The following is a 144,179-nucleotide window of genomic DNA, read 5'->3' on the forward strand; positions in this document are numbered from 1 at the left end:
AAAAGAAATATATTTCAACTTTATTTTCAAAGAATATGGGAAACCTTCCTTACTAAGAAGATCATTTTTTTGGACATGTTCTTTTGCAATAATATAATCATTCTATTAAAATGCTAGTTAAACAAAAACTGTATTTATTTATTTATTTATTTTTAATACTATGGGAGGCAATGTAACACCCCAAAATTTTAAATTTTATTATTTTATGAGCATTATTGGTATTTTAATTTTATTTAAATTTTAGGAAATTTTTTGAGATTTTTCGGATTTTAAAAATCGGGTTCTATTTTCCGAAAATATAAACTTTGATGATTTAAAAAAAATTAATTTAAAGACCACGTGGTAAAACTAAAAATATATTTGGAATCTACGAATTTTTCTGAGTTTTCTGAAATTTTTTCGAAATTTTTGGACCTCTTTTTCGGTCCCGAGGTAAAGTAAAAATTCAAAAATTTTCTATCCTGAATCGAACCGGCCGAATCGAACCGGACCGGATCGGACCGATTGAATCGGACCGGCCTTTTCTTTTTCTTTTTCTTCTTCCCTTCCCCGCTCGCGTCCTACCTTCTCCCCTTCTCTCTCTCTTTTCTCTCACCTCCCTTCACTTTCCGCCAAAATCCGTCTTGTGTCTAAACTCATCTACTCGTCGAGAGCTTTCCATAGACACCAAGAACACCGAAATCCATCGAGCGGTTTGTTCAATTTTTGCCTGGGAAATTTTAGCCCATTTTGACTTTCGGTCTAGATTTCTCACAAACCGTGAACCCCACGAGAAAACAGAGAGTACCAGAGCGCTCCACTCGTCGAGAGCTTCACGGCGACATAAATTTCAAATTTTTCTGACACCGTTTTTCGGTGGGTCCCACGAAACTTCACAGTATTTTTCCGAGCATTTAATGAGCTTAGAAAATTCTGAAAAATTTATATACTAACCCCCGTGTTATGGGCTTCGTGTAGGTATCTTAAAAGTCTCCAAATTGGACCGAAGTTTTGGCTACCCCCCTATTGTTAGACATCCCGAGCGCGTCCCCAAAGTCAGAATCGGCAAAGGTAAACCCGAACCTTGCTTGTTCGTAATTTTGTAATGCTTAAATAGGATTAAAAATCCATAAAATATTCGTGGTAACTTAGAAAATTATAATTCTTTTTGCAATAGCTTAGTAATATTGGTAAAGACCGCGAGGCAAAGTTTTAGAATTTTTAGAGCTTATTTGGGCAGTTTTGCAAAAATGATCAATTATAAGGACTAAATTGAAATTTTACATATTGTGATGGATGACTGATTTGATGGGCCTGTGATGTGATTGAGTTGTGGATATATGGATTGTGGATATAGAAGTGTGTTTTGAGCCCTTTTGCGGGTTGGGTAGGTCCTAGGTATAGGGAGACTGATTTTCGATTTGGTCTTTTCTTAATTGATATTGAGTCATTTGTATTAAATAATTGTAATGTAATTGTCAGTGAGCTTCTCTTCCTCCGAAGTAAAATATTAATTTTAATTGTAATTTCGATATTATTATATGTTCAAGCATGCCCATGCATCACTTATATGTATATATTTATGTAGTTAAACTCTAGGCACGATTTATATTGCATTCATAACTGTTAAAGTGCCTTGGATGTTATTGTGGTAATTTGGAGCAGTGTGCGTGCGTTGGCGTGCGTGTGATGTGGTGTGAACTATGGATAAGACGGGTAGTCACGGCTTGAGTTCTTTGCTGGGACCCGATCCTTAGGGGGTAGTCACGGCTTGAGTTCTTCGCTGGGACCCCGATTTGGTTTATTAAGTCCGCTTGAGTTCTTCACACCACACAGTTGGATTTAAGAGAGGGGATCCCATATATTATGATTGATACTACTGGGTGTGTGAGTGCTCCAAATTACCTTTTTGCTGTTATGATGTGAAAATATTGTTGATGTTGCATTTCACTCCACATGTTGCATTAGTTTTAGATAGTTATAGAGATTATGGTTAAAATTGATATTTTACTCTTCAATATTTTTTCCAGGCTACAGGAGGATTTTATTGTGGTTAACCTGCTTTTCTCCCTCGCAGGTTGTTTATCAATATTTATGTAATTTTATTTACTCCTAGAATTTTCGCATGTGATAGAAACATTATTTGAATTGGGTCTGTAAACTAAATTGTTATTTTGGACCTATAAACTTAATATTCTATGCATGTTTGATGGATTGAATGAGGGAGCTGAGCTCCCATTTATTTTTATGCTGATGAGTATGTGGAGGGTGAGCTGAGCTCCCCAATTGATGTTATATTTTGTTTACAGGTCGGGTGAGTCAAAAACTCCCCGTTGAAAGGTCCATGATTTCTTAATATTGGGCCCAAATGGGCCTTAGAGTTGGATTAATGAATAGTTAGGTTTACTACGGGCCTCGGGGGCTTTAGGCTGGCCCAGGTCCTAGTGCCGGTCCGGCCCATAGGTTGGGTCATGACACATGTTTTATTTATTGAGGTGAATCTCATGACGGATAAAGCTAGTGTTTGATTTGTAAATTTGATATTGTAGTACTGATCTAATAATATGTTTGTGGTATAACCTCCAAATGAAGACACATGGCTTATAATGACTTCTTTGCCTCACTTCAAATATGAAGAATCATTACAATTCACAAATGATAGAATTTTGATAACAGATAATAGAATATTATTTCCTTAATTTATTGTACTCAAGAAATTAAATTTTGATATTGATAAAAAAAGATATGTGTATTTAGGCATATTGAATATCCTTTTTATGTGTATTTATGCAGTAAAAAGTTAAATTTATATTATAACTTAAAAATTAAATAATGAAAAAAAATTGCTATCAATAAAATTGACAAAAGAGATAAGGGAAAAAATTATTAGCAATAAATTCAATTTAATATAATTGGCACATGTGGGAAGGAGAAAATATTGCTAGCAATAAATTCAATTTAATATTGCTACTTGGCACAGGAAAAATTTTGACTACTTTAAATAATGCAGCATGACATAAATATAATTATTTTAAAATCCTATGTGGCAGTACCAGGGAAAAATATGTCTGCTTTATATATATATGTATACACATTTAGTATAAAGTCTTTTATTTAAAATTTAATTGCACTTTAATTTTGGATCCAAAGAAACATATAACTTATTAAAATGTATTCAATTGAAGAAATCATTTGAAACAATCAATTAGTTCATTGATATTTGATGATACAAGTAACGAAAAAATTAGAAAAATTATGCTAGGTAGTGTTTGGTATAAATAAATTTCACAAAATTTTATAGAATTCGTTTATAAATCTAAAATTTTAGTGTTTGGTTTAAATAAAAATTCATTTGAAATTCTTAATTATCAATTTCATAAAATTTATTATAACTAAACCAAAATCCATCAAAATTGATAAATTTTACAAATGAATTTTAAACTTAAAATCATATATATTTCAAGTGATAAAATTATTCTCTTATCATATATCATTTTATTTTATTTATTACAAATATAAAATTTATTTCATTTGAAATGAATTCTATATTTAATATAAAATATACTAAACAAATAAATTCATTTGTAATTAAATTCTATTATAAAATTTATTTACAAATAAAATAAATTTTAGCCTAGAATTGAATCAAATAGGATCTTATTATCAAATTTGCTATTGCTAATAAAATAACAAAATTAAAAATTTACTGCTTTTACCACCATCATTTATTATATTAATATATTAAAAAAAAGCACTTTCATTATTCCTAAAAATAGTAAAAATACCATTTCATTAAAAAAATGTAATATAATACAATATGTGATGGATATATTCTTAATTACGTTTCTTAGTTTTTTCCCCCTTGATTTATTGATATTATGCACTTCACGTGATGTAATTTAAGGCATACACAAGTAAAAATAAAATTTGTTTTGTTAAAGTTTATTTTTTATTTTTATTTTTTACATTTTCTCCTTAAAAATATATGGGATAACTTAACTTTAGCATGATAATATATGCATTTGTACTTTAAAATGTCAATATAATATTAAAAAATATTATATTATAGTAATTTGATTGGTAAGTGAACATTTTTTGAACATATTAACTATTTATATATTCATTGAGACATATCATAAAAAATTTTGTTTTTTTTTTATCATATTCAAACGATTTATGTATATAAAAATTAATTTTTTATAATATATATATAATTAATTAAAAAATATTACACTACCCGTAAGTAAATCACAGGTAATTATGCTTGAGTTCTAGATAAATAATGGTGTTAGATATAGTAAATCACAGGTAATTATGATCTCTTTCTTTTGACATCATTAAGAGAGAAGGAAAACACTATCATCAAAGCACAATAATTTCATATTCAATCATAGAAAATCAATTTTCATTGATTCACATAATACAAATGTATTTATCTAAATATTAAATTTATTAGTAGACATACAATAAATCTAAATATTTTCATATAATTTAAATAAATTTAATTAAATTATAAATTAAATAGTAAAATGTTATCGTACTCTTTAGCCTTATTATCTTGCATTTTTTTTCTTTTTTAATAATAATGAAAGAGTCATTATGCTCTTATTATAAATGCAAGTCCATCTTCAAATTCTACCAAGTCTCATAAGTGAATAATTATATTATTTTACGCGGTAAAAAAATCATAATACAAGATAAATTACAAGTTAATCAAGAATTAAAAAAATTAAAAGATATTACATTTTAAAAATAGTAATTAAATTCAACAAAATTCTAATGAGATAACTGTTTAATATTATTCTATAAAAAATATGGTTATTCTAAATATATTTGTATTATTGAAAGAATTTATATTTGTTATTTTTAATCAATTTTATATTTAATAACAAAAAAAAAAAAAAAAAATTCCTAAAAATAAAATCCTAGAAATTAACTGAATGATGATTAATGTGTTTTGCCAAATGTAATTGACTCCAAATTTAACAAAATTAGTCACTCTCATTTAATCAAATTTTTATTTTTTTTTTCTAACTTTAAAAGAATTTTTTTAGAACATTCTTATTATCATCGCTACGTTCTTTCGTTTATATATAAGATACAATAATATGTATGAATTTTACATAATAAACAAATCATAACAAAATAGATATTTTATTAATTTTATCAAAGTAATTTTATGATATAAATATATATAAATCATTAAATATTATTTATATATTTAATTAAAGAATATTGTGTTAACTTGTGGCTTGCCGCGGGTAATCATGTTTGTTTATTAAATTGAAATAATAATTTTATATTTAAAGTATAATGTTTAATTCTTTTTATACATATTTATTTTTTACTAAGTTAGAATAAAATTAAAAAATTAGTATATTTTTTATATGCACATAAATTAATAATTTTAAATTTTAATAATAAACTATTTAAAAAAAATAATATTATAAATTCTAAAAATTCTGTTAATTATATTAATTTTATAATTAAACTCAAACCTAACATATTAGATTAATTATTAATTTTTAAATAATAAATATTTATCAATTCAAATTTTTTTCTCATATAAATAATTTGTTTTATATACTTTATGCACAATTATATATTATTTAAAAAATTTAAATTCATATAACTTTGTTACATATTACATATTAATTAAATATTTTTTCATAAATCAACAGACATAAAAATTTTTTATAATATTTTTTCATTGTTGCATATATATATATATATATAGACACACACACTCAAAATGCAGGAAATGACTTATAAATTCAATTTTAATTAGAACTATCTATACATTAATGCAATAAATAAGAATTTTAGAAATATATTATAATTAAAAAATATAAATTTATTTTATATGAAATATTTTTTAGTGAATTTATAAGAAATTAAATTAAAAGAGAACTTTAATAAAATAATTCATATGTTTCACTGATAAAAAATAATTTATTTTCTTTTTTTTTTATGTCAATTCAAATATATTATATAAAAATATTTTTACATAAATAATTATAAGATAAAAATAAAAAAAAATCTATTAGAATTCATTAAAAAAGTAATACATATAAATAAAATATCTTCTTATATTTTTATAAATAATATAAATTATGAAGTATTTTTGTAAAACTTTATTTTAATTTTATTAAAATAAATTAAATAATTTTTAAAAAAAATTAATAATATTTATAGGATTATAATTATAGAATTACTATATTAAGAATTATAATATGTTTTTAGTATATTATTATTAAAATAATATTAAATTTTAATTTATATTAATTATTATAATATTAAAATAAATTATTAAGTGTCTAGTGATAAATATTTCATTACTAAAAGTTATTAATGACAATTTAATATAATGTAAAATTGATATCATAAAGGATTTATTGACAAAATTTTCTATCTCCAAAAGATTAGCAACAATAATATTTGAAATGTATTATTTGTTAAAATTATTAATAACATATCTTTTGTCGCTAAATAGTAATAGCAACGAATTAGATAGATGAGCTATTTTCTTTTATTATGCATTATTGACGATGGATTATTTGTCTGTCATTATAAATATTTTTTTTATATTTTTAAGTTATTATCATTAAATATGCATTATTAGTGACAAAGTATTTATTTATCGCTATAAATATTTTTTTTTGTATTTTTGTAAAAAATGGATAGATTAATATTATTTTTTATTTTTTTCTTATTTTAATTAATTATTTTATATAAAATTTTATATTTAATTGAATTTAAATATAAGTAATATTAAGAATTTTAAATTTATATAAACTCTAAAATTAAAAACTTTAAATTTATATAAAATTTAAAATTAATTTAAATAATAAAAATATAATTATAATTAATTTTAAGAATAAAGGGCAATTTGAGTAAAACTAATATTTTCCCCTCTCTTTGTATATTTATATATAATATAGATTAATAGTTAATCATTTAAAATATTTTTACTTTATTTGGCTGATTAAAAATAATAGTGACTATTATAACAATTAAAAAAAATATGGATCAATTTTTAAGCCAACGTGTGAATGAATATTAGTAATTTAATAACCTTTTAATCAATTTAAATATCTCAATTTAGCGACCTGTATTATTTTTTCATATTTTATTGGACTGTAAAAACTATGACCCAACACAATTTATGAACTAAGAATGTTAATTTTTAATATTCGTCTTATAATCAATTTTAAAAATAAACTGTGGGCAATATACTAGTCACAAAAAATTACTTTTAAAATATTTATCTAAACTCTCTAAATTAAGTTAAAATTATGATGATATCATAGCCAATAAAAATTAAAATTTTTTTATTAATTGACTCAATAAAGTACAAAAATTTAATAGGACAATGTTCTAATAAATTAAAATTTTTTTTATTAACCTAAATAAAAAAGAGTGATAAACAAAATTTCAAAAATTAATAATTGAATTTGAGACTAAATTAAAAAGTTTTTAAATAGTTAGGTATAGGCGAGTGAATATAGCAATTAATTGGTCTAACAAGAAATATATATGTACAAATATATTGACCAACATTTTTTTAATTACTAGTTGTGAAATATATTTACATACATAAAATTATTAATATGGGTATGGATTTAACTTAAATTAAATAATTGTTGATTGGCCCAATATTCTTCATTCCCTATCTTGATTATTAAACTCATTGATATCATTTTTCTTCTCTCTCTTTAATTCTTTCTAAGACTCATTGATATCATTTTTCTTCTCTCTCTTTAATTCTTTCTAAGTCTCTCGAGATGTGGAAACTCCAAGATTAGGGTTTCTACTGATGCCTCCCTTTTCTTCCCCTTTCCTCTTTGGTACGTATCTATTGTTTATTCAGCTAATTTATATTTTCATGTCTTGTGGAATATATATATTCATGTCTTTATATCTTTTGGTTTCCTCCTTTTTATTAAAGCACTTGGGTACCTTGATTTTTCTTTGGAACAACAATATTTTAATGTATCGGTTGATGTTATTTTGTACGGGGACTCAAGTGATGACGAGTCACTTAAAAAAGAGGAGGGAGAGCTTTTAAGTAATTTTTGAGTTTTGATTTCTTTTTTTTTTTTTATTTTTTTATTATTTAGATTTATGTTAAAAATATGAAATTTATAAATTCTTTTAAGAATACAAAGGGAAAAGACAGAATTTATCGATGGAAGATTTTGGACTTGAAAATTTTGTTGAAGTCGAGAGCAATAGGAAATTAACCTTTGAGGTGATTATTATCCTGCTAAAGGGAAAGAAACAAAACAAAATATTCATTAATTAAAGAAGTGGTGGATAATATGGAAACTTTTGAGATAAAAAAAGATTTGAATGCTTTATTAAGGGAGAAGCAAATGGATGTTGTGTATAGGTAAAATCTTTTAACTTAAATTTACACATTCACTTCTGCTTGTGTGATGCCCGTGTTTATGGTGCTACACATGCATTTTTAAAAATTAAAATAAATTATTAAAAAAATGCAAGTTAACTTATTGAATTAAATTTATTTAAAATTTATTATTTTATTTAAAAAAATAAGATTGATTTTTTTATATTATATTATTATTAAGGGTCACATGTGGTAAATAATATTTTTATATAAATAAATTTATAAAAAAATAATATAAATAATTTTTAAATATTATATTTAATCATAAAATGTTTTAATTTTTTAAAAATCAAATCTTAAAGAAAATAATAATTTAAATCATAGATGTTAAGGTAGTATTGCAAATAACAATGATAATTAAAAGAAAATTAAAAAATCAAATAATAATTAATATTTATAAAATAATATAAATAATTTTTAAATATTATATTTTATTACAAAATGTCTTAATTTTTAAAAATTAAATTTTAAAGAAATAATAATTTAAATCATAAATGTTAAGATAATATTATAAATAATAATGATAATTAAAAGAGAAATAAAAAGCTAAATAATAATTAGTATAAAGGATAGTATTTATGATATGTGATAGGTAATAAATTTATTTAAAAAAAGTATCATTCTCTTGGAAATATCTCTTTGCATTATATATATTATATATTATTTTTATATAACCTGCACTTTTTATCTCTCAAAATTTTTAATAAGAATTCTATAATAAAAATAATAGTAAATATAACAATATAATAAAAATATTTATTAAATATATAAAATAATTTAAAGTTGATTAAATTATATAATAGTTTGTTATGAAATCACAAATTAATAATTAATTTTCTTTAAACTAATGACCATCAATGATATTTTATTATTATTATTATTGAGGGTAACATATGGCAAATAAAATTTTTACATAAATAAATTTATAAAAAATAATATAAATAATTTTTAAATATTACATTTAATAATAAAATGTCTTAATTTTTAAAATTAAATTTTAAAGAAAAAAATATTATAAATCATAAATATTAAGATAGTATTATAAATAGTAATAATAATTAAAAGAGAAATAAAAAATTAAATAATAATTAGTATTTATAAAATAATATAAGTAATTTTTAAATATTATATTTAATTACAAAATGTCTTAATTTTTAAAATTAGATTTAAAAAAAATAATTTAAATCATAAATATTAATATGGTATTGTAAATAACAATGATAATTAAAAGAGAAATAAAAAATTAAATAATAATTAGTATAAAGGATAATATTTATGATGGATTATGAGATCACAAATTAATTATCAATTTTTTTTAAACTAATGGCCATCAATAACTTATTATTATTATTATTATTATTATTATTATCAGTAACATGGGACAAATAATAATTTTGTATAAATGAATTTATAAAAAAATAATATAAATAATATTTAAATATTACATTTAATAGTAAAAGGTCTTAATTTTTTAAAAATTAAAATTTAAAGAAAATGATAATTTAAATAATAAATGTTAAGGTATTATTGTAAATAATAATAGTAATCAAAAGAGAATTAAAAAAATTAAATAATAATTTGTATTTATAAAATAATATAAATAAATTTTAAATATTGTATATAATTGCAAAAAGGTTTTAATTTTTAAAAATTAAATTTCAAAGGAAATAATAATTTAAATAATAAATGTTAAGATAGTATTGTAAATAATAATGACAATTAAAAGAAAATTTTAAAAATTAAATAATAATTAATATAAATGAGAGTATTTATAGAATATAAAACAAGACAAACTTTTTAAAGAAATAGTCATGTGTCATCTTATTGGAAATACTTCTTTACTTTACTCTCTCTCTCTATATATATATATATATATATATATATATATGTTTATCTTTTATACAAATCAAGAGTATTTAAATTCAATTTTTATAATAGTAAAATATTTTTTTATTTATTTGGCTATTTCAATTAAATAGTCACAAGTTAGCTATAATGATAATAATAATAAGTATTAATTAATCTTAGAAAAGTTAAATAAAAAAATATTAAATTATTAAAATAAAAATCAATACATACTAATTATAAATAAATCAAATCTCTATATTTTATTTTTGTAACTTTTTATATAAACTATATTTTTTGTGTCTCAAATTTTTTAACGAATATTTCATAATAAAAATAATAGAAAATATAACAATATAATAAAAATATTTATTAAAGATATCAAATAATTTAAGGTTGATTAAATTATATGATAGTTGATTATGATATCATAAATTAATGGTCAATTTTTTTTAAATTAATGGCCATCGCTGACTTTTATTATTATTATTATTATTATTATTATTATTATTGTTGTTGTTAAATTATTTTTTATTTTAAACTATTATTATTATTATTAGTTACATGTGATAAATAATATTTTTACGTGAATGAATTTATAAAAAAATAATATAAATAATTTTTAAATTTCACATTTTTTCACAAAATATTTTAATTTTTGAAAATCAAATTTTAAAAAATAATAATAATTTAAATCATAAATGTTATGGTAGAATTGTAAATAATATTAATAATTAAAAGAGAAATAAAAATAATAATAATTATTATTATTATAAAATAGTATAAAAAAGAGTTATTAATAGAAAGTGACACGTGATAAATTTCTCAAAAAAAGTGTCACGTGGCATTTTCTTGAGAATACCACCATACTTTATATATGTACAAGCATAATGCCCGTATAAGCATAATGCCTATGCTATGCATGGGTAATTTATAATTTAATTTTTAATTACATCTTCAACAAAATAAATTATTATTATTAAATTAATTTTAAATTAAAAAATTTATTGTATTTAATTTAATTTGAATAAATTTTTATCTGTTATAATAATAAATTTTTAATTAATTTATAATGTAATTAATTAAAATACCTATTTAATTCTTTTTACACATATATTAATAGTCGTTTCTATAATTATTTCATTTAAAATGCAATAAAAATACTTTATTTAAAAAATAATTTAAATTTCATGAAATTTTTATATTTTATCTAATAATTTATGCAAATCGATATTTATTTTTTATAAATTATAGAAAACACATTGAATTAATGAAAAAATAATATTATTTTAAAAATATATAAATATAATATTTTTCGTTATTAATATAATAAAAAATTAAATTACTAATAATAAATAGAATTATTTAATTTTAATAATAATGAAAATATATAACATTATTATTGATTAAAAATAGTTTTCTATTATATTATTTTTTAAAAATACTATACTTAAGTGTAGTTTTTCTTATTGATCTGATATATTTTTTATAAGATAATTATTTGACAAAGATGGTTATCACTTTACATAAATTTATAATATAAAATAAATACGTTTCATAAAAATTAAAATTTTAAAATACCATCATTTTTTATTATTATAATAAATATTAAAAATATAAACTATTTTTCAAAAGACAGATTTCAAAATTTTAATACTGTAACTTTAATTATTTTTAATCATATTTATTTATAGCTAAATTTTTTATGCAATCATATTTATAATTTATCTTTAAAATTCTACTTATATGTAAAAATATAATTGAGAGATAATTTATACATAAAAATATAGATACTTAACAAAAATTTAAAAATAAGTCTATTGAAAAATAATGATAATAAAATATAGATAATTAAAATATTAGTTATTATTGTATTCGATATATAATTATAATAAAATAAAATATTCAAAAGTTTAAGAAATATTAAATAAAAATTTTATAAAAAATTAATAATTAAATAAATATTAATTGAATATATATAAATAAATAAATTCTGAGAATAATAAATAATAGCTTTTGAAAAAAATAATAAAAAATAGTGTAAATAAAAAAAATATAACAGAACATTTAGGTGAAACGAAAATATTTAATGAGAAAATAGTACTTAATATATATGTAATATCTCATATGACGTATTACATATTGACAAACAAATGAAAACTATTTAAATAAAAATTAATTTACAATTAAATATTATTTAATTGAAAAAGATAACAAAAGCATTAAAATTTAATTTTTATAACTGTAAAATGTTTCCTATTTATTTAACTATTTTAAATAAATCATCATAATTTGATCATAATGATAATAATAATAAGTATTAATTAATCTTAGAGAAGTGAAATAAAAAGAATATTAAATTATTAACATAAAAAATAGTACATATTAATTATAAATAAGCCAAATTTTTATATTTTATTTTTATAACTTTTTCTATATATTATACTTTTTATCTCTCAATTTTTTAACAAATATTTCATAATAAAAATAATAGAAAATATAATAATGTAATAAAAATATTTATTCAAAATATAAAATAATTTAAGGTCGATTAAATTATATGATAGTTGATTATAAAATCACAAATTAATGATCAATTTTCTTTAAACTAATGGCCATCAATAACATATTATTATTATTATTATTATTATTATAGAGAGTAACATATGGCAAATAATTTTTTACATAAATAAATTTATAAAAAAATAAAATAAATAATTTTTAAATATTGTATTTAATCATATCATATTTTTAAAAATTAAATTTTAAAGAAAATAATAATTTAAATCATAAATGTTAAGGTAGTATTGTAAATAATAATAATTAAAATATAAATTAAAAATTAAATAATAATTAGTATTTATAAAATAATATAAATAATTTTTAATTATTACATTTAATTATAAAATATCTTAATTTTAAAAATTAAATAAAAATAATAATAATTTAAATCATAAATATTAAGTAGTATAATAAATTACAATGATAATTAAAAGATAAATAAAAAATAAATAATAATTAATTTAAAAGAGAATATTTATGATTAATTATGTGATCACAAATTAATAATCAATTTTATTTTTAAATTAATGGTCATCAATAAGCTTTTATTATTATTATTATTTTTTTAATTTTAAACTATTATTATTTTTAAAATTATTATTATTATTATTATTGAGGTAACAGATGGTAAATAATATTTTTATATAAGTAAATTTATAAAAAAATATAATGTGAATAATTTTTAAATATTACATTTAACAATAAAAAGTATTAATTTTTAAAAGTTAAATTTTGAAGAAAATAATAATTTAAATTATAAATGTTAAGATAGTATTATAAATAATGATGATAATTCAAAAATAAAAAATTAAATAATATTTAGTATTAAAATAATATAAATAATTTTTAAATATTGTATTTAATTACAAAGAGTCTTAATTTTTAAAAAATTAAATTTTAAAGAAAATAATAATTTAAATATTAAATGTTAAAGTAGTATTGTAAATAATAACAATAATTAAAAGAGAAATAAAAAACTTGAATAATAATAAGTTTAAATGAGAGTATTTTTAAAATGTGAGATGCGGTGAACTTTTCAAGGAAAGTGCCACGTGTCAATTTTTTAGGAATACCTATCTGCTTTATATATATAATAATAATTTAAATCATGAATATTAAGGTATTAATGTAAATAATAATAATAATTAAAAGAGAAATAAAAAATAAATAATAATTAGAATTTCTAAACTAAAAAATAATTTTTAAATATTACATTTAATTATAAAATATTTTAATTTTTAAAAATTAAATTTAAAAAAAATAATAAGTTAAATCATAAATATTAATATAGTATTGTAATTACAATGATAATTAAAACAATAATAATAATAATAATAATAATAATAATAATAATAATAATAATTAATACAGAGGAGAATATTTATGATTAATTATAAGATCACAAAGTAATGGTTAATTTTTTTAAATTAATGACCATTAAAAGCCTATTATTATTATTATTATTATTATTATTATTATTATTATTATTATTAAGGGTAATATGTGACAAATAATATTTTTATATAAATAAATTTATAAAAAAATAGTATAAATAATTTTTAAATATTACATTTAATCATAAAAAATATTAATTTTAAAAAATTAAATTAAAAAAAAATAATAATTTAAATCATAAATATTAATGTAGCATTGTAAATACTAATAATAATTAAAAGAGAAATAAAATAATTAAATAATAATTAATATTTATAAATAATATGAATAATTTTTAAATATTGTATTTAATTACAAACGGTCTTAATTTTAATGAAAATAATATTAATATTTATAATTTTTATTTTTTAATTTAATTTGAATAAAATTTTACTTATTATAATAATAAAATTTTAATTAATTTATGATATAATAAATTAAAACACCTATTTAAATCTTTTTATACATATATCGATAGATGTTTCCATTATTATTTTGTTTAAAATGTAATAAAAGTATTTTATTTAAAAAAATTTAATTTCATAAAATATTTATATTTTATCTTATAATTTATATAAATCAATATTTATTTTTTTTTGTAAATTATAGAAAATATATTAAATTAATAAGAAAATAATATTATTTTAAAAATATAAAAATATAATATTTTTTATTATTAATATTATAAAAAATATTAAATTACTAATAATAAATTAAATTATTTGATTTTAATAATAATGAAAATGTATAACATATTCATTAGTTTAAAATAACATTTTATTTTTTTTTAAAGAATACTATGTTTGAGTGTAATTTTTTTTATTAATTTGATATATTTTTTATAAAATAATTATTTGACAAAAGTGTTATCAGTTTACGTAAATTTATAATATAAAATAAATATATTTTATAAATATCAAAATTTTAAAATATCACAATTTTTTATTAATATAATAAATATTAAAAATATAAATTATTTTTTAAAAAACATATTCTATAATTTTAATACTATAATTTTAATTTTTTTAATCATCTTTATTCATAGTTAAATTTTATATGTAATCATATTTGTAATTTATCTTTGAAATTCTTAGTTAAGAAATAATTTATATATAGAAATATGGATATTTAATTAAAATTTAAAAATAATTATACTTAAAATTAATAATAATAAAATATAGATTATCAAACTATTAATTATAATTGCATTCAATATATAATTATAATAAAATAAAATATCCAAAAGTTTAAGAAATATTAAATAAGAAATTTATAAAAAATTAATAATTAAATAAATATTAATTAAATATATTTAAACAAATAAATTTTGAGAATGATAATTTATAACATTTGAAAAAAATAATAAAAATAGTATAAATTAAAAAATTATTTGAGAGTATTTAGGTGAAATGAAAATACTTGATGAGAGAATAGTCCTTAATATGTATCAAATGTCTTATATGATATACTATATATAGAAAAACAAATGAAAACTATTTAAATCAAAAATTGATTTACAATTCAAAATTATTTAATTGAAAAATAGTAATAAAAGTATTTAAATTCAATTTTATAGTGGTAAAATATTTCATATTTATTTAGCAATTTCAATTAAATGGTCATAAGTTGACCATAATGATAATAATAATAATGAGCGTTAATTAATCTTAATAAAGCAAAATAAAAAGAATATTAAATTATTAACATAAAAAATAATACATAATAATTATAAATAAATCAAATTTCTAAAATTTATTTTTATAATTTTTATGTAAACTATACTTTTTATCTCTCAAAATTTTTAATAAGGATTTCATAATAAAAATAGTAGAAAATATAATATGATAAAATTATTTATTAAAAATCTGAAAAATTTATAGTTGATTAAATTTTATAATAGCTGATTATTAGCTTATAAATTAATAATTAATTTTCTTTAAACTAATAGTCATCAATGACTTATTATTATTATTATTATTATCTTTTAAATTATTTTTTAAACTATTATTATTAAAATTATTATGGAGGGTAACATATGATAAATAATATTTTTATATAAATAAATTTAAAAAAAATATAATAAATAATTTTTAAATATTACATTTAATTACAAAATATCTTTATTTTTTAAAATTTAATTTTTAATTAAAATAATAATTTAAATTATAAATGTTAAAGTAGTATTGTTTATAAGGAGTATTATAAATGTTTATAAATGTTAAAGTAGTATTGTTTATAAATGTTAAAGTTGTATTATTTATTTAAAAAAATTAAATAAAGAGATCTCCTTTATATTAATTATTATTTAATTTTTTTTATTTCTCTTTTAATTATCATTATTATTGATAATATTATCTTAAAATTTATTATATATATATATATATATATATGAAAGGAGGAGAAAATATTGGTTTTAATCAAATTGCCCTTCTTTATTTGTAATATTTATAATTAAATTTTTTGTTATTTAATTTAATTTTAGAACTTATATGAATTTAAAATTCTTATAACTTAAAATTTAATTATATATATAATTTTAGAGTTTATATAAATTTAAAATTCTTAATTCTACTTATATTTAAATTATACTTAGTTAAATTTTTATTATAATATAATTTAAAATAAAATTTTATAAAACTACTTTCATGATTTATATTATTTACAAAAATAGAAACTATTTTATTTATATGAATAACTTTTTTAATAAAATTTTATCTCTATCTTAATTATAATTATTTATAAGAAATTATTTTAATACAATAATATTTAAATTTATGTAAAAAAAATAGGAAAAAATTTTGTCAGCTAAACATATAAATTTTTTTATTAATTTTTTTGAAAATTTCTTTTAATTTAATTTCTTATTAAAAATATTTCATATGAAATAAATTTGTATTTTTAATTATAAATATATTTATAAAATTCTTAATTATTATAGTAATACATAAGTGTGTGTCTATATATAAACAACCGAAAAATAATTAAAAAATTAATTATAATGTATAATATATAATAAAATTATTCGATTTAACAATTTTAAAATAATATATAATTATGCATATAATAAATTTATATATGAGAAAAATTTTAAATGGATAAATATATATTATTTAAAATATTGAGTATATTAATTTTTTTAAATGATATATTATTAAAAATTTTAAAACATTAATGTACACATATAAAAAATATAGTAATTTTTTAATTCTATAATCTTATCCTAACTTCGCAAATAGTAAGAACCATATTTTGAATATAGAATTGTTATTTTAACTTTATAAATTTATATTTAAATATAAATATAAATTAATATTTATATAAAAATAGTCAAATTTTTATATGAATATAAACATTGCATCATGTAATAGAATTTTTATTTTTTTCTATTTAATAATTTTTTTATTGAAATTTGATATTTAATTTTTAAAAATAATTATAAAAATTAATTTAAAATATGTTATAAGTTAACTTAACAAAGTATTTTACTTTGAACCGAATAATTGTTTATATATATATATATATATATATTTTTTTTTTTTTTTTCAATAATCAATCCAGTTAAAAATAGTAATATACTAATATCAATATTTTTTATTTTATTAACCTAGATTTTTAATTTTTTATATAAAAAGAAAATTTTATTTATTAATATTAAATATTTATCAACCTTATTTTAAAATTTTTTCTCCATATCATAAAAAAATGAAATTATATAAAATATTATATACAAATAAAAATTAATAATAGTAATATTTATTGATGTGGTGCTTACAATTAATTTTAGTAAATAAAATAAAAAATTAATACTTAAATAACTATAAATAAAAAAGATTAATATTATATAAAATTGCACTAAATGAAATGTATTTTACTATTTTATATATACAAATTCTTTAATAGGGTTAAAAAAAAGTTTACATTTTTCACGCTAATTATATATGTTTATAAAAATTATAAAATATTAAAAACTAATTAGTTTTGATAAACTTAATATTTTATTATTAAAAAAATTTAACATAAAAATATATAAGCTAATAAAATAATAAATAATTAAATTTATATATTTATAAAATACTAATTATAAAATTATATTATTATAATAAAATTTTCATAATAAATTTCCCTTTTATAAATTTTATTTTCTTTGATATACTTTTATTTTTATTAACTTAATTTAAAAATTAAAAGTACACATTAATATGCATGTCAAAAAAAAAAAAGAAAAATTATTATATTATCATAGTAAAAATCAATATATTATAATAATATTATATTACATAAAAAATAATAAAAATTTTTATATAAAAATATTAAAATTATGAATACATACAATGAGTGTAGATAACGTGCAATGCAATTTTTGTAAAAAAAAAATTAATTATTTTAAAAATCTAAAACATAACAATTTAAAATTATATTTAAATACACATATCTTTTCACATAAATATATGTAAAAATATAATTAAATTTTCTTGTAACCTTATTGTCGAAATCAACAACCTAATTAAGATTAACTAATAAACTAAAAATAAAACATATGTTCATGAACATGAAAATGTTAACAAATTAAAATTAATCTACATTTTAACTAAATAGACTTAAAAGAAATTAAAATCTCATATAATTACATGTTAAATGCACTTTTTTATGTAAAAATGATATTAATCATCCCAAATATTATAAGATGCATGAATATTAAATATGAAAAAATAGGAAAATCTCTATTTTAGCCTATATAAATATCATTGAATTTGCAGAAATATTTGTTTCATTTGACATTGACAATAATAATAAAATTCTAATAATCACATTTTACTTGCAACTATTATCATAAAAATGATACTTATGACGCACAAAAACTTAAAATTTAAAGACTTATAAATAGATTTTACCCATGAAAGAAAAGACACAAAAAAATATAGTAAAAAAGAAAAGAAAATCATATTATAAATCAAAGTTAATTAAGCTTGAATTTTATTGCACCATGAAAATAGAATGTGTAAATATAAAAGATATCGGTTACTAATATTTAAAAAAATTAGCTAAAATTTATAATACATAAAATATTTGTTATTGAATAAGATTAGAATTTTATATCTATTCTTAATTTTAATAATAAATTTATAATTATTTTAATTAAATAATTTTTAATAGTATTTTATAATTTAATATTATAAATTCATACATATTTATAATAATTAAAAAATAAATTAATATAAGTGAGATTCAATATTTAATGTTGTTTATTAACTTTATTATAATAAACTAAATAATTTTTAATAAAATAATAATACTTATACGAATAATAATATAGAATTATAATAGGATTTTTAGTATAATTGCAATCATTATAAAAAAAAATCAAAATTTTATTTTATATTAATTGTAATAATATTAAAAATTGAAAATTTTTTATAGATTTAACAATAAATAAATATTCGCCAAAAATTATAAGAGACGATCTTGAATTGAAATAGATTATATACTTAAAATATTAGTGATGGATCATGCGTCACTAAAAATTATTAGCATCGAATTTGTATAACATCTTGCTGTTAAAAGTATTAGCAAGGATAAATCATCGTTAGAATTTATTAGCGTTGGCTTTATATAAATCACCTTTTATTGCTTAAAATATTAGCAATAAAAATGTTGTTGCTAAATGTAATTAATGACAAATTTTCATTCCTGAATCTCCAAAAATAAAATTATCGTTTATTAAAATTATTCCTATTTGATAAATTAAAAGGGTAATAACTATATACAATTCATCTTAAATAAAACTATTATTATTATTATTTTGTTTTTGAATTTTATAATAATTTTATTTTATTAATATATATATATATATATATATATATATATATATACTTGCAAATTTAAGTAGAATTTTAGTAGAAAAATAACTCTTTTTTTTTTCTTTTTAATTCATGATTTTATATAATTTAATTAAGTGTTTTTAATTTTTTAATATCATAAATAATTTAAAGAGAATCCTACCCATTTTAAAATTAATTTTAGTTTTCATTAACTAATTAAATTTAGTTATTTATTATTATAATTTTTTAAAATTATATAGCCAATTAAATCAACTACTTCATTGTTATAATATATAAATTACATCAAGTTTTAAAGCTAGCTATTGATACACAATATATCATATATAGTATACTTTTTAATTATTTTTAATTATATAAATTTTAATTATTGTGGGATATATATAATTAAGGATTAAATATATTATATTATATTATATATATGTGCGTTAAAATATTTATAATTAAAAATTACAATATAATTTAATATATTTATAATTAAAACTTAGAAGAAAAGATAAAAGAATGAAATTTAATATTGATTTTTATATAGCCTATAATTACAATATATAATCTTAATTATAAATATATATAATGATATTAAAAGTATGTAATATATTTAGAAAATATAAAAAAATGCATATATAAAATCAGTTTTTATTTTAGTCAATAAAATTATTAAATAATTTTCGAATTGGGCTAATTTATATGTAAATAATGATTAAACATTAAGACGGTGCAATTTTTAATAGTAAAAAATTCAGTCATCATTTTAATTTTGTTAACAAATTTTACGATTTAACATTAACTAAGAAAAATTTATGGTTGTATAATAAATATTATATGAAATAGAATAATAAGTTAAAGTTATATTATAGATGCCATTATGAAGTGGAATCTAAATTCCAATTCTCTTTGAATTCTAATTATTATTGAAAATTAATTATATAAAATTGATTTTCAAATAATTTAATTATATCTAATAAATTTTATATTAATTAATTAAGTTAATAGCATTTTTAAAAGAAGAGGAATGTTTGAAATTTTTTTATTACTGAGAATTTTAATTTAATTACAATTTTTATAGCATTAGAATTCTAATACTTTAGGATTTTATTTTTTTGATTTATTTAAATAGTGATAGTATTTCGTGAATAGTAATTTTATAAGTATAATAAGGATATATTTATTCGTTTAAAAGTTCACCCATTATTCATACAATTATATATATTATATATTATTAAAAAATATAAATTTAAAAAATTAAATGATAATAATATAATAAAATATTTAATTAAATTAACTCATAAATATCAAAATGAAAAGTTGGTCACTCATATTTTTTTTAACAAATAAGCTCAATTTATAAATTTAAAAATTATTATTAATAAATAAATTAATTTATTTTTAGAATTTATAAATTAATTTAGCTAGCTTATATGGCAAATACTCTTTTAATATCTTAAATCAAATAAGCTCATGGATGGATTAACACTATTATGCAAAATAAATAATTTTAAAAAAATGGAACATTGCTAATATTAAAATTGAAGTTTTTAGAGTTTGAACTCTAAGTAATTTTGAAAAAAAAAAATCAAATATTATTTATTAGTTGATAAATTTTATTATGACTTAATATCTCAAGCAGATCTATTACCGGTCATTTTACTTACCTATAGCACAAACCCTTTATTATTTTATTTTAATAATATATATTTTTATATTTTATATTTTCATAATCATTTTATAAAATTTTATTAATGGTATATTTTAAATTAATTATAATTTTATGTCGAATGTTAATATATAAATTTTTAGTAGCAAGTATTTGACAGAAAATATAAATTTTAAATTTTTTAAATAATTTTATTAATAGATTATTTTCTATTATTTTTTAAATTAAGTAGCATATACTAATAAAAGTACAGAGAAGATAAAAGAAAAAAACACACGCACATCACATGGCAGTTTTTAAAATATTATCATTAAAATTTTTGGATTTTAAAAATAAAAAATATTTTAAAATAAATGTTTAAATTTTATAAATAATTTTCTAGTGAATAATTATGTAAATATATATTAATTTAATTTTATAAAAAAATAATTCATTCTTTTTCTAATTTAACCAAAAATTTAATTAAAAATATTATTTTTTAGAGATATATAATAAGATGGGCAGAATTTTATAATACATGAAATTACAAACTTAAAAATTTTTAAATTTTTAAAATATGTAATAAAAGAAAATTTAGATAATTTTTTTTTGGTATGAAATAAGATTTTAGTAGTTCAAATTTAAAAATATTTAAATACAATTTTTTAAGATTTTTATTAAATTATGTTACACTTTTGTGAAGTCATTTTTTAGGTTTAATTTTAATTAATATGTGTGTGTGCGCGCGAGCGCGCAAACGGTCAGTTCAGTTATGAATCGAACCGAACCGATAAAATCAAAAATCGAAAATAAAAAATTTTAAAAATCGAACCAATCGATTAATAAGAGAAAATCGAATCGAATCAAACCGATAAATATCGGTTCAGTTCGATTTTAAATCGATCAAACTGAAATTTATAAATTGAGCATTTGATTTTCAATTGGGTTCGGTTCGATTTTAAACTGATCAAACCTAAATCTTATGGTTCGGTTCGGTTTTCTTTGATTTCCTTAATATATATATTAATAATTTAGGTTCGGTTCAATTTTTTTTAATTTTTTATGAAAATAATCAAACTGAACTGATTAACTGAAATTATTAAAATTATAAATCTAACCGAACCAATTAAGTTTTAAAACCGAACTGATTAAACTGAATTGACTCAATATCATTCGATTTTTCGATTTAAACTGAAAACTACTCTCTCCTATGTTTGTGTGTGGTGGATTGATTAGTCTTTTAAGGGGTGTGTGTGTGTTTAGATTAGTCTTTTAAGGTTTGTTTAAATTTATAATTTAAGTCTTTATCTTAAAAAAATAGACGATATGATACCTATCATTTTAGTTTCTCATTAGTGATTTAGTTTTATTTTTTATTTTGAACATATTATCATTTTTTATTTAATTTAAAAATTAATATTATTAATATTTTTATTTTTTATTTATAATTTTAATATTTTAATTAACGTATTTTAACTTTGTTAAAATACTTTTAATTAATAACATAAAATATAAAATATTTATTTATATCTAAAAACTTAAAATTAATTATAAATTTTTCTATTAACAATAATAATTATTTTATTATTTTGTCTATATTTTTAAAATTATTTAATTATCTTAAAAATATAATTATTTTCTTATTTCAATAATAAAATAAATGATATAATATAAAAGATTAATAATTATATATTTATTTAAATAATATAATATATTAATTTAATAATTATATATTTAATTTAATAATAAAATAAATAATATAATATAATAAATTTATAATTTTATATTTATTTAAATAATAAAATAAATTATATGATATATATCCTTATTAGTCATTTCACATATCAACAACAACAATTAAATATAATTTTACCAAACACTTAACATAAATACTATCTAACAATAATATGTATTCAACAGTTAAACTAAACAGGCCCTAAATAAGTTTGTTTAAATTTATAATTTAATTTTTGTGATTTTAAAATCAAATAATTTAATTACTGAAATTTTAATAAATTCATGAATTAATTATATTAAAATTTCAATTAAATTAATATAAATTTTAATAAAAATATTAAAATGTCATTAATTTTATTTTTAATTTAAAAATAATTTAACATCAAAAATTTTATTTATTAATAATTTAATCTCAAAAATTTTAAAAATAACAAAGATTTAAAATTAGTTAGCCAGCATAAATACAACTTTTAAAATATAATAATATTCCGATTTTTTTTTGTCACCTCACCTTACCTTTGAAAGGCTCTTCACTCCATCTAAACACAGTGTAAGGTCTAAATTCTTGAAGGGTTTAGAAATGTTGGTTTAAGTGTGTAATATTCACTTATTTTACCACTTTTAGCGATTTCCTTCAATTTTGAAATCAAGAATTCAATTTGCATTGAAATGAGCAAGTCAATTTTGAATGTCAGGTCATCACACTCTTTAGAGGCTCTTTCGCTGTGCCGTAGTCACTGAGGAGTAATGCTATGAATTCATGGCATACAGTCAGTCCTTGAATCTTCGTGTTCATTCCTTGTGGAGGAGCTTTAATTACTTGGGGGGAAACTTGAAAAGAGTTCAGAGAGTTAGAAACTTCTTGTCCAATCTCAAGACAGTTGTCCCAATTCATCCTTCATCCATTTTATCTAACAAGGTAACACTCAAAATAAGAGAACAAATATGAAATACCTAAACCCTAAAAGAGGTTTCCTTATTTTTAAAGAGCTTCCTTTCTCATTCCTTTTGAAATTATTGTTTATTTTTAATTAATCGTATATCTTTGATGTGGGTTTTTCCCCCCCTTTCTTGAGTTTAAAGTGATAAAAAGTTGGGTGGAAATTCAGTGATAAATTGATAACTTTTCATTCTACTTCTATGTTGTTATTCATAATTGCCAATTATTGCAGAGATTTTTCTCTTCTTAAGTTTTAGCACTTGCTTAAGGACTAGGAAGAATCTGAGTGGGAGGGGAAGGTCTATCCTACATGGTATATACTAGCAATTGGATGATAGAAAGGGATTTAATTTAGGAATTCTGCCTTTAGAGCTTCTGAATATTCTTATGACACTCCCCACTGAAATTATGCTTCTGTTTCTGATTCGAGTTGAAAGTATTTAACTCCTTTCTTGCAGTACTTCCTTATGCCTTATATTTTGGTGGTACTTTGTGAGCTTTTCTTTGGTGCTTCTCTCTTCCTGATTTTGACAAATTCTGATCATGTTTAATATAATTATATTATTTTTTGTTGGCTATTAGGAAGTAGACATTTATTGTTATATTTTAAAAATATTATTAATGCTGGCTTTTCTAGGGGGTTTTATTTTAATATTTTTATTTGTTTTATTTGTCTTCTCAGGCCTTTTCTAGTTTATCTAATACAAGTTCAGCTTTACCTCAAGTTGTTTGCTCAACTTCTCAAAGTAATAAATTAAGCTCTTCCAAAAGTGAGCGCACGCCATATCAAGAAGCAGTCTCGGATTCTGTCAAGTGTGAAGAAAGAGCAGAGAATGCTAGTTCTTCAAATGGTAGAGTAATGCTCATAGATGGCACATCTGTCATTTACAGAGCTTACTACAAGCTTTTAGGTATGTCATAGTGCTTATTTGACTCTGACATATCAAATAATTTTTTGTATGCTGAATTTGAAGTTCTTGTTTTACTGATGTTTTTGTTGTTTTTCTGATTCTTATAATGTAGTTAGACAATAGGCTGTTTTATATGACTAATATGAAGTTTCCAATTATCACATGGAGTAAGTTTTATTATATGCTTGTTACATCTGGTGCCTCTACATCTTTTAAAGAGCTAACTTTCAATTGGATGATGTACATCTTATAGCAGTTAATATTTGTGTAGCTTAAGTTGTGTGTGGCAGGTAATTTATCAAAAAAGTAGAACAAGTATGTTGAAGATATTATTAAGTCAGATGTGTTTAAGGTCTACTCTAAGACCTCATAAAATAGTCATAGCATAATCTGGTTTGTGTTTATGGTTTCGTCTGTAACTTTGAATTTGTTATGATCAATGTATTCCTAAAAAATCACTGTTGCCTTTGCTGCACAGATGCAATCTACGCTGAAAATTAGATCAACTGATTGCTATCCTTTTTCACTAATATGTATTAGCTGCTCCTTTTTTCCCCTTCTTTTTGGATTGAGAGCAGCAAAGTTGCACCATGGTCATTTATCACATGCAGATGGCAATGCGGATTGGGTTTTAACTATATTTTCAGCACTATCACTTGTAAGTGGCATTCATTGGATTGTGAAATTTCTTTTTCTTTTTCCAACTTTATTTTTGAGGATTTTATTAAAGCATTGACCTGTTATAGTTTTCTTTTGTGTGAGTTTAGTTTGCTATCGGTATTGTATTTGTCTTAGATAACAAATTTAAAATCAAATCAATCATGTAGTATTTAGAACTTCTACATTCATTGTATCAAGATATTCAAACCTGGCCTGTTCTGCAAACTGGTAAAAGCAAAGAGTCATGGTTAAAAGGTTCAACTGGGGTAGAACCAGAATTAAATCAAATAAATATTGAAAAGTATATAAATATATAAAAAATAGAAATCTTTATTAACGATCATAAGTAATATGATAACTTTAATTAAATTTCAAATTGATAAAATTTTATAACAAATAATTTAAATTCTCATTAGGATATAAAAACTTTAAAATAATATCGAATTAATAATAATAATTATAATGCGTGATAGGGGAAATAGTTAAATTAAAATTAAAATGATAATAAAATTATTTATATTAGTGAAAATTACAGCAAGTTTACTATATTTTAAATGTTATAAATTTTCATATGTTATGAAAATAAGAGTATAGTTAAAATTATTGTTCTCTTAATGAGCTGTTAAATAATATTTGTGAAGAAAATCAGCACAATTAATTACCTGGCCAGATGGTAATTATCTCACTAAGCAAGACTTAGAGCAGAGTTTCAATTCTTTTTTCAAGAAAAAAATATTCTTTTTTTTTTTTTTTTTAGTGAGGTGATGTGGCAGCTCAAAGAGTTGTTATTTCACTCTCATTAAACTGCTCAAACCCCTTGAACCAGGACCTGATGGATCAGTTCACCATTTGTTCAGCCAGTTCAATGGGTAAATGTTGGTTTTCTTAGAAAATGGGTTTATCAACTGGACTGGATCGACCAGCAGTTTTGGTCTGGTTCTGACAATCGTGCATCGTAGACTATACAATGAAGATGGGGTCTTAACTCTTAAGTCTATTGAATATTTTGTGCATCCAATATAATGACATTAAATCAACCAATTAAATTATATTCTGATAAATTTATCAAATTCTCCAACTACTTATTGTTTATCTTGCAGGTAATTGATGTCCTGGAATTTATCCCTTCCCATGTAGCGGTATGATTTTTCCATTATGCTTGTATTTCTGTTTTGCATTTTATGATGAAAGTCAAAATTATATGTGCATTAGCTATCATGTTACTTATTTGAGTTTTTTTTTTCTTATTTTCCAAGTGGATATTGTTACTTATCAATTGGTTATTATTTTTCTTTGCAGGTGGTGTTTGATCATGATGGTGAGATAACTTTCACTGATATTTTTGGTTTGCAATTGATTCTCTTAATCATTGATCAAGCTTCATTTCTCTCATTTTACTTGTTACACAATAGTCATTTCCAGCTGTTTGACATGCTAATCAAGAATCTATTTATGCATGAGTGTAGTCTTTCAAAGGTCAACCTGAGACTGAAATTTGAATGAACAGCAAATTATGTGACTTGCAGTGTGTTCAGATATATTGTCCTAATCTGTTATAGCTTCCTTTCACATGTTTGCTTTTTTATTTATTTATTTTTGCTAAGTTCTGGTGATACATTTACTGTTTTGATGGATTATATTTTTTTAGAGGAAATACTGTATGCCGCAAGCTCCAGGCAGATTGGAGTGGTTGAGTATTTAGGTGAAACCCTTCTGGTAGTGAAGAATGTCCAATTTTTTGTTCCAGTTCATTGGCAGATTTTTTTTTTTTGGTTGGGAGGTTGGTGGGGGGAGGGGAGGGGAGAAGCTTCCTGTGGTATGGTACGGTATAGTTAGGCTACGGCGGTCATAGTTATGAGTGATATTTTTGTAATATCTAGGTTCTCAAATTCCTATTTGTAGAGGAAAATTCTGGGTAATTTTCATCCACTGTCCTTGAACTTTAGGGGTTGTTTCAATAAAGTCCTTGAATTTCAATTTCTATCACAAAAATCATTTAACTTTAATTTTATATCAGCTAAAGTCCTTCTGGTCGAATTCCGTTTGGAATTCCGGCCAAGTGCTGACCTGAACATGCCATGTTGGCTTTAATGCAATAAAATATATTTTTTTTCTCTGACACGTGTATTTTAATAATAAAAAATAATTTTCTCTCTCCATGATCTCTTTATCTTTTCTTTTCATTCAATGTGATAAACCAAAATTAATAACAAATCAAAGCCACTTGTGTTTCAATCAAAATTAATATACACAGAAAAGAAAATCAACATTTAGAATAAAAAAAATTAAAATCATAAGAAATATAAATCATCATGTATCACAATACTCATGTACAATATCAATAATTTCTATAATATTTCAATCAAACCTAGATTTATCACAATAACCAGATAAGTGCATGAGAGAGAACCCAAATTTAATCAACACATTCATCATAATACCCAGATGACTGGGTGAGAGAGAACTCAGATTCATTTACAACACCAAGATACATAAGGAAAAAAAAAAAAAAAAACTAAAGATTGAAAGAATCCACATCTAAAAGGTATTTTGGATCAACAATTTACTTGGAGAGAGTAATAAGAAGGAACAACTTCAATTAACAATGGGATATTTCTAAACAATTAATTAAAAAAAAAAACTCTCTGGACAACTTTCTACAGTAGCTAAAATTAAACAAAGATCCAAAACTCATTCAACTACAGAATTTTAGGTATCTATTTGCGAGGATTAAAGGCAATAAACCCATTTTCAATTCACGTGAACAAACGACCGTTAAAAAAAAAATTTAAACAAAGTTTAGAAAAAAGAAAGAATCAATTGGACTATAAATCTCACATTGCCCATATCATAAATAGGATAAAATGAACAAAACGCAAGGTGACTGACAATGGATCGAAAGCTAAAACTTCGAGTAGATCTGTATTGTTGGGTTTGTAGATCTGCAAACTAAACATCTCCTTGGAAGGGAGGCTTTAAAACTTCGAGCAGATGTTACTTCTATAGCATCAATTTTGAAACGGCATAGGATTGTGATGGATAAACAGATCTGGATGAAGACTTATTTGCCCATATACTCATCACAATACCAAGACATAGTTATTGATTAGACTTGGGACGGGTTGACAAGTTGATGAGGCGATGTGTGACTGCAAGTGCGAGGAGCTGTGTGACTGCAATTGCGAGGCGATGTGCGACTGCAAGTGCAACGCGATGAGATAGAAATCATACTCTGAATAGCTGTGTTTAGGGGCAGTGTTAGAAAGAGAGAGAGAATAGAGAGATAGAGAGGATATGATAATGGAGAGTGTAGAAAGAGATAATTCTTATTAATTTCAATTAATCTGTGCATGAGTATATATATACAATTGGTTCCTATAATTTGTGTTCTACTAATTAGGAAGAAATCCTAAATAAGAAATCCTAAATAGGAATACAGAATACAAAATATACAGAGAAATAATATAGTGATTGACTTTCCATAACATGGTGATTGACTTTCCATAACACTCCCCCTCAAGTTGGAGTATAGATGTTAATCATGCCCAACTTGTTACAAATGTAGTCAATCCTAGCTCCATTCAGAGCTTTTGTGAAAATATCTCCTAACTGCTCTCCGCTTTGATGTGTCTGTTGAGATGATCTGTTGTTGAATTTTTCACGAATAAAGTGACAATCAATCTCAATATGTTTGGTCCGCTCATGAAACACCAGTTAGAAGCAATATGAAGAGCGGCTTGATTATCACACCACAATTTCGCAGCGTGGAGGTCTTAAAATCTGTCTCATCTAGAAATTGAAGTATCCACATTACCTCACATATTGATTGTGCCATGGCTCTGTATTCGGATTCAGCACTAGATCGAGAAACTACACTCTGCTTCTTGCTTCTCCAAGACACCAAATTTCCTCCAATAAAAACGCAATATCCAGTAGTTGACCTCCTGTCAACCTTAGATCCAGCCCAGTTGGCATCTGAAAAACATTCAACATTCAAATGCCCATGATTACCATATAGCAAACCTCTTCTGAGCGCCCTTGGATAACACAAGATTTGTTCCAAGGCTTCCCAATGAGCAACAGTTGGGGAAGACATAAACTGACTTATCACACTAACGGCATAAGCAATGTCAGGACGAGTGACTGTAAGGTAGTTCAATTTTCCTACCAATTTCCTGTATCTCTCTGGATCTTCAAACAACTCACTATCCCTTGCTAACAGTTGTAAAGTTGGAGTCATTGGTGCGCTACAAGGCTTAGCACCTAATTTTCCTGTCTCTGTCAATAGATCGAGGACATATTTTCTTTGAGACAAGAAAATACCCTTCTTACTTCTCATAACTTCGATACTCAAGAAATACTTTAACAATCCCAAGTCTTTGGCCTGGCGAGTTTGGAGGAAGGTTTTAAGAGATGAAATACTGCAGAGTCACTCCCGGTGATGACAATGTCATCCACATAGACTACCAAGAGAATTAGATCACCTCAGTTGCCTATAAAATCTTGAGTGATCACACTTGCTTTTTGCATACCAAATTCTGTCTTGCTTCTTTGAATCTCCCAAACCATGCCCTAGGATTTTGTTTCAAGCCATAAAGAGACTTCCGAAGCCTACAAACTTTACCCAACTCCCCCTGAGCAACAAACCCAGGTGGTTGCTCCATATACACCTCCTCCTGAAGATCACCATGAAGGAAAGCATTCTTGATATCCAATTGATGCAGGGGCCAATCATATGTAGCTGCTAAAGAGATAAACAAGCGAATAGAAGTAAGTTTAGCTACAGGAGAAAAAGTGTCAGAGTAATCAATCCCATATGTCTAAGCATATCCTTTTGCTACAAGGCGTGCTTTTAACTTAGCCACGTAACCATCGGGATTTACCTTTCATGTATATACCCATTTGCAACCAATAGCTTTCTTACCCGGTGGGCAAGACAATAGTTCCCATGTACCGTTAGTATCTAAAGCCTCCATTTCTTCTTTCATAGCATCACACCCGGCCGTGATGAGACAGGCCTCATCAACGGTATTAGGGATAGGAGCAGTCTAAAGAAGTAACAAAACACCGAGAACAAGAAGACAATTGATTATAAGAAACAAAAGAAGAGATAGGGTAAGTACATGAACGTTTACCTTTACGAAGAGCAATGGGTAAGTCTATATCGTAATCATGATCGATGAGGTACAGGATCTCCCAACGGTAGGCGGTGGATGATCCGAGTCGAATCTCCAATCTCCTGGAATAAACATGAACAACGGAGGTCGAGTAGGTCTAGAGACGTATGAAGAGCAGGACTTTGGGAGAGGACTAGACATTGGTTGGACAGTATATATTAAGAGATCATCCTCCTTCCCCTGACTCTCATACACAGATGATGGAGGAAAAAATGGAGTGGACTTAAAAAATGTGACATCTGCAGAAACAAGATAACGATTAAGAGTAGGAGAGAAACAATGGTACCCTTTTTGGAGCCGGGAGTACCCAAGGAAGACACATTTGAGAGATTTTGGATCCAATTTAGTAACCTGTGGACGAACATCACGCACAAAACAGGTACAACCAAATATTCGCGGTTCAATAGTGAATTAAGATTTTGTAGGAAACAAAGTAGTATGAGGAATATCCCCATTAAGGACAGAAGACGGCATACGATTGATCAAAAAACATGCCGTAGAAACTGCATCCACCCAAAAGTGTTTAGGTACTTTCATCTGAAAAAGAAGAGCACGAGTTACCTCAAGAAGATGACGATTTTTTCTTTCGGCCACGCCATTTTGGGATGGGATATCCACACAGGAAGACTGATGAAGAATGCCATTTTGTGTCATATAAGGCTGAAATTGTGCTGAAAAGTATTCTTTGGCATTGTCACTTCTTAATATGCGCACAGAAATATTAAATTGAGTTTTGATTTTATTACAAAAGGTACAAAAGATAGAAAACAACTCAGAACGATTCTTCATTAAATATAACCAGGTAACATCGGAGTAATCATCAACAAAAGTAACAAAATAACGAAATCCAGTTTTAGATGTAACAGAACAAGGACCCCAAACATCAGAATGAACTAACTCAAAAGGAGATGAAGCCCGTTTATTGACTCTAGATACAGAAGGCAAACGATGATGTTTTGCAAACTGACACGACTCACATTCTAGTACTGAGAAAGACTGAAATTGAGGACACAGCTTCTTCATGGTAGACAAAGAAGGATGACCCAATCTACAAGGAGCTTCAAGAGGTGTTAAGGTACTGGAGCAAACAAGCGACCGCGGTACATGATTTTCCAGAATGTAGAGACCACCTGACTCGCGTCCTCTACCAATAATTTGCTTCGTCGTAAGATCCTGAAACAAACACTGGTCAGGAAAAAAGGAAACAGAACAATTTAAGGTATGAGTAAGTTTACTAACAGAAAGTAGATTAAAAGAGAATTTTGGTAGACACAAAACAGAAGACAAAGAAATTGACGAAGTCGGGTTCGCAGCCTAACCCATGACACAAGAAGTAGAACCATCACTAAAGTAATGAGAGATAGTGAGATTAGACTGAAAAGTAGATAGAATACTAGAATTACCTGTCATGTGATCTGTTGCACCAGAATCAATAACACATTTGGATGAAGAAGACACAAGGCATGTAGTGGATTTACCTGACTCGCAGCGATGTGAGGAACCGGTAGGCTTTAGAGATGCACGATCTTTGGGAAAATTGTGCAAAATCCTCGTCAGATACCAAAATAGTTTTCTAAGAGGAAGATACTGTAGAATTCTCTGCTGCCATATTTGCCATTTGTTATCGATTTTTTCTCTAAAGTTGCGGACAATTATATTTTGTATGGCCAGGCTCATGGCAATAATAACAAATGACTCCTCTTGAGTCCTCGATTAGAACTAGCCTCTCCATTACGTGATTATACATTGCACTGTAATTCCTCCTCTACTTCTTCTTCTATTACCCTGTTGTCCATTTGGATTACGGCTAATAAGAGCACTACTGGCAGGCTGTGAAGATTGAGTACTCTCTGTACGAAGGACCCTTGTGAACGTTTCATGCAAAGAGGAAATCTCGTAATCGAGAGGATCTCGAGATTTAGCGATCTCATACTCAAGGAAGGCTGCAAGAAAACTCATAATGACCGATTGCTCGTTGGGCTCTTGAACTTTCACATCGTGACTAAAAGGCAACAATACATTAAGTTCCTCATATACCCGCTTAAAATCCATAAAATAAGCCGTGAGAGACTTATCCTCTTTCTCAAAGACGGTAAAATGCCTTACAAACATCATAAATACGGAGATATTCCCTTTACGAATACGTAAAATCTAAGTAATCCATCAATTCCTTAACAAATTCACAGTGATTAATTAAACTAATTACCTCACTATGAATCGAGTTCCGAAGTTGCAAAAACAACCGAGCATCCTCCCTTAGCCAAGTTTGTCGTGTATCATCAGTGGGTGGATCTTTAGTAAGGTGATCATCCTTATCAATGCTATGCAAATAGACTCTAATAGTCTTACTCCACTCCAGGTAATTCGAACCATTAAGTTTGTGTTCCGTGATCTTAGTCATCACCGGAATCACATCAGAAATAACATTCTTATTATCTGCCATTTGTTGAGACAAAGAAAACTAACCGAAACGCTAACCCAAAGTGCTTATAGCAGCAAAATAACCCAAAATCACAAATCAAGCAAATACCAAAATAGGATCTGAGAGCCAAACCTCAGAAGTCCTTTAATGGTTATACTGGATCAGGCAACAGCACACAGTGGTGGAATGAGGGGGTTGAGACGACGCCGGCGATGTTGATCGAGGTTGAAACGGCCGGTCGGCGGCCAAGGTCTCTCCTGAGCTGGGTAGTGAAAACAAATAGTCACCCTAGATTGATGACCTGCTCTGATACCATGTAGAAAGAGATGATTCTCATTAATTTCAATTAATCTGTACATGGGTATATATATACAATTGGTTCCTATAATTTGTGTTCTACTAATTAGGAAGAAATCCTAAATAGGAATACATAATACAAAATATACAGAGAAATAATATAGTGATTGACTTTCCATAACATGGTGATTGACTTTCCATAACAGAGAGAAAGAGAGGATTGAGAGATAAAAGAGAGATTAAAAAAATGTTGTTTTATTGTTAAAATGCCACCTGGTATGAGAAACATTTTTTAAATAGTTTTTATTACACTTAGGTATGTCCACATCAGCAATCGGTCAGAGTACCCATCGGAAAACGGCTTGAGGGACTTTATGTTGTATTAAATTGAAGTTTTAAGTATTTTTGTGATACAAATTGAAGTTCAGGGACTTTATTGAAATAACCCCTAAAGTTCAAGGATGATGGATGAAAATTGGCCGGAAAATTCTTGCAACTCTATAAATAGGCATTCATAACTTTAATCCTTCATGCCGAAAAATTGCCGTGGCTCTCTGTATATTTAGGCACATTGCAAATCACATAAAATTGCTTTTGTTGCTTTGTCTCTTCTGTTTCTGTAATTGCTATTCTAATTTGTGCATATGTGTGTTGTGTGGATTATTTTTTAAATTATACTCATGATCAGGTTGAGATCTCAGATTTGGAAACTATTTGAAATGTTTAGAGACTTTAGAATTCCACAAAGGAAGAAATGAATCCCTTTGATTACTTGCTTTCTGTTCTCTTTTTCTTGTAAATTCTTCATGTGTTTGTTGCAGAGCTAAGTGTCATTTCTTCATTGATTCTGACATGATAATCAAAATTGCAGCTCTTATAGGCAGAAATCCTAATGGTCCAAAATGGCCTTCTCATCGTCCTCCTCCTCCACCTCCTCTAATATTCATCTAAATCTATTATAACCTTTAAAAGAGTTGACATCATAAAGTGTGATCTAGAATCATGAGGAAAGGATAGGCTCTGCAATGAAACAAATATCCACAAATATATCAATATCATTAATCTTGACTTTTAAGCCGTGAATTGATGTCAAATTTTGTAAATTAATAGCTTCTTTGGCATTGCTTTTCTAAAAGACATCCTTTTTTATACTTTTACAAAGAGTAGTGAGAAATTCTGTTTATGCTATTTTAGAGTTTTCAAGGCAAAAGCTTGCCGTTGACACCTTAATCAATTTTGAATTGCTTCTAATGAACATGTGCTAAAGGATGCTTTCTCAACTGCAGATATAACAACAATGCTATCTAGGTGTGCTTATGCTGTAGCTGTGGCCTGTCTATCTTATAAGTTTAATAGGATAAAATTTGTTCTTGACTGATGTATTCATTGCTCTAAAATCATCTTGTAAGGCTTAGGTTGAAGCTTTGAATGTGCAACCAAAAACCGTTAGCGGAATTATTATTTGTCTACTAAATTTGACTTGAACAATAACAAGTCAAAGTATTATGTGTTTCCATTTTGAAAAGATAATAAGAATTCATTAAGAGTATTAGTGCAGGAGCTTTTCAAATCAAATTATTGCAAATCTATGCTTCAGGGACAATGTGATAATAAACCTCAACCCTCCTCAAAAAAAAAAAAAAAAAGAAGAAAATCATGTATACAACAGATGCTGCTATTATATAAGATCTTTAATAGTCCACTTTTGAGGCATTACAATCATAGATTTACAATTTAAAATCATTGCTGTGAAGTGAACTCACAGAAGTTGTTTAAACTTGAAGAGGTTTTTTTTTTTTTTTCATTTTTTTCTTTTCAGGAGGTGGGTGGTGGCGGTGGTGGTAAGGTGATGCTGGCCAATTTGAGCTTCACTTATAGAGTGTTTTCTCATATATGTGCAAGTACAAAACATAACTCATTTTAGTTTTAATCCTAGTCTTGGTGGGATTGGCTATGTGAATCATTTTCCTCTTATCATGTTTAGAACTGCATCCTTAGTCTTTAGTAAGGTGTAGTGTTTCTAAATCCTTCCCTACTTCATCCTTTGTCATCATAGTTTTATTACACATTTTCGTACTTGTTGCGACATAAAATTGCTTCACCTTCCATATCAGTGCATTTGTTGGTCTATGATAGGTGCACCCAAATCTTCTCATTAGACCTTCTCATAACTTATCTTCAATGGATGCCACATTCTACCTTGCTACACTTGTAATTATTCCTTATCTTGTCTTTCCTCAATTTTCCACGTGTTCATCCAAGCATCCCAATATTTTGCCTTGGTAATTTTATGCAAATTTGTTTCTTCACCTCCTATGAACTATTAAAGCCTCAGTTGGGGAAAACATAGCCAGTCCTAAACTTGGATAATAATTATTACATTAGGTTACAAGTAGTGCAAAATATTGTTACATCTTTATTGTTAGAGTAGGAATGTAAATGTTATGTGACTAATTAGGGCTGTAATAAGGAGATTAAATTCCTGTAATTAAGGGATTCCTTGATTAGGGTAATTGTGTATAATTTCCTTTACAGGATCACAGAAACTGTATATATCCCCCAGAAGCTTGAGGGAATAATCAAGCTATTTTCCTCCAAATTCCTCTTCTTTCCTATTCTTCTACATTTATCATATGGATCTATACAGATATAGGCACAAGTCTCGGATACAATGTCTGATGGAACATTACTAACTTTTAGTTGTTTAGGATTTGTTTTAGGGATCATTTTAAGATACTTATTCTTAGGATTTGTCATATAATACTGACTGGCAATCTGGTATTTCCTTTTGTATGATCATATATCAGTAGTATTGGATTACTGAGGCATGTTTTATATGCATCACATTATTGGAGAAAATTATTTGTTTCATAGGATTTCTTTGTAAAAGAAGAAATCTTAGGCGCCCATTTATGCAGTGAAGTACATATTTTTGTAAATTGCTTTCTAATAATGTTTTTCTTTTGAAACATCCCAAATAATGGGCTTTGTTTTACTTATATTGACATTTTAACATGAACTAATTATATATCGGTTGGTAATGCTCACAAAGTCACAATAGTTGAAATTGTTTGGTGGTATTTCACTCTATGGTTGTCGAATGCCAATTATCCCATGTGTTCTTTTTTATTTTGGTTGGAAAATTTGGGTAAGCTGTGGGGTTATTTGGAGTGTGAAACAGCTGTTGTAAGCAAGATTTTGATAGAAAGTTTTTCTTTTCAGGAGTTCCATTTGATCATAATTGTGTTTCATTCAAAGAAAATGCCATGGCAAAAGGTATGTTTGTTCGAAATTGTCTTCACATGATGAAATTAATAATCTCCAAGAAAATAAGATGCCATATTTACAGGAAAATTTAGATTGGGCTTTATATAGTCTACATTATCGAGAGGGGATGTTTTATTTTATATATAATCTGTCCTCTCTTTGTCCTACTCATTTTTCTGAAACTATAGGTAATACTGATAGAGTGTAGCTAATGCACATGTTATTGTAGAAAATTGCATCACTTTATCATTTTCCCACTTGAACAGTTGAATTCTTGGCAAATCTGAATGCTTTAATAGTTTTTCTCTTTTTCCCCCTTATTTTGAAAACTCTGTTAGTTTATTGTGAGGTTCAATTCTTTTGTTTGATTTCCATTTCTCCAAGTATTTGTTTGTTGCATTTATTTGGACAGGATTAAAGTTTTTCTTTCTTTCCCCCTTAACTTTTGGATTCTAGACTTTTGGACTGAAAGCAATAAAGTACAGTATAGCTAATTAAAGTCTTAAAGTGGGAGATAGTAGGTTAGCAGATTTTGTTTTGACTTGGACTTGCCTGTATCAACATCCCACCAATATGCTTTACTTTGTGCATGAATGTTCAATGGATGGGGACATAATTTATGCGCACTTGGGTTACTTTGATTAGTGCATTGTTTCTTCTTTGCGACGTTTAGATCCATCTACTGTTAGAATAAATGCCTAGGAATGAACTTAGGATTTTTAAAAGTGAAGTTGCTAATGAATATGCTACAGCAGTGTCTATAATATTTATTTATAAATGATGGAAGCCATACAAGTTCATTTCTTATTAATTAAAATGGTTGAGGTTTTAAAGGATTGATTTGAGCAGGCTGTAAATTGTGTTGTATGATTCATATGTTATTAAAATATAGCAAACGATTGGTGGTTGCTTCTAGTAATCAAATGACTGTACTCTGGTCATTGCTTTTGCACTAGTCATTTCAATTTCTATAGTTTGAGCTGCTACCTAGTGTTGCCCTTGCTTCTGCACCCAACATGTGCGCCAAGCATTTTTAAAGTGACTATGAAGGTCTGTGTGAGTAAACCTACGAATATTGCTTTTTGATAGTTTCAGATCCAAAAGGCTGGTTCTATTAAATTATTATAATATATAAACAAGTCAACTAGAATTAAGTCAATGAGGCTTTATACTGAAACTTCATGGCATTGGCTTTTTAGCTCCTTTTCCATCATTTAGGTCCACCCCTTTCTTGAAATTATATTGTGTTATTTTGTTATTCACAGTTTTGAATTTGGTTGTGCTACATATTTTTTTGCGTAGATCATATTTTGTAGGTTTGATTTGATTCTACATTAGTTTGCCTAATTGCATATGCATTTTTTCTTTTGAAGGTTTGAATTTTCGTCATACTTTATATCCTTCATACAAGAGCAACCGCCCCCCGACACCTGATACCATAGTTCAAGGGCTTCAATACTTGAAAGCTTCTATAAAAGCTATGTCTATTAAAGTGATTGAGGTAAATATCTGTAAATTGCAGATGCTAGTAATTTTTTTTCTCTGGTTGTAGACGATAATTGATCAAGAGTTCACACAAGGCAGGTACCAGGGGTAGAAGCAGATGATGTGATTGGAACATTAGCTGTAAGGAGTGTTGATGCTGGGTTCAAGGTAATTATTTGGAGGTCTATTTGGCTGAAATTGATGAATGTCTCCTTGAAATATGAGCAGAATTTTACTTTATTTCTATTTTGGTTCAGGGCAAGATTGATAAGATTTTGAAACTTGAAAACTATTTCTGTTGTTTCCCTAGTGAAATAAAATATTAATTATTGTAGGCTCGATTTTCTTTTGCTTGAGGAAAATAATTAAAAAAAAAATTCACCACATATATATACATGGAGTGCATTGTGCAATTGCTATCAAGTCAGTATGGTATTACTTATTAGGATCTGCTTCCCCTTCAACATGTTCAGCCTACGCTTCAAATGTTTCTTGACTTCTACTGCTTATCATATACATACTCTATATTGCAGGTTAAGGATCCTATTCAGCATTTATAATCTGTCTTGTATTTTCTAAAGATAAGTTCTATTCATGATTCTTGCATATACAAGATGGCAAAACCCTGCTACTTCATAAGGAATATAAAGATAGATCTTGATCCTTAAAGTTCATTGCATTTTTCTCCATCCACATAAACCAGAAATTCGAGAAAAATATTGTGCCAAAGGGTCCCCTTCGAAATCCTATGAAACAAATCGTAAATTCTCTGAAGTCTACAGGAAAATCCTTATTCCCTAAATGTGTTGAACTCCTTTTTCGAAAGATGACAATTAACAAAGCATAACAAAGAAAAGATGGGCATGAACTCTAGACCACTAAAGCATAACAAAGGAAAATCCTTATTCCCTAAGTGATATAGCTTTCTGTGGTCTCTGCATCGTCAACGAATTTTTTGGTGTCAATCCCATTAAAAATTGTATGGAGAAAAGGTGTTAACTTAGGAGCATGTGTGAGTTATGATCGATAGCTATTGCTAGGGATCATATAATTGCATCGATAAGCTTAATTTGAAAGGAAAAAATGACTGTAGCAATAATCATGGCCATTCGTTTTCTTTTTCACATTTTTAACTATATTTTGTGATTTCCTCATGATTTTTTTTTTCAGTTTTTTGAAGTATTAAGAAATAATCAATGATTACTTCTATTGTCAATTGCATGTATAAGTTAATATTTCTTATTGATGCTTTTGATTGATGAAATAGTTGTACTGGGTGAAAATGGAGCTGAGATTAGCTAGGTGCTGGAATGTTAGAAGAACACCCTTGAGTCTGGTTTCACTGTTTAAAGTTAAGTAGAAGTAAAATGGAATATATGCATTGTTATTTTAGCCATGCAAGGGGAATGGAGTACAAGATTTACCAAGTGATAGGTTCTGTAATATAAGGATGAGGAGTGGAGTGGACTTAGGAGGATGTTACTCATAGGATCAAGGTGGAATGGTTGAAATGGAGAAATGCAGGAGTGTCTTCTCTGATCATAAATTCTGACTAAGTTGAAGAGGAAGTTCTACTAGATAGCAATTTAATTGACTTTAATTTATGACAATGACTATTAGGTTGATAATAAGTGAGCCACTAGATGAAGGTACTGAAGTTGATGCATGGAAATGTTGGATGATTGTATAAAAAATGAGCATGTTCTTAGAAAGTTTGAGGAATACCTACTAAAGAAAAGTTGAGAGAGGGATGATTGAAATCATATGACCATTTCCAGCATGGACAGGCATGCTCCAGCAAAGAAGATAAGGGCATATCTAATTTATGGGAGTGGAGTAGATGAGAAGTAGATCCAGATTCCAGGATGACATGGGGTAAGTGGTCAATAAGGATTTATCATTGCTTGCCTGACAGAAACTGTATTTCAAACATAGAATGAAGAAGGGTCCATATAGCTGGCTCCAGTTGATTTGGATTGAGGTTGAGTTGACTTTCTCTTCATCGAGTTGGGTATTAAAAGTGTTTTATTGGTTTTATGTATTGTGTAAATTCTTCTCTATAGTTTCAAAAAGTTGAGCTTTTGATCACTTTAGCAAATTTCTTATAGCTGAATGCCTCTTCTCCCAATGAAAGGCAAGGCATTCTTCCTGATTTACATTATCACAATGGGGAGTGGTAATATAGTAATTTGACTAAAGAGTTATTCTTTTTTTTTTTTGGCAAGTCACTAATGATTGTACTTTTGTAACAGGTACGAGTTGTTTCTCCAGACAAAGACTTTTTTCAGATTCTTTCTCCTTCATTACGCCTTTTACGAATTGCATCACGTGGCCTTGAGTTAGTATCCATTGACAACTTAATGCTACATTAGTTGTGTTAATATTTGTTAGCAATTGAGGTTGAAGTCTAGAGAAGTTTTCTCATATTCTAGAAACCATGTCATTTTTTGATGCTCAAGTAACTTTGAACCCTGTATGGTGTATGAGTATCATCAAGTTGGTAACTGGATTGGATATCTTTTTTTTTTTAATTTCTGGTTAGATATTCTGAATTTGATTTTATTTCATAGATATATATTTCTTAAAATTAATAATGGCAATGTAAATATGTGTGTGAACATACATATATGTTTTTCAACATTAATACTAGCCACATATTTTTCTAGGAATAAAGCCTGAATTGGCCGCTGCTATTTGGTGATGTCTAATGTCTAATTTTGTCTTTTGAGCCTTTTTTTTTTCCCCTGGGGGTGACCACTTTCCACTTATGGTCAATTTATCCAAATGTCTGACAGAGTAATAAAATGTCATTATTTTATTTTTTTAAATGATAAAAATTTTAACATTTCAAAAATAAGAAGAATAATCTCTTGAACAAAGTCTACAATATAAAATGAAAAATTGGTAGAATAAAAATCTCTACACCTAGAATCAAAATCAAGAACAAAAAAAGTTCCAAAATCAATTGCAACTCAAACTCCATCATCGGCCATCACATACTCCGCTCAAGCTTTTGTTAACATTTCACAGTGAGGGGCACCTCCTCTCTCATTGACCTCTTCACTATGATTTGCAGGCTTTACCTATCTCAAAGAAAGACCTATAACTAAATATGGCCAAGGGGGCAAATCTGCATAACGAAACAAAGACCAGGCATAGACTGTAATTTATGGCAATAGACTTGGGGCAAATCTTACCTTTCTTCAATCATTTGGTTCATCTCTACATCTTTGAACCAATCAGCAAACTTTTGGACTTCTTTTGACCACTAACACTAGTGTGATCACTGCCATTTGCTTTGGCAATGGTTGTATGACAGTACAACTGCTGTGTGCTTGTTCTTCACTGCCAGGAACTTATACTTTTTGGTGCTGTTGTTGTAACATCAGTTCTTGATGTTGGCTGTGGTGATGGGTATTCTTTAATTTTTTGGTACTGAGTAAATTTTGATGTGTTAGTGGAATCATTTTAATAATGTATTTTTATGGAATTATGGAAATGATCAATCAAGCTAAAGGAGTTTATAGCGAAATTACATATAGCAAAATGTATTTATCAATTTTAAAGAGCTATTACAAACACTCAAGAAGTATGTGCCATCAGAATCTTGCTGGGCCACTAAGATTTACTTTTTCAAATTTATATTTTGTTCAAAATCCATATTGGTGCAGTTGAAACCTAAGACCTCAATATTCTATATGCTGCACACCTCATTTGATTATGATTCATGAATTCAAACCGGATCGTATTGCAACTAGAACTAGTAATCAAATGGTATATAAATGTAACCTTTGATGTTGTTAGGTATCCCACATCAGTTAGGTAATGTGGTTCAGCAGTCCTCCCCCCTTGAGCTAGCTTTTGGAGTGAGTTAAACTCGGTCCATTATTTTAACATGGTATCAAAGCCTCCCTAACTGGTGTTTGGGCCTTCCATAAATGTTTCAGGCTCTAGGTGTTAGTCCTAGGCGTGGGGGTTTGTGTTAAGTATCCCACATCATTTAAGTATGTGGGTAATGTGCCCCTTATAAAGATTTAGGCAATCCTCCCCCTTTGAACTAGCTTTTGGGTTGAGTTAGACTCAGTTCATTTTCTTATCTGATGCATTAAACACTTTATTTGCTCATGCATTCTACACTAGTTCCTTTCAGATCACATTCTCTATAATGTATTGGATGTTAAAGTGCTTATTATATGGAATGTATCAATGTCAACTTTTATCCCCCATGTTTAGCCAATTATATGCAATTTTGATTTCCTCAAAGAACTTGTAATATTATAGAATTTTTTGGGAATAAGTGAGGATAAAGTTAATTAAGAAGCGTTGAAGTTATTTATTTACTTTTGGCATTTTATGAAGGTGCTTTTGCCACCTACAAATTAAAATGGCCTTTTTCTTTTTCTTTTTTTTTTTCCGGTTTATTTAAAAGTTTGTTTTAAATTTATAGTCTGAGGCTTTGAATTTTATTATTTTGATTGCCAGGATGGTTTCATTTGGAATGGAAGATTTTGCAAACTTATATGGAGAATTGAAGCCTAGTCAGTTTGCTGATGTAATGGCTCTCATGGGTGACAGATCTGATAACATTCCAGGTTACCATGTGCATCTTTATCGATTATTTAATTATACTATGTCACTTTTTATACACAAATTTGTTAGTTATTTTATCCATGTGGTTATTTTCTTTGAAATTCAACTTAAGGTCAACACACTTATGTTCCTTTTCTCACCATTAAAAACAATGTCTGCTGCCAAAACAGCATCCAAGATCTATTTCCTGTCTATGAAAGAGCTCTGGTGGAAGAAATAGTTTCTCCCAAGAGGGCAGTCATGCTTACGCACAACACCTTGTGACATTTTATTTATGTTAGGAGCAAAACTGATGGGACAAAAATTCTTGACCCTATTGGAGCAATTTAATTTTTGAAACAAGATTAATGAATGTTTGTAATAATATTTCCAATTACATCTCTTGCAGAAAACGTCATTGAAAAACCTTTATCTTCCTTGACAATATTTCAGCAGTCCTAAAGGAAAGGCATAGTAAAACAATTTGCACTGAATTGGTTTATCTGGTTTATCCCTATTTATTTCAGAATTTGCCCTCATAACCTATTCTTTCTCATAGAGACTCTCAAACAATCTAGTGCTTTTTCAGAGATAGGATAGGACAAAAAAATACAATCCTGCAATTGTGGACGCCAGGCCAATCTTTTCAGAGTAAAGATCCCTACAAAGTCAATGATCTCATCAACATTCAACCTACTATCCCTGAAACCCTTTGCAGCATCAAACTCCAACTCTTTTGTAAACTCTTTCACCTTTTACTGTAAGTCATCCTGTGAAAAAAGTCTGAATTGATGATTTACCAGAATAATTACAGTGCTCTTTCATTGTGTCTTTAAATCTTGAATTCCCCAAGTAAGATAAAACTTTATATCTAGCCTTTGCTCAGAGTTTAGTACTAGCAAGGGAAGCACTTGAAGAATGCTTAAAATTGTATATAGAAGGAAATCAATTTGTAAGAATTGTTAAGCATCTTTCCTTCTCCTTCACTCTGAGATCCAATTAAGCCTGAAGCTTCCATAACCAACGTGCTATTCTTAATAAATGCAGGAGTTGAAGGAATTGGAAGTGTCCATGCTGTGCAACTGATCACTAAATTTGGTAATGTGTCATGTCTTAAATATTCTTTTGGAAATGTGGAAGATGTTGAATATGTTCTTGCACTTTGTATTATGGAATTGGCAAGTTAAAATGAGATTTTTTTTTTTTTTTTACTGTTTCTTGCAGAGGAAATGGGGACTTGTAATATGCCTCCACAGAATAGTAATGTGGTAACTTGTTTTGATCATCATTTCTTTTGGCAGGCACATTAGAGAATTTGTTACAATGCGTTGATCAAGTCGAAGGGGAACGCATCAGAGAGGTAGAATGTCCAGTTACAGTGCAATATAAATCAAGTGCTTTATAAAACTAGTTCTTGCTGTCTTTTTATTACAATTTATTATTTATTTGGTGGTCAAAAAGATTAAAGAGTACTATGAAATTTGTGCTTTTCCCTTTTTTGTGGAGAATTTGGGAGTAGAGAATGCCTGCATCCAAACTTCAGGTTTCTTCTTTACTCTCTGTTTAGGAATAAGATGGAAGCAGTGAGGAATTATTATTATTATTTTTTTGTATATGTTGGGGGATGGGGGTGGGGGTGGTGGGGAGGTATTGAAATGGTAGGGTAGGGAATTGTATTTCCAGTCCACCATTTCAGGCATGAGAAGAAAGTGACTGATAGAAAAATAGACAGTATACTTTCCTATATAGGCCTGCCAAAACCTCTCTCCAAATTGAAGAAAAAGGAAAGCAAAAATCGTACCGTTTTCTTCATTCAGTGATGAAATTATGTCCTGGCCTCCTTTTAGACTAAACTTAAACGTAGCCTTTGCATTTCATGAAATTACCTCCTCCTCCTCCTCCTCCTCCTCCTTCTTCTTCTCTCTCTTTCTCTCTCTCTCTCTCTCTCTCTCTCTCTCTCTATTTGTGTTTCTTTTTCACCCAATTGATATCGTACAGGTAGAGGCATATTGTTTTCATGCCCCCTTAGTTGCAGGCTTAGAAATTTTGTGTATGTTCAAATGAACAAATGTTTTTAATCTTCTAGGGATTATAGGATATAATTGTAATTCTTGCCTTTCACAATTCCCGCCTTTCACAATTCCCTCTTCCAAACAAGAAAGAAAACTATAGTCTCCTATAACTTCTCTATTCCCTCATTCTCTCTCTCTCTCTCTCTCTCTCTCTCTCTCTCTCTCTCTCTCTTTTCTTAATCAAACACAAAGTTAATTTTTTTAACCAAACACAATGTTGATCTGTTGGTGTGCAAGGTGGTTTTCTTCGGTTTTCTCTGATTGAAGCATAGAAACTCAGCTAAAATTTATGCAAGTTGTTTGTTGATGCTTGAAACACTTTCTATATTTGATTTATAATAAATGGGTTACCACCTGAAGCTATAACTACAAAATATTGTGTGTGGCTGCAACAATATCATACTAGTCTCATCCTATTTTTAATGTCATTATATTGACACTAGATGTATGTGTATGCAATTTTCTGGGAAGAGGAGAAAAAACAAATCAAGAATTTTCCTATAGGATATTGTACCTATAATTGGAACAAGTTATTTCCATTGTGTTGTATATAAGTTCAGTGAACATATCTGTGTCTCTCTGTCTACTTCATATTAGTTCTCACTAACAAATATGAGTACAAAAATCTCTTTTCCCATTTTCCTAATAACTTTGCTTTTTTCCTTTTCCTCATATTGCTAAATCATTTTGTTTTTCTCTGCCTCATTCTGTCCTCTTGTAGGCCTTGCGAGCAAATGCTGATCAGGCCATCTTAAGCAAGAACTTGGTAATTTTTGTATGCCTTGCTATTTTAGCTTTGTTCTTGTGGATTATTATTTTTTCCCTTCTTGAAGCCTATAAATAGCTTATCAAAGCTAATCTATTTGTGCATTTATGATCTGTGCACGGAGGCTTGTACGGCTGATCATTAGAGTAAATACAACAACATATAGCCTCTTTATAATTGATATCAAAAGATGCTATCTGGGATGCCTTCCTTTTTCAAAGTTCAACTCTGGGCCACAATTACAATGTGATAACGAAAAATTGATCTTGCTTAGGTGATCACTTTTGTTCATACATAATTATTGTGAATATTCTATCATTTTTCAACTTTTGAGGTTTGGATTTTTCTAGCCTACCCATTTTAGAGGTGGAAAATTTTCACTTAATCCACTAGGCCCACGTAGTTAAAATCTGAGTTGGGCCTGCTGTAGAAATAATTTGGGCAGGTATAGCCTATTACAGAGGCCTAGTTCAGGAATATGGATATATTCTACTCAAACCTCATGCTATTGCCTTGGATTCAAGTTCTTCAAATTTTCTCTCATTTGATGGGTATTTCCCTCATTTCATCCCTCCCTCATTGGTTGCTTTCTAAATTATCTAACTCTCTTTTTGCTCCAATTACAGCCAAATTTCTCCATATAACTTTGCTGTGCCACATTTTTCTGTGGCTGTTTTCATTGTCAGAGTAATGAAGGTAGAATCTGGCTAAATGCATTGCTGGTGTAATAATGATGAGCCAAGTTTAGTGTCCCATTTGAGTCAGTTTCAGCACTTTTTTTTTGTTCCCCAAAACAAATGCTTGAAAAATATAGTCAACATTGCATGACAATCCATTTGCCAGACTTGTTATAAGCCTGCTTTATGTTTTGAATGATTTAATTGCTGTTGTTACCTTATTGTCCTAATGGGTTGCTTAAGTGCAAAGCTTATGGACTATGTTGATGTGTGTGTGTATATATATATATATATATATATATATATATATATATATATATATATTTTTTTTTCTGTTATCATAGGCACTGCTACGTTCAGATCTTCCGTTCTATATGGTACCATTTACCACTGAGGATCTCACATTTAAGAAGCCTGAGGTTTGTGTAACTGAAATTATTAATCCAAATTTATCTATATTATATGCAATTGCTTAGCATAGTCTACTTCAAGTGAATGCTCAAATTTTGAGACTCTCATTGGCTGATGGCAATAGTACCTATGAAGCTTGTCACTTTAATGTCTGCGCTTTCCGTGATCGTCCTAGAACTTCAATAGAAAATAACTAAAGAGAGATCTTATCTCACTATTATATTCATGATTCGAGTCCTGTTCTCTACTTGCATAGTTTACTTGTCTCATTTAGGGATTCTCAAGCATTCCCAATCTAATTTTACAACTGTGGTTTCTCTTAAGAGTGTAGTGCACTATTGCTTTTCCAAAGGCTTTTTATCCTATTCCCTTTTATTCACTATCAGTCTTGCCTCCTGGCATAAATGGTTTGAAAGAGTTGGTGTATATACTATTTTGTCCGGGTGTTCCCTTGATGGTGGCTATATTTATTGTTGGTTTTTGAACTCAAAAATCATTTTCTGCTACTTCCCTTTTTTGTTTATGGCTTTCATCCTTTTCAAAATGTGAAAAAGCACCATAGTGAATCTATCTGTAAGCGCTGCTGTGAGTATTGCAAAATGATACAACAATTTTATCATTCATCTCCAAAAATTTATGTTACTCTGACATTCTGTGTCCTGGCACTTGTGTAGTTTAAATGCTCAACACCCTTGCTCTCACTTTCATAAAATATGGTAATGCTAATATTTCCTCATATCACATTTATCATTTAATTTTGACCCATGAAATTAATTTTAATTAGCTGCTTGGAAAACAACATGAATATTCTAGGATATAGCTTGTGAAACAAACTGTTCATGCATTATGGATTTTTGTTTGCCTTGGAAAAAAATAGTTGCTTTTATACAGTTTTGTGTATGCTGCAACTTCTCATACTTTGGACTAATGCAGGACAATGGAGAGAAATTTACAAGCCTTTTGAATGCTATTGGTGCTTATGCAGAAGGATTTTCAGCAGATCCCATCATCAGAAGGGCTTTCTATTTATGGAAGAAGCTTGAAGCACAATGATATTTTCTGTTGTCAGTTCAAGCGATCAAAAGCCCCAGCAGCAGAGCTTTTTGTTTGTTCACTAAGTTGAGATATCATCGTTGGCATTTAATTTCCTCAGTTTGGCCAGCAAATGAGAAATGTTGGGGATTAATTGTACCTATAAGAGGGACCAACTAGTTGTCTTAACTCCATATTATTTTACCACATGAAGCTGTGTAAGGTTTTTTCCCAATATTTGTTCCATTATACATAGGGGCGTACAGAGGCGGAGCCAAAAAACTTTTATCGAGGGGCTGAGTTAATTATTATCTATAATATGCATAAATGTGCTAATGAGGGGACGATTCTATATTATTTATAATATTAAAAATTTTAATGTTACAAAATTACAATTAAAATAAAAAAGACTTATATTACCAATTATTAAAATAATATAAATTATATTATTTTAAAAAATAAAATTCAATTGGTATCAAATTATTATATTACATATTTATATAAAATTCATTGAATTGAAACTCCAAATAGTTCGATATATGGCATCATAATATAAAACTAAAAAGAATAATCATTAAAATTAAATAGACATAAAAAAATTAGAGATTAATAAAATAATAAAGTAAATATATCACATAAAAATAAATGTATATTTAATCTAATCAATCAAAATTTGCATGGAATTTGAGATATCAATTTTATCTACTTGCACATATGTAAATAAAATAATTTTTTAGTTTAAATGAAAGAAAGGAAAGAAAGCAAAACGGGAGAAGAAATTAAAAAAAATTATATTACCCATAGAAAAAGAGGAACAAAAATAAAATAATAATTTTAATTTGTAAATATAAAAATATGAATAATTAATTTTTAATTGAATTGTTGTACTTATTTAATAATAATCAAATAATTTGTATATTCAAATTTAAACTATGATATATAAATTATAAATTATAAATTATCAGACACCAATAGAAAATTTAAGGGGCTAATGAAAAAAAATTCACTACATTTATCTAATATTTTATAAATATTTAGACAAATTAACAAAAATTTTAAGAAATAAATAACAAATATAAAAATTTACACATATTATAATATTTTAAAAAATGCTTAGGTGTTAGGGCCTCCTTAGTTTCGCATATAAGGTGTAAATGAGTTGAACTGTATGAGATTTGATTTGACTTATTTTCTTTACAAGTTGAACCCAAACTTAATTTTTTGTCTCAAATAAATAAGTTGAGTTAGAACTCATTAATACCTCAACTCATTGGACAAGTTTGTGATGTCTTGTTTATTAGCTTGTTAGACTAGCACCTTAGATTGGAATTTTGAGTATTTATATTAACTGTTATATTTCACAATGCTATAAATAAATTAATTTTGGTTGACTATGAAATAGTATATTATTAAATATTATTTAAAATTATAATATAATTAAATTATTCAAAATATAGTTATAAAATTGAAAGATAATTAAATAGAGTTTTTTTTTAATAAATTTCATTATTATGATTTATGCACTATCTGCTGTGTAAGAACTCATTTATAATTTTATTTATTAATGTTGAAAGGTAAATGTGGACTCTTCTCTAATTTATTGAATTACAAGACAAATAAAATTAGAATTTTGATTTACCATTGAGAAAAATAATGGTTATAATTTAATAAAACCTTTTAAAAATATTTAATAAAAATAATTCATATAAATATTTAGTTAATACAGTATTCTATTTATTTATTACTTTGAAATTAAAAAACTAAAAGAATTTTTTTAATTATTTAAATAATTTTAAAAAATAATTCATAATATATTAAATTTAATTATAAATTAAATTTTAATATTTTCTAATTAATACCATCAATACCAAACTTACATGGTTATTAAATCTGATTCGGAACTTGATCAGGCTAAAAAATCAGATTAATAGATATCTGTTTAATCAGTATTAAATATGTATTAATTAAATATTATTGTAATATTTTTAAATTTTATATGTAAATATTAAAAATATTTAAATATTATTATTAAATATTTTTATATTAACATTTATAAGAAATATGTAAAATTAAAATAATTTTACAAATAAATAAATATCTTCTTAATATTTATGAAATATTAATTATAAAATAAAATATAAAATAAACATATCGTTTCATAAAAGTTATTGTATTACTACAAATAAAAAAAAAAAAAACATCGATACAGCATAAATTTAAGTTAAAAATTATAATCAGCCGGGTCAACGTGTCGGTTCAATCGCTGAGTGACCCAGGTTTTTTTTTGGTTCATCTCCTATCTAATTAAAGAACTGAGCTGATTGGTTCACCAATTCACCCAATCAACCGGCCGGATTGTCCGGTTTTTATAACTGTGCAAACTGCAAACTTATCCTTCTTCTGCAACAAACAATAGAGCTGCAGTACTGGTTGCTCTCACACGTCATTGACGACCTCGCTTGAGAGTGGGAGAGGAATTTTACTGCTCGAGAGATTTCAATCCAACGCTCAATCATGGTAACCCTCGATCTTTCATTTTCGATCATTCTATTTATGTATCATTCTCTGTTATGTGCTAGGTTTCTAATCCGCTCCATGTTCTGATCTTGGATGAATAGATTTGTATGTGCGGGTATCGCAATCTTAGGGTTTCGAAACTTTGCTACTAGAATTTGTAATGTGTTTGATTTTTTTTTTATGTGATTTTGTGGATTACGTTTGGAATGTTAATTGATTTGGATTTTTGTAAACAATGTGAATTTGTGCTAATTTTGTTTTCCCTTTTTGATAGGTTCTTTTACAGCCAGACCCGTTTCTGAATGAACTTACAAGCATGTTCGAACACAGTACTGAGAAGGGAACTGTTTGGGTTACTCTCAAACGATGTGAGTATATCGGCCTTTATTTTCCCAATGAGTCTAATTACGTTGTGTTTGTATTTGGGTGATGAAATTGTGAGGAGTTGTGTGGGATGCTAAATAGTTGCATTTCTTGGTATCTTTTAGCATCGTTGAAGTCTAAGGTGCAAAGGAATAAAATGGCAGCTGCTGGTGAACCCCTTGAATATAGGTGTCTAATCCGTGCAACCAATGGCAAGAAGACAATCTCTACTTCAGTATGCCCCTTTTTCATCCAAATCTTTTATATTTTCTTTTTAAGCCAGTGGTTTTGCACTTAGATACATTGACTTTTAGGTCGTGGCACTGTATTAGAAGTGCTCTAGTCAGTGTTATCAAGGCGAAAGGCGACACTAAGGCGATAGAGCATTCTATTGCCTTAGGCGAGAGGCGAGAGGCGAGAGGCGAGGCGAGGGCCTTTTTGAAGCGAGGCGCCATAACCTTAATTGTTTAAATTATATATATATATATATATATATATACTTTTAAATAGTTGATAAGTAAAAAAACATATTAAAAAGAAAAAAAATATGATTTACACTATGTTTATATCTAAAATAAGAGAAATTAAAAATAGTGCATACTGTATTTCCAAATTTTAAGTATAAGATACAAGTGAAAGTATGAGACTGTAAAATTAAAATATATAGCATAAGTAAAAACACACATAATAATAAGAGATGTTAAAAAAAGAAATAGTTCATACCTGAATTTTCAGCAGATGTATATGATAAAAGTGACGCTATAAAATTATACATAATAAATAAAAAATTAGAAATAAGTCATAAGTCACATAATAGAAAATATAAATTATAGAAGTTCAGACATTAATACATAAAAATAAGTTGTAAGTCATAATAAACAGAATGCAATAAGTACATAAAAAACTTATAACTAAAACTACTCATCATCAAGATTTTCAAAATCATCTTCATTTTCAACAACGGCCATCACAAATTCTTCCTCCTCTTCATCATCATCAACTTGCGAAGAGGATGCACCTGTCATTGCACGAGGCCTTCGAAATGATGGAGTTTCAATTGGTGGTGTTGATCTTGCAGCCGTTCTCGATTCATAACGAGATTCAGGAACTCCAGCTGCTCTACCAACATCACCCCAGGTCAATACGTCATTCATGAAAACAAGAGAATCATCATCATCATCATCCCCATCACCTTTTTCTAATTCACCAAGCAACCATTCATTACTCTCATCAATATTTGCCAAATCAATAGGTGTTGTGATATCCCCAAAAGTGTGTCGGCGTAGCAACGCTCTATTGTACTCTATGTAGCACGGAAACGGAAACGCGGACACGGGGAAACGCGGAAACGGACACGGGGAAACGGCATTTTAAAAAACATAGGAAAAGGAAACGTGGGGAAAACGTGTAAATATAAAAAATATAGGGGTATAGTTATAAATAAATAAATAAATATATATATATATATATATATATATATATATATATATATATATATATTATGAAAGATGTTTAATAATAAATAATAATAAATAAAGTTCAAATCAACATTTAAATTCAACTATAAAAATACATATTTAGAAGTTTCATACTTATAAGAAATAAATATCAATTACAACACATTCAAATGTTAAAAAAGAATTAAATAATAAAATTGAATAAATTGACTATATTATGAAAAATTTTAATATATAATATAACGATACATTAAAACAAATTATATTAAACACATTATATATAAACTATTACAAAAATATAAAATATATTAATATAAAATACAAATTTTGAATGTTGGAATTTTTTTTATTTATCGTTAATTAGAATTTAAACTTGAAATTTTATAATTTTAAAAATAACTTTAAAAATATATTTACATTTGTCCTTAATTTCCTTCAAAATGTTGATTGTAAAAATATGACAAATCTTGAAAATTTTTAGTGAATTTGGAAAAAATTTTTTTATCTTTTTTTTTTTAAAAAAAATATTTATGATAACTCCTTAAATTTAATTTGAGAAAAATCTAATTATGGAATATCCATTTAGAGAAAAAAAAATTGATATTAAATATAATAAATTTATGATTAATTAATAGAATAAAATTATAATTAATTAATAAAAATTGCTTGATAAAATTATTTTAGAAAAAAATTAGAAAAAAAAAATAAATTAATAATAAAAAAAATAATAAATTAAATAATAATAAATTAATAAACCACCCCAATATAAACCTAATTACCCAATACCCAGCCCCCATTCATTTCACGATGGGAAGGAAAAAAAATCATTTCACGATGGGAAGGAAAAAAAAAAGGGAAACGCCTTACCTGGGAGAATCGGCTGCTGCTGCTGCTTCTTCTTCTTCTTCTTCTTCTTCTTCTTCTTCTTCTTCGCGATTCTTACCCGACGTGCCGAGTGGTCTGCCGACTGCCGACTGCCGAGGTACCCCTTTTCCTTTTCTTTTTCTTTTTCTTCTTCTTTCTTTTCTGTTGTTCTTCTTTCTTTTCTGTTGTTGGTGAATGTTTTAACCTACCCATTTTTTTTTTTTTTAATTTTCTTTAAAGAAACGCGTTTCCGGCAACGGAAACGCGTTTCTGATTTTCAATATTTTCGGAAACTGCCCGGAAACGTTTCTGAGCCGTGTCGGTGCGTTTCCTAGTCGGAAACGTTTCCGACACTGGGAAACGGCACTCGGTGCCGTTTCCGTGCTTCATAGATTGTACTTCACATATACCAAATTGTCCAAGCGTTCTTGAAATAGCCGATTTCTTTTCTTACTATGAAGCTGTCATTTATTTTACAGTAACAAATAAGTTAAACTTTAAACTCAAAAAGCTCAAGATAAAATAACAAATTAAAAAATTTATATATATATATTACTTACATGCTCAAATACACTCCAATTTCTTTCGCAACCACTTGCACTACGTGTGAGACTCAGAACCTTTACAGCAAACTTTCGTAGGTTTGGAGTTGAAGAACCATATGTTTTCCACCAAGCAGCTATTAAAATATAGAACCAATGATTGTTAAATTCATGATATAAATTAATAAATGAGCAAAATGAAAAATTAATAAGAATTAAATTAATAACCTGGAGATTTGGTTGTTCTTCCTCTAATAGTGAAGGAAAACCAAAGGTCCTCGCAAATGCCTTGTATTTCTCAATTTCATCAAGAATCATATCAACTTTTGCTGAATTTTTTCCATTTTATGAATGCATGAAAGCAATCTGTATTGACCTCTTCATCGATTCAATTCTCATCTTATTTGGATAAAAATTCAGGATTCAAAAGTATCCAAAGAAGATGCAAAGGACGATGCAATTGAAGTGACCATCTCGCATCAATAATCTCAAAAATGCTCTTGTATTTCTCTTCATTGCCATTGAGTGAGTTGGCAATGGCTTCTTTAGCCCTATCCATGGTTTCATAAATATATCCCATAGCTGATTTTTTTTCATTATCAACAAGTCGAAGCACACGAACAAGAGGACCGGAAACCTTAAGAGCATAAACGACATGATTCCGCGATGGACTCAAAACCGTCCTTTCACACTTTTGCCTTTCACCTCTTTAGCCCATTTACTAGTTGTCTAACTTTCCGAAGTAAACATTTTTCTAATGTTGGCTTTTTGAAGATGAATCCTTCCCAGTGTAATAAAAGCAGTAGCAAATCTAGTTTGCCCTGGCCTTAGCAATTCTACTCCATTAGTAAACTTCCGCAACATATTTAGAACTCCTGAAGAGCCATATGTGAAACCAGTAAGCTCAACAGCTTTGCGGAATGTTTCTTTGAAAACACGGATCTTAAAGATATCCTCCAACATCAAATCTATACAATGAGCTGCACATGGAGTCCAGTATAGATGAGAAAAATTTGCTTCCAATATTCTCCCTGTCATAAACAAGTAGAAAAATTCATTTCATTAATAATAAAAATAAAATGATATTTTTTTTAGTAATATAAAAAATTAAATAAAAATTTTACCTGCTGCAACATTATTTGATGCATTATCTGTAACAACTTGAACTACTTTTTCAGGACCAATTTCCATCAATTCTTTCTCAATCAAACTAGCTAACAATGCCGCTGTCTTTGATTCATCACTTGCATCAACTGATTTAATAAATACACTTCCCTTTGGACTATTAGCCAAGAAATTAATCAAGGTTCTCCCTTTTCTATCCGTCCATCCATCACACATCAATGTACATCCATAATTTTCCCATTCTTCTTTATGAGACTCGAGAAGATCATTTATGATTTGCACTTCTTTGTTAAGTAACCGAACTCTAACCTCATGAAAACTTGGAGGTTTCATTTCTTTCCCATAATTTCCAATTGCTTGAATCATTTCCCCAAAGCTATCATAATTAACAGCATTAAAAACTATTCCCACATCATACATCCATCGTGCTATGGCAACACAAGCACGCTCCCTTAACTCCTTTTAGCTGGACTATTTTCATCAATGGTAGTTTGCCTCATATTTTTTCCCAAAACAGCAGGTCTAGGGGAAAAATAACAGTCAATAGGCCCTCTACTACTTTGTGGTGGTAAAACTTTTGGTTTTTTAAAAGCACTAGTACCTGTAACTTCCAGTACTTGCCTTCTTCTTTCACTGCCAATTTCTTGCATCAACTCTTCCTCTTCCTCATTTTCATCTAATCCCAGTGCTTCAACATCATCAAATTCAGGTGGTCTTTCCATATTCATAATTGATTTTTGCTCTCTTTTTTTAGCAATGAATTCCTGCATTTGATTCCTTACATCTTCTGGACATTCTGGACATTTTTCTAATGTTGGCTTTCTGAAGATGAATCCTTCCCAGTGTAATAAAAGCAGTAGCAAATCTAGTTTGCCCTGGCCTTAGCAATTCTACTCCATTAGTAAACTTCCGCAACATATTTAGAACTCCTGAAGAGCCATATGTGAAACCAGTAAGCTCAACAGCTTTGCGGAATGTTTCTTTGAAAACACGGATCTTAAAGATATCCTCCAACATCAAATCTATACAATGAGCTGCACATGGAGTCCAGTATAGATGAGAAAAATTTGCTTCCAATATTCTCCCTATCATAAACAAGTAGAAAAATTCATTCCATTAATAATAAAAATAAAATGATATTTTTTTTAGTAATATAAAAAATTAAATAAAAATTTTACCTGCTGCAACATTATTTGATGCATTATCTGTAACAACTTGAACTACTTTTTCAGGACCAATTTCCATCAATTCTTTCTCAATCAAACTAGCCAACAATGCCGCTGTCTTTGATTCATCACTTGCATCAACTGATTTAATAAATACACTTCCCTTTGGACTATTAGCCAAGAAATTAATCAAGGTTCTCCCTTTTCTATCCGTCCAACCATCACACATCAATGTACATCCATAATTTTCCCATTCTTCTTTATGAGACTCGAGAAGATCATTTATGATTTGCACTTCTTTGTTAAGTAACCAAACTCTAACCTCATGAAAACTTGGAGGTTTCATTTCTTTCCCATAATTTCCAATTGCTCGAATCATTTCCCCAAAGCTATCATAATTCACAGCATTAAAAGCTATTCCCACATCATACATCCATCGTGCTATGGCAACACAAGCACGCTCCCTTAACTCCTTTTAGCTGGACTATTTTCATCAATGGTAGTTTGCCTCATATTTTTTCCCAAAACAGCAGGTCTAGGGGAAAAATAACAGTCAATAGGCCCTCTACTACTTTGTGGTGGTAAAACTTTTGGTTTTTTAAAAGCACTAGTACCTGTAACTTCCAGTACTTGCCTTCTTCTTTCACTGCCAATTTCTTGCATCAACTCTTCCTCTTCCTCATTTTCATCTAATCCCAGTGCTTCAAAATCATCAAATTCAGGTGGTCTTTCCATATTCATAATTGATTTTTGCTCTCTTTTTTTAGCAATGAATTCCTACATTTGATTCCTTACATCTTCTGGACATTTTGGACACCGAATTACATTTTTGTAACCTCCAAAGAAGATGTTGCTTGATTCTATTAATTCCTCCTTTGTAAACTTTCATACAAGACATGCATTGAAGATCATTGGTATTGTTTTCACTAACTTGAATTACATGTGCCCATCTGGTCCGTTCTTCTACTACTAGCGAAGATCGGATGTATTATTCTTATCACCCATTTATAATCTAACAAAAAAATTAACAAGAATAAAAAATAAATTAATTAACAACAAATTAACAATATCCAATATAAATTAACTAAGTAATTAACAAGAATAATAAATAAAAAGTAAAACAGGAAACTAATTAACAACAAATTAACAATGCCCATACAAATTAAACAATTAATTAATAAGAACAAAAAGTAAAAGCCTAAATTAACAATGCCTATACACAGTAAACAATTAAGTAATAAGAACACCAAGTAAAATCATCAAATTAATAATAAATTAATAATACCATATAAAATAAACAACTAATGTCTAATTAACAAGACAAAAGTAAAACTAATTAATCTAACAACTAATTAACAATAATAAGAAGTAAAAAGTAAACTAATTAACAACAAAGTAATAATGTCCATATAAATTACACAATTACTTACTAAGAACAAAAAGAAAAATAATCAAATTAACAATAAATTAATAATATCCATATAAAATAAACATCTATTATCTAATTAAAAAGAAAAAAGTAAAATTAATCAAATTAAAACTAATTAATAATAATAACAAGTAAAAGGTAAGCTAATTAATAATAAATTAACAATACCCATATAAATTAAATAATTAATTAACAATAATAAGAAGATAAAAAATTAAATTAACAATAAATTAATAATACCTATATAAAATAAATAATTAATTAATAAATAATGTCTAATTAATAAGGTAAAAAGTAAAACTAATCAAATTAACAAGAATAACAAATAAAAATTAAACTAAATACCAACAAATCAACAATACCCATATTAATTAATCAACTAATTAAACAAGAATACAAATTAAAATAATCAATTCACCAATACCCATAAAATTTAAATAATTAATTAATAAAAATAAAATAATTAAATTAACAAATAAATAAATAATTAATAATAACTAATTAATTAAAAGGAGGAGAAGGAAAAAAAAAATAAAAAGGGACGTGAGATCAGAAGGAGCAGAGCAGGAAAGAAATAAGGAGAGGACAGAAAAAAAAAAAAGAAAAAAAAAGAAAAAATAAAAAACAGAGCAGAAGGGACGTGAGATCAACAGAGGGACGTGAGATCAGAAGGAGCAGAGCAGGAAAGAAATAAGAAGGAGAGGACAGAAAAAAAAAAAAAGAAAAAAAAAGAAAAAATAAAAAACAGAGCAGAAGGGACGTGAGATCAACAGAGGAGAGCAGCGTGAGATCAACAGTGGAGAGGGAGAGAAAAAAAAAAAAAGGGACGTGAGAGAGATCGAAGCAGCGCAGCAGGAAAGAAAAAAAAAAAGGATCTGAGATCGAACAGAGGTGGAGACTGGAGAGGGAGAAAAAAAAAAAGAAAGGGACGTAACAGAGAGAGAGATCGAAGCGGAAGAAGAAGAAGAAGAAGAAGAAGAAGAAGAAGAGAGAGAGAGAGCGTACCTGTTGTCGTCGTGAAGTCGAGGTTGAGCCGTTGAGGAGAAAAGCGTCTTCGTGAGGTTGAGAAGAAAAGGGTCTCTGCTGGTGGAATGGCTGACGGTACGCAAATAAATTTATTGATTTTTTAATTTAAAAAAAAAAAACACTTTACCGTTGCTGTGAAGAGGCGTCGCCTCTCGCCTGCGTCGCCTCTCGCCTCTCCGGCCGGAGGCGTCGCCTCCTCCAAGCCGAGCCAGGCGTTCCAGTCGAGGCGACAGAGGGACGCCTCGCCTCGCCTCGCCTGGCGCCTCGCCTGGGCGCCTCGCTCGCCTTTGATAACACTGGCTCTAGTGCCATCTGAACTTGATTCTGGTTATTTATGACTTGTGATGATAAAGTTTGAGCTAGAACTTCATTTACTAGAATACTTAGTAAGGCCAATTAAGGTGTAGAGAAAATGGACCAGGCCTAACTCAACTAAAAGCTAAGTCAAATGGGAGGATTGCTCAGGTCTTTATATTTTGACCTCTTGCCTTATCTCTTGATAGATGTGGGATAACACACCCTTTATGCCAGACAAGAACTTTGGAGCTTGAAGTTTGCACTTTGTAAACATGAACATCTATGGGTGACTCAACATTGCGGTAAAGGTAGGCTCAAATACCATGTAGAAGAAATGGATCGGACTTAACGCAATCCTAAAAGGTAGTTCAGGGCTAACATTGGAGCGTGAAACATTTATGAGAGGTCTGAGTTGCCTTTTAGGGTTGAGGTAGGTCCAATCCATTTTCTCTACATGGTATCGCAGCCTACCCTTGCCTTGATGTTGAGCCACTCTTAGATATTCATTCCTGCAAATTTTACGCCCCAAAAGTTCATGTGTAGACGTAAGAAGGTGTGTTGTTCCACTTTGGTTTGGGATAAGGTAAGAGTTCTAAACATAAATACTTGGACAATTTTCCCCATTAGGCTAGCTTTTGGGGTGAGTTAGGCTCAACCCATTTTCCTAATATGGGATAAGAGCCTCCTTAATCGATATTGGGTTTTTTATAAGTGTTTCACGCTCTAGGTGTTCGTTTCTCGGCGCGAGGGGGTTTGTTAATATCCTACATCAGTTTGAGATAGGGGTAATGTACCTCTTATAAAAACTTAGGCGATTCTTGCCCCTTGAATTAGACTTTGGGGTTGAGTTAGGTGCGACCTATTTTCTCTATAAAAGGTTTGAAAACTTTATATTTTAGGAAATGAAAATTTTACTCGAATGAGGTAATACATTGTTTCATGGGTAAATTAAATGCTGGCAATGCTTGCTTTGCTTGTTGATTTTGTTATTGCTAAATACTTATATTCCTAGAGAGTTTTGTTTGGTGGTTTTTCCCCTTTTTATTCCTAATTGGAACTAAATATTAGTCCATTTCTCCTTAATGATACTGATTCAAGCTTTTACTACTTTAGTTGATGACATATTTTTCCGGGAATTTACTTGAGTTGATGATGTTGTAAAATTACTCTAGAGATAATCTTTGGGAGTGTCTGTCCATTTAACTAATTGAATATCCTTCTTGATTCAATGGAATTTTGTTTCAAATTTCTCATATTTTAATTTGGAAATATATGTATGAGTTGTATCATGCTGGTACAAGGATTTGGGCCTACCTGATGGTTTTCTGTACTTGTCATGTTTTTGTTCCTGCCTTGTTCTCTTTTCTGATCATGTATCCATTTCTTTTTAAAATTTGGGTACCTTGTGCTCAACATATCCTTTTTATGATCTTTTGGAGTTTAGTTGAGATGAGACAAGGGTTAGCAAGAATCATTGGTTCAGACTACTTTCTCTGCAGATGGGATGAAAAGTTTATTAATGATTTAAGCCTTTGAATTCTATGTAGTAGAAAGCTGCATTTGCAACTAGGTCAGGGCCACCAGGCTATATTCTTCTTAAAGTTGGACCTTTGAATGATACATTAAGCAAGAAAATGAGTTGTAGTAAAATAGTCATAAAGTGACTGATGATCCAATGATTGAGGTGTTTAATTCATAGGATTATATTGATATACGAAAGAATGACTTGAGCATTTTTATGAAGCATTTTTTTGAAACATGTACTCCATATATATCATACCAGATAGATATCATACTTGTTGGATATTTGTGGCCATCGTTAGACATAGTTTTTATAATATGTTCCAGTTTCTGTTACTGCTCCATAAGGGGAACAGTTTAAGAATTTGAGGATCTTATAGATATAATTTGAGAATTTCTATGTCCGCTTGGCCTCCATCTTTGTGAATTTAATAGGCTTGATTACCGGTAGCATTTATGTATTTTCCTTATACTTTCTGGTTCTTTATGAATGTGTTTCTTTAGCTTGGCTGACTGGGTTTCCTTGTTTTATGTTGAGAAGGTTGGACCAAAGGATCACCAGCGCTTTCAGGCTTCATATGCAACTATTCTCAAGGCTCACATGACTTCTTTAAAGAAGAGGGAAAGAAAGGACAAGAAAAAGGTTCCAGGGGCTGATAAGAAAGAAGGTGGCTCAAAGAAGCCCAAGAGAGCCTGAACTCCTAGGTTTTTTAATTTCATTTTTTTTGAATCATGAATTACCGAGTCTTAAGGATGGGATTTTGTTTGACTGCCCTTTTCTGGCCGATGTTTCAGTACAGTTGGGTCCTTTTATTTGGTTAGCATTTTATGAGAACATTTTGGAAAAAGGAATTGTAGATATGTTGTGGTTGGTTTAAGTTTAGTTTATTTTTTGCCATAAATATTTTTGAAGTTTCAACCGGGATGCATGTTAATAAGGAAATACGAGGATCATGCAAAATGGTGATCACTTCGAGTGGGTGTCGATTATTAAGACAATCTTTCTGAATTATTGGTAATTTTGGCATTACATTTATTGTTATTCTTATAAACTGTTTGGTGTTGAATCATATTGATTTTTGGTTTCATTTTCATGGTGTTGAATATTTCTCCCTTGACCTTGCCCTTTTTAGCCGTCTAGTGCGGTTGACACTGTTCCACGAATGACTACTTAGCTTAGTGTATTCCTTTTTGAAGTAAGTTTTATACGTTATTGCCCAACTTGCCACTTTCTTTGGGTTTGACTCCATTTATGCTTTGGAGCATGCTTATTTGTCTAGTAACCTTTTAACATTGATGGATTTGAACAATATTCAGAAGCAATTGCTCCGGTCGCCAGTTACCTTCAAGTACAGGAGGATGCACTTTTGCGTACATTTGCATTTGATATGTGTGCAACCTATTTGTTTTGGCACCCAATTGCTTACTCATGAACAGAAGGGATCCTTGAATTAGTGAAACCATCAAAGAATCGATTACCAAGGACTACATGATGGTTTATTTCATTAGAAGTTGTTCTACTAATTTTTCCTGGGAGATTTGATCACCGCTCCAACAATCTAAATGCTATCCCAAGTTTATATTTCAAATCTATCTATATAAATATAATAAAACTGAGCACTAGAACAGGCTCATAGAGTGCTATCATGTGGCCTTTTATTATTGTAAAATTGACTCCTTATATTAATGTCACTTGACATAATAATAGAGTTACGCCAAAGGTTTAACAACAAAATGCTAATAATGTTTGAGACCATGCTTTTCAACCCTTTGTATCTCTGCTTTCTTGACTTTTTATCTCTCATTCTTTCACCTAAATTTAACCGTTTCTCCTCTTTATCAGCCATCTTTTAAATATCAACTCTCCCATCTCTTCAGCTTCAGGTGTTATAAGTAGAAAAGAATCTAATGTCCTTTTCATAGATAATGATGCATGCAAGCATTTTCTGTGTATTGCTTAGTTTTTTCGGTACATCTAATATAAACTTCACATGAGAACAGATTTAATAACTATTAGATTAGATATTTACATTAAAATATATACAGAATTAATCTAAATGCAAAATTTTAATTTAACAATTAATAAACTTATTCTCATATAGTCTTCAGTTTTCTATAACACACCTTATTTTTTTTTTTTTGATATGTTTTCTAAAGAATTAATTAGGAGTAAAATCAAGAAATAACCTGAAGATAACTTTAATACCAGTGGCAAAATATAATATATGCATATTATTTTTTTTTTAAATAAATAATGTGCAACATACACTTTCCAATGAAGAAATTAAAACAATGTTTCAAATCAAATTTTCATAAATATTTTTTTCTTCAAATAGTTGTGAATTAATCCTTTCGTTATAGCAATCTATATAAATTGAATCTCACCTAACAATAGGTGCACCTAACTTAATAGCAAGTTTTTCTTTTAAGTCATCACATGATCATCTCCATTTCAAGAAACAAACAAAAAGCTTGCTCTCCATTCCAAGAAACCGGTAAAAACTTGCTACTAAATTTTAGCAGTATGATATCATTGAAAACTTGCTATAAAATTTTAGTAATATGATCTCATTGCCATATTCTTTTATTCAAAGTACATAGTCTACAAATTAAAAAAAAAACAAAATCGTTTTTATGTAATTTCTTTTAGCATCATACAAAATTTATTTTTATATGTTATAATTGCAAATAAAATTTTTCAATGTAAAACCAACATGCCTAAATATTTTAAAATGCAATCAAATAATAAAGTGATATCATACAATTTTATACAATAATAATTTAAAAATTAAAAGAACGTTGCGCCGGCTAAGGTTAGTAATATACAAAACTGTTCTGCCACAAGTAAAATATCTGACATCAAAAGCCTTGAGGCTTATAAATTTTGCTTCTACCATATGGCACATGCCATCTAGCTGAAATAGCAGGATTGAAATTACTCGTCTTCATTTGATTCTGACATAGACCTGAAAATTTCCCTGTATTTTGTGGGGCTGTCATACATTGTTGGGGTATTGATAATCGCCCTTTCCAACCATAACTTGTCAACCTCCTTCTTTTCAGTCAGTCTCTGGTAGAACCTTTTCCACTTGTTCATTACTCTTTTTAAACGAACACTCTTGCTTCCTCCTAAAACAAACTTGATGTAATCTTTCGCTAGACGAGTCAACTCCTCCCCACTAATGATGTAAACATACTGCAGTAATAACCATAGAAGAAAAAAAAAAAAAATTAAAACACATGGCAATTGACACTACTTCTGGACAAGTAAATCCGACATAATTACTCTAAAACTTTTCAGGCGACGCCCGTTTTACTAGTAACATACACAGATGTGAAATTTAACATAAAAGACGCAGACAGCCACATGATACATGAATAAATTGATTAGAGATATTGTAATCAAGTTGCATTCTGAAACAGGAATAAATTCAAATTTCATTCTACTTATCAATATAAAATAAATCTACCTTATCAGCAACTCCACGAGCCCAAAATTGTAGGCATCACATTTCCACTAATCTCAACATTTTAGTTTCAATCTTATTTTACCATTTGAGTAGTAAAGAAAGATCAGCAATGAAACTTAGTATCACATTCTATTAATTTATTTTTCAGCAATAGTTTTTCTTTCTAAAAACACTGAATTGAATCAAATACTGCAGGTCTGCCAAACCCATGAACAAAAGGATTTTCAAGGGAACATTATCTCTCCCCTACAAGAACAATAAATGTACCTACCAAGAAGTGAATCATATACACAGCAAAAAAATCCAAGCATCATATAGAAGACAACAGAAGCAAATAGATTAATGTGAAAGAAAATTTTTGTTTGATGAACCTTTTACATTAATTTTCTCTTCTAACAAACAAAGGATATACTTAAGAATATGCAAACCGGTAGGTGGTAAAATATAGTATATAGGTCATTAGCTATTCAACACGTCACAAGAGGTAGAAGGGAGATATTATTACCAGAAAAATAAAGCCGACAGTAGCTAAGACTACTTGCAGAGTTTCATCCATGATTCCTGCAAGGCCTTCATCCTCAGAATCTCCAAAGCCATCCCCACCGCTGCCGCCACCACGAGGTGGATTTTTCCCACTTCCTCCATCATAAAATTCTTGTTTTTCAATCTGCTGCAGTAACACATCTTCTACTGACCGTCCCTTAAAACTTTCCATGACCTTCGCAAAAGGATTCCAAGGAGAACCCTGATATTCATTTACAAGAAATAGAATGTAACTTCAAAAGTATATTTGAATTTTTTTTGGGGCTAAAAATATTTGATGCATCTGATCCCTTCACGATGTTCATGACATTGTTTGAGGCACTAAATGCCTCCAAAGCATAATGCTGCCATATGGAATAAGGTTAAGAACTTTACTGGCAGCAAAAATTAATATCAGTGGTTCATTGCAACAGTGCCTAAAAGCTTGGCTGTTTAGTGAACATTATCAATTGTCTTTAGGCCTGACAAAGTATGAACCTTTTAGGTAGCAAGTTCCAAACTAGGAGAAAGGCATCTAGAATTACATAAGACAGCCAGCTCAAAACTTCCTCATAGTTAGGCCATTCATGGGTAGGTTTTGATTGATTTCAGAAGAAATTCAAATATAACAACTAAGGGCCTGTTCACTTGGGAAAAACTGGAGTAGTTTTTGAAAAAATTTTCCAAAAAACTGAAAAATAAAATTTCTTATTCACATATGCTGGTTTTCTAAATGAAAAACTAATTTTCTAGTTTTCAAAATTTAACTAGGATTTAAAAAATAACTTTTACATTACTTTTCACTGTTTTCTTTTATGACAAAAGTCGTGTTTTCCGAAAGAAAAACAATAACTTTTTTATAATTAAAATTATACTATAACTTTTCCATAACTAAAATTAAATAATTACTTAGGAAAATACTTATCCACAATAATAAAAAAGTAATCATGACTGATGAACTACTTACTTGTGTTTGGTTAACTACCTTACTGACATGGGGTTCTTTCTCGTAAGTGGTACACCTACACCCTACACGCACGCACACTCTATCTATATACGTATATGTTGATAGCCTTTCGAAAAAAGCCCCTTTTTGTCTACTAAATTAAATACAGTTTTTTCAGGCTGAACAATAGCAAGGCCCGGATAAAATAAGTTTCTAAATATATTTTATAGTAATTTTTTTTTTACATAGATATATATTTTGAATTAAAAAAAATATTTTCTATTATTGACAGCTGAATTTATGTGACAAATGAAAAGTTCTCTTAGAAAATGAAAAATGAAAATAGAAAATTATTTTTCACAAGTAAACAAACCCTAAGATTCCCTAGAATACATTGGATTGAAATATAAAAAAAAACCCAAATAAAACAGAAAATATGAAGTTCTTGTTAACCTTCTGAATTTTGGAAAACTTTCCAATTGACTTTGCACAAACACACAAAAGCACATTTTTTTCATAATTATAATTCATTATAAATAAATCTCAGATAAGGCTAAGATAAGATTTGAAAAATAATAAATGGAACTCAAAAACTTTGAATTTGAATGGTTTTATCAGAATTTACAATAAATTGAATTATTAAAATTAAAACAAAAATTGATCCAATGAGACAAAATTTGGTTAGATCTTTTAGATTGAAGTGTTAGTGAAAAAAACCTTACCCATGCCAATAACAAAAGCATTAATTCAAAAAGAGAATGAAAACCTCCCCTTTACCTCTATCTATTTTAGTCCCATTCTCAGGGCTACTAATGGAAATAAATAGCCAGAAAAGATATATTTCACTACATAAGGCTTGCTGAATTCAGATGAAAATTTGCCCCACTACATGGTTTTAAATTGCAGTAGTGGCCATGTTCGTGGTTGCAGGTAACAGAAATAGACTTGTAATGGCCATAACGTAACGGCCAGTCACTACGCAAATTTTTTTTTTTTTGGAAAAATTTGCAAACTTCATGAAACAAATAACTATTTAAATATATAATATATAACTAAATAATAAGTATAAATATATCAAATAAAGACATTAAATCCATTCTTATACATCATTAGTATTTTTCAATTTAAAACTAAAATAACTAAGTAGATAGTAAAAAACTAACCTTATCACCATCAAAAAGAGTGTCTAGGAGGTTACTATTTAATTTATGAATATTAATTTCAAAAATTAATTTCATGATTATTTTTTTTTCTTAAATCTTATCTTGCCAAAGCCCAAGGTCATGTTTGGTATGGCGTAATCGAAGTTGTACCATAATCACAATTACATTACATATTTGATTACGTTTTAGGTAACAGAAAAAAAATAAACATAACATAATTAATTATACTTAAAAATGTAATGGTCATTACATACAAAAATGAATGTAATCATGATTATTTGTTTTAATTTTTTTTATTTATTTATTGTCAATCCTATCATCATCATCATTACTCGACCATCACTATTACTACCACCACTACTCTTACTTTGTCACCACAACTACCACCACCATCACCATCACAATCATTATCCTGTTACTACCATCGTTATCGCCATAACTTAACCATCATTATCACCACTTAGTTATTGCCACCTCTACCATCACTTAGCCACTATCACCACCATCAAACTACCGCTGCCGCCACCACCATCGCCACCACCATCACCCCCACCACTACCACTTAGCCATCACTACCAATTATTACAACCATTACCACTTATTATTGACATTATAAATAAATTAAATATTAAAATAAAAATTACCATTATATTACACTACTTATATTTTTATTTTGCAATCAAATAGAGAAATGTAATGACAATTATATTATAATTTGATTGCATAACGTAATTGATTTCATTACATTGCATTGCAACACGCTTTACCAAACATAACATAATTTTATACTTAAAAAATATTATTAAAACCTAAAACTTTGTTTGTTATAATTTTTCAATTATTTATATGTACCTAAAAATATTCAAAAAAAAGCTAAAAGTTAGAAAAAAAAATAAACAATTACTCACCATTTGCTCTCTTTCACTTCAAAACCACCTTATTTATTTGATATTCTATGCTCTTGAGCTCAAAATTTATAGAGAAATAAATTATTTCATTTCAGTTGATTGTGGAGAAAATTGAGAGAAAATGGCTTAATTGCTTAGAGAGAAAAATGACAAGGTGCTAAAATGAATGAGTCAAGACAGTTTTGTGCTTAAAAAAAGAAGGTTCCCTCTATGAATTTCACATGAAAGATAATACAAAGATTCTCAACTGGAAAAGTAACTGCTGATACTATTGTTATTTAATGGTCCATAGCGGCTGTTACCTTTAAATAAGGGCCGTTACAATTACATCCGTAACGGCAAGGTAAATTTGTTTAAATTACGGCGACCATTATTTAAAACCATATCCAGAAAGTCAACAAAGATGCTCAATTATCTAGAAAGTCAATAAAAGGTTTCAAGAAGACAATTAAAAGTCATAATCTTACATTAATTACTGTCACAAATTCAGTTAAAGGTCTTAATCTTAATCAATTATAGTTGCGAATTTACCATCCATCTGATGAATAATAACAACAAAAAGTTTGCTGTCCTTTTAAAACCAATCATTATTTAGTAGTAGGCATACAGTAAAATATAAGAAGTCGAACTCTTACCCCATTGTCTCTTTCAGACTTATCTTTGCCACCAAGCAAGCAAACAAGTGTGCCTTGCTGGTACTTTGTTGCACTTTCATGTTGTTGGCGTTTCAATACAAGTCCATATTGGGGGTAAGCTGAAGCAAGTTTCACACACATCTTAGGGAAACCATTAACACCAACTGGTAAGACACGGGCCATTCGAGGTTGTTGGTGTGATTGGGATATACTTGAGACATGAAGACAAGGTTTGCAGGGATTTGCAAGAACACAAGTCGCCATCTGTCAACAATCTAACTTGTCTGGTTACCGAAACATTAATCTCCAAAACCCTACATTTTCATGCTCCCACCATTAAAAATAACTCAAAACAGTATAAAAATGTTGGAAACTCCATTTTTTATTGAAACCACCAAAATTGCCAAACAAGCAGCATCCATGTTTGATTTGTACATATGATCCAATTTAAACATGAAAAGAACAGCTCTATTATTTCCCATCAGAATTGAGAAAAAAAGAAAAATACGAGAAAAAAAGAAAAATACTGTGCGCCTAGCATTTTTGGCAGGAAATATTCATCCATTGGCAATGAACAAAGGAAAAAAAGGGACATTTTTAAATACTTTAATAGGGTGGACTGCAATTATAAGAATCCACGAAATAAAGACATAATTACAAGCTAATCTTTAGCTAAAATACAATTATCTAATGTCTTACAAAAGGAAAAAATTTTTTTTTTTCAAATACTGCTAACATAATTTTCCGAAAATTTTCTAAGCCAACAATGAAAAAGAGAAAGTGTAGAGAATCTAACGATGAAAAAGAGGAGAGGGGCGTGAACTCACCGGTATATTCTAAGCCGTCGTATTCCCGCCGATCGTCAATCTTGTATTTCTTAAAATAAAAGAGGGAGTAGATAGAGAGGGAGTAAGAAGTAAAAAGGAAAACAATAGAAATGCCAGATGCTACTCAAATAACTGAGAGGCCAGAATGTGAGAAGAGCCTGGGCCGGGGGGTTCTGGTCTTTCATTCAAGCCCAGCGGAAGGCAAAAAGGCGCTTTAAAAGGAAATGGGCCTGTTTTGGTTCGCCCGTTTAAAATCGGATTCTTCCGTTCTTTATTTTTCTTCTTTTTCCTCTTCTCGGAAACGTAGTGGGAGACTGAAGTATTCTTTTGGCCATGGACTTCAAGGAAGTTTGCGAAATTGGCCGCACTGCCGATTTTATTCACAATAAGAACTTCACCAAAGTTGCTCCACAGGTAAAGAATTCAAATGTAAAACCTTAGTAGAACCTTTCATAAGTTTGGACTTCCTGTTTGGCTGTTGAGAAAATGGAGGAAAATGAAAAGACTGTTTACAATGTTAGGTTGTTTCTGGCTTCTATTCTTCAGAAAGAAAAAAGTTGAAACATAACTCTTTAAGTTAATTATGCTAAAGAGCAAATGAACTCGGTCTAGCTGATGGTAGAAGATCTGAAATGTTATTTCATGGAATTCACGTAGACTAGCAGCTGTGTTCTTCTTCTTCTTTTTCTATTTCTATCTATTAATGATGATATTGATCTTTCTCCTCATTTGGAATAGGATATAATTGGAATTTTATAAATCGTGAAGGACAAAATCTTTAAGCTATCTCAACCCATCAATTTGATGGTAAAACATTTTACAACCCAAAACCATCTTTTTCAAGCACAATAGGATAGTTCCTAATTTCCCTTTATCTTCTTTTAAACATACAGATTTTAAGGTTTACACCTAATTGCATGTATTTTACTATTAGTTCCCAGATGAATTATTGAAAGATTCAGGCAGAGTTGTGAGTGATCTGAGGGACAAACTTCAGTTGCTCAGAGAATCTGTCACTGAACAAAATGGGGATAGCATAGAGGTTCAATTGTTTGTAATGGCAGACACAAATTATGGCAGTTGTTTTGTTGATGAAGTTGGAGCTTTGCACATTGTTGCTGATTGTGTCATACATTATGGACATACTTGTCTCAGCCGGTGAGTACTTATCAGCACATTTTATGAAACTGTTATTGGTTCTTAACATTTATAGATTGCTTTTATATGGATGCAGGCTTTGTTACTAATTCTGATGGTTGAGTCATTAATGACTTACAATGTCTTAAATCTGGAATTTGAACTTCTCTGTGTTGTACTTGAATTATTCTATTTTTTACATGTTGCTTTGAGGTAGCAGGCTTAACTTTCACTAATTTATGTTAGGCTTTATCGATATGAAATAAGGTGTATTTTATGGTTACTTGGTTTAACACAAATTCAAATGATTTTGTCTAACGGAATTTTATAATTTATCTCATAAATTTTTTTAAAAATAATACTTTTTTTTTTAGTAGTAGTCATTGGAAAAAAATTTATTTTAATGAAAAAAAAAATTTTCTTCAATATTTTAAAATTATATATTTTTTTCTCACTCTCTCCTAGTAGTTTAGTTTATATTAGCTCCCCCCCAAGATAAAGCGTTGTGGCGTCCTCTACTAACGACAGCTACATCGGAGCCCTATGATGTAGTGATATAGAAATATGCAAGGGTGTAGGGCGTTCACCGAAAGCGACGCGCCATGCCGGTGCCCGGGTGTGGTGTTAAGTGAACAAGGGTTCCCACATCATGGACGGGTGTGGGTAAAGAAGTTAGTCCATAGGACAGATAGTAGAATAAATAGTGGAACAGAACACAAGATAGACATAGAAAACAATAGAAGATATCATAGAAGGAGACCAATTAGGAAAAAGCAGGATAGTAGGAGGATCAGGGTTGGTACTTGGAATGTTGGATCACTTACAGGAAAATTAATGTAGCTCGTAGATACCTTGGAAAGGAGAACGGTGAATATTGCTTGCATTCAGGAGACTAAATGGGTAGGAGAGAAAAGTAAGTAAGTGGGTAATTCAGGGTACAAACTGTGGTTTACCGGAAAGGAGAGAAATAAGAACGGAGTGGGCATAATCATAGACAGGACATTGAAAGACGCAGTAATAGTTGTGAAAAGAGTAGGAGATAGAATTATACTAGTAAAGCTAGTACTAGAAGAAGAAACAATAAATATAGTTAGTGCTTATGCCCCACGAATAGGACTAGACAGTGAGAGTAAGCAAAGGTTTTGGGAAGATATGGATGATTTAATGCAAAACATACTGAATGAAGAGAATGTTTTCATTAGTGGAGATTTGAATGGGCATGTAGGAAGTGATAGACAAGGTTATGAGAATGTTCATGGAGGTTTTGGTTTTGGCAGTTGAAATGAGGAGGGAAAAAGCATCCTGGATTTTGCTATGGCATACGACCTAATAATAGCAAATACCTACTTTATAAAAAGAGAGTCACATTTAGTGACTTTCAAAAGTGGGCAATATAGAAGTCAAATCGACTTCCTCTTAACTAGGAAGAAAAATAGTTGCAAGGTCATTCCAGGAGAGGCTTTAACAAGTCAACATCGGTTGGTGGTCTTGGATGTCAAGTTTAGGAACAATTCAAGTAAGGTCAGAAGAAATAGTGTAGCTCGAACAAAGTGGTGGGAGTTCGAAGGAGTAAAGCAAGTGAAGTTCAAAAATGAGCTTCTTGAGTCCGAAGTATGGAAGCTGGATATGGAGGCCAATGATATGTGGATCCAGATGGTATCAAAGATTAGAGAAGTAGCTAGAAAAGTACTTGGAGAGTCTAAAGGACATGGACTACCCTCAAAAGAGAGATGGTGGTGGAATGAGGAAGTACAAAAGGCAGTGAAGAGAAAAAGGGAATGGTATAAGAAATTACCTAAATGTGATAATAATGAGGCATATGAACAGTACAAGATAGTAAAGAAAGAGGCAAAAAAGACAGTTAGTCAAGCAAGAGCACAGGCCTTTGAAAAGTTATATGAGAAACTTGGAACTAAAGAAGGGGAGAAAGATATTTATAGATTAGCAAGGAGGAGAGAAAGGAAATGTCAAGATCTCAATCAAGTTAGGTGCATTAAGGATAAAGAAGGAAAAGTGTTGGTGAAAGATGAGGACATTAAAGAAAGATGGAGAAATTATTTTAATGATCTCTTTAATAATAGTCAAAATGGTAATAGCGTGAATATAGATTATAGAACAATAGAAAGAATGTGAATTATACTAGAAGGATTAGATCTTTAGAAGTAAAGGAAGCACTTAAGAGAATGAAAGTGGGTAAAGCCTGTGGACCCGATAAAATACCAATTGAAGTGTGGAAGTATTTGGGAGATATGGGAGTGGCATGGTTAACTAAATTATTTAATAAGATTCTAAACTCAAAGAAAATGTCTGATGAATGGAGGAAGAGTATTTTAGTACCTATTTTTAAAAATAAGGAGACATACTGAGTTGCTCAAACTATAGGGAATTAAACTCATGAGCCATACTATGAAGTTGTGGGAGAGAGTTGTAGAGCATCGACTACGTCATGATACTTCTATCTCTCTCAATCAATTTGGTTTCATGCCCGGTCGTTCAACTATGGAAGCGATCTTTCTCATTAGAAGCTTGATGGAGAAATATAGAGATGTGAAGAAAGATCTACACATGGTTTTTATTGATTTGGAGAAGGCTTATGATAGTGTTCCAAGAGAGGTCTTATGGAATGTGTTAGAACAAAAGAGGGTATCTATTAGGTACATACAAGTATTGAAAGATATGTATGAAGGAGCAACTATTATTGTGCACACAGTGAGAGGGGACACAAGAGATTTTCCGATCTCAATTGGATTACACCAAGGATCAGCTATAAGCCCTTACCTTTTTACATTAGTTTTAGATGAACTGACGAAACATATACAAGAGAGTATTCCTTGGTGCATGATGTTTGCGGATGATATTGTTCTGATAGATGAGACACGAGAAGGAGTCAATAGAAAGCTAAAACTTTGGAGAAGTACTCTAGAGTCAAAGGGTTTTAAGTTAAGTAGAACGAAGACAGAATACATGCATTGCAAGTTTAGTGAATGCCAAATTGGTGGTAGGGAAGGCGTTAGTTTGAATGGAGTGATACTGCCCCAAAGTAATCACTTTAAATATCTAGGCTCAGTCCTTCAAGTAGATGGGGGATGTGAGGAGGATGTTAGTCATAGGATTAAAGCCGGATGGTTGAAGTGGAGACGTGCCATGGGAGTTTTATGTGATCGTAAGATTCCCAATAAATTGAAAGGAAAATTTTACCGTACAGCCATACGACCGGCTATGTTATATGGTAGTGAGTGTTGGGCACTGAAAGAGTCATATGCATCTAAGATAAGAGTTGCAGAGATGAGAATGTTAAGGTGGATGAGTGGCCATACTAGACTAGATAAAGTCCGTAATGAGAGTATTAGAGAAAAGGTAGGAGTGGTGCCAATTGAAGATAAGTTGAGAGAAGGGAGATTGAGGTGGTTTGGTCATGTGAAGCGTAGACATACGGAGGCTCCAGTTAGACAAGTAGAGCACATTAGGTTAGAGGATAGAAAGAAAAAAAGGGGTAGACCTAAATTGACTTGGAGGAGAGTAGTACAACATGACCTAGAAGCATTACACATTTCTGAGGATTTAACTCAAAATCGTTCAGAGTGGAGAAAACGAATCTATATAGCTGACCCCAAATTTTTGGGATAAAGGCTTAGTTGAGTTGAGTTGAGTTGTATTATATTTTTCTCAACATCTTAAATTTTAATTGAAATAATAACTGTTAAATATGAAATGCTAAATAAGTATATCTTATTTAATTTTATTTATAATATTTTTAACATTATTAAAAAAATATTGTATATGTTTTTTTATGTGAAGAAATTTTATTTTGTCCATTAAGTTAATAAAATTTTTGTAATTAATTACTTTACAGAAAAAAGCATAATTTTACAAAAATTTAATGAGGTGAATCATAAAATTTCATTAAATCATTTTTTTTTTCTGTAACAAAGTAATATTTACTCTATTTTAAATTAAGTAATAATAGAATACACTATAAGATAAATATAGTAAATATAAAAACTGTCCTGGAATTTTTTATCCCCAATGAAGATTTTAAAGCTGTTACTTATTTTTGCCTAAGATCATGAACTTTAGAGTTAGCAACAAGGAATTCTGAAATTCATTTTTTTTTTTATTCTTGTGATGCAAGCATGGTTTTAATACGAATTTAAAGGTTTTTTAGGTTTACAGTTTCTTTTACCACTGTTATTTAACAAATTTTTAAATTTATAACTGTAAAGGCCGTTACAACCGTTATTTAAAGGTAACAGCCGCTACTTTTCTAGCTAAGGTTTCTTAAACTTTTTTTTTTTCTTACCTCTTTAGAAGGAAACTTTTTTTTAGACAAAAAACTATCTTAATCATTCCTTTTAGCACCTTTTCATTTTTCTCTCTAGTCAATTAATTCATTTTCTCTTTGGTCAATTAATTCATTTTCTCTCAACTTTTTCTCAATTTTCTCCACAATCAACTCAAGTGAAATCATTCATTTCTCTACATATTTTTTAGCTCAAAAGCATGGATCATCAAATAGACAAGGCAGTTTTGAAGCGAAGGAGATTAAAGGGTGAGTTATTTTTTTTTTTTCCTAATTTTTCTCTATTTTTGAATATTTTTAGGTATATACATAAATAATTAGAAAATAATATCAAAAAAATTTAAGGCGTTAATAATATTTGCTAAGTATAAATTTAGATTTTGGTAAAATAAAATTTAGGAAAAATAAGTAATCATGAAATTAACTTCTAAAATTGATTTTCATAAATTAAATAGTAAGTTTACAACCTAAACTAATGATTAAAGCTGCTGGTCCCTCCTAGGATCAAAATTTACATAATCAAAAATCTGCTAGACACTCATTTTGGTGATAATAAGATTAGTTATTTACTATCTTCTTAATTATTTTGGTTTTAAATTGATTAATATCAATGATGTATAAGAATGATGGATTTAATGTTGTTATTTTATGTATTTATGCTTATTATTTAATTGTATCTTAGTTTTAATTATATCTTTGAATATTTACTATCTTCGTTATAGTTACCCTTACAGCCATTACAGGCTTACTCGCAACCACGACCATGAATACGGCCGCCACCGTGATTTAAAACCATGGATGCAAGCATGCATAATAAATATATGTAGTTTCATTAGTTTCAAGAAATGTGCATGCTAAGCATTACCAGATTAGTATTGACATTTATAAGCCTTGCTGCTGTTGAGATTCTCACATCTTTTTATATTTTTTTCACGATCACATTTGTCTAATATGATTAATAGAAAGCGGAAAAGTAAAAAGAGAACTACTTCTGGTCATCTGTTGTCATTTTCATTTGCAAGTCTAATATTATTGGTATTGCAATGCTCTATCCATTATAAGTCACAACCTGGGGAACATAACAGGTCCCGGCATTCAGAATTGCTTAGTGTTTTCTACATTCTATGTATTATATTTTAACTGCTCTCTGTACCTAGATTGTCCTCTAGTTTACTTGCATTCTGGTATGCAATCTTCATATTGGTAAGAAACTTGGATATTTTCTTTCTGGGTTCGGCAAAAAATTTTAGTGATCCTTGTTAAATTGTAAATGACTTTGCTGGTGCTCCTTTTCTTTTACTTTTCCCACTTTTTATAATTTCTGGCATCACTCTATGGTCTGTTGAAAAAATGATTATAAGTAATAAAGTTGGTGTAATTTGGACAATTTCTTTTCAAATCCAGGACTTGGAAGTCTCTAGAGCTTCTCTATACACACACACACACACTCTTATTTTGAAGCCATTCTTTGTTGGCAGGACATCAACCCTTCAGGCATTCTTTGTTTTTGGAAAGGCTTCCATTAGCATATCCAGTTGTGCTAAAATTTTATCAGATGATGCCTCGACCAGCAGCAAGCCTATTGTGGTATAATAAATAAGTTCTGCATCTTCACTTCTTGACTGATTTGATATTGTGGTAATAATGAATGTGAATAATAAACTTGGACATATTAGTTTAGCATATCCACTAAATGTCAATTAGTTTGTACATTGAAACGTGCTATTGTACTTGAGACCTCTGAAAGGCAAGCATACATGATGGTTGTGGTGCGCTCTTGAAACAGATTAGTTGCATGTAATTGGTGGAACAATTTACCTTACCATAAAGCGGGTGTTGTAACACCCCTATATATCTACCCTGGTATATTTCACTGTTTCGGTAACCGATGTTAGTCCGGACAATTAAGGAGATTAGAACCACATCTAAGACACCTAGATAAGCCCTGAATGCAAATAATTAGTGATTGTCAGCTAGTTAAGTATAAATAAGAAAAACAGAACATAAAAGGTTAAATGAGCTGGGAGTCACAGCGATGGGTGACCTTCTCAGGAAGTGACTGCGAGGTCAGTCTTAACCCGAATTTTGAACCGGAAAATGTGACCTCGCGGTCCTAAGGACTATTGCGAACACAGTAGAAAAAAGAAAATCACAGAAAAGAATTGTTAAGCAAGTCAAATAATTAAGTTAGGGATCCGGAAGAAATATTGAATAACTAACAAACCGGATCAGACCGGCAATGGGCAAATTGGTCAATTCACCCCTAGAGCTTACTCCTGACCTAACTGTCCAATAAAATCGGAGAAACGAAAATTTCGGAATCGGAAATTAAATTAAAGAAACAAGGAAAAATAAAGAAAAAGAAAAAGTGAGAAAAACTACTTTATTATATCACCTTACCTCATATATGTGACATCATAAATGAAATTTTAATTTCTCTACATTTTTTACCAAGTCAAAAACATTTAATAAGACATAAACTACAAACAAATTAAAAGAAATTTCACTCTTTCTTCCCCACTCACTTCGGCCTCCCCATCTCCCATAGCTCCTCCATGTGCAAACCTCTATTAAAGCTTGTTTCAAGCTTGAAATCCCTCACTTAACCCTAATTTTTCCCCTAATTACTTCATTAAAAGCTTGTTATCTCAATTTAAGAAGGAGATTGAAGAAGAAACCAAGAAGGAAAAGTGAAGAAAATTGGTGATTGGAAAATCAAAGTTGAGGTTAGTAGTTTAATTTGAAATTCTAGTTTAATACTTGTGCTTTTAGTTCATTTAACCTAGAAATTAACTTAAAATTAAAAGAAAACAATTATGGGGGACTTGATGGAAAATTCGGCCAACATTAAGGCGTATTGAAATTTCATGATTTTGATGGAATTGAAGTATTAGTTAAGTTGAATTGAGTGTATAGAGGTTAATTATAAACTTTAATTGCATTAGATTACATAATTGTGTAATTAGGGTTCTTAAGCCTCTTGAAAATTGAGGGAAATGGTCAATTGGTGCAATTGACCCTAATTGAGGTGAGAAATGGTCAATTGGGACCATTTGTGGTGTGTTTGAATTGATAGAACCAAGGTGCAATTCGGGTTGGTTAGGATTCTTTTTCTGGCAGCTTGACCTAGGTCTCTTTCAGGGACTAAAACTGAAAATTTATCAACCCAATTGGTATGAGGCCAATTGGGAATGAGAATAGACACATAATGACACACTTTTCACTTAGGAACTATGCCCCAGAAAATGACATTAACATGGTAAACAATTAGGTCAAAGCCATTGTACCAAAATGACCAAATGAACAGTGTGGCCATAACTTGGGCTAGACAGGTCCAAATGACTTGATTTTTGTGGCATTGGAAAGGTATGACATAGCACTACAACTTTCATGAAGAACACCAACCCAAATTCTGCCCATAACCCAGTCATTTTGCCACTTAAAATTAGTGGTCCAAAATTGCCAGAACCAAATTAGGTGCCCAGAAATCTGGGTTAAACCAATCCGGCCAGCCATGTTCAAATGGCCATATCTTGGGCTACAAAACTCCGAATGGAGTGATTCAAAAAGGGGATTAAAACTAAGACAATAAGGAACAACTTCTATGAAGAACACTTAGCCAAATTCCCACAGCAACATGACCAATGGAACAGTGCAAAACAAGACATCAAAACTGAAAATTTGAAATTGTGCCTAGGAGACCTAAAAATTGAAGGGGCAACCAAAATCAACAAATTAAGCAACCAAAATGTGGTATGTGGGTGAAATTGAAATTTCCATACCTAATAAGCATAAGAAAGTCAACAAATTGATTTGAATAGTATTGTGAATAGTAACCCTGAAATGCAAAATTCAAAGAACGTTAAATTAAGCATATTAGAGCTAGACATAAGTAATTGTGAATTTATGATTCAATTTATTATACGTTATAATACTGAAACACTGTAAAATTGTGTGTTTCAGTTGAAAAGAATACCGGGAAAGAACCCGAGACATCAAGTCAAGGCCTAAAGGCGACTCGCACAAGGTTTGTGCACAACATAAAATTTTTCTGTAAATTCTCTTGACAATTTATTTTGATGAATAAATTGTGATTTATTTTTATTGCAAATTTGTGAATGAAATGAATATTATGCTTTTGACTTAAATTGTTGGAAATTTAATTGTATGTGTTTGAATTGTCAATAAATGTTTAGTAAAATGTTAAGATAGTTTTGAAACTACAGTGTCATGACCATATATCTGAATGCCTCACTAGCATGCCTAGTGGGAGGAATTAGTTTTGAATTTTGAATTCCCTCTCTGGTTGAAGTGTTGAGGTGTGTGCCAGTAGAAGAAGAAATTGAATGGGTACCTATAGTTTGAGCTAGCTAGCCTTGAGATTCCTCATAAGCTTCCGACTATTGAGATGAACATTGTACTGATGTTATGATATAACTGTGTGATTTTATGAAATCTATTTTGAGACTTTCAAAATGAGATTGTTTTGACTAAAATTATAAATTGTGTTTTGTATTTGTTTTTCAATTTCAGTACCATATTTGAATAAATGTGATTTGATTTATGCATAAAATTTTATTTTAGTATATTGTACACCATTGAGTCATAATACTCAGTGATGGCTGTTTATTGCTGTCGCAGATAGAGAGACTAGTATAGCAGCGGAGTGAGCTGTTGAGGATTTCAGAGATACTTCTGGACCCTTTGTCGGGTATAATTTTATACCCTGATTGTACATATTTATTTTGATGTATGTAACTGTATGTACATTTGTAAATTGATCATGAGCAGTTGTACAAATTTTATAATAATATTATTTTGGATTTTCTGATGTAAATTTTGGACTGATAAATGTAAATTAATTTTTCTTTAATGCAATGTGTATAAAATTAATTATTACTATTTTTGGAAATAATTGAATTGAAATTTTGAGTTGTGAAATATTGATTGAATTGTAGAGTTTGGAGGAAATTGTGCTGATTTGAGTTATAATGGTGGTTGTGAATTTATGAAGTATTATACTGGAAGTGTTTTCTACAAATAAAATTTTCGGTTTTCTCAAATACAGCCGGCATTCTGACGAAATTTTTTCAAAATTTGCGGAAAAATCAAAATGGATAAAAATTTTATCAAATCTTTAAACCTTAAGTAAATATTTTTAATACCTGCTAGAAAAGCTCACAACTTTCAAAAAGTAAGAAAATTGTTTTAAAATTCCTTGTAGTGTATTTAATGGGTTATCGATAGACGGAGTTGGTAATTCATTAGGTATACTATAGGATCATGTTATGCCTTACAGAAGGGTAAAGTGTGATAAGTGTACACCTCCATTTGATGTGCATGCTATCAATATATAATGTTAATTATAGTTGATATAGCTGTACTATATACTTTTGTATTTTATTAAGGTTTTGACCTTTGATATGTGATGCTCAGATGTCATTCTATGGTTGAAAGAATTTATTTATATTTAGCTAAATTCTTTTATTTTCTCCATGTCTGATTCGAAATAGAATTCTAGTAACCTCATTTTTATTTTTCTGACATTGTTTATTGCCAGTAAAAACCACATATCTGTGCCGTTGTACCTTTTCTTTAATCTCTCTCCATATAGGTCCTTTATGGGCTGGAATATGCATATGCGATCCCACATGTTAGAGAAGAGTTGGCAGCATCGTCATCAATGCAATCTGGGCCCAAGTCATCAATGCATTCAGACTTCCATTTTGCTGATGTTAGGTGTTATGTAACAAATCCTTCTGACAATAAAAAAAATCCTGATGGGCTTCCAATAGCATTTGGTGACTAAAGTGCTAGTGATGATGTTGGGGCAGCTGCTGGTTCTAGGCATAGAATTGGTGGTTTGATGTGGGAGTTGCCTAATGGGCACAGGAGGGAGGACTATTTGCTTGTATGGGTTTTTTCTGGCAATTCAGCATTAGCAATGTTCTCCTGACATTTAATGGCTGTGAAATAGGCGGAAGTGTTGCAATGTTTTGCTTAAAATTTGTTGCAAAAATTGCCTAGATATTGGCATGTGTCTGCTTAACAAAATTTTATGTGTGTGGCTTTACCCAGTTTCTGGCAGATGTGTGTTGTGTACTCGATGTTTTTCCTCAGTCTAGGCAATTGACTTCCTGATTGCTTTAGATTCATTATCGTTAAGGATAGCCAGAGTTTCGTTACTCATTATCTGTTTACATTGGTCTAATCTATTGATTTTTTTACTCAAGCTGTGATCTGCGCTTGCTTTCATCAATGAGCTTGTCCAATTTTTATCTGTAGTGCTTTACCCAAGAAAGGTTTTGAGAACCTTGAAATATTTTGTTTTGATTATTGCATTCCAGGCACCAATTGATTGCAACTAGTTTGGGATTAAGGCATAGTTGTTGTTGAACTGCATTCCTTGTATTAATGGAAATTGTGTAATTGGAATTCTATTGTTGCAAACGAATTGATCTTGTTAGGCACGCACATAATTAAATATGCAATAGACATAAACCACAATAAAAATGGTATTACTTCGTATTCCTTTCCTTAGACAAAAATCTTCATTTTGATTTGGTTGCATGTTTTAGTCAGATATGATGCAGAAGAAAATCGCTTCGTGACAGATTTATCTCAACAGAGAATGATTCTTAAGTGTAGGTATTACTAATGCTATACAAGATAAAAATACTCCACCTTTGATCTTTGCCTCTCACTAAGAACTGATACCTATTTTTTCTCTTTTATCCTGAATTCCTGATATATTGTTCTTTTCTAGGGAGGTTCTCCATTAATATTCTGTATGTGTTGCATGATTTTCTTGAATGTTTTTCATGAAGATATTACCTGCTGGAGAAGGCAAAAGATGTTAACATTGTTGGAATTTTGGTGGGAACTCTTAGTGTAGGTATGATCTATTCTGTTTGATGCTTATTTTTATTTATATTTTCAGTACTAATAATTTTACTCCTAGTGGTGCAACCACTCGTTTGCATTTTATCTATGTATTTTTATTTCTGATCTCTGTTTTATCTACTCGTTTACTTTTTATACCTACTACATGTCTGTGCTGTGCATGCTTCCAAACAAAGTCCAATCAATTCCTAAGCATGTTATTCTCACTCAATTCTCGTGAATATTTTTCTCTTCTCCTACCGGAATTGGATGCTTATTTTTAGTTTTGTTTTGATTATGTGCATTCATTGATTAGTATATGGACTGCAACTTGAGTGAACTGCACTTCTATCAATATTCTTACCATTCTTATTTATTGCACTTTTCCCTTCTTTTGTCAGCGAGTCAACTTGATTCTTTATCCTTGTGATTGGTTGATTATGAAAAGCATTCATTGATGAAGGCAGATAATCATTTGTGCGTTTGATATTATATATTATGTTTTTCCTCTCTGAAAACATGGCCATTTTCTTTTACTGTATTCTAGACCTTTGATTGGAATTAATTTTTCTAATCATTCTTGAGAGAATGAAATGTTAAATAATTAGTTCATTTTAATCTTTGATTAGGTAGTATGGCTACATTTCTAGATGATGTTTTTCGGTACAAACACATCTAATATATTACAGAATTACTTTACTGGCATATAAAATTTCAATTGTTTGGGATTTATATATTGCTATACATATGTATATATGCATCAATTTGTTACTGGTAATTTATTCATTAATGTATTGCTAATCATTTATCTAACTTTGTTCATTTTAATGCAGCTGTTTACCTTGAAATGATTGATCAGATGAAAGGCCTATTAGAATTATGACTCAAAATTTTAGTGGATTTGGAGAGAGATATTTTTTCAATATTCTAGAATATTTTCTATATAGAGTAGAACTCTTATTTTAGTGTTATCTCTAAATTGAGTGGAACTCCTAATCTATTGAGGTGACTAATACTATAAATAGAAATATTATGGAAAGGTTATTTGTCTTTGTCCATGGAGAGTGGTTTTGTCCATTGAAGAGAGTAGGGTTTTACCAATTGTTTAGGATTTGGCTTTGATGAAAGAGCTCTTGCCCATGAAGTTGTAGACACCCTTTGTTGTGTAGTAATCGTAATAGTAAATATATTGAGTTATGTCTATAGTAGACTGAAAAGATATTTAAGTTTGTAGTAAGTGATCTAAGGGTTAATAGGTAGTATAACTTTGAACTTATAATTGATGATTATATTTATTGAAGATAGTGAAAGATGGCATGTCGGAGGGAAAAATGCTTACACTCTTGTATGAGAAGATCAAACCCTGTAAAACTTGCCAACTTTCCTAAGGTATGCTTCAATTCATGTGATAAATTTCTCCTTTGATTAGAATGCTTATTGTTTTGGAGTTGTATTATAACAAATGCCATTTGTGACAGTGTAATGTTTCCTGTGCTCAAATTGCTCTCTTGGATAGTAAAGATTTCTTGGCTCCAGTTATCACTCCATTTGAAGCCATGGTAGCTTTTAGTGGGTTTGCAAATGTTCACCCAACTTCTATTATGAAACACTGTATTAATATTTTTTTTTTGCCCATGACCACTTCTGCCTTGTCAAATGTTACTTCTAAGTATATGTGTGGTCCAAAATAAAATCATGATCTAGAAGAATGACACTGATTGCCATGGCGTGGATGTGTGTGTGTGTGTGTGTGTGTGTGTGTGTGTGTGTGAGAGAGAGAGAGAGAGAGAGAGAGAGAGTCTCTTAACAGGATTTAAACCTATCATTCTTGGCTTTGGCTTATGAGATGAGTTCTGATATTTCATAAATTCAATTTCAGACAAACTTAAGTATAAATTTTTTGTTGATTTAATATGTTTTTTTGTCCAGTTGTCCAGAATTTCTAGCACTGGCAATTATCTGAGTGCCATGAACTTGTTAAATTAAACAAATTTAATATTACTAATTACAAATTTCTTAAGTTCTTATACGATATAATTATATTATTTACATAAATTAATAGTTCATATTATCCTTGTAAGTTAACTATTAATATTCTTTGTCTCAATCCTCATGAGTAGCATCATGTTAACATGTCCTTTTGTTTTTCCATTTGAAGTTTCAAATCAGATTCACAGCTAAACTATATTTTTTTTGTTGACCTAAATACTTCAATAAGCTTTGTAAAACAGAAGGTGCCATTCAATTTGTTATGGCCCTTATGTGGACACCGTTTTTTTTTTTTTTATTTGTGTTTGTCAAAGAATAAAATGGTATGCTCAGCATTTATGTTAGTTGACTATCTTTAACATTTTGGGTATTCTACCAGCGCATCTAAGAGATGGAGGCCCAAATTACTTTCCTTAAAGGCTTGATCCCAGGGACCAATGCCCCATTAGGGACACCTGCCCCAGAAGCAGGAAGAGTCATAAAAGCAGATCCGTCCAAAGCTAAGGAAAACAGAAAAGAGATTGCCCAGTCAATAAACAATAATTCAGGAAGAAAAAATGAATGGATCACAGTGGGCGAATAAGAGGAGCAGTCTAATGAGTTACCGTGACTAAAGATAAACTAGAGTTTGGTAAGAGCAGCACAAAAGTACCAGAAATAGGTGGAGGAAGAAAACTTCGGAATAAGAGATGAGTCTCCACCGTTCAGACCAATCTTGGCTAAGCAGTTCTCATCAAAATTCAAATTACCTGTGTTGGATAAATATGATGGGACAACGGACCCAAGGAGCCAAGTGGTGAACTTTTGAACAACAATGATGCTCCAAAACGTGAATGACTACCACCTGTGCCTAGTATTTCCAACAACGCTAACCAGGCTAGGACAAAAATGATACTAAAGCCTCAGGCCTGGATCGATCCAAAACTTCCACCAACTCGCCACCGAAATCAAGAATAAGTTCCTCTCTTCTATTCCTCCAAAAAAGCTATCCTCTAATCTTCAAAAAATTAAACAATATGAGGGTGAATCTCTGAGAGATTATATCGCTTGATTCAACACTGAAGCAATACGAATAGAAAACCTGAATCATGAAACATGTGAGACTTTAAAAAAAGGCATAAGGAATGTAAAATTTTCAAACTCGCTCATAAAAAACCTAGTAGTTGACTATTATCAGTCGATGCAAAGGGCCTAGAAGTACATCAGGTTGGATGACAAATTATAAGCTCTCAGGGAAGAGAGGAAGTCTGGGCAAAACAATGAAAAGAGATAAAATAAGAAAAACTACAGCTCGGATCGGACTTACCATTCAGATAGAAATGAAGAACGAAACAGAACAATATTCCATAATTATATACGTTTGAACGAGCCCAAATCTAGAGTATTTATGTAGATACAGAAAAATGGTGAACAAGTTAAATGGCCGAAGAAGCTTAACCCTGATACTACAGGAAGGAGAGATAAGGGAAAATTTTATAGGTTCCACAAGGACCATGGACACACGACCAATGAATGCAGTGTAGGATGCCAAAGAGTTGGTTTAGAAATGCAAGAAGTTCCAATCATACAGTAATATTTCTTGGCAGCCAGTAGAAAAACTTTCAGCCATCAGCAGCCCCTGGCCCTCTATCAATGGGGCATTGACATCCCCAAACCATTTCCCAAGGCATCAGGATCCCGCAAATATGTCATCGTCGCAATTGATCACTTCACCAAATGGCTAAAAGCAGAAGCATCACAAAATGTAACAGTAGACCGAGCAATCACTTTCGTCAGAGAAAATATTTTTTGCAGGTTTGGAGTTTCTAAAGTCATCATAATGACAATAGCACACAGTTTGCCAGCGAAAAGTTTCAAAAAGCTATGTACTAAGTGGGGGATCGGCCTCCACTTTACCTCAACTTACCACCATCAGATGAACAAAATGACCGAAGTCACAAACTGAACAATTCTTCATGGACTCAAAAGGTAATTAGGCAAAGCAAAAGGAGCATGGCCCAACCATCTACCAAATGTCTTATGGGCCTACTGAAATACACCAAGATCAGCAATAGGAGAAAGGCCATTTTCACTTACGTATGGCTCAAAAGCAGTAACATTATTATAAGTTAACATTCCATCAGCCCAAACAGAACACCTTGAGCAAGCCTTACGAGAGAAAGATCTACGATTTAATCTTGATGCAGCAGAAGAGCTAAGAGAAAAAGCATTTATTCGGATGGCACAATATAGGCAAAAAATAATCAACATGCACAATAGGAAAGTTAAAAACCGAGCATTCATGGTCGAAGACTTAGTTCCTAAATGAGATGACATCACCAGGGGACTAGCAAAAGTAGGAAAGTTAGGATGCAATTGGATCGGACCTTATGTTATTTCAAAAGTTGTCCGCCCAAGGACTTACAAGTTAGCTAAAATAAGCGGGAAAATACTATCTTGAACTTCGAATATCTATAATCTTCACAAATATTATTAATAAAGGAATTTTTTGGTCAACTTTTAAAGTTTCAAAGGGTGCTTAGCCCATCCATAGCGATAGTCCACTAAGTTAAAAAACTAAGGGTGCTTAGCCCATCTATGGTGATAATCTAAGGGAACTTAGCCCATCTACGGAGATAGTTCGTCAGGCTAAATAATCTAAGGGTGCTTAGCCTATCCACAGCGATAGTCCACTAAACTAAAAAATGTAAGGGTATTTAGCTCATCCTCGGTGATGTTCGCCAGGCTAAATAATCAAAAGACACTTAGCCTATCAGTGGCAATAGTTCACTATGCTAAATAATTAAAGGATATCTACAAAGTCTAGATTAAACTAAGGAAGCTTAGTCCTTCTTAAGCCCAAACTACTAGACAATGACGTTTTCCAAACACGTTTACTTAATTGCAACACTCGAAACGAATCACCAGTTCAAGAAGGTAATTTACTTTTTCAAAGGAAATTCAATTGTTAGTTAGATTAATTGTGGACCAAACAAAATAAAGTCATTTATGGAAATGAAAAGCTCGAACATCCATTAAAAAATAAATAAATAAATAAATTATTATTTACACTTTATTATGATGGATAACTTCGCTAGGCCTGCAGGTCTAAGCATTTAATACTTTCATTTCTCACAAACAAAAGCAAAAGGTAAAAATGAAGAAAAAAGAGACTGTTCATCTATATTAAAGTTTTTTTTTTTTTTCAGTACAAAAGTTTTAGGCCGAGGGGCTTACATCATCACCTGCACCCGCCTGCCCGTCCTTTCTATCTCCCTCCCCTCCCCCAAGGTTCTCAACCCAGGAGAAATTATCTATTGAGAAGTGCTTCTTCAGCTCGATGACCATATTATTCTGTGATTTGACATAAATTTCAACTATTTGGTCATCAGTCAATGCAAGCTCTCCCTCCAGAGCCTTGATTTTCTCGGTCAGATCGGCTTGCATGGATGAGTGACTCTCCCAAGTAGCAGCCAATTCATCCTAAAGAGTAGCAAATTGTTCTTTCATCTGTTAAAGCTTGCCCTCCAAGTATTTCACTCTCTTCTCAGAAGCAGCCATAGCATCAGCCAGCAAGTTCATCTCGGTCTCCTGGGAATTGACCCGACCACGTAATGCCTAGTTCTTCTCCTATAAAACTTAAGTGCACGCTAACTACTCCATCAAGAGCGACACTAAGTGAAGGGCTAGATGGTCATCATGCTTCCCCTCCATTTGAGCTTGGTCGAGCAGAAGCGTGTATTTCTTGGCGAACCAGTTGGCCAACTTCATATTGTCGACCACAGATTCACTGACCAAAGCTTGCTTGATTGATTGTTTACGCGATGAAGGAGTAGCATCAGTTTGTTTGGGCTTTGGACAGGAAGTCTAGGTCTCTGGGGCTGGAACACTTGAAGGTAGAGAAGAGGGTGGATCAACTCTCACTCTTATTGAGTCCGAAGGAGAGGCATCTTCCACTGGATGAGTAGCCTTCTTCTTCTTATGGATAAGTTGTTCAATATTTTTTGCCTACTGCCCATATCTGCAAAAAGAAAAGAATTTAAATAAGTAAAAATAACTAAGAGAAATGCAAAAGTATTTACCCTTAAGTGGCAAGTTATTGTAATGTTAGGCCACCACAAGAACCCCGGTCTCGTAAGAAGACTCCCACCAATTGGCCTCGGCTTCAAGCAATGCTTTTGTTGAAATTTTGTCCTCCTGAACAATGGTTTTTATTTCCCTAACCACCACTTTTTTCTCGACATCCAGTCTTATTTTCCCCACTCTTTTGTCCACCAGACAGTTCTAAGACGTTTGGATCCCACCCTAGCTCTCGTTGACAATATCTTCGATAAAGAAAAATCTATCTTTCTATTTCTTCAATGAGAATAGAAGACCAACAAATAATCCTGTAATGCCCTTGCTTTAGGTAGTCCGTACATTCTACTATTCCAATAACTAACGTCTGTTCGGATAGCCAGAATGTCTAGAACTACAGTTAAACTAGAGTGAGAAGACATAAATTGATGAAATAAAAATCAAGAAAAATTAAGGGAAAATAAAAGGAATGAAATGTAATTAGGTTAAAGGAGCCGGGACTCCAGCGATGGGTGACCATATTGAGAAGCGACTGTGAAGACAGTTGCTAACCCCAGACCCGTGAGAAACCCTATGAAATAAATATTTTGGATTAAATGGAAGGTTTTATGAGGATTAAATGACATTAAAAATGTCAAAGAAAATTCAAAAAAATTTGCCAATCGGTAAAGGGAAATTAAAACCCGATAAGCACCATGAATGGCATTTTGGTCATTTCACTCTCAGTGTTGAATTTTGACCTAAATTTCAATTAAAATGAGAGAGATTAAAACACATAAAATAAATTAAATTGTGAATTTATGTATAGGAATGGGAAAAGAAAAGAAAAGAAAAAGAAATAAAATAATTACTTAACCATGATGTCATAATGACATCATTAAATAAATTCTACCCAATGGAAATTTAACAACCAATTAAAAAGGGATAAGAAGAAAGTTAAAAAGAAGACAAAATGAAATAAAGTGGTCTTCTTCTTCCTTATGTCTCCCATGGCCGAACCACTTGGTCCCTCTCCCTCTTCCATTTTCTCTCTTCCCTAGCTCAATATCTCCCCCTTTCTCACCATATTTTCTATAAATTCCTTCATTAAAAATTGTCCCTACACTATAAGGAAGATTGTGGCTGCCAAGAAGTAAAGAAAAATTATAGTTTTCACAAGTCCAAGAAGTGTCCACAAGAGGTTAGTGCATTATAAGCTTTCCTTTCACTTCTAGGTGTAGTAAGCATACCAAATTAGGTTGGAAATTCATGAAATTGAAAGAAATTGATAAGGAATTGAACACCCCTAAATTCAGCAGCCATGATGAAGAGTAGACTTTGATGTTTTTAATTCATATAAATTGGTGTAGTGATGATGCTTGATAAGATTATATGCATTAGAAGTTGAATGAATTGAGTTTGCACAAATTGGATAATTGAAATTAGGGTTTTAACCATAAATTGGGAATTTTGTGCTATGGCTAGAATTTGACCTTGTTGAGATGAATTATTGATCTTTAGTAGTGCTATGAATGCCATATGAAGTTTGGGAGTTGGAGGAATTGAAATTGGGAGTGCATATTTTCATGCAGGTTGTGGGACTCTTGAGTCCAATGTTATTTTTGAGCCATAACTTGAATTGTGTTGCTCCAATTGGAATGAGGCCAATTGGAGATGAAACTAGGGTCAAATTGCCCCATTTTTCATGAAGAAACCATGCCCAAAAACTGTCTCCAAATTGACCTAATTACTACTTGAATTTGGATGACCATAGCCTAAATCTAGAAAAATGACCAAATAAATAGTACATGTTCATTTGGCCATAACTTCCTTTAGAAAGGTCAGAATGACCTAATTTTTATACCATTGGAAATGTTAGACATAGGAGTACATTTTTCATGAAGATCACAGAACCCAGATCTGCCTATAACCAAAATCAAATTGTTAGCATAAATTAGGTCAACAAAACTGTCCAGAACCAAACTGTCTAGAAATTCTGGACTTAGGCATACCTGACCAGTTTTGGTAAGAAGGCCATAACTTGGTCTACAAAAATCTAAATGCAGTGAATCCAATGGCAAAATTTTCATAAGACATAAATCTACAATATTGGCGTTTGGACCAAAACCCCAAACCCAAAGGAACTAGGTCAAATGGCTAGAACAATTCAGCACATCAAAACCTAGAATTTGACCAAACTACACTTGACCCTAGAACAATATTTTTATCATATCTCCCACTAGGAAACTCCAATTGGGATGAGACAAACTGTTCTGGAAACCTAAGAGATAGGGCTCCAACTTTGATTTAGGAACCTTCCTCAGATTTTGAGTGTAAGAAATCTAAAATGAGAGACAAAGCTACTGACCTGAACCTGGAATCCTGAAGACACAGGGTACCTGAGTTTAGGCCAGTTAATTTGCTATAATTAATTCTACAAAACCTGAAAAATTGTAATTCTTAAATCTGAGTGATCCTAAGACATAGGGTAACAACTTCTATGAAGAACATTAGGCCTAAAAGTGGCTGTAACATGTCCAAATAATTAGGGAAAGATTGACTCCATAATCTGTCTGGTTCTAGAACTAGAGTGAGTTAAGGAACCATTTTTGGTTATTTTACCATAACTTGAGTTCTAAAACTCCAAATAACATGATTGAAAAAGGAAAATAAAGATAAGACATAGAAGAACAACTTCCATGAAGGAAGTGTAGCCCAACAGTCATCTTGGCCAATTTGCTAGGAGAAGATAAGACACCAAATCTGGACCTAAAGAAAGGTTCAAGATATTATTTGATACATGACATGTAAATTACCTATATGAATTGCTAAATGTATAAGTTACATGAAAATGAAGGGGGAACCTATTTTCCCACTATAAATTGACATGAAACTACTATAAAGCACTAATAGTGCATGACATGAAATTATAAGATCATAAGTAATTAATAACCATTAATTTGCCCAAAGTATACCTAGACTTATGCATATAGCTTGGATCAATTGGTATACCAATTAGGGACTACAGATAGCAGCACTACCCATAGGAATAATCATTGATAGACAATATATGTCTAAGATGGTTATTCTACTGGCTTTATGCCTGCCCGTTGGCCATTGTGCTTGATTTTATCTCTGGCTTTATGCCTGCCCGCTGGCCTTGTGCCTGACATGACAGATGTATACATGTTAGACATACGAATGTTTAACTAGTATACTTCTGTGTATCCAGTCTTTATAGTTTGTTATAGGTTACTTGGGCACAGATAAGAATAATAAGTCTTAAATTTAAATAAGTACATGAAGAGGTCACAGGTATGAATAATAAGACTGAACATGGAATAAACGAACAGAAAAGATCCTGATTAACTTAATTGCTTCCAAAGTTCTATAAACATGTAAAAGATTTTAAATTCATGAAATTCTATATTTCTTTATAAAGTTATACGTAGAATAATTATTTCAATTATTAGTTATTTTTATTTTAATTATTGCACTACTACGAAGAAATGCTTAACGCGATGAATTATTTCCTCGCGTAGGTACAGGAGACTACCACTAGCAGCAGCAGTAGCAGTAGAGCACCGATAGAGGATTGATCAGATTTGTTACAGTGTCGGTGTCACCTCATCAGTTATTTTAGTAGGGCTCATGTATATATTAGATGTTGCATTTTGATCATTGTACATAAGTAAACGTTATAAATCATTTTGAAATATGTAATTAAATTTTTGGATTGTATATAAATTGTACATTATTATATGTAAATGTTATATGAATGAAATGAAATTTACCTTCTTGAAAATTTTATGAATAATGAGATGATATGACATGACATATAAAAAGAATGAGATGGATAGAATAATATATGATATGAAATTGTTTTTAACAGGTGAATGGTGGAACCCGCCATGCACTAATAAAACAAAGGAGACTCTGTCTGGATCTCTACAAAAATAAAATGCGAACAAAAAAAAAAGTTTCCCACACATGGAATAATATAAATAAATGAAATTTAAATTAATACGGTATAGGACAAGATAAGATAGGGTGCTTCGACACCGAATGTAGCACACCTTACTCGACTACACTGTAGACCGAGTGTGGGGTATTACATTTAGTGATATCAGAGCAAAGGTTTAGGCTTTTCTAGGCATAGGTAAATAGAAAGATATAGTGTGCATAACATGCATGAGCCTTTATTTAGGAGTCGAGGTGACACTAATACATATCTGTTTTTTGTCTATTTTATAGGATTGATGGAGTCTGATCCTTCAGAGGAAGGGTCTTACAGACTTGAGGAGGAGGAGATTGGTAGCCATGTACCTGTCCGCGGTCAGGGGCAAGACAGGAGAGAGGAGTCATCTCACAGTGCTGTGGGTAGAGCACAACAGGCGTTTTTAGAGTAGATGACCCAGATGCTCCGCCAGTTTACAGAAGCCATTCCATAGCCGCAACCGCAGCCACAGCCACAGCCAGTATAATGGTCCCCACTAGAAAAGTTAAGAAAATATGGGGCCGTCGACTTTAAGGGTAACAAGGAGGATGAACCAGCTGCTGCTGAGCATTGGCTAGAGCAGACTGAGAGGGTGTTGCAGCAATTACACTGCACACTAGAGCAGCAGTTGTAGTGTGCTCTGTCACTCCTATAGGAGGAAGCCTACCAGTGGTGGGATACGGTGTCCAGAGCGGTATAGCCGACAGCACTTACCTAGGATTTCTTCTTGGCTGAGTTCAAGAAGAAGTATATTAGTCACGTGTACTTAGAGGCTAGAAGGAGAGAGTTCCTAACTTTAAGACAGAAGCAAGTGGCCACATCTTCCACAGCTCAAATAAAAAAGACTGCCCAAGGAGCGCCTGACAATTGTCCCTAAAAAGGTACAACACGGTAGCCAAAAAAGAACCACACATAAACAGTCACGTCATACCCCGGTTAGACGAACAAACGACACAAACATAAATGTTTGCAAAGAGCAGAAGGGGGGATTAATGATACTAATTGCTCAAAATCTAAGTCAAATAGTCAAATTTATGTCTAGTGTGGCAATCAAAAAGTCGAACAATATTTAAATGGTCAAGAGATCAAATAAGCCGAATAAAACAAGACCCAACAAAACCTTCGTTTGCCCAATAAGGCGAACGAAAGTTATACCAAGCAGCAACCATGCCAATTATCAAGCAAAGCTCGGATCTAACGGACCGAGCAATAATCACGCCAGCAATCAAGCAAAGAGTGGATTTCATGGGGACAATCTTGAAAATTCAGCCAAGATCACCTCCATAAACGAAACAACTGCTATTTCCCTAAAAAGCCTATAAATACCAAACAAGTGACCAAAAATAGGTACGCATACTCATTCTATAATTCTTATTACCGGCTCTCTAAACATTCTCTGAAAAATCTCAATCAAAATCTCTGACTTGAGCATTGGAGTGCCTTGCCAAAAAGCCATTCACCTCATCTTTTCTCTTATTATAGGTTTATGTAGTACCATGACTAGGATCTAAGGAACTCCGGTAGCATCAAAGACAAAGCTTATTATTATTATTATTATTAAAAGGTATGATACTTTTATCGTTCTTAAGAACAGTAAAATGTACAACATTACTTTTTTACTTTATTTTGAAATTATTCATTATAATTTCTATTTGGCATTACTATTTCATTTTATTGTTATTGTTTTAAAACTGTTTATCACAAAACTTTTATTTTGAAAAAGCAATTTTCCTATTTGTTAATAAAATATAGAATTGCTGTTAATAAAAAAAAGTTATTTACTATGTGTTTAATTAAAATTACTGTTTAAAGTGCTATTAAAGACAAAATGATTAAAAAAGATGATATCTATAAATATATCATTATAATTTCATTAATAATTTTATTTATTTTATTCCTATTAATTTTATAATTATATTAAATTATATAACGAAATTATTTAATTTTAAAAATGTTTTCATTTATAAAAAATATTTATTATTTTAATTTTCTATCATTGAATTAAATGGCTTTAAAAAATCAAGTGAAAGATAGTTATTGAATAACTAAAAATTTGATCATATGCATAGAAATCAGCAATATATTAATAGTTATTTTATATAATTTAACTAGAAAATCTTATAATAATTTAATTTATATAATAAAAAGGAACAAAATAATGAAACCACCTTAACCTATACTTGTTAAAAGAACTTTCGTTGCTTTTTTAATTATTTTTTTATTTTGACCAAGTTAATAAATAATTATTCATTAATAATTATTATCTAATAGTTAATAATTAATAAAACAATTAATAGTTATTAAAATAATTAAATTTATTAAAATAACTAATATATTTTAAATCTATTAAATTTATTAAATTAAAATTAAATAATTAATTAGATAGAATCCTTTAATTTATATAATTATTTTGAATAATGATCTTGGTGCGGTAATCCAAGTTCTAATTGAAGTTTTTTATTTTTATTTTAAATTATCATAAAAAAAATATTTATATATTAATTTAAATGAAAATATAAAAAATTAAAAAAAAAGTACTTTTGTGTATAAGAATTCAATTACTGTTGTCCGGTCATACATGAAAACACAGTTTTGTGAAAAGTAGGTCCCTGATGCTTTTTTAAAATTGGAGAAACTATATATTGTTACAGTGATTTTACGTGGATATTTTTACATGAAACGATGAATTAATAAATAATTTATAAATAAAAATAATTATTAAATTTAAAAAAAAAATAATTATCTTTAAAATAAAAAGATAAAGATAATTAAAAATAACTACTTTTATTTATATTTAAATTACTTATTTATTGCCATTTCATATAAATCTACCTGTATAAAATCATGGTAATACCATAAAATTCCTCACTCCTAAAAGTTCAGGTTTCAATTTTAACTAAACAAATCGTCAATTTTTTTTTAATTTTTTTTTTTAAACTCTGGTACAGCATTGTCAAACGGATCTTTGATAAATTACATTTTTTAATTAAATTTAACATAATTTATTAATTTATTTTTTAATTTATTATAATTTAAATTATATTATAAATATTATTATTTTTTTAATTTACAAATAAATTACTTTTAAAAAATAATTTAAATATTAAATATATTTGTATTAGGAGCACTTGAGTTAGAGAAAACAGCGCACACATTGTATTATATATATATATATATATATTGCTAAAATAGTGGACATTTTTATTATTCTTATGAACAGTAAAAATACCATTTTATCCTTATCATACGTTAAAAGTTAAAATACCGGTTGCTTATTTCCACGCAAGCTAATCATTAATTTTTTTTATTTTTTAATTTTCTGCGACACTAAACGCTACTCTATCTCCTTTCGAGAAAAAAAAAAAACCTACTCTATCATCACCTACTTGCGACACGACTCTATCATTATCTACTTATGACACCACCTACCTATTCCAATATAAAATCTTCATATGCTCTATTCTTATTTCCATTTCATCTTTTAAAATTTTATGCGAAAATACTCCCACCAATTGGCCTAGACTTCAAGCAATGCCTTTAATGAAATTTTGTCCTTCTAAATTATGATTTTTATTCTCCTAACCATCACATTTTCCTAGACATCTAATCTTATTTTCTCTATTCTTTTATCCACGAAATAGTTTCAAGACATCTAGATCCCATCTTAACGTTCGTCATGAGTATATTCGACAAAGAAAAATCTATCTTTTTATTTCTTTAACGAGGATAAAAGACCAACAAATAATTTCATCCCCTTTCAGGCATAAAAATGCCTATACTCTTTGTTTTTTTAAACATTCAATTGGAAAAAAGCAGAGAAAACCCAAATAAATGCATGTAACATTTTCTTTTCCCACAATGCTCGGAATCCGGAGAGAAGCCTCCATGAATTCGGATGCATCTGCAGTACAGATAGTTGATAATACTTTTAGACTTTAATGTTTAGGGTGTTGAGTGGAAACTGCAAGCCGAACTTCAATTCTCCTCATATACTGCCACTCGAACAGGGTGAAGAAAAGTGCTATCAGCTCACCCACTATCATTGGTAAGTGAAAGCGGATACCTTTCAGTGTTTATTCCATATGACTTTAAAAAATCTAGAAGATCCCACTCGGACAAAGAGGACATTATCTCAGAAACCCCCCTTGGTATATTCAAGCCGGAGGAACTCCCTCTACATTCGAAATTGGACCAGAGGCAGTTGGACTCATAACCTCTGGAGACTCCACAACTTTTGCTAGATTTTGATCAAAGAACAACTCGCAAGTACTTGAGTCTTGATTGTAGATGACAACATGTGACAAAGGAGTGGCACTCTAATCATCGTTATCAATTAATACGCTCATTTTTTTTACCCAAAAAAGGAAGAAAAAGGAATAAGTTAAGAAAAAGGTCAAAACAATACGTTCGCCAGAGTAGTTAAGCACTAAGGACAAAAAGGAAACACTGCGAAAATTGCATAAAGGAGGCAAGAAAGATAAAAATGATAACGCAGGAAAGATAAGCGAAGAAAGAAAGCGGAAAATGGATTTTTAAAGAGGGAGAATAGGGCAATAAATACCCTCGAAGTACGAGCCATCACTTGCCTCCTTCTCACTTATCAAGGAAAATTTAAATAATGATAGCTCACATTAAAAAGACCACCCAAGGAGCGCCTGACAATTGTCCCCAAAAAGGTATAAAACGATAGCCAAAAAAGAACCATACGTAAACAGTCACATCATACCCTAGTCAGACGAACAAAAAATACAAACATAAATATTTGCAAAGACCAGAGGGGGGACTAATGATACTAATCGCCCAAAATCCAAGTCAAATAGTCAAATTTGCATCCATCATTGCAGTAAAAAAGTCGAACAATATTTAGATGGTTAAGAGATCAAACAAGCCAAACAAAATAAGACCCAACAAAACCTTTGTTCGCCCAACTAGGTGAATGAAAGTTATACCGAGTAGCAACCACACTAATTATCAAGTAGAGCCTGAATATCACGAACCGAGCAATAATCACGCTAGCAATCAAGCGAAGAGTACATTTCATGGAGACAATCTCAAAAATTCAGCCAAGATCACCTCTATAAATAGAGCAACAACTATTTCCCTAAAAAGGTTATAAATACCAAATAAGTGACCAGAAATAAGTACGCATACTCATTCTACAATTCTTATTATGAACTCTCTAAATATTCTCTAAATATTCTCAATCAAAATCTCTGACTTGAGCATTGAAGTGACTTGTCAGAAGGTCATTCACCTCATCTTTTCTCTTGTTGTAGATTTATGTGGTACCGAGACTAGGATCTAAGGACCTCCGGTGGCATCAAAGGCAAAGCTCATCATTATTATTATTATTATTATTATTAAAAGGTATAACACTTTTATCGTTCTTAAGAACCGTGAAATGTACCGCATTACTTTTTTACTTTATTTTGAAATTATTCATTACAATTTCTGTTTGGCATTGCTATTTCATTTTATTGTTATTGTTTCAAAATTATTTATCACAAAACTTTTATTTTGAAAAAGCAATTTGCCTATTTGTTAATAAAATATAGAATTACTGTTAATAAAAAAAGTTATTTACTATGTATTTAATTAAAATTACTGTTAAAGATAAAATGACTAAAAAAGACAATATCTATAAATATATCATTATAATTTCATTAATAATTTTATTTATTTTATTCCTATTAATTTTATAATTATATTAAATTATATAATGAAATTATTTAATTTTAAAAATGTTTTCATTTATAAAAAATATTTATTATTTTAATCTTCTATCATTGAATTAAATGGCTTTAAGTGAAAGATAGTTATTGAATAGCTAAAAATTTGATTATCTACATGGTAATCAGCAATATATTAATAGTTATTTTATATAATTTAATTAGAAAATCTTATAATAATTTAATTTATATAATAAAAAGGAGTAAAATGATGAAACCACCTTAACATATACTTGTTAAAAGAATTTTCGATGCTTTTTTAATTATATTTTTCATTTTGACCAAGTTAATAAATAATTATTTATTAATAATTAATTTCTAATCGTTAATAATTAATAATATAATTAATAGCTACTAAAACAATTAAATCTATTAAAATAACTAATATATTTTAAATCTATTAAACCTGTGAAATTAAGATTAAATAATTAATTAGATAGAATCCCTTAACTTGCATAACTATTTTGAATAATGATCTTGGTGCGATAATCCAAGTTCTAATGTAAGTTTTTTAATTTTTATTTTGAGTTATCATCCAGAAAAATATTTATATATTAATTTAAATGAAAATATAAAAAATTAAAAAAAAGTACTTTCGTACATAAGAATTCAATTGTTGTTGTCCGGTGATACGTGAAAACACAGTTTTGTGAAAAGTAGGCCTCTGCTGCTTTTTTAAAATTGGAGAAATTATATATTATTACAGTAATTTTATGTAAAGTATTCGTGCATAAAATGATAAATTAATAAATAATTTATAAATAAAAAAATTATTAAATTTAAAAAAATTAGAATTATCTTTAAAATAAAAAGATAAAGATAATTACAAATAACTATTTTTACTTATATTTAAATTACTTAGTAGTTATAATTTCATATAAATCTATCTATATAAAATCATGGTAATACCATAAAATTACTCTCACTCATAAAAATTCAGGTTTCAATTTTAACTAAACAAATTGTCAATTTCTTTTGAAAAAAATAGTTTTTTTTACTCTAGTATAGCATTGCCAAAGGGGGATCTTTGATAAATTACATTTTTTAATTAAATTTAATATAATTTATCAATTTATTTTTTAATCTAGGTTTGGGTCCGTGGACGGGACTAAAGAGGTATTTGGTATGCTGACTGGACAGGATATTCTTTTCAGTTCAAGTAGTATCAGAGCCTCATAACGGCCTGTGCGGTCCCGAATTCGAGTCTCGCCCCTGCGTAAAAAATAGCTCTACACTAAGAGTGGGCTTGACGAATCCAGAGTCTGTATAAGTGAAGTGATAGTAAATTTAAGCCTGTAAATAAGATTAAAAAGGTATTTAATACACTGATTGGATAGAATTCCCTTTTCGATTCAAGATTATATTTAAAAATTAATTTAAATATTAAATATATTTATATTAGGAGCACTTTGAGTTAGAGAAGACAGCGCACACTTTGTATTATATATATATATATATATATATATATATATATATATATATATATATTGCCAAAGCTAAAGTCATACCGGTTACTTATTGACACGCAAGCTAAGCATTAATTTTTTTATTTTTTAATTTTGTGCAACACTCTATTCCCTTTTGAGAAAAAAAAAGAAAAAAAAACCTGCCCTGGCATTACCGACTGGTGACACGACTCTATATTATCTAATTATGACCCCACCCACCTCTTCCAATATAAAACCTTTCTATTCTTATTACCATTTCATCTTTTAAAATTTTATGTAAAAATGCTTTTTTATTGTGAAAAACTACTATAAAAAAATATCAAATATTATTAAAAAAATAATTTATATGTAAAAACAATACTTACAAAAAAATAACAAATTTTTTTATCATTTAATTTAAAAAAAAAACGAAAAGTAGCTTGTCAATCTTTCCCTTCTAAATTTCAACTTTTCTTCCTTCAATTTTACTTTTTATACATAATTAAATAAATTTAATTATATTATTACTATATATTAAAATTTTATTTATTTCATAAAAAATAATTTATATATTTTTTTATTATTTTATTATAATTTAAAATTTATAGTGTGTATTTATTTTATATATATATAAATATTTTTATATTTTAATAAAATTATTAAAATTTAAAAAATAAAAAATAATTTTCTCCTGAAAATAATTTAATTTTTTGTATCAAAATATTAAAAAATATAAATAATATTTTAAAAAAACATTTTCGTAAAACAAGCATAACTTAAATAATAAAGCTTTTTACTATTTCGTCCAACTGTGAAGGTCGTTTTTTTTATTATTTTTTTTTCTTTTTAATTTACTGCTCATTTGCGCGCCATTCATTTAGCAATCTGTGGCAATATGGCGTACTGTGGTTAGATAATTGCTATTCCTTTCCTATATTCACTGTTCATGTAAAACTTTATATATATTTTATTATAGCAATCACATTAATATAAAACACACATAATCATATAATTATATACTATAAAAAAAAATAATATAAAATTTACTTGATTCAACCATAAAATTCATGCGAGATCTTAACACACTCCTCTCACACTTGAAATAGAGAAACTCTGATACTATCTTAAAAAAATAAATTGGATTTAATTTATCCCTAAAAGTTAATTCTAGAAGAGAGGATTGTCTATGATTATATACGAGGCACATTACCCTTATCCTAAACAATGTGGGATCTTAACGTATCCTAATCATCTAAAAATTTTTTTTTCATTTATAAATTACTTTAAGATTTCAATTACAATATTACTATTAACTTTTACTAATATTAATTTGCTTCTATTGTATGTCAATTTTGGTTTTTTTTTACTTTAAATATTTTAATTCATTTTGCCTCCAATTATGATTTATCTTTGAAACACTGAAGTTTTCAATAATAGTCTAATATATTGAGATAAATCTTTCGATTTTAAGTTGTTAAAATATTTTATTATTAAACTTATTCAATATTTACATATAAAAAAATAATACTATTTAAATATTTTCATATAATTTAAATAATATATAATTAAATTATAAATTGAATACAAAAAATATTTTATCTTTTTATAAATAAATATTTTAACGACATGAATTTTTAAAAAATACAATCTCTTAATTTATAATAACTAAAAATAATCCATACAATTGTCATTAAAAAAATAAGGCAAATTATAGTGTTATAAATTTAATTATAATGAATATAATAATTGACATATAGTTTTTTTTCTATAAAAAAAATAACCTTAATCATTCATTTTAGCATATTAATTTATAAAACCATAGTCTTATAATTTTGTTTTTCCTATCAAACTATGTCTGAATATATTTTACGTGTGTGAAAAATGAAAATTATTAAATAATTTTTAGAATAGTTTATAAAAAAATAATTTTATTTAAAATATATACATATAAAAAATTTTATTTATTAAAAACATTGTGAAAATTTTAATGATAAAAAATTTATACCCGCGACATGGCGCGGGGCAATGTAGCTTGCATACGCCATAATGAAGCCACTAGCTAAGGACACGATGTATAACACCAAATCAGAATGGAACAGCAGATCAGCAGGTGCTGAGATATTTTCCTCAATAAAAGCCATCCACAAGGCCAGTGACGTAGAGAGTGAACAAGGATACCAAGTTGCACATTGCGCGCGTGTATATATATAAAATTATTCAATTTGAATAAAATTATTCAATTTGAATTGAATCAAATAATTTTAATTTAATAATTTAATATAATTTTTAAGATAATTTAATTTAATTTAATTTGATTTTATATTTTAAGAATTATTAATTATTTTAATTTGATTCAATTTTAGAGAAAAAATATTAATTGAATCAAATTGAATCAAATTACTTTATTGATCTTTAAAATAATTTATTTTTATAAAGAATTTATGAGCTATATATAATTATATATATATAAATTATTTAATTTCATTGATTAATGATTATTATGTTCAAACTAAGATTAAAATTAGATTAAATAATTTGCAAATTGTAACACCTAAAAATTTTAAATTTTATTATTTTATGAGTAATATTGATATTTTAATTTTATTTAAAATTTAAGAAATTATTTGAGATTTTTCGGATTTTAAAAATCGGATTCGATTTTTCGAAAATATAAATTTTGATGATTTTTAAAAATTAATTTAAAAACCACGTGACAAAACTAAAAATATATTTAGAGTCTACGAATTTTTTTGAGTTTTCTGGAATTTTTTCGAAATTTTTGGACCTCGTTTTCGATCCCGAGGCAGAGTAAAAATTCAAAATTTTGTATCCTGAATTGAACCGGCCAAATCGAACAGGACCGGATCGGACCGGTCGAATCGGATCGACCTTTTCTTTTTCTTCCTTCTTCCTCCCCGCGTGTCCCGACCCCTCTCTCCTTCTCTCCCTTTTTCTCTCTCCTCCCTCCTCCCCTTGCCGCGCCGCCACCTCCCCTGCCACCCCAGCTCGCCGGCGCCCATCCCCAGCCGTCCCAGCCCACCGGCCGCCACCTGGAACGCCGGAAAACGGCTCCTGAAGCGACGCGCACGCGGGCGCGACCGTTCGTCTTCCCGGCCAAAATCCGATTGATCCGGCCACCAATCGGACCGGGTCTTGTGTCTAAACTCATCTACTCGTCGAGAGCTTTCCATAGACACCAAGAACACCGAAATCTCTCCAGCGATTTGTCCAATTTTTGCCCGGAAAGTTTTAGTCCATTTTGATTTTCGGGCTAGATTTTTCGCAAACCGTGAACCCCACGAGAAAACCGAGAGTATCAGAGCGCTCCACTCGTCGAGAGCTTCGCGGCGATATAAATTTTGAATTTTTCTGACACCGTTTTTCGGTGGGTTCCACGGAACTTTGCAGTGTTTTCCGAGCATTTAATGAACTTAGAAAATTCTGAAAAATTTATATACTAACCTCCGTGTTATGGGCTTCGTGTAGGTATCTTCAATTCGTGGAAATTCGACAGTTGTCCGGGTCTGTGAATTTCCGGCTAGACAGACCGGCTACTGGAAAAAGTCTCCGAATTGAATCGAGGTTTTGGCTACCCCACCATTGTCAGACGTCCCGAGCGCGTCCCCTAAGTCGAAATCGGAAAAGGTAAACCCGAATATTACTTTTTCGTAATTTTCTAGTGCTTAAATAGGATTAAAAATTCATAAAATATTCGTGGTAGCTCAGAAAATTATGATTCTTTTTGCAATAGCCTAGTAATATTGCTAAGGACCGCGGGGCAAAGTTTTAGAATTTTTAGAGCTTATTTGGGTAGTTTTTTTGCAAAAATGATCGATTATAAGGACTAAATTGAAATTTTACATATTGTGATGGATGACTGATTTGATGGGCCCAGGAGGGGCTGTGTGATGTGATTGAGTTGTGGATATATGGATTGTAAATATAGAAGTGTGTTTTGAGCCCTTTTGCAGGTTGGGTAGGTCCTAGGTATAGGGGAGACTCTGCCGGATTTTCGGCACGACTTAGGACGTATTTGGTCTTTTCATGATTTGTATTGAGTCAATTGTGTTAAATAATTGTAATGTAATTGTCAGGTGAGCCGGGACAGCCTTCTTCCTCCGCCCAGCCGCCACAGTGACCGTTGTCAAGTATGTGAGTAAAATATTAATTTTAATTGCAATTTCACTATTATTATATGTTCAAGTATGCCCATGCATCACTTATATGCATATATCTATGTAGAAAAACTTTAGGCACGATTTATATTGCATTCATAACTGTGAAAGTGCCATGTATGTTGTTGTGGTAATTTGGAGCAGTGTGCGTGCGTTGGCGTGCGTGTGATGTGGTGTGGACTATGGATAGGACGGGTAGACACGGCTTGAGATCTTCGCTGGGACCCGGTCCTTCGGGGTAGACACGGCTTGAGTTCTTCGCTGGGACCCCGATTTGGTTATTAAGTGGAAGTCCGAGCTGAGTTCTTCGCTGGCACAATTGGAATTAAGAGAGCTGTATAGGGGATCAGCTCCCATATATATTATGATTGATATTACTGGGTGCGTGAGTGCTCCAAATTACCTTTTTGATGTTATGATGTGAAATTATTGCTGGTGTTGCATTTCACTCTACAGGGTGCATTAGTTTTAGATAGTTATAGAGATTATGGTTAAAATTGATATTTTACTCTCTGAGTCGAACGCTCACTCCTGTTCAATATTTTTTTTAGGCTACAGGATGATTTTATTGTGGTTAACCTGCTTTTCTTCTTCGCAGGTTGTTTATCAATATTTGTGTAATTTTATTTATTCCTAGAATATCCGCATGTGTTAGAAATATTTAAATGATTCGGGTTTGTAATATAAATTGTTATGTGGACCTGTAAAATTATTATATGCATGTTTGATGGACTGGATAAGGGAGCTGAGCTCCCATTTATCTTTATGTTGATATGAGTATGTGGAGGGTGAGCTGAGCTCCCCAATTAATGATATATTTTGTTTACAGGTCGGGTGAGTCAAAAACTCCCGGTTGAAAGGTCCATTTTATGGCCGGACTCTGTCCAGTTGATTTCTTGAAATTGGGCCCAAATGGGCCTTAGAGTTGAATTAATAATAGTTAGGCTTACTACGGGCCTCAGGGGCTTTAGGCTGGCCCAAGTCTTAGTGCCGGTCCGGCCCATAGATTGGGTCGTGACAAAAATTAAATCTAAATTAAAAAATTTATCTAAACTCAAAAATAGATCAGTTCAAACCGAATCGAACCGAACCGAAATAGAACAATTTAGTTCAATTTAATTTTTTATTCATTTCGATTCAGTTTGATTTTTAAAATATATTAATTTGATTAATTCAATTTTAATGATTTTATTCAATTTAATTCGATTTAAACTAAATACTCACACACACACACACACACACACACACACACACACACACACACACACACACACACACACACACACACATATATATATATATATATTCAATCAACAAGCTCGAGGTAAGTTTAAAGAATTCATCACAGTATCTGAAAATTAAAAAAGGTGAGCTTGTATTTCTTAAAAAAAGAAGAGCTTGTAATCAGATCCAATGCATGTCAGAGATTTTTAATGCATCTGGGTCCTTTTGCACGTACTGTATGTAGAGGAAGTGTTGCTGTTAAAGAACACAATTATGACACAATATTGCTTTAAAAAAAATGATGAAATAAATTACACATGCTGATGTAAAGAGGCACTTCAACGCAGCACATGCACAACGAAAATGGAGCTAAAGGGCTTGATAACTGTCCTGCCAAGCAAATCAACACAACACTTAAAATCACAGGGAGAATTACAAAGCAATAGAGGAAAACAGGAAATGGCTCTCGTGATCAGCCATCGCAACAACGCTTCTAAGTGTGTATTTCATGACAAAGGGTGTATTTTCAATTAAGATGCCTCCAATGCATGGTTTGTGATTTGGTACCACGTACTTTTGATACCAAAGAAATCATAGAGAAATTTTCAGAGGCTATTATCGAAGGGTGTACTGCTTACCCTTGATCCTATTATCAATTACTTGGTGCATCAAGATGTTTTCAGAGGTTCAAGTCAGTAAAATAGTTGCCATTCCTTAAAAATTGCAACATTAGATCTCTTTTCTCAACATAAAAACAATTAACTAAAATTATTAAACATAGATAATCTTCACTAAACACTCCGCTACTATGAAATTTTTATATAGTGAAATAGATGTATATATAATAATTTTATTATAATTATTAATTATGATAAGATTTATTACAATTTATAATTACAATAAAACAGTTAAATTAGTTTTTATATAACTTTTCACTCCGATGTTAGGAAAACCAAATCGTTGTTTGTAAGCCTGCACAAAGGAAGACACCCTTTTCTGGGCATATCAGCCAGCCCAACCAAAACAGGGCTAATGACAACCTAGATTTGGATGATGAAACTCCCCTTTCTCACTTCAAAGTAAATAGAGTTCTTAAAAAGCGTAGAAATACAATAGCATTGTGGATCTATGGGGCCTTTATCCAAAGTTAGCTCTTGGTGGCAAGAGTAAATCAGAGAGGTGTAAGGGCAAAAAAATTTTTTCTGCCATTGACAGTGATATATATGAAGTACCATAGATGTTGGTCCAGTGCTTGAAATATGGTAAGACAGTCAAGGAACCATCTATTGTTGGAGTTTCAGGATTTTGAGACATCATTCTCTCCATTTCTGGAATGTTTCCCAATAGCAAAGAAGGAGAAGGACCTGCGATCCCTTGCCTTCTCATCAGCTGCATTTTATAAAACTCATGCTTCCCCCACAAAACATAATATAAATAAAGAAGAAAACTCCACAGCAGAACCAAAGCACCAAACCAAAGAGGGAAGTATGTCTGATTCGTAGTAGATTGCATGACTGAAATTTACCCCACAACTATATTGCTGGCTCCAGATTGCCTGAAATAGACAATAGGTACCCCGTATCAACAATAATTATCGCATGTGATAAACTTGTAAGGTTCATCCTCGATTCGATCTTGTGATAAATATTTAATAAAAAAATAATAAAACTAAAAAAAATAAGTAATTAATCTTATTTATATGCAATAAAATTATAAAAAAATATTGTTATTGTTAAATTATTGTAAATCTCAATCATGTATGATTTTTTTATATATAACAATCCAATAAACATACGAAATAAAATTTTACATAAAAAAAATTTAATAGTTAATTGCATTTTTTTCAATCAATAAATTTATGTTTACTTATATTTTATTTCAATATTTATTTATTTTTATTGGACATAATATTTTATAAGAAAATCTTTTAAATAAAAAATAATATTAATAACTATAAGATTAATATACTATTATGCCCATATGTGACGATTTTTAATTAATTTATTTAAAAATATAAACTAATCTTTGCCAGTGTTGGATGTTTCTAACGTGCCCACTTATTTAATGATTAAATTAATATCTTATAAAGAAAATATAATAGCTTGAGAAGATTTTAATATAACTGAGGATAAACTCTCTTATATCAGCCTAATATTTTTAATAAAATTAAATCCTAATTAATAAATAATAACAAATTTCACTCTTATCAATTAGACTAATAATTGATTTTGAGATTTTAATTATAATTATTTTCAATTTTAAAGATTATATATTTATATTATAATTTAGTGTACATAGGCATGGCTTATAAGATATGCTCTTGAATCAAAGCAGTTAGTGAATATTTACATCCTAATTAGACATAATATAATGAAATAAAATTTTAATTTATTAAAAAAATCGAGTTATTAAAAATATAATTATAAAAAATAAGAAAACAAAATTATAAAAAAAAGGGCAAAATTCACAGGTTGTAGGCCGGTGTTCTTGTTCTACCTAAAACTAAAAGGCACCTACAAGGCCGGTGACAATGAGAGTGAGCCAAGGATCCTTAATAACCTAAAAAGGCTAAGGTCCACAAAACTTGGAGTTTTTGTGTACAATGGTCCATTAAAGTTCTGCAGAATTGGAAATAATGGACTACATTCTTTTAAGAAGTCTAATATTGTTAATCTTAAGACTCTTCAGATAGGGGACAAAAACTAAATTTTTGGACATATGATGGTCATGGCCTACGATATCATTGGAGATTAACAATATTAAGACATTTAGTACACAAGCTCTCCTCTTTGGGTAAGCCAAGTGCAATTCCAGTGGCCATTTTCTTTTGCTTTCTCTTGTTCATCAGGTATTGAAGCCAATTATGTATGATGGTTAAACAAGGGCTGTATCATAGGAAGGATTTTGTTACTTTTTACGAACTTCAAACTGCCAGTAAATGTATCTTTGTTTTGTAAAAGAGGCTGTTGCTCTTTAGGCTTTGATAACATATTTGAGTAAATAATTAATCATATAATCTTTTTTTACAGTATAATTGCGATTAAAAAAAAAAACACTGCGTATATATGTTAACAATAATAAATATAATAATAGGGATGCTCCGAGCTCTTGTCTTAAAATTATTTAATGTTTAAGAAGGAGGAGGATGAGGGATGGACAAAGGATTCTCAATGAAAAGCTAAAATTTAATATTTCAAAAAATTAGCGGTGGTTTTTCAATTATCCATCTATTATTCATTAACAATTGATTAACATGAGATTTTTTAATGAAAAATAAAATTTTAGTTTTGAAAATATATAACAAATAGCGATAAATCTTCTCTTTGCAAAACTCTAGCAAGTTGTTTTGTATTTTACAATTAGCAACAAAAATTTTCATTGCAAATAATTAAAACTAAAATCAACAATCAACGGTTGATTTATATATTTTACTAAACACATATGAGGTATCTATAAGTTATGAGATAACTATCGGCCATTCCAAAAAGTTAAACCAAATATCACCTTATTAATATTTTTAAACGGAGTAAGATATTGATTAAATATGATAAAGACCATCTGCTATATGGAAATTTCCCCTCATTCTGTAAAATGGAATTGTTATTTTTATGTGACTTAAATTTTGGATGTCTTCATGGACCTAAATTATAACTTGATCTGAAAGGTTTGCGTTGCAACCCGATTGGGATAAAAAGTAAGGTTTGTAATGGTGGCGGAGGGCACAGGCCAATAAGCCTGGGCTCGAAGCCCACATTGATCTTTTCGGAGGTGCGAGAGCAAATGGATCAGTACAAATATTGTAATATTCTGTCTTTTACAGTAATATTGCAAGATATTTAGAAAACATACTGGGGTTAGTGTTTAAAAGTTCTGAGTAATTGTATGTTTATGGTGAAACTTTTTATCTCCTCTTGCCCGTGGATGTAAACCTTACAGTCGAATCATGTAAATCTTATATTTTTTTCTTTTTTTTTTTTTATATTGTGTAATCATATGTGTTTCTTAAATTTGCGTGCCTATTATAACAAGAATGTTGATAACTTGTCATTCGGAATACTAGGTCCAAGTGCTATGAGGTGTTTTAAGGAATTCATTTATCCATTTCCTATGCATTTTCTCTTCTTCTATTAGAATTACATACTCTAATAATGCTGAACTACAGGCTATCAATAATAGACCCCTTGTAATTCAAATTTTGATCTAAAAATTAAATTAATAAAAATTAACTTTTGTAATAAAGTTAATATTTTGATCAACATAACTTGTAACTTGCCAACTAACTTGAATCCAACTTGAAATCCTTTTTGTATAGAGATGCCATGAGTAACTTGAATTGATCCTCAACCAGAAATGACTCAACCTAAATCCAGCTCGAAAAAGATAAAATTTGAATGATCCACCACCTAGCGCAACTTCACCCGAATGACTTGAATCCAAACCTGACCCTTTTGCCACCTCTAAGTACCAAACATCGAGAGGCTAAATTCAATGATTAATAGTATTTTAAGGATATGTTTAGTTTAACTATTAGATATAATTAATAACTGATAGTCGATATTTATTACTATTAGGTAATAACTAATGATTAATAGTTAATGATTGATAGTTGATAATAGATGATTTATATTAAGTATTTGATAAAATTATATTTAGTTGTTGCTGTTAATATGTAAAATTATTAAAAAATGTATATATTATATAATTTATTTTTCTATTATAAAAATAATATATAATTATTAATTTAGTATGTCATATTATTTATTTTATTATTAAATAAATATATAATTATAAATTTATTATATTATGTCATTTATTTATTATTTATTTTATTATTGTTTGTCAATATTAAATTACGAGATTTAATATTTCTAATGAATAATAATTGCTACCTGTATAAAAATTATTTTTATGTAATTAAATAGTATAATATATTCTTATATTGAAGAAGTAAAGTGCTCCAAAAAATTTAAAATTGCTTAGAAATCTGTCTATAAAATTTATGATTTCAAGGCCACTTTTTCCATATTTATAGAGCAAAGATAAATAAAATAAAGAGTTATTATTGTCAAATAATTACATAAATATATAGCATTTTGGAAACAGCTCCAATTTTAGAGTTGATATAAATAGCTACAATTTGATATCCTATCAGCTCTGTATCAGTTATCAGCTAACGGCTAAAATTTTAAAGATTTACCAAACACTTAGGTTCAACTAACACCTGCATCAAATAACTGAATCAAACACTTCCTAAATGCCTTGGCATCTCTTCCGCTTGTCTTTTCCGATGTTTTGTGAGAATGTAAAGTAGATGTATTAGTGGATTCTCTTGTTAAATGAGTTGTCAATAGAGAGTTGAATTTATAGCCTTCGTATTAAGTTGTCTTCTGATATCTTTTGTTTCTATATTGAAGTAGCAGCAACAACAACAGTCGATCTAAGCTTTGCGAGGATATCTTTATACCATTAGTTCCTCACACTCTTCGCAACTGGTCCATTTTATTAGTTGAACTTCTTAGCTTTTGTAATATTGCTAGCATATGAAGTTTTTCATTCTTGGAGGATTTGTGTTGTCAGTAATTAGTTTGATCTCTTGATTAATCTTCTTTAGACTTTTTCCAATTAGATGCCACATCTTGATTGAGTATATGTTAAAGGAAAGTTTGCTTTACTTGGTTTAGGATGATGTGTTATGCTAATTTTTTTTTGGGTTATAATATTTTATCTAATAATATACATTTAAAAAAAATCCATTCAAATGTTAGAAAGGATGCAAATATTTCAATTCCCAAGTGAGAATTACTTTTATTTATGGGTGAATTACTCTTAATCTAAACATGATAGCTTTTACTTTTAAATTATTTTTATTCCAAATACTTCTTTATTACAACTTCTTTATTGATCCTAGTCTACCACATACTATGCAAACTTAGGCAAAGCAGTCATATCTTTTGAATAAGGAGATTCACACAATGCTCGGGCTCCAAAAGCAGACCATAAGTAGGCGAGTGTTGGTAGTTTGGAGAGATTGTAAGCTTGAAATTGGAGAGTATGACAACAAACAACACCTTCAATTCTATCAAAGCCAAATTCTGTCCAGGACACACTCGAGCTCCCAAGCCAAAAGGTATATAGGCTTGTGAAGATTTTGCAAGCTCCTATAACTCCATTTATAAACCTCTCAGGACTAAACATGTCAGCATCAGGTCCCCAAAGCTCTGGATCACGATGCAATGATAGCAGCCAAATCCAAATGCCCATACCTTTTGGAACCTGCAAATCACCGCGCTTCACATCTTGCAGCCTCCCTTGTCGCCAATGTCACCCCTGGATAAAGCCGCAAAACTTCTTGGATCACCATTTTTAACTGCATAAAAACACAAATCAGTTAAATCCTGATAAAGTACAACTTTTCAATTGATATCAACTTATGTATGTAAATATATACCACTTTCATCTTGCTGAGCATATTGAAATCTAGGAGCTGTATTTGTCCCTCGTAAACCTCTAAAACCTTAGAATGTGCACGATCTTGCCACTCAGGATGTGAAGCTAGCAACATTAAACCCCAAATTGCTGCAAGAGCAGGGGGTAGGTATCCACCAAGGAACATATTTTTGCAATTGTCAATAATTAACTCACCTTCTGTTAACGTCCCAAGTTCACCATTCATGGAACCTTCAAGGATAGCTTGTAATAAGTCCTGATGAGATGTAGATCTAGTTCTCTCCTTAGCTATGTCCATAATGATCCCATGGTTCTCTTTTGCTAATCCCCATGATTTTCTATTTCTTTCTATGGGAAGAATGTTACAGAAGAAAGGGAGTTGGGAAAAGTAAGTCAATCTCATTTCTACTTTGGCAAGAGTATATAGGTAACTAACAAATTTAAGTGCTGAGCTGTCACTTAGTTGCAACTAAAAAAAAAACTTTTAACTAATTAAGTTAACACAACTTCTAATTACATTTACACTAACTAATAGCTCTAGTACAAGCTACTACAAGCTGCTGCTCTTCCTTGGCTTGATACTCCCCCTCAAGTTGAACATAGATATCAGATAAGTTCAACTTGCTCAAAAGATGTCTGAACTGAGCTGGATGTAAAGCTTTAGTAAAGATATCAGCAACCTGTTCTGTAGTATTTAAATACCCTGGTTTAATTATCCCTTGCAACACCTTTTCCCTTATAAAATGACAATCAATCTCTATATGCTTAGTTCTCTCATGAAATACAGGGTTCTTTGCTATATGAATTGCTGAGATGCTATCTGTAAACAATTCTATTGGTTGAGGAATCTTAACTCCAAAATCTGCTAGCAAAGCAATCAACTATAGAATTTCAGAACTTGTTGCAGCCATAGACCTATATTCAGATTCAGCAGAACTTTTAGAAACTATGGGTTGTTTCTTTGATTTCCAACTGAGTAAAGACTGTCCCAAAAGCACACAAAAACCTGTTAGAGACCTTCTAGTTTCATTGCAACCTGCCCAGTCACAGTCAGAAAAAGCAACTGATTTTAACTCAAAATGTTTTGACAGAAACAATCCTTGGCCTGGTGAGTTCTTGAGATACTTAAGGATGTTGTTTGCAGCAACCATATGTACTTCTGTAGGCTTATCCATAAATTGTGACAATACCTGAACTCCATATGAAATATTAGGTCTAGCCAAAGTTATATACATCAGTTTCCCAATCAGTTGTCTATAACAAGTAGGATTAACAAGCAGATTCTCATCATTATGAACCATTTTCAAATTAACTTCCACAGGAACAGAACTTGGCTTGGAACCCAATAGTCCATACTCCTCAAGCATTTCTAATACAAATTTTCTTTGAGAAATTACTATGCCTTTGGAGGATCTAGCAATTTCTAAGCCAAGAAAATACTGAAGATTACTAAGATCCTTCAACTTGAAATAAGAAGTCAATGCAATTTTGAGTTGATCAATCAACAATTTACTAGTACTCCCAATTATTATATCATCAACATAAACCAATAATGCCACAAAAACACCACTTGATTGCTTAGTGAATAGAGAATAGTCAGATTTTGATTGACTAAAACCTTCCTCTAATAAAGTCTCTATGAATTTCAGATTCCACTGCCTTGCAGCTTGTTTCAAGCCATACAATGATTTTTGCAATTTACAAACCAACTTAGACTTTTCTGAATACTCCCCCTTAACCTCATAACCTTGAGGAATATCCATGTACACCTCCTTTAGAAGCTCCCCATTAAGGAAAGCATTGTTAACATCAAGTTGAGACAAATAGCAATCTTAGACAGCAGCAAGAGCAAAAAAGGTTCTCACAGTAGCATGTTTAGCTACTGGACTAAAAGTTTCTTGATAATCAAAACCAGCCCTTTGAGTGTAACCCTTAGCAACAAGCTGAGCCTTGTACCTTTCTATGGTACTATCAGATTTAAATTTAACTTCATAAACCCACTTACACTCCACAGGTTTAGCTTTAGCAGGCAGAGTAGTAACAACCCATGTTTTGTTAGCTTCCAAGGCATCAAGTTCACATTTCATGGCTTCCTTCCAATGATCAAATTGAATTGCTTGGTAATATGTATGAGGTTCAAAAGTGGAAGTAACATTGAGAATAAAAGATTTAAAACGAGGTGACAAATTATCATAGGACACTCATTTATGAATAGGATAAAGAGTGCTAAATGATGTAGATGAGACATGTGGAGAATACTTCAAATGAACATGATAATTATGAAGATATGTGGGTAATTTACGTTGTCTAGAACTTCTTCTCAAAGGGATTGCAGGTGATGGATCAATAAGTAATGGATCAATAGACAAAGAAGAAGAGGAAATAGGAACAGAAGTATGTGAACTACTAGCGTAAAAAGACTAATCAGAATGTAAAACAGGAGAATTAAGACAAGAAGAAGAAGAAGATTGAGATAAGGAAGAAAGAAGAAATTGTGAAGGAAAAACATGTGAAACAATAGGCAAAACTAAATTAGAGACATTAGTGATATTGTTGGACAAATAGGAAGAATACTTGGATTGAAAAGGAAAAATGGACTCATGAAACACAACATCCCTTAAGACAAAACAGGTTTTAGTATCAAGATCATAAAGCAAATAGCCCTTGACATCCACAGGATAGCCAATCATAATACACTTCCTAGCCCTTGCATCAAACTTGCTTCGATGTGCCATAAGATTGGAGGCAAAACATAGACAACCAAAAGATCTCAAGAAAGTATATGCAGGAATTTTATGAAATAACAACTCAAAAGGGGATTTATTCTTGCATTGAGCCATAGGTAATCTATTGATTATGAAAGTTGCTGTCATCACTGAAGGGCCCCAAAAACAAATTGGAATACAAGAATGAAACAATAATGCCCTAGCAACATTCAATATATGTTGATGTTTGTGTTCAACAATACCATTTTGCTATGGTGTATAAACACAACTAGTTTGGTGTATAATACCATGAGAAGCAAAGAAAGTATGAAGGAAAAATTTAGTGCCATTGTCTGTTCTAATTTTCTTGATGGAAGCTTTAAATTGAGTTTGGACAAAAGAATGAAATTGAGGAACAATAAAGGAAACTTTAGATTTTGACTTCATAAGAAAAGTCCACACACATTTGGTATAATCATCCACAATTGTCAAGAAATAATGGTTTCCATTAATATCAGATTGCGAATATAGTCCCCACACATCTATGTGTGCAAGTTCAAAAGCATAAACATGACTAGATACATGATTAGGAAAAGGTAATCTCTTTTGTTTAGCTTTTGGACAAGTAGAATAAGGTAAAGAAGAATTATTTGGACTATAAAACAACAAAGGCTGCAACACATGTAATCTATCATCAGCTGGATGTCCAAGTCTGTGATGCCAGACATCAAATGAGATAGCTGAAGAAATGACTGAGGAACAGGAATTTGCAATTGAAGAATGATGAGGTAACATGAAGAACAAGCCATCTTTAAGTTTGGCAATTCCAATCATCCTCTGGGAGGTAAGGTCCTGAACAACACAATAGTTTGACATGAATATAAAACAGACCTTTTGAGTAGTAACCAATTTACTAACAGATATGAGATTGAAATTGAAGGAAGGCACAAGCAAAACATTATAAAGAGTAAGACATGAATTAAATGAAACTTGACCAATCGCAGTAACAGGGACCTTAACACCACTTGGAAGAGAAACAAATGCATTAGATAACGATTTATAAGAAGAAAACAGGGAACTATTTCAAACAATATGATTAGTAGCACTAGTGTTTACTCTCCAAGGAGGACCAAATTATGAGAAATAAATTATGGGGAAGCAGAAAAGATATATGGATTAATACCTGCAACATTCACTTGAGGTGTGGGTGAAATTGGTGAAAAAGAAATATTCGAGTTTGAGGTACTATGAATTTGATCATTCAAAAGAGTCATAAGTTTGTGAACTTGCTCCTTGGTGACAGTAATTTGAGACAGACCATCAGCTACACTTTCTGCAATAGCCTTAGTGGTAAAGACTTGATAAGCTGAAGTAGGCTTAGAATTAGATGAACCACCAGCATTCCCTTTAGACTTAGTGAACTTGAAATCCGGAGGAAAGCCAATTAGCCTATAACAATTTGCCTTAAAATGTTCAGGCTTCCCACAATGAAAACATGTAACATCATTTTTCACCTCTTCACTGCCATTGTAGACATCTCAGAAAAAGATTGAGATTGAACCAACGAAGGTCTCTGAGTTTCTTCTCTTTAGACCATATTATAGACTTGATCAAGTGAGGGAAAAGGCTTCATCAGGATAATTTGTGACCTAAGCCCTTGATACGTTTCATTCAACCCATTCAATAACTTGAAGACATAGTCTTTTTGTTGAATACATAGTCTTTTTGTTGAATCTCAACAAACTTATTGAAACACTCTTGATTACAGCTACCATAGCTACAATGTGGAAATGGATGAAAATTTCTCAACTCTTCCCAAATTCCATTCAATTCAGTGAAATAGGCATCTACAATTTTCGTACCTTGAGTAATAGTGCACAAAAGCTACTGAAGATGACATATTTTAAAATCGTCAAGATGAGAAAATCTTTGATTCAATTTCTCCCAAATTTGTTTTGCATCCTCCATGTAGAACACAATATAAGCAATTGGAGGAGAAACTGACTTGAGCAACCATGCAACAAAAAGATTGTTACATCAGACCCAAGAGAGATAAAGAGGATCTTCTGGTGTGGGTTTTGGTATAGATCCATCAAGAAAACCTTGCTTATTCCTAATTGAAATTGCAAGCAGAAAGGACCTTCTCCGAGAAGCAAAATTAGCTGATGTGTGCTCAAGCGTGACAATGACCGAACTATGATTCTCTGAGTGGTGAAGATAGTAAGGCAAAGAAATATCTTCAGATGGATTATATGCATGAGTGACAGTGCCAACAGAATCAGAGGAATGAGATGAATTTTGTGAATCCGTCATTGATGAAGCAAAAGATGTAACACCCAGGCAAATCCATATCGGCAAAACACGGGAGAGAGATGCTGGGTTTAGAGATGCTAGGTTTATAAGTTGGCGGTTGGTAACCCTAATGACGCGTTTTAAAATCGTGAGGGCTTCGGTCCAGAGTGGACAATATCACTAGTGGGTCGGGCCATTATATTTGTGGTATCAGAGCTACTCTGCGTGGAATCTTGGGCAAAGGGGGGTTGTCTAACACCCTAGACAAATCCCACATCGGCAAAACAAGGAAGAGATGCTAAGTTTATAAGTTGTCGATTCGTAACCTTTAATAACACGTTTTAAGGGAGTTGGGAGTTGGGAAAAGTAAGTCAATCTCATTTCTACTTTGGCAAGAGTATATATATACAAAGTAGGTAACTAACAAATTTAAGTGTTAAGCTGTCACTTAGTTGTAACTAAAAAAAAACTTTTAACTAATTAAGTTAACACAACTTCTGATTACATTTACACTAACTAACAGCTCTAGCACAAGCTACTGCAAGCTGCTGCTCTTTCTTGGCTTGATAAAGAAATCTTATTCATGAACAGAACAATGAGTATGGACGTGTAATTGATTGATGTGGATCAAAATAAACAATTGTAAGACAAATATTTGTAATTAAAGAAAAAAAAAAGACAAGTATTGTATATGTAAACCAAACAAAACAATTAATTATAAATTAAGGGTGAAGCTATCTAACAGAGACTCAATATAGACCCTCATACTTTAAGCGGATTAAAGTAGGCGAGTAGCATCACTACATGTTTTGAGTCAACGGTAGACGAGTCTAAAACTCAAATTTTCTGTAAAGGAAGCACATGCTTACTTTACAAAAGGAATCCCAAGTGTTGTGGTTATACCTAGGGGAAAGCAGTTTTCGGTTTAAACTGAAAAATCGAATCGAACCGATTAATTCGATTCAATTGGTTCGGTTTTAAAATTTAATCGGTTCGGTTCGGTTTATAATTTTGATAATTTCGATTAATCGGTTCGGTTCGGTTCGGTTATTTTCATAAAAAAATCGAAAAAATCGAACCGAACCGAAATTATTAAATATATATATATGAAATCAAAAAAATCGAATCAAATTGAATCGAACCGAATCGAACAAACCGAAATCAAAGAAAACCGAACCGAACCATTAGATTTTTGAGTTTTGATTTCTAATTTTTTTTGTTTTAATTTTTTTATTATTTAAATTTAATGTTAAAAATATAAAATTTTATAAATTTAGGTTTGATCGGTTTAAAACCGAACCGAACCAAAATTTATCGGTTCGATTCGGTTCTGTTTTCGCTTCTCAATTGGTTCGGTTCGGTTTTTAAAATTTTTAATTTTCGATTTTCGATTTTATCAGTTCGGTTCGGTTCGGAACCGAACCAACCGTTTGCACACCCCTAGTTATACCCATAGCCTTGACAAGTGCTTCACACTTGGGAAATATTTTTAGTCCTTTATGATGATCAGATCCGAATATTATTTTTGAGGATATATAAGAAGTAAAGTTTCTCACATGCTCATCCACCACTATATCAACAACTCCACCCTCACCTTCTTCATCAATTATCTTCTCCCATGATTTAACAAGTATACTAACAGACCCTACCATCAGATTTACCATTTCCTTTAAATATTACTAGTATTATTATAACAAATAATTTTAAATCTCTAATTTATTTTTTTTATAAATGAAAATATTATTAATAAAATAATGCAGAAAAAACTTAGTAAGTCATTCAACTAAAATTCAGTTAACAAGCCTCTCTGACACGCTCAATTTAAGATGGTGAATATTAAGTGAAAAATTTTGAAATAAGTCAGTAGAAGCGATAGAAAGTATAACATAGAGGTACAAAACCAAAATCAAACAGTAAGACAAATTAAACCAAAGAACCAAGACAAAAAGTATAAAGTAAGGTCAACAATCCTTGGACAACTAACAAAAACAAAATACGCTACAATTCAATAAAACCAAACAACCTCAATGTGCATTGAACCACCAGGTAGTGAGAAGCGAGCTGAAACAGATGAGAAAGATCAATAAAAACACATTCCTCAGAACATCGCAGCAGCAACATGAAAAGCAACCAAGCAAGTAGACGAACAAGCACAGCCAATATCTCCCAAATCAAAATAGCAGTACCTAAGACTGCTTCAATATCAGCAAAGTAAACACTGATTATAATAGCATCATCCCAAAAAAGAAAACCAATAACCCTGAACTCAGAAAATCATATAAAAACCAACAGAGATTCCCAAGCTACAAGGGAAGAAGGTTTAGAAAAAAGCCACAAAGTCCTCCGATCTATTTAGCCCTTGCTTGGCAAAAAAATCAGCAATGGCGTTTGCTTCCCTTAGAACATGACAAAAAGATATGTTGGGCAAGACAGATAATTTGGAGCAAATGGAGTTTATGGTCTAAGACAAACGCCATGGGGCTACATCCAAATTATGTGTCCATGACAAGGCAACTCTTGAATCAGATTCCAAGATGATGGAGGATACGCCATGGAAGATACTGGGAGAATAAAAGAGTAACTCTAAAGCCTTTCCAATTAAATTCAAAAGGTTAATAATTACCTTAACCTTGTGCATGCAGAGTTGAGGAGCAACGGTCTTTCTCTGAGGATGCCAAACCCCACCATTTGTAGTGTTAAGGCCTTTGCCTACTAAAGCTCCTCTTTCATTTTGTAGGTAAGCAGGTTTTCCAAGCTCCAATGATGTGAAGCGATTTATTTCTCTCACTATGCTCACATTATTCACGTACAACAGTTGTATCCCTCCAACTGCAACCTTGAACAACTTACCTATCATAAATGATGATAGAGCTTCAGCTAAAGTAATTTTTCTTTTTGAAAACATATATAATTATTGTGAATTTTGTAGCCCTATCCTTGTTGAAAAAATAATGCAGAAATTATTTTTTTGATTTCATTTGAATAAGTCAGTAGAAGTGAGTCTTATTTTTCTAGTCTATTTTTTTGACCTGATTTAGTTCTGATAATGGGTCCTATTTTTTCTGAGTTTGTTGAACTACTTCGTGTATTTAAGTGTTGATCAGTATAATAAAAATTAGGCTGATTACCTGCTCATTTCTTCTGCACACCAAGTGTTTGATAAATTTCCTGAGTTAAAATTATAGTCAATTTGTTGTTGTTCTGTTCTCTCATCCTCATCCTCACAGGTGCAGAGACAACCCAAATTTAACATTCTGGTATCAGAGCCTGGTTCACTTTCAAATGGCCAACAATCATGCTGGAGTTAACCTCTCGCAACCTTCAATTCCAGTCTTCCAAGGCAGCAACTATGATGTGTGGAGTACCAAGATGAAGACTTTATTTTTATCCCAAGAATTATGGGATTTGGTGTAAAATGGCTACACTGAAGATGGAGTGGCAGCTGATAATGTCAGAGACCTTCAAAAGAAAGATGCCAAAGCCTTGTTTTTCATCCAACAAGCTATAGATGAGGCGATTTTCCCTCGCATTGCTGCTGCAACAAAGTCTAAAGAAGCTTGGGATGCATTGCAAAAAATCTACGAAGGTACTGGAAAAGTGGTAACTGTTAAACTTCAAACTCTTCGTAGGAAATTTGAAAGTTCTGTTATGAAAGATGAAGACTCTTTGTCAGAATACATTTCTAACATGATTGATGTTGTTAATCAAATTAGAAGATGTGGTGAAATTTTGAGTGAGCAGAAGGTTATTGAAAAAATTGTTAGGAGTTTACCTAAGAAATATGAACATGTTGTGGCTGCAATTGAAGAGTCAAAAGACTTGGAAGAACTAACTGTTGCTGAGTTGCAGGGTTCTCTTTTCTCTCATGAAGAAAGGATGAAGAGATATGATAATATTTCTATTGAGAATGCTTTTTACAGTAAGATGCAGCTATCACAAGGTGAAAAAGGTGTTGGTGGATCAAGCAGCAAAAGCAACTTCAACAAGGGGCGTGGAGATTTGTCGCGTGGGAGAAGAGGAGGTATAAGAGGTGGTCCATTCTATGACAGCACTGGCAGAGGTGGAAATGGGTACAACCAGCAGCCTAGAAGCACTGACAAAGGTGAAAATAGGAGCCAAATACAGTGCTATTACTGTGGGAAATATGGGCACCTAGAGAGGTTTTGTAGACTTAAAGAGAAACAAGCCAACATAGCTCAAGAGGAAGAGGAAGATGAAACTGAAAGTCTTTTCCTTGCATGTTTTTCTGCCAAAGAATGTCCTCCAGCAGTTTGGTACATCGATAGTGGCTGTAGTAATCACATGACAAGTGATTTAAAACATTTCACCAATTTGGATGAGTCGGTGACTAGTAGGATTACGATGGGTGATGAACTGTACATGTTGCACAAGGAAAAGGTACTGTGATGCTGAACTATCTTGGCTTGAATTGCATTCAAAACGTGTTGTATGTTCCTGATTTGGATTCAAATTTGTTAAGTGTGGGGCAATTTCTTTTGGATGGTTACTCACTTATTTTTGAGGATTCCACTTGCTATGTGTTTAAAGATAAATCCAAGAAAACTTTGCTTGCGAGTGTACCCATGGCCAAAAATAAGATTTTTCCTTATAATCTAACCCCTGATGAAAAACATGCTTTGAAGGCAACATTAGTAGATAATAATTGGCTTTGGCATCATAGATATGGTCATTTGAATTTCAGAAATCTGATTCTTATGTCAGAACAGAATTACGTTGATGGTTTGCCTATGATTAAAGATGTAAATGAAGTATGTGAGAGTTGTGTAGTTGGGAAGCAACATCATGACTCTTTTCCAAACGAGAGCCCCAAAACCTGCAGAACTAATTCATGCAGATATTTGCGGGCCCATGAAGACACATTCCCTCAATAACAACAGGTATTTCTTGGCCTTTGTTGATGATTTTAGTCGAATGACATGGGTTTATTTTCTTAAAGAAAAGTCATAAGCCTTTTTTGTCTTCAAGAAGTTCAAAGCATACATTGAGAAGCAAAGTGAGCAGCCAATAAAGATCTTAAGAACAGACCGTGGTGGAGAGTTTCTCTCTAAGGAATTTGATAGCTTTTGTGAGGAGGTTGGTATCCAAAGACAACTAACAGCTAGCTACACTCCACAGCAAAATGGAGTTGTGTTACACTCATTTCATATAGACATTTTAGGGTAGTTTTGCATCCATTTTGTCCTTATATTTTAGTATATTTTATGTTTTTAGCTTTATTTTAGCTTATTTGTTAACTTTAGATACTTTATATTTGATTTTTGTAATTTTGTTATTTTTGATAGGATTTTGTGGCAAATCGAAGACCAATGAGTGCATTAGGAAGTGATTTGAAGAAATTTGGAGTTCTTTAAGCACAGAGGAAAGTTGAAGAAATCAAGCCTTGAAAGAGCAAACCAGCCGAAATTTGCTTGAGACCTTGCTTAAGGTCATGCTCAGGGTAAAGCGGCAATGCTTAAGGTGCAACACAAGTCAAGCATGAGCAGAAAAGTCCATTTTACTATAAGTCTGCCGAGATTTGCTGAAGGTCTGCTTAACCTTAAGCAGACAGTGCGTCCAGAGGCTAAATTTGCTAAGAAGCCGCTTAGGGTTAAGCCGAACCCTAAGCAGAATGCCCAGAACGTGAAAGTGCTGCTGACTTGGATAATTTTACACCTCATTTCCTATCCACTCCTTGTCTTTTATTTACTTTTAGGGTAACTTTTAGGGACCATATAAATTCATCATTTTCCTTATTTTTGCCACAAAGAGGAAGAGAGGAGGAAAAACAAAAGGAAAGAAAATTTAATAGAAAGAAGAGGAGACGCCATTCTCTCTTGGAAGAAGGAGCTGCTGCACGCATTTGGAGCTCCAGAAACCAGAGACTTTGGTTCTTCCACCTGGGTTTTCCCATTTCAGTCCTTTTATCATGTTTTTCTTTATTCTTCCATCTATATTTCTTGTAAATACCATAATGAGTGAGTAATTCCTTTAGATTTCAGAGTTGGGAAATATGTTTTAGATTAATTTGTGGATTTGGATTGGGTATTTCCTTATTTTATATGAATATGAGTTTTGATTCCTTCCTTGTGTGCTTGATTTACTTGCCTAATGTTGGTACCCATTGGGTATTGTGTTAATCTTTGATTGAAGGACCGAAGGTGAAAGTCATTGATAGTTAATCAAGGATTGGAACTTAAAATCACCTAGATTTAGAAATAAACTAGGACTTTAAGAGGAATTAATTATTGGTTACAAAACTTAATGGGTTTTAAAGTAATCAAATACATACGAAAGTAGGTTTGGTTATTTTAGAATACACTTTGATATGCTTGAAAAAGATATTAAAGGGATTTAGAATCAATTTCCTTCAAACTCTATTTTTCCCTAAAAATTGGAATGCCCAAGACAAATCCCAATTAATTTATGCATAAACCCCCAACTCTGGGATCACTTTTACCATAATTAGACTTTTGTTTAAATTACCCATTGTCAATTTCAGTTTAATTGCGAGCTAGATTTAGAATTTATTTATTTGCTCTTTACCCATTTCAATTAGATTAATCAATTTACCTTGCTCATTTACATTTACCTTTTATTCATAAATCATTAGCCCAAATAATCGCTTCATTCATAGTTTAGTAATCAAACAGCAAATCCTCGTGGGAACGATACTTGATTCATCACTTTATTACTTGAGACGACCCGTATACTTGCGGATAAGTCGCACACCAAGTTTTTGGCGCCGTTGCCGGGGATTTGATTTTTGCTTGATATTAAACGATTGTTTGTTTGGTTAATTTGGGCATTTTATTTTATTTTCTTTTTACCATTTTACTTTGAGATTTTGTTTATTTTTGTTTTTCAGGTGCTTTATTTTATGAGAAGGTCAAAAAGTGAAGAAATCAATCTATTCTTTGACCCAGAAATAGAGAAGACAGCAAAGGCTTTAAGAGCAGAATCTAAAAGGAGAAAAGCTGAAATTAAAGCTCAACAACAACAAGAAAGAGCACAAGAGCAAGAGCAAGTACAAGAAGAAATGGCTGACAACAATAACAACAACAATAACAACCGCTCTGTGAAGGATCATGCCTATCCTAACATTGGAGATTTCATGCCAAGTATCACAAGACCAAGGGTAGAAGCTAATAATTTTGAATTGAAGCTCAGACTTTGTCAAATGGTACAACAAGCACAATTTGGAGGAAATCCAAGTGAAAGTCCACATGTGCATCTGGCACACTTTCTTGAGATCAGTGATATGTTGAAGATAAATGGAGTTTCTGATGATGCAATTCGACTCAGATTATTTCCTTTTTCTCTGAAGGACCGAGCTAGAGAGTGGTTACATTCTTTGCCACCGGGTTCTATCACAACATGGGATGAACTTTCTCAAGCATTTTTGGCTCAATATTTTCCACCAAGCAAGACAGCTAAGTGAGAAATGAGTGACTTCTTTTAAACCTAGAGATGATGAGAGCTTGTATGAAGCATGGGAGAGGTACAAGGATTTGCAAAGGAGATGTCCACATCATGGGATTCCTAAGTGGATGCTCGTTCAACACTTTTATAATGGAGTTTCACCACTATTAGGAGTACAATTGATGCATCTTACGGAGGTGACCTTATGGAGAAATCAAGATGAAGCTTTTTCTGCTCTTGATAAAATTGCTTATAACAACTACCAATGGAGTTGTGAGAGGAATGAGATCAAGAAACCAGCTGGTATGTTTGAGCTTGACGCCATGAATATGATTAATGCTAAGTTTGATGCTTTGACAAAGAAGATGGACAAGTTAAGTATGAAAGTAGATTCTTCAAAGGAGGTTCCGTAATACACTAGAAATTGAGCTGCAAATGTCAATTGTGCACAGATTTTTCTGCACTTAATCAAGATTTTTCAAGTGAGCAAGTGGATTATGTGGGAACTACAATCAAAGACCGGTGGTAACCCATTTTCTGCAACTTATGATCCGACTGGAGAAACCACCCAAATTTCTCTTGGGAGGTAGACAAGGGCAAAATCAGAATTTTCAAGAACCTTACGGATATCAACAACATCAATTTTCAGAATAGAGGGCCTCCTCACGGAATTTCTAAACCTCAAAATGTACCTGCTCCACCTCTACCACAACAAGCACAACTAGACAAGACAGCTAGATTGGAATCTATGATTGAAACTCTTCTTGTGAGCCATCAAAGTCAACAAGAAATGATTTCTCAATTAGCATCTAAAGTGGATCAAATGGCAACACACAACAAGATGTTAGAGAATCAAATAGCTCAACAAGCTAGCTCTTCAAATAGCAAAGCTTTTGGGAAGCTTCCTAGCCAACCTGAGAATCCAAGAGAGCAATGCAATGCTGTTACTTTAAGAAGTGGAAAGGTAATGGGGGAAGAACACGAAATTGAAGTAAAGTTGAAAGAAAAGAAAGATGAGTGTGAGAGTGAATCCACTTCAACTAAAGCTAAAGCTAGTAAGGAAGCAAATGAAGAGAAAGAAGATAAAAGAAAATAGAAGAGAAAAATGTGCCTCCTGCACCATACAAGCCACCATTGCCCTATCCTAAGATGATACATAAAGCACAATTAGATAAGCATTATGGGAAATTCCTTGAAGTTTTGAAGAAGTTGTATATCAACATTCCATTCACCGATGTCATTTCTCAAATGCCTTCTTATGCTAAGTTTTGAGGGAGATTTTATCAAATAAAAGAAGGTTGGAAGATTATGAAACTGTTGCACTTACTGAGAAGTGCAGTGCTTTATTGCAGAACAAGCTCCCACCAAAGCTGAAAGATCCTGGAAGTTTTTCCATACCATGTCACATTGGAGAAACAAGTATTGAGAGAGCATTATGTGACTTGGGGGCTAGTGTTAGCTTGATGCCACTTTCCATATGTGAGAAGTTAAAGGTTAGAGATCTAAAGCCCACAACTATTTCTTTGCAGTTAGCTGACATGTCTATAAAGTATCCAGTTGGGATTTTAGAGAATGTACCATTAAAAGTTGGAAAGTTTTTCATTCCGGTGGATTTTATTGTACTAGAGATGGAGGAGGATGTAAGAACGCCCATCATACTTGGAAGGCCATTTTTAGCCACTGCAGGAGCTAATATAGATGTAAAGAATGGGAAATTGAAGTTGACAGTGGGGGAGGAGGAAATAGAGTTTAATTTATTCCAAAATTCCAAGGAACCAGCTGTGTTGAATTCTTGTTATAGGGTAGATGTTATAGAGCATGATGCTGAAACTGAAGTTACTAAACTAGAGGAAAATCAAGCTATTCCAATGCAATGCAATCAGCATAAAGTGCAAAAGAAAAAGTCAGCTTCACCATCTCGTTTGATTAACAATGAAGCTTCAAAAGTTAAGCTCAAGCCTCCATCAAAATCACTCAAAAGAGGAGATTCATCTAAAGTTTGTAAGAATATTCCTCAAGATATAGTTGGGATTCTGAACAAAGCAACAGGTATTTTCACACATAATGGGAAAAAGTTGAAATATAAATTCATTTCAGCACCTGTTGTGAAGGGAGGTAATATTTTCCAATTCCAACCACCATGAGCTTTGAAAAGAAGGTCAAGCTTAAGACCTTAAACAAGCGCTTCTTGGGAGGCAACCCAAGCGTATCCTTTTATAGTTCATTAATTTTCCATTTCATTTCACTTTCAGTTTTCACCCTCATTAATCTCAAAAGTGACATTTGTTTATCTTTTGTAGGTAATTCATGAAGATTGGGCAAGTTTACACTTGTTGCAAAAACAAAGAATTAAAGGGAAGCAAGTATAAGCAACATTCTGCACTTTATGCAGTACCTGTGAACAGTAACACCTTTAAACTTGTGCTAAATTGCTCAAATTGCAGTCTACTTGATAGCATATGTTTGATTTTGTGTTTTGTGTAAATTCTGTGAAATGCAACTTGAATGAGGATCAATTTTGATATTTAGGACTGATGTGAGCTTTATTGAAGTGCAAAAATAATGTTTGTTAAGTTTCACCTTTTAGTGTATATATAATTTTGTAGTCTGATAGGAATTTACATGTTTTTGTTTGATTTGCTGCTAGTTTTTGTAATCTGCAGATTTTTGTTACTGTTCATGCTACTGTTCATGCTGCTAAAAAGGTCAATTTCTACATTTTTTCTGCAATTCTTGGTTGATTGGAACTTATGCGAAATCTTTGAAAATATGCTTTTGGTGTAAGTTTAGATAGGAGACCATTTCATTTAAATGTGCAAAAATGATAGTCACAATTGGTGCCTAAAATGAACAATGATTGCAAAAGCTAAATGAACATGTGCTATGCTTAGTAAGTTGTGAGAGAGATGAACTGAAATCCCTAAATTTTATGGTGTTTGTGTATATTTGGTAACTGCTGAGGGTTACAATGGCATTCCATAACTTTTGGACTGATTTTGGTGAGCAAAACCACAATTTTGCCCAAAACCTGCCGAAACTTGCTGATGACATTGCTTGTCAAGCAAAGTCTTAAGCAACTTCTGCTGAACCTTATGCCTAACCCTAAGCATGACCCAAATTACCACATGTCTACCCCACATTTTAAAAGGCCCAGCATTTCCGCCAATTTTCCAAAAACCTCGCCAACACTCCCGATAAACCTCGTCGACTTCCTTCCTCACGCCATTTTTTCCGGCAAAATTTTTACAGGAAGCCGAAAGGTTTCATCCTTTTCATTAAAATGACAAGAACCAAAATGTGGTCCTCTCACAAACCTAAACTCAGAGGACTTCGACATTCTGTCAAATCTAAAATGGGCACTCCATCCTCATTACCCACAAACCCTAACCCACTTGATCGCCATTACCTCAGTCCCCACCGCCACAAACGCCGCCATTACCGCAATCACCACCACCTCAGTCACCGCCCCCGCCTCCAAGCCAAATACCACCTCTCATTCCGCCGACTCCCCTCTCGCCGCAATCCGAGCCACAAAATGAAACACAAATTCCTGACACCCATTCCCCAGAACCTGCGCCTACCCAAACAAAAACAAAAGGGAAAACAAAAAGGGCCGCAGGTAGACTTAAAGAAACCCCTGTCGGAAAAAGGAAACGAGTACCCTCTATCCCTTTCGACTTAAACTCTCCACCTCAGTCCTCTGAACCAGTTAGCAAAAGGACCAGGTCCTCCTCGCAAACCCCAGCACCAGCGGTCCAAACACCAGTAACCCAGTCTCCCTTACATTCTCCAAAGACTGCTATCTCATGGATACTATAGAGGAGGTAATTTCTCCATTGCCTTGGGCTTTTAGGGATATGGATATGAAAAAGGCCTATGAGAAATTACTTTCTAAAACCATTTTGGCAAACAAGTATATGGATGAGCAGATTTTGAAAGAATTAGGTATTTATAATTCTGTCTTTGCCTATTTGGATGTTGTTAGCTGGACTGATTTTGCTAAAATTAGGGAACCAGTATACAAGGATCTAACCCTCGAATTTTTGAGTTCCCTAAAGTTGAGTTTCAAACCAACAGTGCCTGAACATAGAGATATGATTTATTTTCGATGTGCTGGAATTGACAGGGAGTTAGATATAGGTGCTTTGAATGCCATTTTTGGTTTTCAGGATTCGGGGTATAAAAACATTGAGTGGCAGCAAACTGTTTATGACCCTGTTCAGTGCGGAAAGATATTGCACCATTTGGAGGTTATTATAGGCAGGACTGCAAAGCCTCTAGGATAGTTGACCATGTATTGAAATACCTCCATAGGTTCATTACATACACTGTTTTAGGAAGGGGACACAGTAACAGTATTGTGGGTGCTGGGGATTTGTTTCTATTGTGGTGCATGAAGGAGAGAAAACAAGTAAGTACAGCCCATTTCATAGCTACTCATTGGCACCAAATTGTCACCAAGCATACTAAAGGTAGTATTGTTTTTGGGGGGTACATAACTGCCATAGCAAAATCATTTAGCTTTGATGCTAGTCTATAAATAAGCCGCTAGCTGGGAATCATACATAAACGACACCATGTTCTTTGCATATGGATGTTTGTGAGAAAATAGGCCATACATATACTATACATGACACTGATACCCGACTCTTGAACACCCCACCACTTTTGCAAATCACGAACCACAACCAACCTCTACCCCACACTTCTCGTGAGACATGTTATCCATCTTAAAATCCTTGGAATCCAGGATAACAAATTTCATTGTCAACCATCCGCTCCTCACACGATACCACAGAAATTCTTGCTTCCTTGAAAAACTTAGAAATCAAAATTGAAGCCATGGGTCAAGAGCAGGTTAACCAAAAGAAGAAGCTAGAAAAGAAACTTAAAAAGAGATTTTTATCTCTTAAAAAGAAACAGAAGCAACATCAACTTCAAATGCTGGAGCTTTACAACAAACTGGCCCAATCCTACAACAATTTATATCATTGGGGCCAAGCCATGTTTCAAGAAATGAAAGACTTAACAGAAAACTTGGAAACTGCTTCTGAAGCTTCGGATCATAATGAACCTACTGCAGAACCTGCAGCAGACCCTGATGCAGCAACAAAGGCTTGATAGCAGAACTTGATCAGTAGCAGCAGTTTTAATTTCTGTTTTAGGTTTATTTTGTAATCTGTTTATTTTAATTTTCAAACTTTGGTCATGGTTGTAATATTTCGGTACTTAGTTTTTATTATTATCTCTGCACTTCTTTCCCTTAGTTTACTTTATTTCATTTTATCTTCTGATATGGACATAAATACTCTGTGAATGTTTCTTAGTTTAATTTTTGATTTAACTGTTACATTTTATTTCTTTACACTATTTCATTTTCTTGACCATTATTTTAGCACTTTATCTTTTCTTCAATCCTAATTTTGTTGACATTGATGAGTTGCACAATTTTCTTTGAGCCGCATCTGTTTCACATCATTTGGAGGTAACAGCTTACCCTTTTACTATTTATGCTTATGGTATGTTGCCAATGCTTATGCTTTCGCTTTACCCTACGCAACAGGTTAAGCAACATCTTAAGCAGCGTAAACTCATACATTTTGGGATACTTTTTCACATTTTTCTCTCTAAAGCTTCATTGTTAATATCATTTTGAGCTAATTTTGGAATTCTTGAGCTTATATTGATTTAATCCCCAATTGTATAAATTTCAATAATTTAGCAATTCTCACAATTTTACCCATCTTTGCATTCATTTTAAACATTGAGGACAATGTTTCATTTGAGTTTGGGGGTGAAGGCAAAATTTTTGCAAATTTTTTAAAATTTTCTTTTATTCATTTATTGCATTTCATTCATCCATATATAGATAATCCATACACTTATACATATACCACACACATGTCTATACCCATATACATACATTTACATATAGTTTTCATATAGATTACATTTAGTTTTAATTTGATTTATGCATTCATTTTAGGATCATGCATATCATAAAAACAAATTTTTACCTTGTCCTTAGAGGATTGAGAATTGCTTTGAAGAGCAATTAAGCTTACTTTTAGAAGGGTTTGATGGATTGAAAGTTCTAGATAGGTGCAAAGTTACTAGATTCTTGCTTTAGTTTATATCTTCTTAGCCAAGGGCCACCCAATCAATTGCATTGACTTTGAGTGCCTAGAGAAAACTCTAAGGTGAGAAGTAGCTAATTGATGTCTCACCAATCCTAGAACAATCTTCCTAAACCTTTCAAGGCGAAATCATAGCATACACTTGAAAAAGATATGATCTAGGCATTCTTTGAATTTTAAATCCACATTTTAGCCTTAGCCAACCTCACTTCAAAATTTCCTTTGAAACCAATTTGAGCCTACATTTATCCCTCTTATTCCTTTGGAACCCACATTACTACCTAGCCATAAACCCAAACACTTACCTACCCTCCATGAGAATAATTCTTTGAGTGATAGATACATTTAAAAAAAAATAATAATAATAATTAGTTGGGAGAAGTGATTCAAAGTAAAAAAAAAAAAAAAAAAAAAAGAGCTAGCAAATTCAATTATGGTATGTAAAGTAATTCACCACTCAAATACACAAAGAAATGAGTTTGGGGGTGAATTGAAAGGGACAATTGTAATTCAAAGTCAATGTTATTTATGTAGTCCCTCTAAAAGCTTCAAAATTATATGCTAGTATTGGTGAATAGTTGTAAAGTTCCTTCACCCATTTGATTAAAAAAAAAAAAAAAAAAAAAAAAAAAAAAAGATAGAAAAAAATTTTGTGTGTCTTGATCTTTTAATAATTTGATTATTCTCATATTTTGTTACCTTTATCCTTTCTTTGTTAGCCACATTATTACCCCCTTAGCCCCATTATAACCCTTGAAAGTCCTTTTGATCTTTTGATGGTGTTTTGTTACATTAGTGGAGATTGGAATAGGAAAATTGCCTATGGGATTGTGATATCTAATCCATTCATTTACTTCCATCAAGTTTTTGAGACACTTTAGCTTATGGATTACCCTATAGTCTATTTAGGCATGATTATTCTTTGTGATTGATTGGTTTGGGTTTAATGATATGGATAATTGACCCAAAGCTAAGCGGTGATAACTTTGGTAAGGATTGAATTCTTTGCATCTTGAAAGTGGGTATATGGTTTGTTGGTGGCCAAAGGTAAGCTTGAGAGTTTGGATAAGTAATATTCATAAATTTAAGGTAAGGTACCCCAAATTGTTTTAATTGTTTTAATTTGCTTGAGGACAAGCAAAGGTTTAAGTTTGGGGGAATTTGTTACACTCATTTCATATAGACATTTTAGGGTAGTTTTGCATTCATTTTGTCCTTATATTTTAGTATATTTTATGTTTTTAGCTTTATTTTAGCTTATTTGTTAACTTTAGATACTTTATATTTGATTTTTGTAATTTTGTTATTTTTGATAGGATTTTGTGGCAAATCGAAGACCAATGAGTGCATTAGGAAGTGATTTGAAGAAATTTGGAGTTCTTTAAGCACAGAGGAAAGTTGAAGAAATCAAGCCTTGAAAGAGCAAACCAGCCGAAATTTGCTTGAGACCTTGCTTAAGGTCATGCTCAGGGTAAAGCGGCAATGCTTAAGGTGCAACACAAGTCAAGCATGAGCAGAAAAGTCCATTTTACTATAAGTCTGCCGAGATTTGCTGAAGGTCCGCAACCTTAAGCGCATGCAGGCCCGTCAGAGTCTAAATTTGCTAAGAAGCCGCTTAGGGTTAAGCCGAACCCTAAGCAGAATGCCCAGAACGTGAAAGTGCTGCTGACTTGGATAATTTTACACCTCATTTCCTATCCACTCCTTGTCTTTTATTTACTTTTAGGGTAACTTTTAGGGACCATATAAATTCATCATTTTCCTTATTTTTGCCACAAAGACGAAGAGAGGAGGAAAAACAAAAGGAAAGAAAATTTAATAGAAAGAAGAGGAGACGCCATTCTCTCTTGGAAGAAGGAGCTGCTGCACGCATTTGGAGCTCCAGAAACCAGAGACTTTGGTTCTTCCACCTGGGTTTTCCCATTTCAGTCCTTTTATCATGTTTTTCTTTATTCTTCCATCTATATTTCTTGTAAATACCATAATGAGTGAGTAATTCCTTTAGATTTCAGAGTTGGGAAATATGTTTTAGATTAATTTGTGGATTTGGATTGGGTATTTCCTTATTTTATATGAATATGAGTTTTGATTCCTTCCTTGTGTGCTTGATTTACTTGCCTAATGTTGGTACCCATTGGGTATTGTGTTAATCTTTGATTGAAGGACCGAAAGGTGAAAGTCATTGATAGTTAATCAAGGATTGGAACTTAAAATCACCTAGATTTAGAAATAAACTAGGACTTTAAGAGGAATTAATTATTGGTTACAAAACTTAATGGGTTTTAAAGTAATCAAATACATACGAAAGTAGGTTTGGTTATTTTAGAATACACTTTGATATGCTTGAAAAAGATATTAAAGGGATTTAGAATCAATTTCCTTCAAACTCTATTTTTCCCTAAAAATTGGAATGCCCAAGACAAATCCCAATTAATTTATGCATAAACCCCCAACTCTGGGATCACTTTTACCATAATTAGACTTTTGTTTAAATTACCCATTGTCAATTTCAGTTTAATTGCGAGCTAGATTTAGAATTTATTTGTTTGCTCTTTACCCATTTCAATTAGATTAATCAATTTACCTTGCTCATTTACATTTACCTTTTATTCATAAATCATTAGCCCAAATAATCGCTTCATTCATAGTTTAGTAATCAAACAGCAAATCCTCGTGGGAACGATACTTGATTCATCACTTTATTACTTGAGACGACCCGTATACTTGCGGATAAGTCGCACACCAAGTTGCCGAGAGGAAGAATCGCAGCCTGGTGGAGATGGGAAAAAGCATGCTAAAAGCCAAAGGCTTTCCAAACAATTTCTGGGTTGAAGCAATCCACACAGCAGCTTATATTCTCAATCGATCACCTATAACAGGTTTGACTCAACAAACACCATTTGAAGCATGGCATGGATGGAAGCCAAAGGTAACTCACTTAAAAGTCTTTGGCTGCATTGGTTTTGTGCACATTCCATCACAAAAAAGAGAAAAATTAGAAGATAATAGCATAAAATGCATTTTTGTGGGTTATAGCACTGAAACTAAGGGATACCGTTTTTATAATCCTCTCACCAAAAAGTTACTGATCAGCAATGATGTTGTTTTTGATGAGAAAAATGCTTGGAAATGGAATGATATGCAGAATAGTCCGAGTTTTGTCCAGGGTAATGAAGAAATGAGTGTTGAACATAATGCATTTGATCAAGGCAGCAACGATGGCTCTAGTCCCTCAACACCAAATAGCATTACTTCAAGTTTCATCCCTCTAATACCTCAAAGTAACTCCTTTGGCTCATTAAACTCTGCCTTTCCAAGTTCCTCTTCCTTAGAAACACCACCAAGAAAATGGGGATCCTTGAAGCAGATATATGAAAGGACTCAAATGTGTCAACTAGAACAAATTGAAGAACCAATCTCATTTGATGTAGCTGTAAAAAATACTGAATGGTGTGAAGCAATGGATGCAGAAATTAAAGCTTTAGAAAACAACAAGACATGGGAACTAGTAGATTTGCCAAATGGAAAAGAAGTAGTGGGGCTGAAATGGATCTACAAAGTCAAATACAGACCTGATGGTAAAGTGGAAAAGTACAAAGCCCGCCTTGTAGCACGTGGGTACATGTAAAGAGAAGGTATTGATTTTCAAGAAACCTTTGCACCAGTTGTTCGATTTGACACCATTCGAACTGTTTTGGTTATAGCTGCTCATAATAATTGGAATGTTCATCAATTTGATGTAAAATCTGCATTTCTCAATGGTTTTTTGGATGAGGAAGTGTACGTGCAAGAACCGCAGGTATATGAAATAGCTGGTCAAGAAAACAAGGTTTATCGATTGAAGAAAGCACTCTATGGCCTCAAACAAGCTTCAAGGGCTTGGTGCGAGAGAATTGATGGACATTTCAATAAGCATGGTTTTCAGAAGAGTGCAAGTGAGCCTACTCTCTATGTCAAAACAAAGGGAGCCGATGAGGTACTTATTATATGCCTTTATATAGATGATTTGATTTATACCGGAAATAGTATTGCTTTGCTTAGTGAGTTTCAGAAGCTAATGATTGGTGAGTTTGAAATGACTGATTTGGGGTTAATGAGTTATTTTTTGGGGCTGGAAGTAAAGCAATGGGATGATGGAATTTTTATTTCGCAAGAAAAGTATGTGAATGATCTTCTTAAAAGGTTTTAGTTGCAAAATTGCAATCCGGTGAAGACTCCAATAAACACTAACCAAAAATTCAGTCTTGATGATGGGGAAGAGAAAATAAATGCTGGTGATTATCGAAGTCTGATAGGAAGTTTACTATATGTTACACACAGTCGACCCGATATAATGCATGCTGCTAGCCTTTTATCAAGATTCATGTCAAGTCCAAGCAAAATCCACTTTGGGGCTGCCAAAAGAATATTAAGATACTTGAGAGGAACAAGTTCCTATGGCATTTGGTATTCAAACACTAACAATCTGAAGTTACGTGGATTTTCTGACAGTGATATTGATGAAAGAAAGAGTACCACAGGCTATGCCTTTAATCTTGGGTCAGGTGTCATTTGCTGGAATTCAAAGAAGCAACCATCTACAGCATTGTCTTCATCAGAGGCTGAATATATGGCAGTAACTTAAGTAGCTTGTCAAGCAATTTGGTTACGTCAGATCATGGAAGATATGAAACTGACACAAGTGGAGGCTACAAACATCTATTGCGACAATCAATCTACAATTGCCATGACTAAAAATCCTGTCCATCATAGCCGTACAAGACATAGAAACTCGGCATCATTTTGTGAGAGAATTGGTGACACAAGGAGCAATCAAGATCACATACTGCAATACAGATGAGCAGCTAGCTGACATTTTTACAAAGCCTCTTCCACTTATAAAATTTCAGCACCAAAGAAATATGTTAGGAATTGTAAATTTCTGCATTAAGGGGGAGTGTTGAAAAAATAATGTAGAAATTATTTTTTTGATTTCATTTGAATAAGTCAGTAGAAGTGAGTCCTATTTTTCTGGTCTATTTTTTGACCTGATTTAGTGCTGATAATGGGTCCTATATTTTCTGAGTTTGTTGAACTACTTCATGTATTTAAGTGTTGATCAGTATAATAAAAATTAGGCTGATTACCTGCTCATTTCTTCTGCACACCAAGTGTTTAATAAATTTCCTGAGTTAAAATTATAGTCAATTTGTTGTTGTTCTGTTCTCTCATCCTCATCCTCACAGGTGTAGAGACAACCCAAATTTAACAATCCTTCCATCAAATATTGTGAAACTATAACAATAAATTTTAATTCAGTGGTATTAGAGTTATCTAAAAAATCGTGAAGTCTTGAGTTTAGACTTCATCATACATCTTGTATTTTGAGTCTATGTTAAATCAAGTTTAAGAAGAAAAATCCATATATGTAGATAGAAATTTGAAAAGGTGAAGCTTGTAATATGATCTGAAAGAGAAAATATGTATGATCAATGAGTTTTAATTGAGTGGTATTTGAGTCGTCTCCAAAATTATAAGTTCAAGTTCCAATCAGAATATATATATATATATATGAAGGAAAATATGTATGAAATACCATAGTTGTTGGTCCAATGCTAGAGATATGGTAAGACAGTCAAGGAACCATCTATTTTTGGAGTTTCAGGATGTTGAGACATCATTCTCTCCATTTCTGGTATGTTTCCCCATAGCACAGAAGGTGGAGGACCTGTGATCCCGTGCTCTCTAATCAGCTTCATTTTATAACTCTCATGCTTCCAATACAAAACATAATATAAATAAACAAGAAAACTCCACAGCAGAACCAAAGCACCAAACCAAAGAGGGAAATATGTATGATTCATCGTAGATTGCATCAAGTGATATAAATTTACACAACTATAATGCTGGATTCAGGACGTTGCTTTGTATAGACAATACGTATGCATGCACCTCACGTCATGTCAACAACAACTGCATGTGATAAACTCGGTGAAGACCGAATTCATGTTGATGTAGGATTTTGCTTATGTCCAAGACCAAGTTGAACTTGGGAAAAGTGTCCTATAAAAATGCAGAACGTGTGGTCGTATTTTGAGAGTTGAGAGACAGCATGTAGTAAGTGCAACCAAAAGTAGAAAGTGCAATATAGTCCACCAGATGGTGAGAGAGCAAGGGGTGGCAATTTGGGTTGGTTGGTTGTGTTTATGTTTCATGACATAAATACAATTAAGGTCAATATGAACACAATACGATTAATGAGCCGTATCAAAAATTTAAATACGAATATGAATTACATGACATGATTACTATTAATCATGTTAGGTTAAACTATTTGATACGATTCAACTCATTCAGTATAATTTAACAAAACTCAATTTAACTTATTTGACACGGTTCAATACTTTTTATAAATTAATATATTATATGAAATTTCTATGTTTATTTAATTATACATAAATTTAATAATGTATAAAAAAAATGCAATCCAATATTAACAAGCAAGCAATATTTTGATGTTTAGTTAATTAATATTTTAACTAAAAAATTAACAAAAACAAATACTTTTAAAATAATATAATTTTTTAACTTGTTATATAAATCCATAAAAAATAAATTTTAATAAAGAAAATAAAAACAAACTACAATAAAACTCTAATATAATAAATAATTAAGTTTATATTTACTAATTATTATTTTTTTAGTAATATAATTTATAAATTAATAGGTCAAAATGGTTTGACCAATCAAGACGGGTTTGGTGGGTTGATGAATCAAAACAGGTTAATGGATCATGGATCAACCATGACATGAACAATAAATCATGTTATAAATGTGTCAAATTGGATTAGCGGATCAACCGGCAACATAATACGATTATTGGCGTGTCATAAATAGGTCGACATGAACACAAATAAGTTCAACCAAAATTCTCTATTTTTTATGTCGTGTTTGTATGGTGTTAAAGAGTCGTGTCTAAAATTGTCACCTCTCACAATCGAGAAACTTAAAAAATATTTTGACTTAACTTATAAAAATTAGCTAATAAGCACTTAATACTTATAAACCAATTTCAGCTTATAAACATTTAAAATTATAAGTTGTTACATGTCTGATTAAAATAGTTATAAGTGGCTGATAAGAAGCTGACATATTTGGTAAAAAATAATTTATAAGTACATTTATTATTATTAAAATAATTAAAAAGGTATAAAATTATTTTTTAAATAATAAATTATCTTAAAATAATTTTTTACTATAATATTATCAAAATGTATTTTAATTATATTATAATATAGTTTAATTTTAAATAAAATAAACAAATATTTTATTAAAAACTAATAGAAATTTATTTTCTTTAGAAAATTCTAATAGAAATCATTTTCAAATTCATTAAAATTTACATATTTATTTAAAATAATGTAGGAAAACAAATTAATCAAGAAATTGAATATATATAAGAAAATAATGAGGGTATATATTAGAATTTTACAATTAAGTGGTTAATATAGTAATATATTTAGTCAAACTTATTTGTATAAGTAACACCCTCTTAGAGTTAGTGAGAGTGCAGTATGCGATTTGTGAGTGACTTGCGAGGGAGATAAATTATTAGTGTTTGCAATTACATTTTCTTAATAGTAGATTTATTAATAGAGTATATTTATGCTAAATCATATTAAATTTTATGTTCTTTAATTTATGTGATGTAAATTTTCACATCAAATATGTAATAAAAATAACCTAAGATGAATGGGCTGTTAGTAATATGCCCTAGAGCATATCATTTAGTATGTATCTTGTACATATTTTTATTAATAAAGGCATTTCCACTTTTCCGTTTACATAATATATTTATGTGTAATAGAAAAGGTCCATTGATATTTTGTTAGAAATATTATTCTTAAGTTATTAAGAATATGAGTGACAATATTTCTAGCACGAAGTATCATAAATAGGTTCACAATCGAGGATACTTCATAATAAGGACATGACTTATCCAGAAAGATTGTATTCATGTTTGTTCCCAAGTTATTTATATGAGATATAAATAAGATGGAATGGTGAGTCTCATGCCATATAACAAACATGATAGGCACTTATAAATGATAAGTAGGCCGAACCAGTGACGCTTATGACAAGCACATGGAGTTTACTCTTGTCAATGTTTTGTCATAAATCATATCGATGCATATAATCTTTAGACCGAGATAGCACGATTATCTTGTATATAGGTAGTTTGAGTTTGATCTGCTTTCATACTTGTACTATGTATGGGTATATGGGCATGTGTTGGCTCTGCTAGTTATATATGGAGGTAGGTGTTGATCAAGAAGGAATCTGTTCCTCTAAGTAAATAGAGATAAAATCCTATGTTCATTTAATTGTTCTTGATGTTTCAAGTTCTGGCAGACAGATAGATTTATTCGAGAAAGAGTTTACGATGAGAAAAATCTTTTAATCAAGAACTGAAATTAAAAGAGAACATAATATTCATAGCAAATGGAGTTTGACATAAACCATGACTCCAGCTTGAGTTGGGATTTTGTAACAGAGAGATTCTAGTGCATGGTAACATATGATTATAGGTTCATTTAAGGTAAACCTTATTACTAATTGGGTGGCCATGGCATGCTATGCTAGGTGTTAACCATGGTCTATGAGGTTCATAAAATGATTTAGAGAAATCATTTATGGTAAGAAAGAGTTCGATGATATTAAGAGTTGATATCATGTCTCATTGCCAATTAGTGATGAGCCTAGTAAGTCACACACATACACAAGTTATCACCTATTTAAATATGATTTAATTAATTAATTAAAGAGTTTAATTGATTAATTAAATAGATTTGGTTTGTAATAAAATTGCAAAGTCCCTAGCATGACTTGAAACCAAATCTAGATTATTGGATGTGTAGTATAAATTAAATTTATATTTAAAGTGTTTAAATATGAATTTAATTGATGTGAAATTAATTAATAGAGATTAATTAATTAATTTATATTTGTTATAAATTAATTAGAAGAAGAATAATTATTTTGGGTTAAGAACTCAAAATTAAGACACGAGGGCATTTTGGTCATTTTGCGGTGTGACACGTGGCACCATGAGATGGTGACACATGGCATAACACATAAGCTTGCCAAATAATTTTAATCATGTAAGATGATTAAAATCAAGATTAAATATAGGTTTGACACTTGGCACAATGTGATTGGGTCACTTAAACCTAGAGCTAATCAAAAGGTGACATGTTGCTAGGGTTTAATGTGTTAACCTAGCTATTGAAGTGGGGTTATGAAAAGAAAACACAACCAGCAGCCTCTCCTCTCATATGTCACGCCACTTTGAGCCTCTCCAGCTATTTCTCTTCATCTCTCATCAATTCAAAGAGATTAGCCATCAATCTCTTGAATTAAGAACACTAGAAATTGTTTCTAGTGTCCTGTTTGCATCTCTAATCTCTTAAAAGGCAGAACTTGAATTTCTAATTAATAGAAAAAGCTTTAGAAGCTGTTCAAGGGCTGCCATAGGTGTTCTTGGTGTGGACAAGCTAGAGGACAACATCCGTGTCACGAAGACGAATCTCAAAGCGCGGACATCTGCGGCACATCAAGAGGTTAGTGTACTCGATCTTGATTTAAACTAGGGTGCTAAAATTAATCTGATTCATTTTAAAATCTTAAATGGCAAAGACAGAGCCAAACACATATTAAAAGAGTTTTAATATGTTGTTTATCATTGAAATCAAATAGATAAAAATAAATCTTGCATGGTGCTTGTGACCCTAGGTGAAAATTTTTGAATTCAATGGTATAATCTTGTGTTTTTCACCCTTCCGTTCCTTCAATTGGTATCAGAGCCACTATATTTGCCATTTAGATTGTTGATTATATAATTTAATTGTGTGTTTGATCATGAGATCAAGAGATTCATTGCTGGTTGGATCATGAGATGTGGCGTCACACATGGAGAAGCCACCATTGGTGGCGGCAACAATGGTTCCATGGGTGATTCAAGGTTTGGCTTTTAATTCTGCAATTGTTGTATGATCTAAGGCCTATTCTTTGACTAATTAAAGTGTTTAATTAGTTGTTTTAATCACACAATTAAATTATGATTCAAATCAGAATTTTAAAAAATGTTTGAATGTGATTCAAATCTGAATTTTAAAAGTTGTTTGAATGAGATTCAAATCTGAATTTTTAAAGTTGTTTGAATCATATTTAAATCTGATTTTTTAAAATTGATTCAATAAAATTCAGATCTGATTTTTTAAAAAATATTTGAATGTGATTCAAATCTGATTTTTAAAAAAAAATGTTTGAATGTGATTCAAATCTGAATTTTTGAAGTTGTTTGAATGTGATTTAAATCTGAATTTTTAAATTTGTTTGAATGAGATTCAAATCTGAATTTTTAAATTTATTTGAATCATATTCAAATCTGGATTTTTAAGTTGAATATGAGATATTCAATTTAATTTAAGTATGTATGTTTTATTTAATTGTTAAATAGTGATATGCATGATGGATGATCATGGACTATAAAAGACCAATGTGATTGGATTTATTTCTTTTATGTTTCTTTGGGATTGTAAATTAATTAATTTATTTTAATTTATTTTGGGCATGTATTATTAAGTTTGTAATATTTTTTGGTTGTAATTTCATTTATTTAAGTTCTTGTAAATTCGCCTTGGTATGCCAAGGATTACTATGTAATATTGGATTGCAAGAAGTTCAAGGAGGTCAAGAGCATTGGTGGGACCAGTGGGAGGAATTCAAGATCAAGTGTTGATTATGTACTCCTTCAGCAACTCTTGTAAAATGAATGAATGAAATGCACCTAGGAATGCCCTGATTAAATTCTTGGTGTCTAAGAATTGAATCACTTAGAAAGTCAATGATCATACCAGATTTACTGCTTATCCATGAATGCATGAGATGTATGGGAATGTATGCAATTATATGATATATGCATGCTAAATGGATAATGTGCAAAGTGAGACCTTAATAGTAATTAGGATGGCTATAAAATCTTCCAAACAAATGATTAAGTTGGAAATGCTATAATTAAAGTAATTATAACATAAGCCCTCCATTGGGGCAATTATTTTAAGAAATTTTAAATAGTTGCATGAGATGCAATTAATTTAAGAGATTTTCTTAAGAATAATTGTTAAGCATGAGATGTTGTAAATATGTAAATGGTTTGGTGGCCAATATTGGATGTACCTGAGGACATTAAAATTATTTGCATAATTACTGGCTCAATGGGATCAACTTAACTAATGCAAGATAAGTCAATATTGGATGTACCTGAGATTTTGAGCATTAGGGGCTAGTAAAAGGATTGAACCTCACATGAGATGTGATGGGCAAGGAGTTGCTCACTTATAGTTTATTGTAATTCCAATAATGGATGTACCTGAGGATGATCAATAGAATTATAAGAATTCAATCACCCACTAGAAATCCATCCAACTAGGATTTCCGCTTACTTTGGAAGTGTAGGATTCGCTAAGTTAGTGGGAGGACCAATTTGATTAAAAGACCATAATCATATTTGGTTAATTACATGATACATTTGCTAATTAATCTGGTTATTTCTGCAATTAATTTTCTGATAATAATGAGCACAGAACAACTACCACCATCCAATATCCTTGCAAGCATACTTGATCGCAATAGGTTGACAGGACCTAATCATGCGATTAGCTAAGAAATTTGAAACTTGTCTTGAACCTTGAACATATAGGATATGTTCTAGATTCAAATGTTCCTGGTCCCTTACCTCCAGAGGCCACACAAGAGGAACATGAAACTTTGGACAAGTGGAAGGAGCATGATATGAGAGCTAAGTGTTACATGCTTGCTTCTATGAGTAATGAGTTACAGAAGCAACATGAGAACATGCAGAGTGCGAGTAGAGATCCTCCTTTACCTACAAGAGTTGTATGGTGAGCACAGCAGAAATGCTAGGTATGAGATATCTAGGCAGCTATTCCGCATGAGGATGTCTGAGGGACAGAATGTTGGGGATCATGTCTACAAGATGATTCGGCTGATTGAGCAGTTGGAACATCTTGACTTCAACATGGATTTCCAATTACAAACGGATTTGATCCTTGATCCCTTCCCGAGTCTTTTGGGAATTTTGTGACAAATTTCCATATGACTAAACAGAATGCACCTTAGGGTTTACTCAACATGTTGGTTATTGCTCAAAAGAATATGCCGTGCAATAAAGAAAAAGAGGTAGCTTTGGTTGCATCTTCTTCCACTGTGGAAAGTCCAACAAGAAGAAAGGCAATAAGAAAAAGAAACCTCGATTCACAGTCATTCTAAGAAAATAGCTAAACAGAAAAGGAAGACTAAAGCTGATGAAGGTAAAGGAAAGTGTTTCCACTGCCAATAGGAAAGTGTTTCCACTGCCAACAGGAAAGTGTTTCCATTGCCAGTAAGAAAGTGTTTCCACCGCGAGTGTAGCAATCTAAATGAAAGCAATGCCATGGTGAAAACCAACTCAAGTTCAAAATATACTTGGCACTTAAGGTTAGGTCATGTTGCAGAAGATAGGATTGCAAAATTGGAGAAAATGGGGATTCTATCCTCATTGGGCTCGAGCCTACTCCAACTTGTGAATCTTGCCTTGTGGCAAAATGACTAGATCACCCTTTGTTGGACAAGGGCTAAGAGCTGAAAATATTTTGGAGCTAATACATAGTGATGTATGTGGTCCATTTAAAGAAATGGCTAGAGGGGCTTTCATTATTTTATTACCTTTCTGATGATAAATCAAGGTTTGGGTATTTGTATTTGATGAAATACAAACATGAATCCTTTGAAAAGTTCAAAGAATTTAAATCAAGTAGAAAATCAAACAGAAAAATATTAAAGCTCTTCGATCGATCGTGGAGGTGAATATTTGAGTCTTGAATTTGATGAATACTTGAGAGAGCATGGCATTGTTTCTCACCGACTTCTCCAGAACGCCACACAATGAATGGTGTATCTGAAAGGAGAAATCGTACTTATTGGATATGGTACATAGTATGATGAGCTATACCGATATGCCAATCTCCTTTGGGGATTTGCATTAGAATCACTTTATATATTCGAATAGGATTCCATCAAAATCGCTTTCTTCCACACTTTATGAGATATGGCATGGAAGAAAACCAAGCCTTAAGCATGTTAAGATTTGGGGTTTTCCACATATCAAAAGTCAACACTGATAAATTGGAGACCATATCAGAAAAATGTCGATTTGTTGGATATCCAAAAGATAGTTTTGGATATTATTTTATTTGCCTACTTCACAAAAGTTGTGATAAGTAGAGATGCCACATTTCTTGAACAACAATTTGTCAAAGAAGGAGGCAAAGGAAGGCAAATAGAGTTAGAATTGGAGAATTCGACCAACCAATGCATCGGATGGATATAGATCCATCTAGTCAACCTATACCCATTGATGAAACATCTACAAATTGTTCCTCGTAGAACAACTGTGGTATCTCACCCACGGTGAGATATGGTTTCCTTCATGAAGAAGAACAAGAGTTGTCTACTCAAGAAGAATTAGATCATGGAGATGATCCACTTATCTATGAAGAAGCTATATCAGATATAGACTCTTCAAAATGGATTGATGCTATGAAATCCGAGATTGATTCCATGTATAAGAATCAAGTTTGGGATCTTGTTGACCCACCTGAAGGTATTGTACCTATAGGGAACAAATGGGTTTTCAAGAAGAAAATTGGTTACGATGGAAAGGTAGAGACCTATAAGGCAAGGCTAGTAGCGAAAGGGTTTCGCCAAAGGCAAGGAATAGACTATGAGGAGACTTTCTGCTTTGTTGCCATGCTTAAATCAATTAGGATTTTATTAGCAATAGCTGCATACTATGATTATGAGATTTGGCGGATGGATGTCAAAACACTTTTCTTAATGGATACATTGAAGAAAACATTTTCATGGAACAACCTAGGGATTAGAATCCCAAGATCATTACAAGGTCTGCAAGCTAAAGCGATCCAATTATCGGTTGAAACAACCTTCGAGGAGTTGGAACATCCGTTTTGAAGAAGCCAATAAATCTTTTGATTTTATCAAAAAGGAGGATGAGCCATGTGTATATAAGAAGGTTAGTGACAAGCTATCACTTTCCTTGTCTTATATGTGGATGACATCGTTGATGGGTAATGATACAGTATGTTGACGACTATAAAGGTATGGTTGTCAAATACATTCTCCATGAAAGACTTAGGGGAGGCAACCTATATTCTTGGGATTCGCATCTATAGAGATAGAGCGAAAAGAATAATTGGTTTATCCCAAAGTCTATACTTGGAAAAGGTGTTAAAGAGGTTTAACATGCTTGATTCCAAGAGAGGATTGTTACCAGTGAGACATGGTATCCACCTTTCTAAAGAGATGTCTCCAAAGACATCTGAAGAAAGAGATAAGATGGCCAGGATTCAATATGCTTCGGCTATTGGAAGTTTAATGTATGCAATGTTGTGTACTAGGCCCGATATCGCATATCTTTGTTAGTTTGACTAGCGGTATCAATCCAATCCGTGTTTGGAACCTTTGGATAGTCATCAAGAATATTCTTAAGTACTTAAGAAGAACTAAGGATTTATTCTTGATTTATGGAGGTGGAGACTTGCAATTGGATGGTTATACTGATTCTGATTTCCAATCAGATATCGATGATAGAAAGTCTACCTCTGGATATGTGTTCATTTGTAATGGAGGTGCACTCAGTTGGAAGAGTTCCAAACAGAGCACGACTGCAGATTCCACTCATCGAGGTCGAGTATATTGTGCATCGAGATCTTGCAAAGGAAGTCGTTTGGATAAAGAAGTGTGTACCAGAACTTATCGTAGGTCCTTCCAGTAAGTCAGCAGTTCCACTACACTGTGACAACAATGGAGCAGTCATGCAGGCTAAGGAACTAATGTCTCACCCAAAATCCAAACACATAGAAAGGCACTACCATATTATCAGGGATATAGTTGGGCAAGGCGATATAGCCATGCAGAAAATATAACATCAGCTAAAAAACCAGCTGATCCATTCACTAAGCCTTTGTCATAATCTCAGTTAGACTGACATCTTGAGAAGATGGGTCTAAGATATTGTAATGAATGGCTCTAGTGCTAGTGGGAGATTGTTAGTAATATGCCCTAGAGCATATCATTTAGTATGTATCTTGTACATATTTTTATTAATAAAGGCATTTCCACTTTTCCGTTTACATAATATATTTATGTGTAATAGAAAAGGTCCATTGATATTTTGTTAGAAATATTATTCTTAAGTTGTTAAGAATATGAGTGACAATATTTCTAGCACGAAGTATCATAAATAGGTTCACAATCGAGGATAC

The 144,179-nt window shown here is 30.4% G+C and overlaps 7 protein-coding genes, 1 long non-coding RNA gene and 1 other non-coding gene across 17 annotated transcripts; 5 read left to right on the top strand and 4 right to left on the bottom strand.

Moving 5' to 3' along the window:
- The first annotated feature begins 23,970 nt into the window (after positions 1-23,970).
- LOC110644440 (uncharacterized) lies at positions 23,971-48,358 on the top strand. Of its 4 annotated transcripts, none has more exons than XM_021797210.2 (16): positions 23,971-23,987; positions 24,133-24,356; positions 25,060-25,288; positions 25,867-25,946; positions 27,049-27,087; positions 27,248-27,266; positions 37,067-37,120; positions 38,485-38,612; positions 38,696-38,764; positions 40,849-40,934; positions 43,079-43,188; positions 44,213-44,263; positions 44,467-44,525; positions 45,959-46,003; positions 47,025-47,099; positions 48,025-48,358. In XM_021797210.2, exons 2-16 carry the CDS (start codon positions 24,198-24,200, stop codon positions 48,142-48,144), a joined length of 1,323 nt encoding a protein of 440 aa, XP_021652902.2. In that variant the 5' UTR covers positions 23,971-23,987; positions 24,133-24,197; the 3' UTR covers positions 48,145-48,358. The 4 variants fall into 4 exon arrangements, 3 of the variants coding, with proteins under 3 accessions (XP_021652902.2, XP_057999520.1, XP_057999523.1); XM_058143537.1 differs by lacking the exon at positions 23,971-23,987 and adding an exon at positions 24,012-24,029; XR_002492820.2 differs by lacking the exons at positions 23,971-23,987; positions 48,025-48,358 and having other exon boundaries at positions 24,038-24,356; positions 44,390-44,525; positions 47,025-47,078.
- A 2,055-nt stretch (positions 48,359-50,413) lies between these two features.
- On the top strand, positions 50,414-61,497 carry LOC110644429 (signal recognition particle 14 kDa protein). The gene is made up of 4 exons (XM_021797193.2): positions 50,414-50,640; positions 50,915-51,008; positions 51,129-51,238; positions 60,972-61,497. The coding sequence occupies exons 1-4, from the start codon at positions 50,638-50,640 to the stop codon at positions 61,125-61,127; spliced, it is 363 nt and encodes a 120-aa protein (XP_021652885.2). The 5' UTR covers positions 50,414-50,637; the 3' UTR covers positions 61,128-61,497.
- LOC131178576 (uncharacterized) lies at positions 54,567-55,426 on the bottom strand. The gene is made up of 2 exons (XM_058143545.1): positions 54,991-55,426; positions 54,567-54,897 (listed from the first exon to the last, which is right to left on the bottom strand). Exons 1-2 carry the CDS (start codon positions 55,409-55,411, stop codon positions 54,596-54,598), a joined length of 723 nt encoding a protein of 240 aa, XP_057999528.1. The 5' UTR covers positions 55,412-55,426; the 3' UTR covers positions 54,567-54,595.
- Positions 61,498-63,145: 1,648 nt separating the features above from the next.
- Positions 63,146-69,034, bottom strand: LOC110644436 (uncharacterized). Its single transcript, XM_021797207.2, has 4 exons — positions 68,902-69,034; positions 68,075-68,388; positions 64,406-64,645; positions 63,146-63,626 (listed from the first exon to the last, which is right to left on the bottom strand). Exons 2-4 carry the CDS (start codon positions 68,336-68,338, stop codon positions 63,366-63,368), a joined length of 765 nt encoding a protein of 254 aa, XP_021652899.2. The 5' UTR covers positions 68,339-68,388; positions 68,902-69,034; the 3' UTR covers positions 63,146-63,365.
- A 163-nt stretch (positions 69,035-69,197) lies between these two features.
- Positions 69,198-79,240, top strand: LOC110653168 (2-(3-amino-3-carboxypropyl)histidine synthase subunit 2-like). Of its 2 annotated transcripts, none has more exons than XM_058143554.1 (5): positions 69,198-69,315; positions 69,836-70,059; positions 75,817-75,925; positions 78,302-78,365; positions 78,980-79,240. In XM_058143554.1, the coding sequence occupies exons 1-4, from the start codon at positions 69,235-69,237 to the stop codon at positions 78,347-78,349; spliced, it is 462 nt and encodes a 153-aa protein (XP_057999537.1). In that variant the 5' UTR covers positions 69,198-69,234; the 3' UTR covers positions 78,350-78,365; positions 78,980-79,240. The 2 variants fall into 2 exon arrangements, with proteins under 2 accessions (XP_057999537.1, XP_057999542.1); XM_058143559.1 differs by lacking the exon at positions 69,198-69,315 and adding an exon at positions 69,363-69,708.
- A 528-nt stretch (positions 79,241-79,768) lies between these two features.
- LOC131178578 (uncharacterized) lies at positions 79,769-82,939 on the top strand. Of its 3 annotated transcripts, none has more exons than XR_009147492.1 (4): positions 79,769-80,255; positions 81,166-81,233; positions 82,522-82,609; positions 82,699-82,939. It is a non-coding gene; the product is annotated as an uncharacterized LOC131178578 (long non-coding RNA). The 3 variants fall into 3 exon arrangements; XR_009147491.1 differs by having other exon boundaries at positions 79,775-80,249; XR_009147490.1 differs by having other exon boundaries at positions 79,806-81,233.
- A 26,686-nt stretch (positions 82,940-109,625) lies between these two features.
- LOC110644439 (cytochrome P450 714C2-like) lies at positions 109,626-118,471 on the bottom strand. 3 transcript variants are annotated; one of them, XM_021797209.2, is made up of 2 exons: positions 117,864-118,471; positions 109,626-110,163 (listed from the first exon to the last, which is right to left on the bottom strand). In XM_021797209.2, exons 1-2 carry the CDS (start codon positions 118,143-118,145, stop codon positions 110,077-110,079), a joined length of 369 nt encoding a protein of 122 aa, XP_021652901.2. In that variant the 5' UTR covers positions 118,146-118,471; the 3' UTR covers positions 109,626-110,076. The 3 variants fall into 3 exon arrangements, 2 of the variants coding, with proteins under 2 accessions (XP_021652901.2, XP_057999547.1); XM_058143564.1 differs by lacking the exon at positions 117,864-118,471 and adding an exon at positions 110,245-110,675; XR_009147494.1 differs by lacking the exon at positions 109,626-110,163 and adding an exon at positions 117,259-117,432 and having other exon boundaries at positions 117,864-117,982.
- A 51-nt stretch (positions 118,472-118,522) lies between these two features.
- LOC110651669 (uncharacterized) lies at positions 118,523-119,647 on the top strand. The gene is made up of 2 exons (XM_058154359.1): positions 118,523-118,601; positions 118,671-119,647. Exons 1-2 carry the CDS (start codon positions 118,523-118,525, stop codon positions 119,645-119,647), a joined length of 1,056 nt encoding a protein of 351 aa, XP_058010342.1.
- A 3,026-nt stretch (positions 119,648-122,673) lies between these two features.
- Positions 122,674-122,777, bottom strand: LOC131169488 (small nucleolar RNA R71). Its single transcript, XR_009140431.1, has one exon. It is a non-coding gene; the product is annotated as a small nucleolar RNA R71 (small nucleolar RNA).
- Between the last annotated feature and the right edge of the window lie 21,402 nt (positions 122,778-144,179).

The sequence above is a fragment of the Hevea brasiliensis genome, chromosome 1 (assembly GCF_030052815.1).
Source record: "Hevea brasiliensis isolate MT/VB/25A 57/8 chromosome 1, ASM3005281v1, whole genome shotgun sequence".
Taxonomy (NCBI): domain Eukaryota; kingdom Viridiplantae; phylum Streptophyta; class Magnoliopsida; order Malpighiales; family Euphorbiaceae; genus Hevea; species Hevea brasiliensis.

What these genes read in the sequence shown, in the direction of transcription:
- LOC110644440 (XM_021797210.2), top strand. Translation starts at nt 24,198, where the DNA reads ATGGCATACAGTCAGTCCTTGAATCTTCGTGTTCATTCCTTGTGGAGG. An exon ending in AAGGGGAACGCATCAGAGAG is followed by an intron (nt 44,526 to 45,958) that starts GTAGAATGTCCA and finishes GTCCTCTTGTAG; the next exon opens with GCCTTGCGAGCAAATGCTGA. An exon ending in CCATCTTAAGCAAGAACTTG is followed by an intron (nt 46,004 to 47,024) that starts GTAATTTTTGTA and finishes CTGTTATCATAG; the next exon opens with GCACTGCTACGTTCAGATCT.
- LOC110644429 (XM_021797193.2), top strand. An exon ending in TTGGGTTACTCTCAAACGAT is followed by an intron (nt 51,009 to 51,128) that starts GTGAGTATATCG and finishes GGTATCTTTTAG; the next exon opens with CATCGTTGAAGTCTAAGGTG. An exon ending in AGAAGACAATCTCTACTTCA is followed by an intron (nt 51,239 to 60,971) that starts GTATGCCCCTTT and finishes TATGTTGAGAAG; the next exon opens with GTTGGACCAAAGGATCACCA.
- LOC131178576 (XM_058143545.1), bottom strand. Translation starts at nt 55,411, where the DNA reads ATGTATGATGTGGGAATAGTTTTTAATGCTGTTAATTATGATAGCTTT. An exon ending in ATCAAATAATGTTGCAGCAG is followed by an intron (nt 54,898 to 54,990) that starts GTAAAATTTTTA and finishes TGTTTATGACAG; the next exon opens with GGAGAATATTGGAAGCAAAT.
- LOC110644436 (XM_021797207.2), bottom strand. Translation starts at nt 68,338, where the DNA reads ATGGCGACTTGTGTTCTTGCAAATCCCTGCAAACCTTGTCTTCATGTC. An exon ending in AGTCTGAAAGAGACAATGGG is followed by an intron (nt 64,646 to 68,074) that starts GTAAGAGTTCGA and finishes AATGAATATCAG; the next exon opens with GGTTCTCCTTGGAATCCTTT. An exon ending in CTGTCGGCTTTATTTTTCTG is followed by an intron (nt 63,627 to 64,405) that starts GTAATAATATCT and finishes TTATTACTGCAG; the next exon opens with TATGTTTACATCATTAGTGG.
- LOC110653168 (XM_058143554.1), top strand. Translation starts at nt 69,235, where the DNA reads ATGGACTTCAAGGAAGTTTGCGAAATTGGCCGCACTGCCGATTTTATT. An exon ending in GGACATACTTGTCTCAGCCG is followed by an intron (nt 70,060 to 75,816) that starts GTGAGTACTTAT and finishes CTTTGTTGGCAG; the next exon opens with GACATCAACCCTTCAGGCAT. An exon ending in CCAGCAGCAAGCCTATTGTG is followed by an intron (nt 75,926 to 78,301) that starts GTATAATAAATA and finishes TGTGTGTTTCAG; the next exon opens with TTGAAAAGAATACCGGGAAA.
- LOC110644439 (XM_058143564.1), bottom strand. Translation starts at nt 110,646, where the DNA reads ATGAGATTGACTTACTTTTCCCAACTCCCTTTCTTCTGTAACATTCTT. An exon ending in TGCTCAGCAAGATGAAAGTG is followed by an intron (nt 110,164 to 110,244) that starts GTATATATTTAC and finishes GTTTTTATGCAG; the next exon opens with TTAAAAATGGTGATCCAAGA.
- LOC110651669 (XM_058154359.1), top strand. Translation starts at nt 118,523, where the DNA reads ATGGCCAACAATCATGCTGGAGTTAACCTCTCGCAACCTTCAATTCCA. An exon ending in CAGCAACTATGATGTGTGGA is followed by an intron (nt 118,602 to 118,670) that starts GTACCAAGATGA and finishes GCTACACTGAAG; the next exon opens with ATGGAGTGGCAGCTGATAAT.